General features: G+C 44.6%; 2 protein-coding genes and 1 long non-coding RNA gene across 5 annotated transcripts; 2 read left to right on the forward strand and 1 right to left on the reverse strand.

The window, feature by feature from the left end:
• Positions 1-4,970: 4,970 nt before the first annotated feature.
• LOC140460169 (uncharacterized) lies at positions 4,971-96,858 on the reverse strand. The gene is made up of 6 exons (XR_011953893.1): positions 96,673-96,858; positions 74,152-74,393; positions 49,264-49,379; positions 45,487-45,554; positions 20,386-20,531; positions 4,971-6,199 (listed from the first exon to the last, which is right to left on the reverse strand). It is a non-coding gene; the product is annotated as an uncharacterized lncRNA (long non-coding RNA).
• Positions 37,564-78,778, forward strand: LOC140460166 (uncharacterized). Of its 3 annotated transcripts, none has more exons than XM_072554557.1 (11): positions 37,564-38,808; positions 46,963-47,277; positions 49,067-49,369; positions 54,108-54,410; positions 54,502-54,819; positions 58,728-59,030; positions 59,122-59,439; positions 63,950-64,252; positions 64,338-64,655; positions 76,152-76,294; positions 78,317-78,778. In XM_072554557.1, exons 2-11 carry the CDS (start codon positions 47,010-47,012, stop codon positions 78,326-78,328), a joined length of 2,589 nt encoding a protein of 862 aa, XP_072410658.1. In that variant the 5' UTR covers positions 37,564-38,808; positions 46,963-47,009; the 3' UTR covers positions 78,329-78,778. The 3 variants fall into 3 exon arrangements, with proteins under 3 accessions (XP_072410658.1, XP_072410659.1, XP_072410656.1); XM_072554558.1 differs by having other exon boundaries at positions 76,155-76,294; XM_072554555.1 differs by lacking the exons at positions 76,152-76,294; positions 78,317-78,778 and adding an exon at positions 72,761-73,592.
• Positions 96,859-120,850: 23,992 nt separating the features above from the next.
• Positions 120,851-126,619, forward strand: LOC140460165 (uncharacterized). The gene is made up of 2 exons (XM_072554554.1): positions 120,851-120,939; positions 123,147-126,619. Exon 2 carries the CDS (start codon positions 123,231-123,233, stop codon positions 124,509-124,511), a length of 1,281 nt encoding a protein of 426 aa, XP_072410655.1. The 5' UTR covers positions 120,851-120,939; positions 123,147-123,230; the 3' UTR covers positions 124,512-126,619.
• Positions 126,620-130,098: the final 3,479 nt, after the last annotated feature.

Consider the following 130,098-nt stretch of genomic DNA (forward strand, 5'->3'; position numbering starts at 1 on the left):
TTACAAAATCCAAGTTCTTGTATGAACTTTAGAGTGAGTCTGGCTGACAGTCACACTGCAGCTAGCTGAATGTAGTCAGTCATGCTGATCAAACTGCTGCCTTTTTCTGCCATTTGGTCCTTTTATGTCCACCTGAAAGACTTTGCACTTGGTGTTCTTCTTTCCAGTTTAAACCCTTCAGTGAGCCTCAGTGAGAATAGTGCGAGTAAGTCTGTCTGGTTGTAGCTCCAGCTAGTTGCTGTCTGATTTCAAGTCCTGCTGAAAGGGTTGCGCTGACTAGTCAACACCACCCCCCCACCCACTGCCCCGACCAACACCCCACCCCTGTCACAATTTTCAATCCTGTCATATATTGTCTTATGAGAATAGGGGACCACAACTGCTTTCAATATAAGTGCTGTAACATGTTTGATTGGCACCACATCAACAAACATCCACTCCCTCCACCAATGACACTCAGAAGTAGCATTGTTCACCATCTACAAGATCACTTCAGAAATTCACCGAAGATTCTCTGACAGCACCTTCCAAACCCACAACAACTTCCATCCAGAAGGACAAGAGGCAGCAGATACATGGGAGCACCAGCCCCTGCAAGTTCCCCTCCAAGCCAATCACCATCCTGACTTGGACATATATCACCGTTCCTTCAGTGTAGCTGGGTCAGAATCCAGGAATTCCCTCCCGAAGGAACATTGTCGGTCAACCAACATCACGTGGACTGCAGCAGTTCAAGAAGACAGCTCACCACCATCTTCTCAAGGGGACAACTAGGGATGGGTAATAAATGGTGTCCATGCTACATGAGTGAGTAAGAAAGGTCTCAATCCCAGATTACAAGTCAGACAAATCAGTTTTGCTATCAGTTGTTTAATGTGACTCACTGTCTCATAACCAGGTTGAATGCCTTCTGGTCTCCATGGAGTGTCCATACCACTACAGCAGGCTTCCTTGCAAGGTCTGATGGATCTTTTAGTATCAGGTTTTGATCGATCGGCCAGTCACAGGCCCTAGTCTACCAAATCTGATTATCGCTGCATTGTTAGAAATGTCTTTATCAAGCTGGATTTTGGATCAATGCCCAGACTTTGACTCAGGACATTATAACTTTACAGCTGGGGCCAGGAGCTCAGAAAGTTGTAGCCTGCCCAGTGCCAGGGTGAAGGGCATTTCCTGGTTAGCAGAGACAAACCTGAACAAAGTGAGATGGATGTTTCTCTACATGGACTGATGTTATCAAGGGAGAGGAAATGGAACCAAGCAGTGGGAATCAGAATGCAAATCAGCCAGGATCTAATTGGGGAACGATAGACTAGTGAGCCTGATGTCGATGGTGGGCAAGTTGTTGGAGGGAATCCTGAGGGACAGGGTGTACATGTATTTGGAAAGACAAGGACTGTTTAGGGATAGTCAACATGGCTTTGTGCATGGGAAATCATGTCTCACAAACTTGATTGAGGTTTTTGAAGAAGTAACAAAGAGGTTTGATGAGGGCAGAGCGGTAGATGTGATCTATATGGACTTCAGGAAGGCATTCGACAAGGTTCCCCAATGGAGATTAGTTAGCAAGGTTAGATCTCCTGGAACACAGGGAGAACTAGCCATTTGGATACAAAACTGGCTCAAATATAGAAGACAGAGGGTGGTGGTGGAGGATTGCTTTTCAGACTGGAGGCCTGTGACCAGTGGAGTGTCACAGAGTGGGTGCTGGGTCCACTACTTTTCATCATTTATATAAATGATGTGGATGTGAGCATAAGGGGTATAGTTAGTAAGTTTGCAGATGACACCAAAATTGGAGGTGTACTGGACAGCGAAGAGGGTTACCTCAGATTACAACAGGATCTTGATCAGATGGGCCAATGGGCTGAGAAGTGGCAGATGGAGTTTAATTTAGATAAGTGTGAGGTGCTGCATTTTGAGAAAACAAATATTAACAGGACTTTTTCATTGAATGGTAAGGTCCGAGGGAGTGTTGCTGAACAAAGAGACCTGGGAGTGCAGGTTCATAGCTCCTTGAAAGTGGAGTCGCAGGTAGACAGGATAGTGAAGAAGGCGTTTGGTATGCTTTCCTTTATTGATCAGAGCACTGAGTACAGGAGTTGGAAGGTCGTGTTGTGGCTGTACAGGGCATTGGTAAGGCCACTGTTGTATTATTACGTGCAATTCTGGTCTCCTTCGTATTGGAAAGATGTTGTGAAACTTGAAATGGTTCAGAAAAGATTTACAAGGATGTTACAAGGAGGATTTGAGCTCCAGGCAGAGGTTGAATACGTTAGAGCTGTTTTCCTGGAAGTATTGGAGGCTGAGAGGTGACCTTATAGAGGTTTATAAAATCATGAGGGGCCTGGATAAGATACATAGACAAAGTCTATTTTCTGGCTCTAGAGGGGCATAGGTTTAGGGTGAGAGGGGAAAGATATAAAAGAGACCTAAGGGGCAACTTTTTCACACAGAAAGTGGTACATGTATGGAATGAGATGCCAGATGAAGTGGTGGAGGCTGGTACAATTGCTACATTTAAAAGACATCTGGATGGGTATATGAATAGGAAGAGTTTGGAGGGATATGGGCCGGATGCTGGCAGGTGGGACTAGATTGGGTTAGGATATCTGTTCGGCATGGACAGGTTGGACTGAAGGGTCTGTTTCTGTGCTGTACATCTCCGTGATTCTATGACGATGTGCAGTCTCGGTGGATTGAACATGCTGAATTGTCCATAGTATCCAGGGATGTGCAGGTTAGGTGGGTTAGCCATAGGAAATGTGGGTTATGGAATGAAGCGGACCTGTGTAGGATGCCCTTTGGAGGGTCGGTGCAGAATTGATGGGCCAAATAGCTTGTACTTGAACATTAGGGATTCTGTGACCCATGTTCTGGATAGCAGATCATCAAATTCACAAGAACACAATATGTCTCTTTGGGACTTCGCAAGAGTGCTGGAGAGGACAGATGGTATAATTGTTCTCTCCCACTCAGGAAGAGGTTTTTCAGGCAGTCTCCCAGAGTCTGTTCCAACAGATAAGGGTATAAATGGTCTGTTTCTTCCCCAAAGGTGTGGGCAGCATTCAGGAGACAGGGCTACGGTCCACTTCCCAAATTCCCACAATGACCGCAAATTTCCCATCCATCTGTGGCCAGGTGGTAACCCCAGCCCGATCTGAGAGGATATTATCTGATTTTCACAAAGACAATGTGTCTTGGACTGAAAACAAAAAAAATGCTGGATATCACAGTGGGTCAGACATGCATCCATGGAGAGAGAGAGAGAGAGGAAGCTAACGTTTCGAGTTGAGTTGAATCTTCATCATGGAATCATAGAATCCCTACAGTGTGGAACCAGGCCATTCGGCCCAACGGTTCCATACTGACCCTTCGAAGAGCATCCCACACAGACCTCCATTTCCCCTCCCCTATCCCTGTAACACTACATTTCCCATGACCAACCCACCTTGAGGCGAATGGTCCAGGGTAAGTAAGGAAATGAAGGGATAGGGCAGTGGCAGAAACCATGCAGATCTGTCTCCCCATGGAACAGATCGAGTCCTTTCCTCCATGTGGGGCCTTGTGGGATGTCCCAGCCTCCCTTGTGTGGCCCCCTCTCCTGCTAGTGGCTGACCAACCACCCAACCTGTGGGGGGAAAGCTTCTCAGGTGGGCTCCCTGGGATGCTGCAGACCAGCCAGCACCAAGAACAGCTTCCTTGAGCCTGCCCTACCTTTGATGGTCATGGGTCATCTTATTCAAGGAAGGATGTAAATGCCATTGGAAGCTTACTGGAGACAGTTTACACCTGGAATTGGCAGGTGTTTTCATGATTGAACAGATCGGGGCTGTCGTTTAGATGGGTAAGAGTCAACTTCACTGAGGAGTCTTGTCAGGGTTAAACATCACACAACACCATGGTATAGTCCAACAGGTTTATTTTGAGGTGCTAGCTTTTGAAGCGCTGCTTCTTCATCAGGTGGTTGTGAAGCAGGATCATAAGGCACAGAATTTATAGCAAAAGATTATAGTGTCATCTAGCTGAAATGATATATTGAATAAACCTAGATTAAGTCTTTCATTTTTTAGAATGGGTTTGCTAGTTTCGGTTCTTTAATATGTAAATCCCAGAACTTCCTTTAAGTGTTATGACATGGGATAAACACCTCTGTTAATTCAAACCGGAAAAGATTCACCCCCATGCTGTAATCTTAAAATTCGAGAGACAAAGAGTTATCCCAGAGGTCACTATTTAAAGTAAAAATTAACAACTTTAATCTTGAAGTCCAACAGAGAATATTGAAAATAACAACTACTTCCAACTCCTTTCTCTTCAACCTATCTTTTACCTCCCACTCTACAATGCTGGTCTGATAAAGATTCACAAAAACAATCATGTTTCAAAACCATTCAGCTTTGCTGAGTTTCCTCCATAGATTTTGCTCTGTAGATTCTCTCCAGGTCGGTTTTGATGTTCTGCTGTGCAAACTCCTACCCCAGACAGGTATCTCTCAGAGACCACTTAAACTAGCAGCCTACTTCTGTTGGTCTTTTGGCAGTTCTCTCACAACTGTTCAAAATGTCTGGTTTCATACCCGAAAACATTGGATCATTTCATTGGTTTTAATATTATCAAAATACAAAATTCAAACTTGATTGGATTTTGGTATCTTGGAGCATTATTTAAACCGATTGGCCGAATTTGAATTTATTTTTGTCTCATGGCAACCCAGCTACTCTATTTGTGTCAACTGTGTGTTACATTGTTACCTTGTTCAGAACACTTTGTGCTGTGTCAGACAGTTTTGCTAGCCTTTCAACTCTAAAATGTACAGTACCTCTACACCTTCATAACACCTCCCTCCTTCAGAAAATAATGAACCATCACAATGAAAGAATGGTTTAATTTTTTTCTCTAATGCTTCACTACAATATCATGACATACATATGACTTTAATTAAAGTTCAGATTAATCTATTCCCACATAAATATAACATTGAATAAATATCAATCTCATCTATACTTTATCAGTTCAATCAGCGATAACACATCTGCGATTACATTCTTCTCACCCGCAACATGTACGATATGTAAATTAAAAGTCTGTAACATAAGACCCCAATGAAATAGTTGCATATTCTTGTTTTTAAAGTGCTCCAAGAACATAAGAAGATTGTGATCCGTGTACACAACTGTATCCAACACATTGTTTGTCACATACACATTAAAATGTTGGAAGGCCAGTACCAAACGTAATCGTTCTTTTTCGATCATGGAGCATTTCCTGTGGTGGATGTTGAGTTTCTTTGAAAAATAACCAAGTGCCAGTTCAATCCCATCATCATCTTCCTGTAGCAGTACAGTTCCAACACCTATGTCACTAGCATCGATGGCAACTTTAAAAGGTTTTGAAAAGTTTGGTGTAGCTAAAACTGGTGTGGTGGTTAATATTGCTTCCAAATGATTGAATGCCTCCTGGCATTGTTCTCTCCACTGAAACTTTGTGTTCTTCTTCATCAACACAATTAACGGTGCCACTACAGTGCTGAAGTTAGGAAAAAACTTCCAATAGAATCTGCTGAGTACCAAAAATCGAAGCACCTCTTTCTTAGAGGTTGGTCATGGAAATTCCTCGATAGCCTTTGTCTTTGTGTTCTGTGACCAATGTTATCTCCCAAGAATGTCACCTTTACTTTTGTGAATTCAGCTTTGTTCAAGTTTATTATCAGTTTTGCTTCTCTTGTCATTTAAAGAGCTTTGCCAACTGTACCATGTGCACTTTCCAGGATTTACTAAAGACCACTACATCGTCCAAACAGACGACACAGTTTGTTAACCCAGCCACAACTCTGTTCATGAGTCTTTGGAATGTGGCGGGTGTGTTTGTCATTCCAATGAGCATCATGTTAAATTGATACAGCCCATCTGGGGTTACAAACACAGACATTTCTTTTGCTGACTCTGGTAAAGACCGCGCAGTAAGTCCAACTTGGTGATGTAGCTGGCTTGTCCAATGTTCCCGATACAGTCCTTCAATCTTGGAATTGGATCGGAGTCCAATTTTGTAACGGCGTTGACCTTCCGATAATCCACATAAAATTGTCGAGTCCCATCCGGTTTGGGAACTAAGACGATTGGTGAACTCCACTCGCTCTGGCTCAGTTCAATGATATCATTATCGAGCATGGCCTCCACCTCCTTCTGGACCTGTCTGGCTTTGAAAGGATTAAGTCAATAGGGGTGTTGTTTTATCAGAGCAGTATTCCCCATGTCTATTTCATGTACAAAGCATGAGTCCTCCCCATCTGATTCTTACATATGTCCTTGGACTGCAGTAACAAACCTTTTAACTGCGTTCTGTGCTCCTGAGACAGATAGTTTACTAACTTATCCCACTCCTCAAGGACTTCTTCATTTTCATCTATTTTGAGGCACACCCCAATCCACCCCATCTGGATTTGATTCTTTACTCTGCAGTGCAGCTACTAACACATGTTTCTCCAGTTCTTTCTCTCGAGTACAATATGGTTTCAGCATGTTCACATGACATACCTGATACTGTTTTTTCCTATCTGACATCTTTAGTAGATAGTCCACCTGACTCAACTTTTTCTCAATTTGATAGGGACTACGAAACCTGGCTTTGAAGGGACCTCCTATCACTGGTAACAGTCCAACACATTTATCATCCCCTCAGGAAAACATCCGAGTCTCGGAGCTTGTATCTACCACCTGTTTCATTCTATGCTGAGCCCTCTTTAGGTGCTGTTTAGCTAACTCACCTCCTCGATTTAATCTCTCCCTCACCTCCAATACATAATCTAAGGATGAGATCTCTGACTTTGGTCCTGTCAATTTTTCTTTAATTAATTTCAAAGGGCCTCTCACTCCATGCCTGACTATTAACTTGATGGGACTGAACTGAGTAGATTAATTTGGGGCATCTCTAATGGCAAACAATACGAGTGGGATAAAGGTATCCCAATCATTCGGGTAATCCTGACAGTATGCTCTCAACATGGTCTTCAAGGTCTGATGCTCCCTTGGATTCAGGATTTAAAGTGCTGTAAATCTAATCTACCCATAACCTCCTTAAACAGCCGAGCAGTAAAATTTGTCCCTTAGTCCGACTGAATCTCTCTGGGCAGCCCATACTGTGTGAAGAAAGCTACTAACTCCTCTACCACCCTTTTTGCCTCGATATTCCATATTCGAATTGCCCCCAGATATCTGGTAGACACATCCGTTACGGGTAACAAGTACTGGTTCCCACTTTTAGTTCTTGGGAGGGGAACCTGCACAATCAATTATAACCCGTGTAAAATGTTCTTCAAATGTGGGAATTTGCATCAAAGGTGCTGTATTATTACCGCATGTGGCTTACCCCCACATTTGGCATGTATGACAATTACAGCTAAAGATAACCACCTCCTTATGCATTCGAGGCCACGAAAAATATGTTAGTACCTCAGCCTGAGTCTCTCGTACCCCTCGGTGACCTCCGACAGGTAGTTTAAGTATTACCCATAACACCACATCTCTGTATGGTAACGGCATCACAATTGGGTGCACTTCAGCCCATGTCTCCTCTGCACTAACCTGCTGTGGTCTCCATTTCCATCTCAGGATTCTATCTTTCGGATAATAACCCTCAGGAACGTTCTCTGCATCTTTTTCGGAGTACGCATCCACATACAGGGGAACCTCGACTATTCGAATACCAATTGTCCGAAAATCGGATTTCCCGAAGGAGATCTCGAGGTCCCAATGGCAATATTACATGAAAGACATGTTTCCAGCAGTGATTGTGTCTTTTGTTTACAGTGAGTAAACAGGCACCGTCTCTGAATGACTGACCTCCTGCCCTCTCTCTCTCTCCTCACACTTTCCCTGGAGTTCTGCAGAGGGGTGTACCCTAACTATCCCCCCGCTTCCCAGGAATAATCTCTCCGACATTGTCCTGTGCTGGGCAAACGTGGAACTGGTCCACAATTCGCAGTCAAATGTTGTCTGTGTCTGTGTGTGTGTGTGCGTGTGTGTGTGTGTCTGTGTGTGTGTGTCTGTGTCTGTGTGTATGTGTGTGTGTGTGTGTGTGTCGGTGTTCTGTCCGGAGACTTACCCCACAAAGGCAACTGCAGCAGCAACAGTCTTGTTGTTACTGTGCACTCCAGATGCCCTGGAGAGGGGCTGGGTGTAGACGGGGGAGGGGAGCGGTGGCAGGGGGCTGCGATGGGGGCGGGGACTCACGCACTTTGTGCTGGGGGGCAGGGTTGGACCGGGTTGCAGGGTTGGACGTGGTCTGCGGGGCAGGGGTTGGATGGGTTGCAGGGACGGGGTTGGACAGGGCTCTGGGGGTAGGCGGGGTTGGGGGGCAGGAAGTGGGGTTAGACTGGGTTGGGGGCATTGCAGGATGGGAGGGCAGGTGGGGGAGTGTTAGACGGGGGAGCAGCCAGGGAGCGGTGTTGGGGACGGGTGGGGGCTGCGTTGTCTGCTGCTACTAGTCTCTTGAACGTGGGAACAGACTTTTAAAACTCCAAGCTCCTGAGGAAAGGCATTTAATGGATTTTCCGAATATTCGATTATCCAAACGAAATAGTGCCCGCCCATCTCGTTCGGATAATCGAGTTTCCCACTGTATATCTCCTTTATCGTCTTGTCTTTCCATTGCACGTCCCTCAGCCTTTCAGGAGTAAACACTTCTGTCTGACCCTCTCCCTGTTCAGGTCTTTCCTGCACCATTCCCTCAAACAGGCTGTCCACGAACTGAACCTCAACTCCTTCATCTTTCTCTTTAGTTTTTGCTTCATGCTGTGATTTATGATCGTGGGATCTGGTTACTACACAGACTGGGAAAATACCAGGATAGTTCTGTTTCAACTCCTCAGTTTCTTGGTCTTCCTTGGGCTTCTCTATAACAAGGGATGTCACTCCCACCTTGGATCCTGCTAAACCATTCCCAAGAACAAACTGAATTCCTGGAACTTATATTTGTCAATGACTCCCACTGTTACTTGCCCAGTCTGGAGTTGGAACTCCAACCTGATCTTACATTGGGGAGCGCTAAATTTCTGTCCATCTGTCCCACAAATTACCACATTCTCGGGTGAACAGATGAGCAGAGTGTGAATTAGCTTATCTCTTACTATCAGCGACTGGTTAGATCCTGTATCTCTCAAAATTATAACTTCTTGCCCTTCTCGCCCTGTTCTTTGAGTAAATTTTACCCACAGAAGCAAATTCTTTGTAGAGATCAGGTACTAACCCCATCCCCAGCCCCTGCCTAGGCTGTACACTCTCCTGCAGCTCCTCAGGTCCAAGTGTTGCTGCTGACCCTTAAAGGTGAGAACAAACACATGTTGAGACTCAGCCGCCGGGGGAGAGCAAAGAAAGTATGCTGCAGGTCAGTGATGGTGAAACGCAGGCACTGACAGGGATATTGCTGAGAATGGTCACAGGGTACAACACGGCCGGGTGTAGTGGCTGCACTATTCTGTCGATCTGTCAGAGATCCTGCACTAACCTCCACTCTGGGTGTCCTAGCTTTGAGACCGGTGGAATGGGGGTATTTCAGGGCGATTGGCAGGGGACTAGATCACCCTGTTGGAGGAACGAGTCTATCAAAGCTAATGTCCCCTCTCTGGCTTCTGGTCCGGGGGGTATTGAGGTATCGAAGGCAATTCTGCTCCTGGTGTAATTTGGATCTTGATAGGATCCACAGAGGTGCACCCCACTTCATGCTTAGAGGCCAACCAGAGGTCGGGAAAGGGTCCTTCTGAGGGGTCATGTCGGGGTTGGTAGTGGTGAAGTAAACCCACCACAGTGTAAGGGTTAGAGAAACAAGTTAACTTCCTGTTGGTCAGCATTTGGGTCTGGTCAGTGATCCCGGGATCTGACTGTTGCCGTGTGCTAAAAATCCCAGGGCCTTTACTTTGTTGCCCTCGTTTACAGATAAGGTAATGTGGGGAGAAACCAGCCCTGGTTGGTACAAGAGGTGGACAGGAACGTCTACTAAGAAGGCGGTTCCCTGTTTACCTTCAATGTGTCTTGTTACAGTAACAGTGACAGTAGACTCGAGGAAGGGGACAAAGGTGTCTGCTCAGTGGAGGCTCCAGTGGAATCATAACAAAGGGTTACGTGGGGATCAGGGACTTGGAGAGGAGGTGGAAAATCCTTTGGGTGTAATGTGACAGCCCACCATTGGGGGGTGCAATAGACCCAGAACTGTCTGTAGGTAGAATTCTGTCTAATTGTAACGCCCTCATTAAGGCAGAGAATCTTAACCTGAAGGGCACACAACAAATCCCTCCCTGCTTGGTTCATGCCTAAATTAGGGGTTTGAGTGAATTGGACAGCACAGGTACGGGGGGCCCCAAACTGAATCATGAGTGGTGCTGTTCGGGGACACTGCCTTTCCTGTCCAGTAAGACCACTCAGGTGTACAGAGCTGTATGTGAGCCCACACAGGAAGTCTCAAATCTTGAGGCAGTGGTACCGGTATCAATCAGGAAGGGGATTTCTTTATCCTCAACAGTCAAGCAGACGACCGGTTCATCCTTGGGGTCTTTAGACAGGACAGGGTAGAGCTGAAACTAGGATAATCAGGGGCTGGGAAGGGGGCAGCAAAGCAAACTCATCCCCTGTCTGGGGTTCTGTATCGCAGGTGTAACAGTGGGCAGACTCACCACCAATGACCATCCACACCACAGTGAAAACAGGTCTGCATTGGCCGTGTCATTGTCCGTGAAGTGGTGGAGGGGGGTAGCCACCACAGGGTCAAGGGGTAGTTTGGAAAGTGGGTGGAGGGGTGTCAGGGGAATGATGAAACATTGCACTGAGGCCATTCGGGTGAGCAGCATGTGCATGGTCATATCCATCAACCCACTCCTGGGACAAGGGTGGGGGTCCATTGGGTGGTTGCTGAGGGAGTCAGGGCCTGTAACAGGGACATTAGAATCTTTGTGAGGGGGTGGGCGGGGGGGAGGGTGCTGTATAATTTCATGCTTGTCTGTTGTCTGTTTAGGGCCTTTCAGACTATGTCAGTAATAAGTGAGCGCTCTTCTCATTTGTTGGCGGGTGTTATCCGGCCAATCCATATTTTTGGTTTGAACAGCAGTAGCTACCCACTCTGGGATACATTGTAATAGTAGTGCATTAAAGCTGGGGCGAGGGATTTCCAACATGACAAGTGGTGTCCCCTACATGGGTGGAGTATGTGGAGCAAAGCCGATCTGAACTGGCCTCCTCCTGCTTTGGGCTGCACTCCAATACCCTAATTATATATACCTGGTGTTGTTGCAGACTTCTCTGGAGAGCCCCCCCCCAATCACCAGGATCTGGTCCCCGAGCTGGGGAACGCCTCTGGAAAAGGCCTCCCAATCATTGTAACCCCCAACTGGGGTTTCCATCTCGAACCCTCGCTTGGGGCCAGAGCCAAGCAGCACAGACTGAAGAGGTCCTGAGGTGTGGCTAGATACATTTGAATTGTCCCTGTAATATAATCAATGAAATCCTCTGGACTCGTCTTTCGGTTTTTGGGGGGGGGCGCAGGGGGGGAGATGTGTGGGACATAATCAAGCACATCTCTTTGGCTTTCCAAATTAACCCTGGGGGACTCTAACCCCGATTTAACCCTGGGGACTCTAACCCCGATTTAACACTGGGGAATTCTAACCCCGATTTAACCCTGGGGGACTCTCACCCCGATTTAACCCAGGTGACTCTCACCCTGATATAACCCTGGGGACTCTAACCCCGATTTAACCCTGGGGGACTCTCACCCCGATTTAACCCTGGGGGACTCTCACCCCGATTTACCCCTGGGGACTCTAACCCCGATTTAACCCTGGGGGATTCTCACCCCGATTTAACCCTGGGGACTCTAACCCCGATTTAACCCTGGGGACTTTCACCCCGATTTAACCCTGGGGACTCTCACCCCGATTTAACCCTGGGGGACTCTAACCCCGATTTAACCCCGGGGTCTCTCACCCCGATTTAACCCTGGGGGCCACTCACCCCGATTTAACCCTGGGGACTCTAACCCCGATTTAACCCTGGGGACTCTAACCCCAATTTAACCCTGGGGACTCTAACCCCGATTTAACCCTGGGGAACTCTCACCCCGATTTAACCCTGGGGACTCTCACCCCGATTTAACCCTGGGGACTCTCACCGTGATTCAACCTTGGGAACACTGACCATGATTTAACCCTGGGGACTCTAATCCCTTTAAAACCCCAGCTTTGTGCAAAGTGACTTGTTGGTGTCCAAGTGCAGGAGTAGCTCAAAGATTCCATCACCATTGAGTCCCAGGAGACAAGGGGTCAACTGGGTGTGAAGTTTAGAGAGAGAGAGATCAATGTGAAGTTTACCTTGTGGACCCATCCATCTCACGCCACCAACATTCAGGCACTTGCTTATTCAGTCCACCTGGAAGCTCCGTGTATGTTGGAATCCCACCGCTACCACCATATGTTCGGTTCTTTTCCAGAGGTTTCACACACATGATGCAATTTACTCACACCAACTTCTGAAAACAGTTAAACTTTAATAAAGCCTGTACAAGCGAGGTAACCCCTCTGATACTCTTCCCAGGCGTGTGCAGTCAAGTCAGAAGAGAGACCCTAAACAAAGAAACTACATCCCCTTTATCCAGGTCAGTTGGCAATGCTTACAGATGCTCTGGCCACTCCCCCACAGTCACATGCCACTCAAGACAACCCCCAGTCACTCACAGTCACATGTTCCCCCAGCTCCAATGGTAGGACGAGATCATCCTTGGAGATAATGCAAATGCTATTGTTCCCATCCTGGGGAATCATTATGCAGATGATTTCCTGACTCAGTCATTCCCCAAGACAATGTCGGTGTGATGTGTCCTAGCTTCAGGGTGGCCCTGCAAATGGGTTCTGGCTTTGCTTCTTCCTTAGACAGTGGAGGTGTGCTGGCCTCAGTGTTGGGGATAATCATGCAAGCAAACCTGGCTATGAAAGGACTGAAGAGATTAAATGAGAGTTTAATTTGATAATAGGAGGGGGAGGAGGAGTAAATGACTAAATGAAGCATGAATTACACTGGACAGTTATCCACATTCCTGCATGCTATCTGGGAGACAGAATGTCACCCCAACCCACTTCCAGAATGTTCAGCATTGCAGTCTAACTCTTTAATATTACATGAATGTGCACAGAGATATTCCCATTTAATCTTTTAACATTACATTGGGCTTCTCTTTTAACCTGTGTTAAATTCGGACCAGTGTTCTCTACTCATTCTTTCATAGTGTAGGATCTCCCCTTCTCCCAACTTCTATCCCTCACAGGGTGAAATTCTGGCCTGAAGTTTGTCTTCTGCACCAAGATGTTTTCATCTGCTCATCCTGCTGCTCTTCTCACTTTGTGAACTGTCTGTTCATCCACGTGAATTCATACCATCTCTAGAAGTGAGTTTTTAAACTTCTCCAGCACAATTAGCTCTCTTAGCCCCTCATAGGTCTTCTCTATTTTTAAAGTCAGCACCCATCTATCAAAATGACTATGTTTAATGTTTTACGAACTGAACATAAGCCTGACCTGGTTCCTTCTTTATGTTTCTGAACGACTGTCCATACACTTTTGGTACCAATCCATAAGAACTTAAAATAGGTTGTTTGACCTCTTCATCATCTGTTGACCCCTCATCTGACAGTGAGACAAATATCTCACTAGCTCTGCCTACCAGTTTGGTCTGAACTGGCATTACCCATAAATTCTCAGACCACTTCATCTGTCTTGCTACTTTTTCAAATGAAATAAAGAAGGCTTCAGCATCTTTCTCAACAAAACGTGGCAGAGTTTTGACATATTTGTATATATCACTATCTTCTCTTTTAATCTCCATCCTGTTAACTTGACTTTGCTGACTCAGTCACAACTTCTCTCTCTTTTTGCTCAGCTAAGAACCTTCTCTCTCTTTCTTTTTCCTCTGTCTCTCTTCTCTCTCTCTTTCTGTCTCCCTTTCTTCTCTCTCGCTTTGCTCAGCTAAAAACCTTCTCTCTCTTTCTTTATCTTTTATCTCCATTTTCCTCAATTGTAATTCATGTTTTTTCTCTACCTCTAATGCACTTGTCTGTTTCTCTGACACACAAATGTTTGAGTAATTCCTTTACAATTTCAGCTTTACTTTTGTCCTTGGTTAAACCCAAATCCAACTTCTTTGCTAATTCTAAAAGTATGGCCTTTTTCTTTCCTTCTAAATTTTCTTGCAAAGTTGAGAATCATTTTCAAACCCCAGAACCTCTTTCGCAATTTTAAGAGCCATTTCTCTCACTTTTAATTTCACCAACAACAAGTCACCGAAATTAAACAAGTTGTCTCACCGATGTTTTATTTCAAGAAATGGGACAGTAATCTACAAATGTTTAAATCGACTGGGTTTTTCTCGTATTCCAAATCTCAGACTGAATCTGTCTAAACCTGTTCAAATCCTGGACGAAAGTCCCCAAAATGTTACAACACGGGGTAAACCCCTCCTGCTAATTTAAACCTGACAAACAGAGAAGCTCATCTTGTGCCATAATCTGTTAAATTTCGAGAGGCAAAGATCACTATTTGAAGGAAAAATTAACAATTTACTTTTTAAGTCCAGTGGAAAATATTAAAACCAACAACTATTTACAACTCCTTTTTCTTAAATGTTTCCTTTACCTCCCCACTCTACAATACTGAGCGATTAAAAACTCGATTAAGATTTAGAAAAAAAAAATTCAAATTTCAAAACCAGCCAGCTGTCCAATCTTCTCTTTATATCTTCCTCTGTTATGCAGCTAGCAATCTGCAGTTGTTGGTTTTTTTGGTCGTTCTCCCCTTAACTGTTCGACATATCTGGTTTTATACCTCAAACCATCGGATCATTTCATTGGTTTGTTGTCATGAAAGCACTAAATTCAAATTTGATTGAATTTTGGTATCTGGCTATAATTTAAACTGATTGGCCGAATCGAATTTGTTTTTGTATCATGGCAACTCCTCTGCACAATAGGTTTCATAGTCAAATGTTACATTTTAGATTCTTTCCGCACACTTTGTGCCTTTCTAAGCCCATGCCAGCTTCCAGTCCCTCTTAAAGGGACAGTACATACCTAAACCTTCATAGCAGTATGATCATTAAGTACATGTGAGAGAGACCATTAGCTTGGAGGAGTTCAAATATTCACTTCCTGAATTTGAGAACTGGTGGAAGGGCAGAGTGTTAAAGCAGCCAGATTAGCAGATGAAATGGCTGTTGATTATGGGTTGTTGATAAAATCAAAGTTTCACTTTGAGCATCAATTCCAATCTGTGAGGGATAGAAACTGGGGAAAAGAGAAATGCTCAGGTCGTAAAGGAGGATGAGATGTCTTTGAAGATAATGCAGATCGTTTATAACAGGGTGAAAAGAAACCCATGTTGGTGGAAGGAGAGTTAAAAATCCTCAGGTGCTTCATCTGCATTAAGTAGGACACATTAAATCACAGTGGCAGGTTTAAGCCAAGCAATGGGATGTGGTAAAGCAGGATCAGCCAGTGGTGTTTATTAAAGTGGTAAAGGAGATCCCAGTGGAAGCTACAGAGCTGCAAGAGAATGTACAACCTGGTCAGGGGTTGGTGAATAAGGGAGTATCACACCTCTTTAAGGAATTGACCTGTGTGGGTACCAGGAGGAGTCAGTGAAGACATTAAAATGTTAAGAGATACAGGAGCAAGTCAATCTTTGATGGTGAGAGATGAGGAGGTATGTCCTTTGAAGGAGTATTCCCAGAATATATGGGATTTGTGGTGAGAAGAGCAGTGCTCTATTCTATAAGATGAGGTTGGAGAGTCTGCTGAAAAGTGGTGAAGTGGTGGGAGCAGTAATCGAGAGATTCTCTAATCCAGTTTATCCTCAGGTATGATACAGCTGGATCACAGGTGGGAGTGATACCTATTGTGGTTGAAAGGCCAGTGGAAAATCAGGCAGTAAGATGTTACAGGCAGTATATCCTGGGAATTCTCCTGACTCTGTGGTAAAAAGGTCACAAAGCCACAGGTTAAAATAGGAGGGAAATCAAAGAATAAAGAAAAGGAAATTCAAGTTCAATTATCAGAAATGTTATTTGATTGAATGGCTGAGAAAAAAAAACAGAAACAGGTGGAGGACAAAGTGGATATTTTTAGTTCAGAGAGGTTAGTCAAATTACAACAAAGCAGTTGTATCAAAAAGCGTACACAGAAGCAGAATCTGAGTGTGTCCCAGAATGTTAGGATCTTAAAATGGAAGTTTTAATGACGAAATGGAGACCATCACGTGTTCAGGTCGATATGTGGGAACACCACCAACTTCAAGTTCCCCTCTAAGCCACTGACCATCCTGACTTGGAAATATATCACAGTTTCTTCAGTGTCGCTGGGTCAAGATCCGGGAATTCACTCCCAAATGGCATTGTGGGTCAACCACAGCAGGTGGACTGCAGCGGTTCAAGAAGACAGCTCACCACCACCTTCTCAAGGGGGCAACTAGGGACAGGCAAGAAATGCAGGCCAGCCTGGCAATGTCCACATTCCACAGAAAGTATATGAGGGAGGATGGGGATGTGGGAGGATGGGGATGAGGGAGGAAGGGGGATGTAGGAGGATGGGGATGAGGGAGGATGGGGATGTGGGAGGATGGGGATGTGGGAGGATGGGGATGAGGGAGGATGGGGATGAGGGAGGAAGGGGATGTGGGAGGATGAGTCTGAGGGAGGATGGGGATGAGGGAGGATGGGGATGTAGGAGGATGGGGATGTGGGAGGATGGGGATGTAGGAGGATGGGGATGAGGGAGGATGGGGATGGAGGAGGATGGGGATGAGGGAGGATGGGGATGTCGGAGGATGGGGATGAGGGAGGATGGGGATGTGGGAGGATGGGGATGTTGGAGGATGGGGATGAGGGAGGATGGGGATGTGGGAGGATGGGGATGAGGGAGGATGGGGATGTGGGAGGATGGGGATGAGGGAGGATGGGGATGAGGGAGGATGGGGATGTGGGAGGATGGGGATGTGGGAGGATGGGGATGTTGGAGGATGGGGATGAGGGAGGATGGGGATGTAGGAGGATGGGGATAGGGAGGATGGGGATGTAGGAGGATGGGAATGTCGGAGGATGGGGATGAGGGAGGAAGGGGATGTGGGAGGATGGGGATGTGGGAGGATGGGGATGTGGGAGGATGGGGATGAGGGAGGATGGGAATGAGGGAGGAAGGGGATGTGGGAGGATGGGAATGTGGGAGGATGGGGATGTAGGAGGATGGGGATGAGGGAGGATGGGGATGAGGGAGGATGGGGATGTAGGAGGATGGGGATGAGAGAGGATGGGGATATTGGAGGATGGAATGAGGTAGGATGGGGATACAGGAGAAATGGGATGACAGATGATGGGGATCTCGGAGGAGAAGAATGAGGGAGGATGGTGAGGGAGGATGGTGAGGGAGGATGGTGATGAGGGAGGATGGGGATGAGGGAGGATGGGGGTGAGGGAGGATGTGTATCGCGGTTTGTGTAACAATATGGCTCCAGTTTTATCCTCCACTACCTGGCTTTCTCAAATATAGCATTTAGTCGCAAACTCAAACATTCTTTTAAACATGTTTTGTTATTTTCTGGAACTGATGATGATATTTTAATTATCTATGTGTATGAATCCCTATGAGTCTTTGCACCATCAGTGTTCCTAGCTTGTCACTGTTTTGAAAGTATTCAGATCTACCCGTTCTGGTTCTGAAGTGGATGACCACACAATTGCCAACATTGGAGTTTATTTGCCACAGTTTGGTCTATTATTTCTTGCTAATTTGATGCTTCCTGATGTTTTATTTACAGTGCTGCTTATCTTTCTGTGCAAAGAATATTTGGATCTGGTGTTTTTGATCCCATTATTAAAATCGCTGATCACCATAGTGGGGTCACATATACTGGGAGGAGGTGTGGGTGATCACACCGGACTTGTATTTTTATATTTGTATTGGTTTGTGGGATGTGGTCATCATTTGCTAGGCTGGCATTTACTGCTCATTCCTAATTGCCCTGGGGTCAAGGATGGCAGATTTCCATCACTAAAGGCCATTAGTGAACCACATTGATTTTTACAAAGGACAGAGGTTCCATGATCGCCATTGGTATATTATTATGATAGATTTTTAATCATTTCAAATTTCACCATGTCCCATGGTGGGATTGGACCCCATGTCCTGAGAACATTAATAATGGATTTCTGGATTACTGGCCCAGTGACATTACCAATATACCTCCCCTGATACAATGCAGAAACCCAGTGGAATGTTTTCGGGTCATATAATCCCAGATACCATGGCAGACAACCCCAAGAAATATCTGGAATCAAAATCTGACCTAATGATGACCATGTAACCACTGTCGATCCTCAGAAGAAAATCCATCTGGTTTACTGATGACCATAGGGGAAAGAAATTTGCTATTTTCCATGACAGCTCCTCGTGAGGGAATTCCCATCATCTGATCTTGTCTTGGAGACACAGTATTGAGATGGATGGTCCAGTCGGTTTTGGTCAGTGGTAACTCCAAGACATTAATAGTGGGGGATTCAATGATGAAAATGAGATTGGATGTGAGGGGGAGATAGCTCTGGTCTCCTTTGTTGGAAATGGTCATTGCCTGGCACTCATGTGAAAGTTCCTTCCTACTTCACGACCCAAGAGAGAATGTGGTTCAGATCTTGCTCTGTAAGGATATGGACTGCTGCAATGTATGAGTAGTTATGAATGGTTGTTATACATTGTGCAATCAACTGAAAACATTACCACTTCTTTCCTAACGATGGAGCAAAGGCCATTCTTAAAGATGGTTGGGCTTGGGACACTATTATGAGGAACTGCAGCTGTGAGGTCCTGGAACCAAAGTCATTCACATCACACAGCAATAGACAACTTCTTTTGTGCTAGTCATGACCTAAAATGTATTTCTGTATCATCCCCTCAATCTGTGGAAAGCACCACACTGGTTTCTGTTATGCTTGTATACAGTTTCCTGGATATCTGTATAATCCCACAATACAACTATGGTTCTGTGGAACCTCCTTACTCTGTGTATAGTTCCACACATATCTGTGTTTCTATGTATTGGTCTATGGACTAGTGACCAGTTATTGATGGCAAAAGCCTTTTGCCTACCAACAATTGTGTCATTAGTTTTCTGGGAACTGAACCTTTTGGGGTGGAAACACGTCACAGAGAGAAGTCGTTTGATCTCTGTAAGAGTTGATTCTCTGGTCTCTTCAGTTCCAACCCATTTTAAACATGAAAATCTGTTCCTCTTTCGTTCAGCGGTTGTTGTAAGCTGTGACTTTTAACTGAAACGTCACAGCCCTTTTATCAGTGAACCATGCACTTTGTGTCTCTTGCAAAACAGTGGAAACTTTTGCAGAAATATGATTGAAAAGCAACATTCTAACTGGTATAATAATCATAAGGATCACCTCAACAATCTGTTAATAGGAACCACTGAAATGTTTACAGGTATTCCTATGTCTGAAACCTATTTTTCCCTGTCTGTTTTTCTGACTGTGAGTTTAAGGAGGAGTTTATAAGGGGATTGGAGTTTTAGTTTGTTGTGTTATACACAGCTACAATCTTTCTGACTTCTTGCTCAGGACAAAAACTTGGTCCATGCTTTCTATCTACTTGGATCTGTTAATCAGATGAAATAGGAAATTCTGTGTAGTTATTTTAACATTTGGAACTTTGTACTTACTCCAGTAGAGGGCTTGATATCCACTACACACTCGAGTGAATCCTGAAAGTATAGTCCCATCTTCTAACTGTGTTTCTGTCGACTTCTCGCATTCCGATTGGGGTCTGACACTGTAACTGTGTTTTTGTAGAGCCCCTCACTTTGTGTACAATTATGCTGTCACTGATATGCTAAAGTATCCCTCACTGTGTGTGCAGTCCCACATTGTAAATGTTTCTCCATAGTTCATTTACTCCGTGCACAGTCAACACTGGAACCATGTATTTGTACTTCGCTCTCACTGTACAATCTTGCAACTGTGTTTCTGTTCAGCTTTCTCACTCGGCATACAATCCCATACTAAGTATTTCTGGAGCATTCTTTCAACCTGTATAAAGTCCCACTGTGTAACTGTGCTCCTGCATAGTGTCCTCAATTAGTGCACAGTTCCCATACTGTCACCGTGGTTCCCTAACATTCCCTCAATCTGTGGATTGTCTCCCACGATAAATGTGTGTTTGTGTTGTTCCCTCAGTCCGTGTACAGTCAGACACTAATTGTGCTGACACATTTTTCTGAGAGCCTTCTTTACATAAACTAAAAATCTTGAACTTAACAGACGATAAAATTCTCTGTGCAATAGTCCAATTTCCTATTCATACCTTCCTCGTGGACATGTTTCACAAAAGAATCTGAATGTTCATTGCAGGCTCTAACCATTCTGATGTGAGGCTAAAGCCATGATGTTGGAGGTCTTTTGCAATTAGTTTCAGTTCTGCCGGTCTGTCACCTTTCAGTAAATATATACCTGTTTGTTGGAGCAAAGAATAAAATCAGAATTTGATTTTCATATCAGTATCAATGTACTTATTCCTTTTAGTAACCAAGTCCCTCTGGGAGATCCCCCTGCTCAGATTAAACCTGACTGTGATCTCTGAGAGGAAGTGGAAGGAGAAGGAACTAATCTTGATGTTATCACTGAGTTTCGGACATCTGTCACATATTAATCATAAACAATCATTGTGCTGCTAGAAAGCGGGAGCAGTTCCTTGAGATCTTTACGAAGCTTTCAATCTATCTCCAGTCTTAAAAATACTAATCACATCAGCTTTTTGCTCGTTGTCTGAGCCTGTTCCCTTTGCTTGAATTTATAAACCTATATTTGTTGTCGTGTATTCTTATCATTTCAGTAACTCCTTCAGAAATCTAACAGAAACATGTCAACTAAAAATATCACAAAGTGCAGTCAGCAAGGAATAAAATAACGAAACTCTTAACCAACCAGATTGCATTCTTTGAAGAAGTCCCAGAAAGTGTCGACAAGATTAATGTACTCAATGTAATACATTTGGAGTTACAAAAGGCCTGCGCGATGATATAAAATCGCAAAGACCAAATGGTGTAAATCAAAGGACAACAACAGAATAGAAAACAAGTTGACTACAAAACCAAACCACGAATAGTGGTTAAAGGATGTTACTCAGATTGACAAATGCTGGGAAGTGATATTCTACAAGGAACGGTGCTAGGAACACTGTTGTTCACCATTTACAGAAACAGCCTGAGCTTGGGATTTGGAGAATATTTTGTCACTTCTTATAGTGTAATATGCTAATCAGACACAGCACACATCATCAAAGGAAGTGATGCTGCATCACATGATCTTGCTGTTGCTTCCACAACTTTGGGTAAAATGTTGATAGCACAGTAAGAGATTGGAAATAATTGTGGGTTTCAGAGTTAACATCGAATCGACAGTTCCCTCGAATAGATTTCTGCCTGTAACTCATCCCTGTAAGTAAACCACCCAGAACCCCTCGATTGTCATTGTATACAGAAACCACCACAAAATAAAAATGTTGAGCTTGTGTAAAACACTGAGAGCACACACAGACATACACACACACTCGCTTTCACCCTTACAGCCAACAATGAGGCTGTTCAATGGTGAGCTTGTCTATATTGTTGGGGAAGGAGGGCACAACATTGAGGGAGTCTTGCTGTGATGATTAAGGCATTTAGTGAGACAACAGCCAACATGCGTGTGAGACTGAGTGTATGTGAGTGTGTGTGTTGAGAGTGTGTGTGGGGTTGTGTTTGAGAGTGTGTGTATGTGAGATATAGAGTCAGTGTGTGAGAGAGAGTGAGTCAGTGCGTGTGAAAAAGACATGGAGTGAGTGTGTGACTGTGCGCGAGAGAGGTTGAGAGTGTGAGTGAGGATATATGTGTTCTGAAGTTGAAAACATATACTGTACCTTTAAGAAAACACTCTATCAAAGGGACCTTTTCATGTGAAAATTTGCCAAGAATGTTTAGAAAGACAAAGGAAGGACATTCTTTTAGAATTCGCAAACAGGTTAGAATTGGGTGTAACCAGGGACAAAAGTAAAGCTGACATTGTAATGGAGTTGGTCAAGCACTGAGGGGTATCAGAGAAACAGACAAGTGCAGTAGAGTTAGAAAAACTTCAATTACAATTGAGGCAAACAGAGTTAGAAGATAAAGAAAAGGAATGAAGAGCCACGTTAGAGGGAAAAGGAAGGGAGAGAAGGGACTTAGCTGAGCAAAGAGAAAAAGAAAGAGCAAAGGAGAGAGAATCTGAACTTCCAAAGTTGTGAATTAGACAGGAAAGTCATGTTAACAGGATGGAGATGAAGAGAGAAGGTAGTGATGTGTACAAATATGTTAAAACATTGCCACATTTTGATGAGAAAGATGATGAAGCCTTCTTCATTTAATTTGAAAAATTGGCGAGGCCGATGGAGTGGTGAGAGAACTTGAGGGTAATGTTCATTCAGACTAAGCTGATAGGCAGAGTTAGTGAGGTGTATGCAGTGCTGTCAGATGAGGGGTCAAGATATGATGCAGATGTCAAAAAGACTAGTTTGAGTGCTTATGAATTGCTTCCAGAAGCATATAGACAGCGGTTCAGAAACATAAAGAATGAACCAGGTCAGACATGTGTTGATTTGAAAGATTTAAACATAGTAATTTTAGATGGGTGTGGACCTTAAAAATAGATAAGATATGGGAGGCACTAAGAGAGGTTATGCTGCCTGAGGAGTTTAAAAACTCACTTCCAGAGATGATAAGAATTCACGAGGATGAACAGAAAGTTGAAGAAGTGAGAAGACTGGCAGAGATGGCAGATGAGTGTACAAGAGTGCACAAGGTGAAATTTAGCTTCCGAAAGGAAGTTCATCCTGTGTGGGATACAAATTGGGAGAAGGGGAGAGCCTTTACTACAAAACAAAGAATAGAGCACAGTGGGAATAGTTTACACAGGTTAAAAAAGAAGACCAAGGGGGTGGAAAGGAGATGAAAGGTGTTTTCACAGGAATGGACTGGGATACATAAAATTACAGTGCCTGGGGTTTAAGAAAGGCACTGGGAAAAGGTGTTTTCACTGCCAGAAGGTGGGACACATAAGATCACAGTGCTGGTTGTTGAAGAAAGGCACTGTGGGAAAAGGTGTGGTGAAAGAGGCTAAGCCAGTGGGATTAATGACAGTCGTAAAGGAAATACCAAGAAAAGTTGAGGAGCTGCAGGAGAGTGCACAGCCCCAAGGCAGGGGCTGGTTATTGAGTTAGTGCCTGATCACTATAAAGACTTCATCTCTGTGGGTAAAGTTTACTCAGGAAAAACAGTTGGGGGGTGGGGAGACGGGAAAGATGTTACAATTTGGAGAGATATGGGAGCTAGTCAGTAGTTATGCCCTCTCGTACAAGCTGACATCATCACCCAAGGAAAAGGTCTTTCACTGTCTACCCTATCTAATCCTCTGATCATCTTGTAAGTCTCTATCAAATCCCCCCTTCACCTCCTTCTTTCCAATGAGAACAGACACAAGTCTCTCAGCCTTTCCTCATAAGACCTTCCCTCCAGACCAGGCAACATCCTGGTAAATCTCCTCTGCACCTTTTCCAATGCTTCCACATCCTTCCTAACCCATGGAGAAGTGGGATCAGAAAGACAGTGCACTTTTCTCATCTCAGTCATAACATAAAACAGGAGGCTCACTGTGGGATACCTGATGCTACAAACATGTCAGTGGAAGTAAGGGAATAAGAACTGGAAAAAGGATAAATGCCTTTGGCAGTTACAGAAACGTTCCTGAAGAGGGGCATTTTATCCCTGAGTGATGGACAAAAAGTAACCAAAGCCAGGCTGTTAGAATTGGTGAGGACGTGGAAGTTAGGATTCAAAGCAGGGACAAGTAAAGTAGACACAATTGGGGTAATAGCAGAGCATTTAAAACAGGAAAAGAAGCAAACTGATACAAGAGGTGAGTCAACTGAATTACCAAGGCTTCAGTTCCTGATGGAGCAGCTTGAACAAGAAAATGAAATGGGGAAACTCGAGCTTCAAGTTTGTGAGATATGATTTCCCACGCACAAAGTCATATTGACTATCCCTAATCAGCCCTAGCCTTTCCAAATACATATACATCCTGTCCCTCAGGATTCCCTCCAACAACTTGCCCACCACCGAGTTCAGACTCACTGGTCTATTGTTCCCTGGCTTGTCCTTACCACCCTTCTTAAACAGTGGCACCACATTAGCCAAGCTCCAGTCTTCTGGCACCTCACCTGTGACTATCGATGATACAAATATCTCAGCAAGAGGCCCAGCAATCACTTCTCCAGTTTCCCACAGAGTTCTAGGGTACACCTGATCAGGTCCTGGGGATTTATCGACTTTCATCTTTTATGCGTTTCAAGACATCCAGCACTTCCTCCTCTGTGTTATGGACATTTTGCAAGATGTCACCATCTATTTCCCTATAGTCTATATCTTCCATATCCTTTTCCACAGTAAATACCGATGCAAAATACTCATTTAGTATCTCCCCCATTTTCTGCGGCTCCACACAAAGGCCCAAGTCTTGCTGGTCTTTGAGGGGGCTCTATTCTCTCCCTAGTTACTGTTTTGTCTTTAATGTATTCGTAAACACTCTTTGGATTCTCCTTAATTCTATTTGCCAAAGCTATCTCATGTTCCCTTTTTGCCCTCCTGATTTCCTTCTTAAATATGCTCCTACTTTCTTTGTACTCTTCTAAGGATTCACTCGATCTATCCTGTCTACACGTGACATAAGCTTCCTTCTTTTTCTTAACCAAACCCTCAATTTCTTTCGTCATCCAGCATTCCCTGTATCTACCAACCTTTCCTTTCACCCTAACAGGAATATACTTTCTCTGGATTCTCGTTATCTCATTTCTGAAGGCTTCCGATTTTCCAACCGTCACTTTACCTGCGAACATCTGCCTCCAATCAGCTTTCGAAAGTCCTTGCCTAATACCGTCAAAATTGGTCTTTCTCCAATTTAGAACTTCAACTTTTAGATCTGGTCTATCCTTTTCCATCATTATTTTAAATCTAATAGAATTATGGTCGCTGGCTCCAAAGTGCTCCCCCACTGACACCTCAGTCACCTGCCCTGCCTTATTTCCCAAGAGTAGGTCATGTTTTGCACCTTCTCTAGTAGGTACATCCACATACTGAATCAGAAAATTGTCTTGTACACACTTAACAAATTCCTCTCCATCTAAACCTTTGACACTATGGCAGTCCCAGGCTATGTTTGGAAAGTTAAAATCCTCTACCATAACCACCCTATTAATCTTACAGATAGCTCAGATCTCCTTACAAGTTTGTTTCTCAATTTCCCTCTGACTATTAGGGGGTCTATAATACAATCCCAATAAGGTTATCATCCATTTCTTATTTCTCAGTTCCACTCAAATAACTTCCCTGGATGTATTTACGGGAATATCCTCCCTCAGCACAGCTGTAATGCCATCCCTCATCAAAAATGTCACCCCCTCTCCTCTCTTGCCTCCCTTTCTATCCTTCCTGTAGCATTTGTATCCTGGAACATTAAGCTGCCAGTCCTGCCCATCCCTGAGCCACGTTTCTGTAATTGCTATGATATCCCAGACCCAAGTTCCTAACCATGCCCTGAGTTCATCTGCCTTCCCTGTTAGGCCTCTTGCATTGAAATAAATGCAGTTTAATTTATTAGTCCTACCTTGTCCCTGCCTCCTCTGACTGGTTGAGTCACTTCTGTTCTCAGCTGTACCAGTCTCAGATTGATCTCTTTCCTCACTACCTCCCTGGGTCCCACCGCCCACACCTTACTAATTTAAATCCTCCCGAGCAGCTCTAGCAAATCTCCCCGCCAGTATATCGGTCCCCTTCCAATTTAGGTGCAAACCGTCCTTCTTCTACAGGTCACTTCTACTCCAAAAGGGATTCCAATGATCCAAAATTGTGAATCCTTCCCCCATACACCAGCTCCTCAGCCATGCATTCATCTACTCTATCCTCCTATTCCTGCCCTCACTAGCTCGTAGCATCGGGAGTAATCCAGATATTCCTACTCCCGAGGGCCTCCTTTTTCAATTTCTGCCTAACTCTCCGTAATCTCCCTTCAGAATCTCAACCTTTTCTCTTCCAATGTCATTGGTTCCAATGTGGACAATGACCTCTTGCTGGTCCATCTCCCCCGCGAGAACATTCTGCACCCTCTCTGAGACATCCTTGATCCTGGCACCAGGGAAGTAACACACCATTCTGCTTTTTTGCTGCTGGCCACAGAAACATCTGTCTGTACCTCGAAGTAGAGAATCCCCGAACATAACTGATCTCTTGGAACCTGACATACCCCTCGTTGCATTCGAGCCAGTCTCAATACCAGCAACTTGGCTGTTCGTGCTATGTTCCCCTGAGAATCCATCACCCCCGACATTTTCCAAAACAGCATACCTGTTTGAAATGGGTTTTTCCCACAAAAGACTCCTGCACTAGCTGCCTACCTCTCTTATCTTTCCTGAAGTTAACCCATCTATGTGACTGTATCTGAGAGTTTCCCCCCATCCTATAACTGTTATCCATCATACACTGTTGCTGTTGCAAATTCCTCATTGCTTCTAACTGTCTTCCCAACCAATCCATTCGATCTGATAAGATTCACAGCCAGTAGCATTAAAAGAACACCGTTAGAAAGGAAAGCTGCTCAAGGAGACATTGAGCAATAGCAGAGGATGGTATTGATCCATCGACCTCTGGATTATGGGCCCAGCGTACTCCCGCTGCACCACTCCACCACCCCTAACAGGGGAAGTGAAATGAATACTCTGCGTCAGTATTCACACGAGAGAAAGACAATGTTGTAGAGGACAATACTGAGATACAGGCTACTAGACTTGATGGGATTGAGGTTCACAAGGAGGAGGTGTTAGCAATTCTGGAAAGTGTAAAAATAGATAAGTCCCCTGTGCTGGGAGGGATTTATCCTCGGATTCTCTAGAAAGCCCGGGAGGAGATTGCCCAGCCTTTGGCTTTGATCTTTATGTCATCATTGTCGACAGGAATAGTGCCAGAAGACTGGAGGATAGCAAATGTTGTCCCCTTGTTCAAGAAGGGGAGTAGAGACAACCCTGGGTAATTATAGACCAGTGAGCCTTACTTGGGTTATGGGTAAAGTGTTGGAAAGGGTTATAAGACACAGAGTTTGTAATCATCTGGAGAGGAATAAGTTGATTAGGGACAGTCAACACAGTTTTGTGAAGGGTAGGCTGTGCCTCACAAACCTTATTGAGTTCTTTGAGAAGGTGACCAAACAGGTAGATAAGGTTAAAGCGGTCGATGTGGTGTATATGGATTTCAGTAAAGCGTTTGACAAGGTTTCCCACGGTAGACTATTGCACAAAATACAGAGGCATGGAATTGAGGGTGATTTAGTGGTTTGGATCAGAAATTGGCGAGCTGAAAGAAGGCAGAAGGTGGTGGTTGATGGGAAATATTCATCCTGGAGTTCAGTTACTAATGGTTTACCACAAGGATCTGTTTTGGGTCCACTGCTGTTTGTCATTTTCATAAATGACCTGCATGAGCCACAGAAGGTTGGGTTAGTAAATTTGTGGGTGACACTAAGGTCAGTAGAGTCGTGGATAGTGATGAAGGATGTTGTAGGTTACAGAGAGACATTGATAAGCTGCAGAGCTGGGCGGAGAGGTCGTAAATGGAGTTTATTGCGGAAAAGTGTAAGGTGATTCACTATGGAAGGAGTAACAGGAATGCAGAGTACAGGGCTCATGATAAGATTCTTGGAAGTGCAGATGAGCAGAGGGATCTCGGTGTCCATGTACATAAATCCTTGAAACTTGCCACCCATGTTGATAGGGTTGTGTAGGAGGCATATGCTGCGTTAGCTTTCATTCATAGAGGTATTGAGTTTTGGAACAATGAGATCATGCTGCAGCTGGACAAAACTCAGGTGCAGCCGCACTTGGAGTATTGTGCACAGTTGTGGTCATCGCATTATAGGAAGGATGTGGAAGGTTTGGAAAGGGTTCAGAGGAGATTTACTAGAATGTTGCCTGGTATGGAGGGAAGGTCTGATGAGGAAAGGCTGAGGGGCTTGAGGCTGTTTTCATCGGAGAGAAGAAGGTTGGGAGGTAACTTAATTGAGACATATCAGATAATCAGAGGGTTAGGTAGGGCGGACGGCAATGGCTAGCACGAGGGGTGATAGATATAGGACAGATATCAGCGATAGTTTCTTTATTCAGAGAGTAATGGGGGCATGGAACACACTGCCTGCAACAGGAGTAGACTCGCCAACTTTAAGGGCATTTAAATGGTCATTGGATATAGATGAGAATGGAATAGTGGAGGTTAAATGGGCTTCAGTTTGGTTTCACAGTTCGGTGCAACATCGAATGCCTGTGATGTACTGCACTGCAATGTTCTCTGTTCCAACCCCATTTTCCATCACTTGGCCCATAGCCTATATATTTTGGCATCACAAGTGTATGAAGGTTTTTGCCTTGTGACTCCAAACCCACAGCAATATAATTGACACACAACTGCCCCCTGAACTGGTCCAGCAAGCCCTCACTTTCGAGGAATTAGGGATGGGCAATAAATGCTGCCCTTGCCTATGACACTCACATCCCTTGAAAGAATATTAAAAATTCACTGGCTATGACTGGACAGATAAGTGTGGAACCAGTGAGGACAGTCCCACCCTGCTGGACACTGGAGAAGGACACTGGACACTGGGTGATCAAGTGTGTGAAAGCCTGCAGGATGGGGATGAGAAGGGAGAGTGCACTGTGGTCATAGACACAGAGTTCATCATTTACATCAATCATACAGATCATTGAAATAAATATCCCACAAGTGGAATGACCAATCCTGCAGGATATGAATGTAAAGGCAGAAGGTTTGCTTCATGTGTGACAGACAACTGCTACGTTTGAGATTGAATTAATCTGTCAAACACATTTTTATAGAATCTCTCAATGTTCAGCAGTTGATGATAAACATTGGAATACAAAGGCAGGGAATTGATGCTGGAATTGAATAGGGTTCTGGTTTCATCATTCGAGGAGAATGTCACTTGATATCAGGAATGAAGCTCAGGAAGGATGGATTGACATTGGAGAGGGAGCTGTGGAGATTTACCAGAATGATACCAGCTAACAGGGTTACAACAAGGTGGCATTTACATTGATTTGACTTATATTCCCTCAAATGTGGAATTTAGGAGATTAAAGAGTGATTGAATTGAGAGGTTCAAGCTGATTAAAGATTCAATAGGATAAATATAGAGAAATGATTTCTCCAGTGGTGGTGGGGGTGCAGATCTTTAAATTCAAACCAGGTCATTCAGGGATGCTATTAAATATTTCTCCACACAAAGGGTGGGGGAAATCTCAAACTCTCTCCCCTGAGAAGCTGATGAAGCCGGAGAATCAAGTGAAAAATTCAACATTGAGACTGACAGCAATTTTCTGAAAGAAGCATTGAAGGATCTAGAACTGAGACAGGTCAGTACATCTCAGTTATGATCTACCTGTGAATAATGGAACAACATCAAGGGGCTGAACGGTCTCCTCCAGGTCTGATTTTCCTCTGTATTTGAACAGAATCTCACAGTGTGCAGCTGTCGTGTTATGAGAAACAGGTTTGATATTTTAATTCAGAGCTGTCAGATGTGTGAAACTTGGCAACAACCTCAGGGCTATTTCCTTCTCTTAACGTTTCCTGTAGGAGTAGGCAGCACCACTGAAACTGAACAGGGGGCCTCCCAGAGGGAATAAAGTTACTAAAAAGAATAAGCACCATGTTTTACATATGGAAATAAGGTTCTGATTTAGTGACTGACACCAATTCTTCATTCTTATATTTACTGAAAAGAGGTCTGAGAATGTGAAGGGTAAAGAGGGTCAAAAATGAATCTCCCTGTATGAGTGGAGAACAATCGATCCCTTGGACAGAAACAGCACAAAGAACAAAGATAATTTACAGCCCAGGAACAGGCCCTTCAGCCCTCCAAGCCTGAGCCGATCCAAATCCATTGTCTAAACCTATCGCCCAATTCCTAAGCAGCTGTATCCCTCTGTTCCCCACATACTCATGTGTCTGTTCAGTTGCATCTTAAATGAATCTACCATGTCTGCCTCTACTAGCTCTGATGGCAACGCGTTCCAGGCTCCTACCACCCTCTGTGGAAAGTACTTTCTGCGTGTATCCCCCTTAAACTTTTCACCTCTCACCTTGAACGCATGACCTCTCGTTATTGAATCCCTCACCCTGGGAAAAAGCTTATCTCTATCTACCCTGTCTATACCCTTCATGATTTTGTAGACCTCAATCAAGTCCCCCCTCAATCTCCACTTTGCTAATGAAAATAATCTTAACCTACTCAACTTCTCTTCATAGCTTGCACCTTCCATATCAGACAAAATTGTCTCTAAAGTAGATAATCTTCACCCTAAACTTGAAGACCTTGATCAAGATTTTAAACAAAGACACCAAATGAGTTTCTTTACTCAGAGAGTGGTAAGGGCATGGAATGCCCTGCCTGCCAATGTCGTGAACTCAGCCACATTAGGGAGATTTAACAATCCTTGGATAAGCACATGGATGATGATGGGATAGTGGAGGGGGATGGACTGAGATTAGTACACAGGTCAGCGCAACGTCAAGGGCTGAAGAGCCTGTTCTGCGCTGTATTGTTCTATATTCTATGTTCCAATAAACCAGAGTTTGTCTCAGATTGGGGATGGTGATTAACTGGTGAACAACAAAGTGAATTAACCTTGTGATGGAGAACAATTGAATCATCAGACAACCAATAACTCTGGGTCATTCACAGCCCATTTATAACCCACACTGTCCTGGGATTACCACCATTTAATCTCCTTCCACATTTTATGGACACACTCCCTTATCCAAAAAGTTTATTAACACCATTTAATCTCCTGAGGAAAATCTATTGGGGAATACTCTCTGGATATGAAAGACAAGTGAAGAAATCTCCTGAATTTTCATCAATGCTCACATCTCCATCAACAAGACTATGCCTGGATCCCCCACCCGACCATTCTATCCCCTGTAGTATTGATTCTCTCAATCAGAACCTGCTCCGAACCAATGTGCAAACCAGGAAAGGACAACTGGATTCCTTCCTGACTCGATTGATTACTTTTCAATGCTGACGTTGTGAAATGGATTTCAAGTTCTCAAACTGGTGGGATTTGTGAATCCAGGATTCTGGATTGTGAGTGCAGTTACTGAACCCCTCCATCACTGTGTCTCACTGTCAGGGACACTGTCCAACAGGGATGAACTCTTGGGAAACATACTTGGGAAAGAGTGGTCACTGAACCACTCCACCACACTCTGTCAAACCCATCAGTGACTGAACAACTCCCCCATACTCCTTCAATTCCATCAGTGACTGAACAACTCCCCCACACTCCTTCAATCCCCTCAGTGACTGAACAACATTCTCACACTCCTTCCATCCCATCAGTGACTGAACAACACCCCCACACTCCTTCAATCCCATCAGTGACTGAACAACTCCCCCACACTCCTTCAATCCCATCAGTGACTGAACAACTCCCCCACACTCATTCAATCCCATCAGTGACTGAACAACTCCCCCACACTCCTTCAATCCCATCAGTGACTGAACAACACCCCCACACTCCTTCAATCCCATCGGTGACTGAACAACTCCCCCACACTCCTTCAATCCCATCAGTGACTGAACAACTCCCCCACACTCCTTCAATCCCATCGGTGACTGAACAACTCCCCCACACTCCTTCAATCCCATCAGTGACTGAACAACTCCCCCACACTCCTTCAATCCCATCAGTGACTGAACAACTCCCCCACACTCCTTCAATCCCATCAGTAACTGAACAACTCCCCCACACTCCTTCAATCCCATCAGTGACTGAACAACTCCCTCACACTCCTTCAATCCCATCAGTGACTGAACAACTCCCCCACACTCCTTCAATCCCATCAGTGACTGAACAACTCCCCCACACTCCTTCAATCCCATCAGTGACTGAACTCCCTCACACTCCTTCAATCCCATCAGTGACTGAACAACTCCCCCACACTCCTTCAATCCCATCAGTGACTGAACAACTCTCTCACACTCCTTCAATCCCATCAGTGACTGAACAACTCCCCCACGCTCCTTCAATCCCATCAGTGACTGAACAACTCCCCCACACTCCTTCAATCCCATCAGTGACTGAACAACTCCCCCACACTCCTTCAATCCCATCAGTGACTGAACAACTCCCTCACACTCCTTCAATCCCATCAGTGACTGAACAACTCCCCCACACTCCTTCAATCCCATCAGTGACTGAACAACTCCCCCACACTCCTTCAATCCCATCAGTGACTGAACAACTCCCTCACACTCCTTCAATCCCATCAGTGACTGAACAACTCCCCCACACTCCTTCAATCCCATCAGTGACTGAACAACTCCCCCACACTCCTTCAATCCCATCAGTGACTGAACTCCCTCACACTCCTTCAATCCCATCAGTGACTGAACAACTCCCCCACACTCCTTCAATCCCATCAGTGACTGAACAACTCTCTCACACTCCTTCAATCCCATCAGTGACTGAACAACTCCCCCACACTCCTTCAATCCCATCAGTGACTGAACAACTCCCCCACGCTCCTTCAATCCCATCAGTGACTGAACAACTCCCCCACACTCCTTCAATCCCATCAGTGACTGAACAACTCCCCCACACTCCTTCAATCCCATCAGTGACTGAACAACTCCCCCACACTCCTTCAATCCCATCAGTGACTGAACAACTCCCTCACACTCCTTCAATCCCATCAGTGACTGAACAACACCCTCACACTCCTTCAATCCCCTCAGTGACTGAACAACTCCCCCACACTCCTTCAATCCCATCAGTGACTGAACAACTCCTTCAATCCCATCAGTGACTGAGTCAGTCAAGGTCAGTGTGGCCTTGGTGAGCCCTGGGTGAGGTTCCACAACAGGGTCTTACTGAGTGAGGTCTGAGGGGTAAACAGTGAAGGAGAAAACAGGAGGGAAAACACAGGAGGGGGACATTCAAGGCTTGACAACGTTCTCAGCTTAGAAACAATTTGCTGCATGTGGATCTGACACAGTCAGTGAAACATTTCGAGTGTGGTTTCCATCAATCATTGCTGATGGGGTGAGGTTACTTTTGGGTGTGTGTAACACTGCTTCTTGTTGATAAGGGCTCAGTCTAAAAAGTCATTTCCGTTGTTTAACTCGAGTGTAGCAGTGGGCCAGTTCTGTGAGCAACCCACTGACCTGTCCTGGATAGGTGTCGGGGTTGGGGATGGGGTTGTGGGGTATGGGGGAGGGGGTGGTCAGTAAAAAGTAGATGATCGCTCTGGCCTCATCCACTGCTCAGCTCTGCAAATCATAAACAAGGATTGGCCATTCAACTGTGAAGCTGAAATTGTGAATGTTCACCATCATGATTAAGCCGAAGTAAAGACACATATATTGTATATATTGATTGAGATAGAAATAAACAAGTTCACATGTTGTGAATTCATTCATGGATGTATATATACATTAGTAAATACATAGAAAGGACAAGACAGAGATATTGACAGACAGAGTGATTCACTCATACAAGGTCAGCCCTAATAGTTCAGACAGTGTTACTGGTGAGGGTGATATACAGACACTCAGTGCTGTTAGTGATATCAGTACAGTGTTATTGGAGAGGGTAACAAGGTGGTGAGGATACAGAGTCAGTCAGTGCTGCCTCTCACAAACTGACAGAAATCAAAAAGGAAGAGCAGAGGGATCTTGGTGTCCATGTACACAGATCTCTGAAAGTTGCCACCCAGGTAAATAGTGCAGTGAAGAAGGCATATGGCGTACTGGCTTTTATTGGTAGAGGAATTGAGTTCCGGAGTCCTGAGGTCATGCTGCAGTTGTATAAGACTCTGGTGCGGCCGCATCTGGAATATTGTGTGCAGTTTTGGTCGCCATACTATAGGAAGGATGTGGAGGCACTGGAACGGGTGCAGAGGAAGTTTACCAGGATGTTGCCTGGTATGGTAGGAAGATCCTATGAGGAAAGGCTGAGGCACTTGGGGTTGTTTTCATTGGAGAAAAGAAGGTTTCGGGGTGATTTGATAGAGGTGTACAAGATGATTAGGAGGTTAGATAGGGTTGACAGTGAGAACCTCTTTCCACGTATGGAGTCAGCTATGACAAGGGGGCATAGCTTTAAATTAAGGGGGGGTAGATATAGGACTGATGTTAGGGGTAGGTTCTTCACTCAGCGAGTTGTAAGTTCATGGAATGCCCTGCCAGTAGCAGTAGTGGACTCTCCCTCTTTATGGGTATTTAAGCGGGCATTGGATAGGTATATGGAGGATAGTGGGTTAGTGTAGGTTAGGTGGGCTTTGATCGGCGCAACATCGAGGGCCGAAGGGCCTGTACTGCGCTGTATTCTTCTATGTTCTATGTTCTATGATTATTTTAATGGCATGGGCTGAGGGGTCTTTCCTATTGCCCAGAAATGTAACACACTATTGTCTCGATCCCAGGAAAGATAATTTGTGATTATTGCTCTATATTTTACTACTTGGTCATAGAATGTGGGCATCATCAGCTGGACTATTGTTCATAAGCAAAAATGCCCTTGAGAAAGTGGGGTGATCTGTCTTTTTGAACTGCTGCAGTCGAAACTATTAGGGAGAGACTTGCAGCATTTTAACTCAGTGATGATGCAGGAACAGTGATGTCATTCCAACTCAGGATGGTGTGTGAGTTACCGGGGGAACTTGTAGGTGATGGTGATCCCATACAGAAGCGGCCCCTGTCCATCCATGTGGTAGGGGTCAAGGGTTGAGAAGGGGCTGTCGAATGAGCCTTGGTGAATTGATACAGTTGATCTTGTGAATGGTACACATTGCTGCCATTGTGGATGTGTTGAATATTAATGGTGGTGGATAGGTGCCGAACAACCCAGCTGCTTTGTCCTGGATGGTGCCAAGCTTCATAAAGGAGTTATCTGAACACGAACTGGCATCTCTCAGTCCTCTCTCTCTCAGGAAGATACCAGGACACTGACTTGTGTCTCTCAGTCCCTTCTCTTTCACGGAGATATTTGTGTACTAACTGGTGTCTCCCACTCCCCCCTCTCTCTCAGGGAGATATCTGTACACTGACTGGTGTCTCTCAGTCCCCCCTCTCTCTCAGGGAGATATCTGTACACTGACTGGTGTCTCTCAGTCCCCTCTCTCTCAGGGAGATATCTGTACACTGACTGGTGCCTCTCAGTCCCCTCTCTCTCTCAGGGAGATACCTGTACACTGACTGGTGTCTCTTAGTCACCCCACCCCCTCCTCTCTCTCTCAGGGAAATATCTGCAGCTGACTATTGTCCCTCAGTTCCCCCTCCCTCTCTCTGAGGGAGATATCTGTACACTGACTGGTGTCTCTCAGTCCCCTCTCTCTCTGAGGGAGATATCTGTACACTGACTGGTGTCTCTCAGTCCCCTCTCTCTCTGAGGGAGATATCTGTACACTGACTGGTGTCTCTCAGTCCCCTCTCTCTCAGGGAGATATCTGTACACTGACTGGTGTCTCTCAGTCCCCTCTCTCTCAGGGAGATATCTGTACACTGACTGGTGTCTCTCAGTCCCCTCTCTCTCTCTCAGGGAGATATCTGTACACTGACTGGTGTCTCTCAGTCCCCCCTCTCTCTCAGGGAGATATCTGTACACTGACTGGTGTCTCTCAGTCCCCTCTCTCTCAGGGAGATATCTGTACACTGACTGGTGTCTCTCAGTCCCCTCTCTCTCAGGGAGATATCTGTACACTGACTGGTGTCTCTCAGTCCCCTCTCTCTCTCTCAAGGAGATATCTGTACACTGACTGGTGTCTCTCAGTCCCCCCTCTTTCTGTCAGGGAGATATCTGTACACTGACTGGTGTCTCTCAGTCCCCCCTCTATCAGGGACATATCTGTACACTGACTGGTGTCTCTCAGTCCCCCCTCTCTCAGGCAGATATCTGTACACTGACTGGTGTCTCTCAGTCCCCTCTCTCTCTCTCAAGGAGATATCTGTACACTGACTGGTGTCTCTCAGTCCCCTCTCTCTCAGGGAGATATCTGTACACTGACTGGTGTCTCTCACTCCCCCCTCTCTCAGGGACATATCTGTACACTGACTGGTGTCTCTCAGTCCCCCCTCTCTCTCAGGGGGATATCTGTACACTGACTGGTGTCTCTCAGTCCCCTCTCAGGGAGATATCTGTCCACTGACTGGTGTCTCTCAGTCCCCTCTCTCTCAGGGAGATATCTGTCCACTGACTGGTGTCTCCCAGTCCCCTCTCTCTCTCAGGGAGATATCTGTACACTGACTGGTGTCTCTCAGTCCCCCCTCTCTCTCAGGGAGATATCTGTCCACTGACTGGTGTCTCTCAGTCCTCTCTTTCTCAGGGAGATATCTGTACACTGACTGGTGTCTCTCAGTCCTCTCTTTCTCAGGGAGATATCTGCACACTGACTGGTGTCTCTCAGTCCTCTCTTTCTCAGGGAGATATCTGTACACTGACTGATGTCCCTCAGTCCCCTCTCTCTCTCAGGGAGATATCTGTACACTGACTAGTTTCCCTCAGTCCCCCCCCCCGCAACTCTCTCTCAGCGGGATATCTGTGCACTGATTAGTGGCTCTCGGTTTGTTTGTTCACAAGCTCTTTAATTTTGAAATAATGAACCAGGACAATGTGTTACAGGATCTTTAACCTGATTATTGCTGTGGATCTGTTGCCTGTTGGAGAGAAGTGAAATCTCTGCTGGAGGCGTGGACAGGAAGCTCTGTTTCTGGTTTCAGTGGGTGGAGCTGCTGGGGAAGTTGGTGAACCTTCACTCACTTCACTCCCCTATTTAAACAGCACTGACTCCAGCTCCAGACAAAGGTGCCCTGAAGCAGCCGGAACTCTGGAGTGTCTGACTCTGTCTCTGCTTCCACACGGCGATGGGGATTACTCCTTATCTCTGTGTCCTCCTGCTCTGTCTGACAGGTGAGAGTTCCCGGGGCTTTCTCCCCACACAGTGAGGCTGCTTCTTCCCAGATTCTGGGAGTCTCTGTTTATGTGACCAGTTTATTAAAGTGAGCTCTCTTCTGTTTCTCTGTTATTCACAGGTGTCCGCTCTCAGATCGTGCTGACACAGCCTGAGTCAATTGTGAAAAAGCCGGGGGAGTCTGTCAGACTGACCTGTACAGTGAGTGGGTTCAGCCTGGATAGCAACTGGATGCACTGGGTGAGACAGGTCCCTGGAAAAGGGCTGGAATGGTTACTTGATTACAAGCAAGGTCAAAATAGTGATTACGCGCCTGGAATTCGAGGCAGATTCGTCCCTTCAAGAGGCTCCACCACAGTTGCCTATCTCGATATCAGCCAGTTGAGAGTGGATGACACCGCCATGTATTACTGTGCCAGACGGTCACAGTGAGACGAAATGGGGCTGGACTGGTACAAAAACTCACTGAGAGAATCGACAGTCAGGGGAATCAGTGAAATGGGAGGAACTATCACACACACACCCCTCAGCTACCAGCACAGCTTCATTCCCATCCTGACTGTGTTGGGATCTGCTGGTCCTGGGAATGGGGAAATGGGATTATTCACTGCTGATTCCTGACACAGGTGATGTGATGAGAAAAGGAGTTCGGGACATGAACAAAGATCTCTCTGGACTGAAACAGGAAAGGGCAGTCTCTGGGCAGGGAGAATCAGAGCAGCAATGCTCACTTGGAGCAGTGTCAGTGTGATCGGGTTAAATGTGAAATCTGACCGGACTCAGTGTCAGGGAAAGGGAGGATGTTCATGTACGGCTCCCTATCACAGTGTATACATACTGGACTGGCACAGTGAGAGAGATGGGGGGTCTCCCCATTCAAAATCCTGCCACTGGAAATCTATTTAAACTGCTCTCTCCGGGTGCTATCACTGGCTTTATTTCCTGAGCTGTGGAAATAAATCAGATCCAATTCAATAATCTGGGTGTCGGAACAACTTTCTGTGAAGATATCATTTGAAAGATGGACAGAACAGTGAGGAACAGAGAGAGGATGATGGAGAATGAAAACTCCTTGTGGATTCCCCCAGCTTCCCAAACAATCCTGAAAACCCCGGCATTGACTCCTGGAGTGTGGGAGACACTCGGACACAGACTGTGGAGTTGTTTGGGACATTTGATTTCGGGCTGGATCCTGTAGCTGTGGTTTCTGAGCCCGGCTGAAACACTGTGATGGATATACTACCACAGCAGCACAAAACCTGACACAAACTGCCCCGCTCCTAATGACAGTGTATATCCATGGATTTCACATTCCTGTTTCCCAGAGTGAAATATCTAAACACTGACTGGGATTGTCAGGGAAAATGTCGATTCCTGGGAGAAAACAAGACAAAGAGGAGGCAATTCTTTTTATGGATAACTTGCAGGAGCTGGTGTACCACAGACAGGAAAACTGTAAAAACACCGCATTTATAGATACATTTGGGACAGGATCAGGATGGAATTTCAGATGAAAATACAGGAAATTGCTGCTCCAGGTTAAAACACAGTTTATGTTTAATTACCTGGGGATTATTATATATTGATCTCAGGGCCAGTTATTGTATTGGGTGAATGAAGAGACAGAGCACAGTGGTATTATCTTGACTACTGGGGGAGCGGAACCTTCCTGGAAGTGACTTCAGGTAAGACAAACTTCTCAATTCTACTATTTTTGACTATTTATTGTATTTAATGCGTGTTTAGTGAATTTGATAATTCAGTAAAATCAGTGAGATATTTTGGACAATTACATGATTCCATCCCAGAGAGGTGAATTTCTGCAGAGTCAAGAATATACCCAGTAACTGGAGCTGAAACCTGAGACTAGATTTATTCTCAATCGTTAATATTAAACCTCAGAAAACCTAATGAAGGTTCTGGGATCTGTTTAACATGCTCAGCTTGATCCAGATTACATTATTTAGGATACTCGCTGGATTGGGGTAGGTTTAATGATTTTCGACTGTTGGATCTTTGGAGGCAGGTTGGGATTTTGTTATAATCTCAGTTAAAAGACAGGATCCAATTCTGTTGTGATGTAAAATTGGTGTTACAGTCTTTTCCATTTTTGTTTTTTTTATAGTTCATACCTTGTTGAACAGTTTTAAAAGTGTTAAGTTCCTGATTTCACTTGATAATTTTGCGAACTGAGAGAAATTATTTGAACAGAGTGAGATACAGGGATGAGTGTTTATTAAAAATCCCTCATCCCAACAAATTTGTAGCATATTCCACTGAGCTGTCCAGACAGACAGCAAACAGGCTGTGGGTGTGGAATGAAGTTGTGTCTGATTGAGACAGGATTTAGGGTGTGCTTTGACATGAATGGTTCCATTAGCTGTGAGATTTTAAACCCTCTCTCACTCTGAAATCTCTAACTAGACCCACGCTGAAAGGTTGAGAACAGAAGAGTTTCTGCTTGGTTGAAATCGTTCTTGGGCAATAATAGCATGGAATTGATTATTTTTAAATTCATGGATATCATATTTTTCTTTTCACTGTTTCAATGTTTACAATCATTGGATTAAAACATTTGACAAGGAAACTTCACCCTAATATATGAGCTGGACAGTGATTAAATCTCACCGTGAGTCTAAGTCCAAAGGGTTTAGTGTCAGTGGAACAAGGTTATTGATATTCAGCCAGTTCTGACCACTGCTCCTTTTAATGGAGATGGTCCCTCAAATGGAAGTAAGGCTTGTGGGAAAGGAAGGGGATGATCCTTTTTCAGGGACAGGTTTATATCCACTCGAGATCAAGGAGCTTGAATTGATATTTCACAACTTTCCTGTGGAACAAGAGTTTTGTGAAGGAAACTGATTCTAACATTATTCCTGAGCACGATGATATTCTCCTGTGTGCTTTTTACAATGAGTTTTCTTCATTCTTTTAAAATGAATTTATTTTAATAACATCGTTAACTAAATTAACAGGAAGGACAATGATGATTTCAACATGTCCCCCTGAGGACATTTACCTAAAAAGATGAATTTTACAAAAAGCACACAGTAAAGTTTCCTCGATCTCCCTGGATTCACTGGGAGAGAAATTCCTCCCGGGGAGTGAGACAGATCAGGCAGTTTCCGACTTGACACTCCTCCTGCCCAGCACCTGATCCTGAATTTCAGGGACTGACCTGGAATTGAATACCAGGCACTGTGTGGAACAGGCAGGCGATCTGAATACCCCAGTTTTCTCTTACCTTCCTGGAAGGAAGTTCTTGGCTGCAGTGTAGATCATATGTGGGAACATCCCTGATCACAAACACTGAGTGAGGGGTCAGTTTAACTGGAGTGAAACACTGCGGTCTGTGTAATTCCCATTCTTCGTCCTCAGGAAAATATAAAACATTGAACAAATATTTCTTGTACTTGGGTAATTTTAGGTGTGTTTCTGCAGTTGTCGTTGTTCAACCTCTTGTCTGAATTTACTCACTGAGTGCGCTCTACCTCCTTTCTCATCTTTCTTTTTGTATTCCACTACCTTTTCTTCCTTTGTTGTCAGTTCCTTTCCATTCTATTGGTCTCTATTTCTCTTCTTTCCTTGTTTTCATTCCATGACCTTTACCTTTCTCCTCCCTCTCTCTCTCTCTCTCTGTGACCTACAATGCCAATAGAACAGTGCCCCCTCCCCCACTCCCCCCATCAATGGGGTTAAAGCTGGAACATTCTGGAAAGATGCTGAAAGGATCAGTTCAGTGTGAGGGGGTGAGGTCTGCAGTAGGATGTTGATACTGGACTGTAATATACTGGATGAGACCCAGTACACTGTATGGTGTGAGATCCTGTCAGCATTGAACAGACATTTCAAATCTCTCAGCATTTATTATTGAGGATCTCGGAGCTTTTAATCTGATTGGCTCAGTGGTGGGAAAAGGTGTTTAAAATTCTCAATGACACTGAGAAAGTGGATGGAGGATATAAGGGAATAAATTAAAAGTAAACCTATCACTGACATAGTCCAGTCAGTCTGATGGTGGAGTTGAGGAAATTTTTACAGTTAGTAATTCAGGATAAAATTTAAGGCAACCTCATTTACTCAGGGAGTTCCTGTGATCTGTTATATTCTGGCTGAAAGGACAGAAGAATCAGATTCCATTGTAAAGATCAACATCAGATTAATATTGAAAGGAAAACATTTGACAGCCCTCTGGGACAGTAACAGGGGGGTGGATTGAGTGGTTTGTTCCACCAAAGAGCCACCATACACTGATACACGCAGCATAGACAGAGGGGTGCCAGTGGATGTGGCATCTGGATTTTCAGAAAACTTTTGAGAGCATTTTGGCAAGGCCAATCAGGGCAGGACTTATCCACTTAATGGTAAGGGCCTGGGGAGAGTTGCTGAACAAAGAGACTTTGGGGTGCACGTTAAGAGCTCCTTTAAAGTGGAGTTGAAAGTAGGTAAGATAGTGAAGAAGGCAATTGGTGAAAGCATCCAGTTTCGGAGTTGAGAGGTCATGCTGCGGCTGTACAGGACATTGGTTCGGCCAGTTGTGGAATACTGTGTGCAATTTTGGTCTCCCTCCGATCAGAAGAATGTTGTGAAATTTGATAAAGTTCAGAAAAAAATTACAAGGATATTTCCAAGGTTGAAGGATTTGATCTACAGGGAGAGGCTGAAGAGACTGGGGCTGTTTTCCCGGAATGTCAGAGATGAGATTAGTTTAGGATATCTGGTTGGCATGAACGAGTTGGACCAAAAGGTACATCTCTGTGACTCTCTGCCTTTAAATTCCCATACTGGGGATAATAAGTTAGACTTGGGGGAATATATAAGTCTGGATGGAGATAGAAGCAGAGAGTTGGAATAAATGGATCATTCTCAGGACAGCAGGCTGTTACTGGTGAGATACTCCAAGGGTCAATGCTAGTTCCACAAATGCTCACAATCCGTATAAATGACAAGGATGTGGGGACCAATGGGGATGTTTATAAATTTGCTGATAACATCAAACTGGCTGGGAACATTATTTGTGAGGAGGGTACAAACAGGCTTCAGGAAGATTTGGACTGGCTTTGTGAATGGGCTAGAATTGGGCTTTTAAAATATATAGAAGTCTGAAGTTATTCACTTTGACAGGAAAAAACAGAAAGTCTGATTTGGAAGTGCGAGTGTCCAAAGGGATCTGGGTGTCCTTGTTCATGAGTCACTCAAACCTAGCAGGTGGGTGCCACAATTACCAAAGAAAGCAAACAGGATGTTGGGATTAATTACAGGGGGATATGAGTCCACAAGGAAAGGTGCCTTACTGCAGTTGTATAGGGCCTTGGTGAGACCACATACAGAATATTGTGTACAGCTTTGGTCTCCTTATCCAAGAACAGATAATACTTGCTGTGCAGGCAGTGCAATGGTTGTTTACCAGACTAATCCCTGGCAGGGTTGTTTAATGAAGAGGGATTGAGGAAACTGTGGAAACTGTGTCTGTATTTTTTTGGAGTTTTGAAGAATGAGAGGTGATCTGACTGAATATACAAAATTCTTACATGGGCTGATGTGAACAGGATGTTTCCCTTGGCTGGCGATTAGAGCCGGGGGAACCAAAACTCTTAGGAAGAGAGGCAGGCCATTTCCAATTGAGATGAGGAGGAACTACCTCTTTCAGAGGATGGTGAATCTTTTGGAACTCTCTACCCAGAGGGCTGTGGAAGTACGATCATTGATCAGGTTCAAGACAGAAATCAGTGTGGATCTGGAGACTGATGACATTATGGGAAATGGAGATAAAGCAGGAGAATGGAATTGAGGGGATGGTCAGCCATGATCTAGAATGGCAGGTCAGGCTTGAGAGACTCAGTAGCCCACTCCTGTTCCTATGTTCCTGTGTGTGACTGACACACACAATGAAAGGATTGACAGGCCACCGGGTGTCTTCTCTCTTGGATAGAGAAGGCTGAGGGGTGACTAAATCAAGATTGTTAAAGTTCTGAAAGGTTTTGATCGAATGGAGTAGAAGGAGAATGTTTCACCTTGTGGGGAAGATCTAAGACAGAGTAGACCATTCAGCCCATTGATTCTGCTCCACCATTCAATGAGATCATGACTGATCTGATCATCCTCCACTCCATTTTCCTACCTTTTTTCCATAATCCTTGATTCCCTTTGTGATTAAAAATCTGTCTATGCCAATATTGAATATACGTAATGACAGACCCTCGACAGTCCTTTGCAGGAAAACATTTCACAGATTCACTACCTTCTTGGCGGCATTGTGGCTCAATGGTTAACACTGCAGCCTCACAGCACCAGGGACCCGGGTTCGATTTCATTCTTGGGCAACTGTCTGTGTGGAGTTTGCACACTCTCCCCATGTCTGCTTGGGTTTCCTCCGGGTGCTCCGGTTTCCTCCCACAATCCATAGATTTGCAGGTCAGGTGGATTGGCAAATTGCCCATAGTCTTAGGTGCATAGTAAGAGGGAAAGGAGTCTGGGTGGGTTCCTCTTCGGACGGTCGGTGTGCACTTGTTGGGTCAAATGGCCTGTTTCTACACTGTAGGGAATCTAATCTATGAGACAAAATTTCTCCTCATCTTTATCTTAAACGGCATATCTTGAGGCCATCAGTATAAGACTGTTCCCAAGGAATCCAATTGGAACCTCTTCAGCCGAAGAGTGGTGAGAATGTGAAATTGTTAAAGGATGGAGTCATTGAAGTGAAGAGTGGAGATGGATTTAAAGGGAAGCTAGACAAGGCTGTGAGGAGAAAGGGAATGGATGGTTATGATGGTTCAGATGAGGAAATATGACAGAACTGATTAGCATCCCATCGAAACCCCTCAACATCTGCTCCCTCCACCATTAATGCTTAGTGACAGCAGTGTGTACTATCTACTGCAACAACTCACTAAGGTTCCTTCAACAGCACCTTCCAAACCCACAACCACCACCATCTAGAAGGACAATGGCAGCAAATACTTTGGAACATCTCCACCTACATGTTCCCTTCCAATCCACACAGCATCTTGACCTGGAGCTATATTATTGGATCTTTACTGTCACTGGCCTCAAATGCTGCAACACCTTTTCGAACATGCATGGGTGTCCATATACTAAATGGTCAGCAGGGGTTCAAGAAACATCTCACCCTCATGTTCTCTGGGGCAATTAGGGAGAGGTAATTAATGCTGCCTCAGACAGTGACCCCCTCACTCCAGGAATGAATACAATAAAAGGAGGCTTGAGTGGACCAGAAATACCAGCATGGACTGGTTGGGCTGAATGGACACATCCTGTGCTGCATATTCTGTCTAGCTATCAAAGCTCCTTTATTATATTAGCCAATACTCATTGTCATGTGCTCAAAGTAGTTGCGAAGGAAATAACTTGTATTTTTATTGCACCTTCCATGAGTTCAGGACATACCTGACCAGTTTATAGCTTTTGAATAGATTTGAAGTGCTGTCAGTTTTTGGAAGCAGTGAATACGTCATTAAACCAGGACCCCATGACCAATAAGATACTGACAGTTTTTAATGATGTTAGAGGGGGGATAAATACTGGACGACACTTTGAGAAGTCAGTTTAATGTCTGATCTAAAAGACCAGCCCCTCCAACAGTGTAGCACTCCCTCAGAAATATCAACCTAGATGTTGTGCTCCAAGAATCAGCTTAAACCCCCAACCTTCAGGTTTAAAGTGACACTGTGACCACTGAGCCACTGCTGAGTGAACAGCTATTGTCTGCATTATACCAGGGCCATAAGGGAACATTACCGTAATCAACTCTTCCAAAGAAAATAACCCCAGGCTGCTTAATTCCCCCCCCCCCCCCCCCCCCCCACCTCACCCCCCCACTTCATTTCCTAAAACTCTGAACCATCCTGGATCTGTTGCACCTTGAGCTCTCATGGACCAGAGAGTCCTTTGCCTCTGGCTGAGTCAGAATTACCCACAGACCTGACATGAGGTATCACCGAGGATACACTGAGGGTGAATTTGGTCTTGGCTGTAGAACACATCAGGTTCCAGTGAATCATCTGTGTGTTTTCCAGCTGCTCAGATTTTCAATCCCATTGAGTACAGTCAGAAAGAGACCAGGGCAGATTGTAACCTGGGCTGAGATTCACTCTCACCAGAATCACTCAAGGCCAGGTTCACCCTGAATTTTATCAATTCCAGCTCTCTGCAGCCGATACAGTTACGCTCATCATTCTCCTCATTACTGCTGTCCTTCAGCACAATGCTGACAGTCTCAGGAATTTATCAATGTTATCCCCAGATCCATCTCCTGACCCCCACTTCCCAACACTGTTTGATCCACTGATCCATCATGAACTAGACTTACTGCCCACTGGTTGCAGGATGTGAAAGACTGTCACCTGGAAACGATGTTGACTGATATGATCCTGTCACCCACACTGGAAAAGTTCAGCAGCTCCATCAGCATCTGTGGAGGGAGAAATAGAATTAATTCTCTATCAAGTGTTTTTACTCTGATTTCTAATGCCTACAGCTGATTGATTTTGTTTCACTATTTTCTGAAAAAAGCGACCTGTTACAACTCGCCAGTGATGCCCTCATCCCGTGAATAAATAAGAAAAACTTCATTCCTTCTATAATTCACAGCTTTCGGGTGTTTCTTTTGGAAAACTGTTTGAGAGAGAACCAATGTGCTATCTGAGATGCAATATATGGTGAGTGTAGTGTGCTTGGGAGGAACATGTCACTTTTGACCTTGATGCTATCTCCCAGGACGGGAGCAGGTCACCTCAATTGTTGTTGGTCTTTTGTTGTGGACTAGGATGTTCAATATTCCAAAGCCTTTCATGTCAATAATAAATAGCAAGATTTTGGAAGATCAGTAACTGAGTATCCCTTTCATCAGCCAAGTTAAACCTGGAAACAGATCAATGGATACCGTGTGTTTCCAGTCTGTCAATCCAGGACCATATTAAATGGTTCTGTCCTGTGAAACTTTCCCCTCAACACGGATTGTTTTGTAGCTGTTTTATAGAATCTGTTTCACCAGTGGTTAGAAGTACTTTTTGAATTTATAGCTTCAGATTTCGCCTCAGTAATTTTGATGCAATATTGAACAGACACAATTTTCCTCCTCTGCCCTCAGTTCTCTCTCTAACTCACATGCACTTTATGACCACTGTAACTTTCTTGGCAAACTGTCTAAATTGTGAAAGGGATATTTAACAATTTAGCTGTAAATGTTAACTGCTTTGTTTAATCATATCTTATACTTGAAAACAAGGTTTCAACAAGTTATTTATAACTTGCAAAGTAAATATATGATTATTCTACTAATCATTTGACAGCAAATATTAGGTTCCCTTTTCTTCACAGTTTTAAGCACCCACCTCCTTTCGCTTTATGCCTGGGTGTCATTGTTGATTGTCTTATTTTCACATATTCGTTCCTCACTTGCTCCAGTTTATCCTGACATTTGCTGTTTTTTCAGTCAGTGTTCCTGCTCTGCAGGACTCTTTTACGTTTTTGACTTTCTGCTGAAACTTTTTGCTTATCCTGCCATTGGGAAACTGACCAAACTTGGTGCAAAGCTGGTTTCACATCCCACTCAATATCAGAGTTGATTGATGCTGATAGTGAATAACTTTTTGATGAGAGTAAAATTTATATTCCACCCAATCCATTGTACTTGCCTCTCTCTGTTGCAGGTTAAAATTACTCACTGCTGTCCTTCAATTTACCCTTCATTTCCTCCATGTTGTTTGTAATTCATTTAGAAATCGGCTGGTTTTATACATCAGAAAATCTCTTGAGCTCTGCCTGACCAAACTGCATTTGTTGTTGCTCTAATCTGTGTGCAAATATTTATATTTCAGTTGCCCAGTCTGCACCATTGGTCTACATCCCCAATCCTTCCTGTGGCATGAACTCAAACCAAGCTGAGATCAGCCTCCTCTGTCTGGTCAAGGACTTTCATCCCAGGAGTATTCGTCAGACATGGTCCAGTGACAGTGGGGTCATTACCACTGGAATCAGCAAGTATCCTGCAGTCCAGGGGAATGATAAGAAGTACACAATGAGCAGTGTGCTCAAAGTCTCTGCAGCAGATTGGAAAACCAATCGATTCTACTACTGCCAGGCAGGCTACAACTCAACCAACATGGAGAAACGTCAGTTTGAAACACCGAAAAGTTAGTAACTGTCATTATTTAACTGTTGATATCACAAGATTAATTTGGAAAAGAAACCTTCATTACCAGATATAGGAGATTATTGCACAACAGAACCCCCGAAATTGTTGTGCCTGTGGATTTTATCCCTGTACACCAGCAGTGCTGGCAGTAATAAGATAAACATGTACAGAGGAATCCTGCAATCCATGGTCATGGCAGGGTGAACTGCTGTTACCTGTGATACCACTCACTCAATATTCAGTTCGAGAGAAGTCAATGAAAGTGAATATTGGGCAAAGTGTATTTGGCACAATTCAGTCCATTTTGTGCCTAATTTTAGAGCACTCCTCTCAATCAGATATTGGTACAGATTCATGTGGGGATGGTCATTGTGCCTGTCTGCTCTTTGAAAGAGGTGCCAAATTAGTCCCAGTTCTACTGTCCTTTCCTCATAGGTTCAAGCAGTTATCCAATTCTGTTTTGAAAAGTAACACTGAATCTGCCTCCATCATTCCCTTTCAAATTGCCCATTATCATGTTTCTATTTTTAAAAATCCTCCTCTTCTACACTCTCGCTTCCATTTTTGTCTTTTTTTTTAGATCTATGTCCTCTATCTGGGCTTGGGAACAATTTCTGCCCATCTACTCCATCAAAACCCACATAAATTTGAACCCATCCACTTAATCTCACCTGAACCTTCTCTGCTTGACTTAAGGAGAACTAGCCTACTATCTCCAATCCACACAGTATAACTGAATTATTCCATCCCTGGAACATTCCACGAAATATCCACTGCACTATTTCCACCCTTTCTGAAGTGTGGTACCTAGAACAGGAGACAAAACCCCGATTTAACGCCTGATCAGTGATTTACAATGGTTTATGACTAAATTCCTTGCTGCTCTGCCCTTTATTAATACAACTCAGAAAGCATTTGGTATTTCCAAAGCCGGAGAAAGTGAGAACAGCAGATGCTGGAGATCAGAGTCAAAGAGTGTGGTGCTGGAAAAACACAGCCGGTCAGGCAGCATCCAAGCAGCAGAAAAATCAACGTTGTGGATATATGTCATTCATCTTGATTCCTGATGAAGGGCTTATGCCCAAAACGTCGATTCTCCTGCTCCTCAGATACTGCCTGACCAGCTGTGTTTTTCCAGCACCACATTCTTTGGTATTTCAGAAGCAGACTTAAGAACTTATCTGGGAACCCTTAAATATTTTTGATTTGCAACTCCAGTTTTGTCAATTCCTGCATCCCATATAGAATTAGCGAATTTAATTTATAACAATGCTTTCATTCCACCATTAAAGTCAATGGGCATTGAAGATGGATGGATGGTAAGTAAGTAAGAGGCTGCTATTTTAGTGATGTCGACTTAGAGTTACACCATGCCCCTCTCAGATTAATTTCTATAGCATTGAATTGAGCTAATGCAGGGGGGAATAACTAATCTTCTCTCAATTGTTATGGAGAATTGATAATTCTACCTGATCCCGAAAGGGTCAACAACAATTTTATAAAGTGCTGCCATAAAGGTATTAATCTCAAACTGTTAATCGGCACTGCAGGATTTTAAAGTACAAACAGGAAATTCTCCAGCAATTGGCTCAAGGTAAAATATTAAAAAGCTTTGGCTCATTGGTCAGCACCTAGCACTATCAGGAACCAAGGATTTCAAGAGAAGTCAAGAGGAATTTGTGAAGGGGGTTGACACTAAAAGCCTTTCTCTAAATATAGAAGGAATAGAGAAAATCTTTCCAGTTGCAAAACCATTGTGTGATCTGCAACATTGCAATGTGTTACAGTTCAAGAGCCAAACATCACCAGCCTTGTCCCACCTGCGGATTTTATCTCCAATCAAAATGCTGTCCTGGGCTGTGTTATATCCGGGTTTGCTCCTGACAATATCCAGGTTTCCTGGAAGAAAGGCCAAGCAGACCAAAGTGGTGTTCTTCTCTCTTCCCAACGGAGAGATGACACTACCTTCGAAACAATCTCTTACCTGACTGTATCCATGGTGAATTGGAAGGAAGGCGATGAATACACTTGTGAAGTCTTGCATCCACCTTCGAATTTCAAGAAGCTGATCAACATGAAATACCAACAGGGTAAGTGGATCTGCGTGGGAGAAAGATATCCTGAGTTAATTTAACATGTTAATGCCTCCCCTCAGTCTATGAGACATGTCTCTAATATTGCAGCTGTTGGGAAAGACGTAATGCTCAGTATTTTGTGTTTTGATAGGGAACCAATATTGAAAAGACAGTCCATTGGACAGGGAAACAGCCAGCAGTGAATTAGCTATTCACCCTTGCTCAGTTTGACTCTGTGTGAATCCAATAAGGAGGATAGTGAGGCTGGGTGTTTGAATGGCTCATCTAATACAGAGGAAACTCGATTATTCGAACGTCAATTATCCAAATTTTGGATTATCCAAACGATATCACAAGGTCCTGATGCTTGGCCAAACTATGTTATCTGACATTTAAATATCTGACATTCGATTATCTGAACAAAATACTCTCTGTCCGTGTTGTTTGGATATTCCAACTGATTCCATTCACAGTTCAACTCGCCTCCTTATCTTCCCTTTACCAAAGTGCTGTCTTGGGGAAGGATCCTTTACAGCTTGGCATTTGAAAGAATTGCCTAGATCTGCTTCACTATCTCTGGGCAGTGGCTGATCCAGAGATTGATCAATTGATAGCCGAACATTTGTTTTGAAATGATACTCCTGCTCTCTTCAAGCTCAAGTCTTTTTCTTTAATCTTACCATCTGGAAAATGTGATCTGGTTCATTTAAGATTTTATATAAATACGATAGAGCAGAGTTTCAAGGCTGTGTGGTTGTGCTCCCAATTTCCCAGCACAGGGAAGGAGAGGTAAAAATGTATAACATATAAATTCGTAACTCTTCTAATTCCAGGTGAAAGTCCATGTCGAAATCCTGCAAGCACTTGTCCTCCTTGTTCATTTACACCAGAACTGCTCTACCATACCACCCTTAATGTGACCCTCAGAAATGGTGAAAAGTACCAATATAAATGTGCCCAACAAAAGTGTCAAATAAAGTTGTGAATTCTTTATGAATGGAGTTGGCTTTCGAATTTCATTACAAGTCACCCGGCAGGTTCAAATCCCCAGCCCATGGTGTCTTGCCAGAATGACAATATAAATACTGTGAGAAGTAATTAGGGATAGTCAACATGGCTTTGTGCGTGGGAAATCATGTCTCACAAACCTGATTGAGGTTTTTGAAGAAGTAACAAAGAGGATTGATGAGAGCAGAGCGGTAGATGTGATCTATATGGACTTCAGTAAGGCGTTCGACAAGGTTCCCCATGGGAGACTGATTAGCAAGGTTAGATCTCATGGAATACAGGGAGAACCAGCCATTTGGATACAGATCTGGCTCAAAGGTAGAAGACAGAGGATGGTGGTGGAGGGTTGTTTTTCAGACTGGAGGCCTGTGACCAGTGGAGTGCCACAAGGATCGATGCTGGGTCCTCTACTTTTTGTCATTTACATAAATGATTAGGGTGCAAGCATAAGAGGTACAGTTAGTAAGTTTGCAGATGACACCAAAATTGGAGGTGTAGTGGACAGCGAAGAGGGTTACCTCAGATTACAACAGGATCTGGACCAGATGGGCCAATGGGCTGAGAAGGAGTTTAATTCAGATAAATGCGAGGTGCTGCATTTTGGGAAAGCAAATCTTAGCAGGACTTATACACTTAATGGTAAGGTCCGAGGGAGTGTTGCTGAACAAAGAGACCTGGGAGTGCAGGTTCATAGCTCCTTGAAAGTAGAGTCGCAGGTCGATAGGATAGTGAAGAAGGCGTTTGATATGCTTTCCTTTATTGGTCAGAGTATTGAGTACAGGAGTCAGGAGGTCATGTTGCGGCTGTACAGGACATTGGTTAGGCCACTGTTGGAATATTGCATGCAATTCTGGTCTCCTTCCTATCGGAAAGATGTTATGAAACTTGAAAGGGTTCAGAAAAGATTTACAAGGATGTTGCCAGGGTTGGAGGATCTGAGCTATAGGGAGAGGTTGAACAGGCTGGGGCTGTTTTCCCTGGTGCATCGGAGACTGAGGGGTGACCCTATAGAGGTTGACAAAATTATGAGGGGCATGGATAGGATAAATAGACAAAGTCTTTTCCCTGGGATCGGGGAGTCCAGAACTAGAGGGCATAGGTTTAGGGTGAGAGGGGAAAGATATAGAAGAGACCTAAGGGGTGACTTTTTCACGCAGAGGGTGGTATGTATATGGAATGTGCTGCTAAAGGATGTGGTGGAGGCTGGTACGATTGCAAAATTTAAGAGGCATTTGAATGGGTATATGAGTAGGAAGAGTTTGGAGGGATATGGGCAGAGTGCTGGCAGGTGGGAAAAGATTGGGTTAGGATATCTGGTCGGCATGGACAGGTTGGACCGAAGGGTCTGTTTCCATGCTGTACATCTCTATGACTCTTATCTATGACTCTAGTCTATGGTTCCCAGCTAAATCTACTCCTTCTTGAAGTGGTCACTTTTTGGTTGCCTGAACCGGGCTGGGTTGCAAGGTCCCAATCTCAATGTTTGACCCTTGCTTCTTGGCTCTGATTGAATTGACAAGAATTTGAAGATTATTTGTCACCCATTGGGGCTATCAACTTGATCTAATAAAGTAGGACTTGGTCTTTATCTTCAATAATGCTGGTTCTGAGACAAGTTGGTAATTCAGGACATAAGGTCTTATCTAGTGCCTTGTACAATCTGTTGGTTTTGGATAGAAACATACGACAGTAAAATTGGAGAAGTTCCCTTCAATCCTGAATACTGACAACAGCCAATGAAAGGTACTTAATGTTCACAAGGAATTCAAATTGACCAAGTTCTTTTTAATGTCTCCATGAGAGGATATGGAGTGAACTGTCCCTAACCCTGTGATTTCACCACTTTACAATGGTATGGGGAGTGCTTCTGACCCTGTGAGGATTGATTGTGGGAGAGCAAAGATTAAGTCTTGGTTACTAATATAATCATTAATGTTAATCCGGAAGGAAATTGCTCATCATCCTGTCTGAATGGCAGGTGATGGAAGCAGAACATCTGAAGCTAATAACAGGCGTGACCCTGTCAGACACTGTCCTGAACATCAGCTCAAACTGCAGCCAGAGGAGTCGGTACACGGTGTTCATGAATGGTTTTGACCAGGACACAGACAGAGTCATCATTCTCTCTGTAAATATTAACTCAATATGATTTGGACAGTAAGCAATCAGTGTGGATCAAAGCAGACACCTTAGTCGTGGTTTGCACAGTGAATGTGTTGGTATGCAAATTGCGTACAGAACACAGGGCACTGCAGGATATCTGAAGTGATGATGATTCTTCAAGAGTCAAGAAAAAAGAAGAGCATATGACAAATTCAATGAATCATTACCCTCCCAGTCTGATGGCTGTGAACGAAGTTGGAGGGGGTGGGGAAATATTCTATACAAATGATCTCCAATCTGCAACAACAGAGGGCTTTCATTACACCTGATGATACATCAGGGTTGCTCTTCCAATGTAAAAATGAATCAACTTCCTCAGCAGGTGGTAACATCAATGACATCTTGCATTTATAGAGTTTCTGAAATGTGATAGAACATCCCAAGATGGTGAAAAATCAGAGAGGAATTGAAACTGAGTCTAAAAATGGTAAGACAAGGATGTGACCAAAAGTTTGGCCAATAAGGTGGTTTTTAACAGTGTCTTGGAGGAGGAGAGAGAAAGAGAGGGAAAACAGGTCACTGAACGGTAGGCAGTGAATTCCATAGATTCAGACCTGGCCACCAATGGATTTGCAAACCAAGATAACGGAGCGAGGGAAGCCCAAGGCAATAAAACATTGGGATAAGAGTCATAAAACAGAGGCTTCCGGTGCTGACTCCAATGAGGTAAAAAGTATCAGACATCCGAAACTGCTTCACTTAATTGGTATTTAAACGTGAAGTGACTCTTGTAGTGTAGGAAGCATTGTAACCAACCTGCACAGACCGAGCTCCCACAAAAGTCAATCCAAGAATGACCTAGTAATCTGCCTTTTGTGATGATAAGTGAGTGATAAAATTGGCCAGGACATTGGTAATAGATCTCCTGCTTTTCTGCAGAATAGTGCTCTGCCATATGTACCTTCCACTTGACACAGCAGTCAGGACCTCATTTTCATTTCTCATCCAAAGACAACACCTCTGACAGTGCAGCACTCCCTCTGGTCTGCCCTGAATTGCCAGCTTTGAGAGTTGTACCCAAGTGGGATATGAGCCAACAATGCCAACACAGAGGTGCCAGCAACAGTGTTTGGTTGAAAGAAATGAGCTTCTTTTTGATTTGGTGTACGCGACATCGGGAATCAATCCACTGTCACACCCAGTGAAAACAAATTTGTTCAGTTGTTCATTTTGCTGAGCAGTTTGTATCTCTATCTCACTCCATTTCACAAATCAGAGATTACATTTATTAATAGTGTTGTCTCTGAAAACTGCTCAGCCCACAACTCAATTATAGTCCTCGCAGTGGATTCTTGATCACAGACTTAGTAAACACATTCAAACTGGATCTGGCTCTTTCTTAATGCACTGATTGTACTTTCTTGGTGAAAACTTGTAAAACATGCTTTAAATAGCCCTTCGATTTTCCAATGGTCAGGTATTTGCTCTAGAAATTCTGGATTAAAAACGATTGCAGTTCCAGGCCACTTCTGTCTCCATGTTTCGTTGATTCTAATGCTAACAAAGCCTTCCATAAACATTTGACACCTGCTGATACCAGAAAGTGCCAATTCTTCTGAAATTTTTCCTTTCCCTTTCCCAGAAGTGTCTCTATTTCTCCAAAATCCTTCCATGCAAGAGGTTTGGATCAACAAGACTGCCACCCTGGTGTGTACAGCAGTCTATTCTGATCCCAGCCAGGTCCGGATCACCTGGAATGTGAATGGGAAGCAGAGAAGTGAAGGGGTTATAGCTCAACCACAGAGAGAGGAAGGTGCCCAATACATGGTCATCAGCCATCTCCAAACAACAGCAGAGGAGTGGGAGAACGGGATGGAGGTTGTGTGCTCTGCTCAAAGTGGTTCCTCCTCTTCTTCCGTGTCAAAACGAACAAGGAGCATAAAAGGTAGGCAAGTGAATGAAAAATTTTATCACTGACATTGCCAACCTCAAAGGAAAATGTTTAACACCATCTTTGTTTTGTTCATTGGTTCCAGTTCAGCCAAAAAGTCCCAAAGTCAGACTGCTGTCTCCTTCAGCCCAAGAGATCAAGAATCACAGCAGAGTTACACTCGAGTGTGTGATCACTGGATTTTACCCAGACAGCATACAGGTCTCCTGGGAGAAGGATGGCAGCCTGATCTCCTCCAACACCCGTGCTGGCCTCACTGCTCTGGAGCAGACAGAGACATTCAGTGTCAGGCACTACCTGAGTGTGAGCACAGAGGAGTGGTGGAAAGGCTCAGTCTTCACCTGTGCAGTGAGTCATCCACCCTCCAACTTTAACAGCAGGAAGGAGGTGAAGAATGTTCAAGGTAAGACCTCAGCCTGATGCCAAGATTGACATAATTCATCCTCATACAAACTCTCCTTCTGCCAGATCAAAAAGACCAAATTCTGTCCCTGGGTGTAGTTCCATATTTCCCATCGCAGGGCAATGACGGTGAAAATGTATGCCACCTAAATCGTTAAGTCTTCCAGTTTGATTTCGGAACAGAACCCTTCCTGCATTTGTTCTCACTACATGGTGAGGTTCCTGTGTGAAGCTAACTTTGACATCATTCTCTCTGAAGGCAATATAAATGTGACCAACAAATGTCTGGAATCCATTGATGGGTTGGTTGTGAATGAATCACATTGATCTGGTAAAAGACGGTTGTTCTATTGTAAAGATGTTGGTTGTCAGTGGAATTGCTGAGAGAGAACACGAGAAATCTACTGGGCCCAATACGGTCAAGTAAACTTTGAGAACAGTTTGACTGTTGAAATGCGATGTATTCTATTCAAATTGGAATTAGAATTCGAGTTGGTTTTATTGACACGTGCACTCGAATGAGTACAGTGAAATATTTGCAATGGAGCTGCTTATGCCGCCATCTTAGATACAGGAGACCTAGGTACAGATACTTAAGTCTTTGTTATAGAATTGAAAGATGAATAAATAAAGTCTACCAGAGGAAGGGAAAGGTTTTGAGAATGGAATAGTGGAGGTTAGACGGGCTTCAGATGGGTCTCACAGACCAGCACAACATTGAGGGCCAAAAGGCCTGTATTGTACTGTAATATTCTGTTCTATGTTCTGAAAAATACTCGCATTACTCAATGTCCAGCATAAGAATAAAATGTTTTTTTAAGTACCCAAGCTACGTTTCTCCAAGTCAGCCTCCAGACCACACTGGGCTTCCAGTCTGCAAGGCCCTCCCCCACCCCGCCCCCACCCCCCCCCACCCCCCCCCACCCCTCCCCACCCCCGGTGGTGACAGTCCAGGACTTGCTCGTGGGACTTGCCTTCTCCCTCTGGTCTCCAATCTAGGGCTTGCCCTTGGGACCTGCGTCCAGTACTCTTGGCCTCCGGTCAGGACTCATCTCCCCATGATGCCCTCCAGTCCAGGACTCATCTCCCCATGATGCCCTCCAGTCCAGGACTCATCTCCCCATGATGCCCTCCAGTCCAGGACTCATCTCCCCATGATGCCCTCCAGTCCAGGACTCATCTCCCCATGATGGCCCCCAGTCCAGGACTCATCTCCCCATGATGCCCTCCAGTCCAGGACTCATCTCCCCATGATGCCCTCCAGTCCAGGACTCATCTCCCCATGATGCCCTCCAGTCCAGGACTCATCTCCCCATGATGGTCTCCAGTCCAGGACTCATCTCCCCATGATGCCCTCCAGTCCAGGACTCATCTCCCCATGATGCCCTCCAGTCCAGGACTCATCTCCCCATGATGCCCTCCAGTCCAGGACTCATCTCCCCATGACAGCCTCCAGTCCAGGACTCATCTCCCCATGATGCCCTCCAGTCCAGGACTCATCTCCCCATGATGGCCCCCAGTCCAGGACTCATCTCCCCATGATGCCCTCCAGTCCAGGACTCATCTCCCCATGATGGCCTCCAGTCAGGACTCATCTCCCCATGAAGCCCTCCTGTCCAGGACTCATCTCCCCATGATGGCCTCCAGTCCAGGAGTCACCTTCGCCTGATGATCTCTGGTCCAGAATTCACAGAAGGACTTGCTTCCCGTGCCGTCCTGGTCTCAGACTCTACCCCTGTGCCGTCCTGGTCTCAAACCCACCTCCAGGTCTCACCAACGACGCCCTCCAGTCTGGGAATCATCTTCTCCATTCGTCTGGGTAAGTTCAGAAGTTAAAAGTTTTGGAAGAAACAAAAACTGCAGCAAAGAGAAGGGAAAGAGAAAAGGAACTGGTGGAGCAGAGGAGCTCCAGCTGGAGTGTCCACTCTGCTGCCATCTTGCCGATGTACCCCATTACCCAGTTATTGACTGCAGTCCATTACACTTCAATCCTCACAAAATAGTCAGCTCAGAAAGTTTATGGGTTTTGAGGAACAAATGAAATTGAACCTCGTTTGCTGAACAGTATCAGGATTTTACAACAATAAGGCGTGTTCTCCACTACTCTGAGAGCTTATATGCTGAGAGATCACTGATCATTAGGGACGGTTAGATGGTGACATTTGGTCATTTATGAAGGCAGGGTTAAGCAATTTACAAATATCAGAATATTTCTCATTACCAATGTGAATATTAAATCCAAGCTGTCAAATTGCTGACAAGACCCAATGTTTATACACACTGCCTATGGATTGTGTACATTAAACCAATGATTACAACTTACTGACAACAGACTGTGATTAACTTCAATGTAATCAATCTCTCAATTTGTCAATATTTTTGACTTGGAACTGTTCAGTATCATACGTAAAAAGTGAGGAGGGGAGAGAAACCAAAGCCATCTCAAGGGAATAAAAATCATGTTCTTGTTGGACACTGTGTGTTTAATGTCATTCGAAAATGCAGCCGGGGAGTTGATTCTCAAAGGTCATTAAGGACTTCATCTTGATGAAATAACAGTTATGTTTTACATTGCATTCAACAGTTAACATCATAATATATAAGGGAGTTGTGATTTTTGGGTGCAATGTGCCTGGAAAGTGTTCAGAACACGTGCTGAGTGTGGGATATCTGAAATGACAACGAGCGTTTGGAAATTTAGTAGCAATGGGGAAAATGTGTGAAGTGTTTGGTAAACCATCCACTTCCTACTCCCACAACTCAGACATGCCAGTGTAGGGCAGGATGTACATGCTTTACCCAAATGACTCCCAAACAGTTGCAAAAGGGGGATCTTTGACACTCCCTCTGAGTTTGTGGGCTGTTCTGTTTGTTCCAAATTAATCATCTTCCTTCACAGAGTGTTACCTACAATAAGCTGCCATTCAGGATAAGATCCTAAGGTATTGCACTGGAGAGTTATCAATCAGAAATTGACACTCAGCCAATGGAGCAGATGTCAGGGAGAAGGAATAGTTTTGAAGGAGCACCTTACAGGACTGAGAGTTGGACATGTACTCATGATTCAGGGATGGATTTCTCGAAGTCAGGGCCTCAGTGCCTGAAGGAACATCTGCCAGTACTGGAGTGAAAGGCGTGGGAGATGTAGAAAGGGTCAGATTTGCAGGAATGGAGAGTTCATTGACACATGTGCAGCTGATAAGTGTGACAGACATAAGGAGATGGGAGACTAAGGAAAGGCATAAACACAAGGACAAGCATTTTAAAATTGAGACATTCCAAGGCTGGTTCGAAAAGAGGTGAGAGGTCCTCATTGCTTCAATCTGCTCAATGTCACAAATCAGGGACTGGGCTGGAGGTGCTTTCAGTGAATAAGCCATTTTTCCGTTGTATCTTTTGCGAAGCATCTGCATTTATCTCACTGCATTTCACAAGAGTTTCCATTTTATTAACATTGTGACAGTTACATGTTGTCCAAACCCACAACTTAATCACAGTCCTCATTGTGAATCTATTGGTCATAGTCACAGCAAATGCATTCAAAGAGGACGGAGCAGGATCTTGATGCTCTGATTATGTTTTCGCAGTCAGAGTGCAAGCCAAGGACTATGTGACAACGTTTAAACAATCTTGAGATTATCTAATGTTCAATTCAATGTGAGATTAACTGGTGTGTGATTTCATCCAGTATCAGCTGATGATTTTGCACATTATAAAGTACTGAAGACAAAATTCTCCTCTGTGCTGATCTGTCACCATTTCTCATCAACAGCAATATCTCTATTAACATTCTGAATCCTCCTGACACCTCCTGTCCTGTCAGTCTCCTACCACATTTGCTGTCCTGGCATGTCACTCCCGACACAAAACAATTTCAATTCTTCTGAACTTTTCCTTTCCCATTCCCAGAAATATCAGTTTTTATTCGCAATCCTTCTAAGGAAGAGGTTTGGATCAACCGGACTGCTACTGTGTTGTGTACAGCAGTCTGTTCTGATCCCAGCCAGGTCCGGATCACCTGGAATGTGAATGGGAAGCAGAGAAGTGAAGGAATTACAACGCAACAGCAGAAAGAGGAAGGCACCCAATACACGGTCATCAGCCATCTCCAAACCACAGCAGAGGAGTGGGAGAGTGGGGTAGAGTTTGTGTGCTCTGCTCAAAGTGGTTCCTCCTCTTCTCCCACGTCAAAACGAACAAGGAGCATAAAAGGTAGGCAAGAGAATGAAAAATTATATCACTGACATTGCCAACCTCAAAGGAAAATGTTTAACACCATCTTTGTTTTGTTCATTGGTTCCAGTTCAGCCAAAAAGTCCCAAAGTCAGACTGCTGCCTCCTTCAGCCCAAGAGATCAAGAATCACAGCAGAGTTACACTCGAGTGTGTGATCACTGGATTTTACCCAGACAGCATACAGGTCTCCTGGGAGAAGGATGGCAGCCTGATCTCCTCCAACACCCGTGCTGGCCTCACTGCTCTGGAGCAGACAGAGACATTCAGTGTCAGGCACTACCTGAGTGTGAGCACAGAGGAGTGGTGGAAAGGCTCAGTCTTCACCTGTGCAGTGAGTCATCCACCCTCCAACTTTAACAGCAGGAAGGAGGTGAAGAATGTTCAAGGTAGGTGCTGGACCTGACTCCAACATTGACACACTTGTCTCTTCATTACTATAACCTGTAATTGGGCCAGTCATGTTTAATGCTAACAGTAATGATGTACATTATTGTAGTTATGTGAATGGGAAACTAATCTTAAGATCAGGCCAACTGAAGAAAGAAAAACACAATTGTTCTTTGTGTAACTCCTTCCACAATTTCCGATTCCAAAGCACTTTACAATGCAGCCAACAAGGAATTTTTTGAAGTTTAATGACTATTGTGGTGCATGATACCTGCCAATTAATTGCACACACAATGTTCAGATGAACAGGAAAGGGAGTTTTACTGCTGCAGTATTATCCAGGGCATAAATGGGATCTCCCAGTTGTCATCTTCAAGTTAGTGGCTGTGGGATCTTCTTGTTTCACTTGACATGACAGACAGGGCATTGCCACATCCAACAGCACTGCCTCAGTGTTGACACTGATGTGTTGCATTGATTATACACTCAATGACACAGAGTGGGCTTTGGACACACACAACTTTCTGATCTAGATGAGAAAGTCCCACCAAGAAGGTAAAGCTGAAATGTTAGCTAATTAGCCACAGAACTGAGATGAACTCCCTCCAAAATACTTTGATAGTCTGGCTTTACATAAAGTCTGGAAATAAAAAGTTAACATCAGTGAAAGGGACTGGGAAGTTTACTTGAACTCTTGCCTACCAAGACCCTTTGTGACTCCAGGAAAGGTAATGGGGCATGGCCTAAAACTGTGGTGCCATATGGGGAGTGTCTAAAGTTTAACTCAGCTCCTACTTGTTCCTTTTCTCATGCCTTCCAAATATTGATTTGAGAATATTGCATTTCATTGAACTGCCCTGATCTGCTTCCACAGCCTCCCGAGAGAACCAGCTCCACAGTTTGATTTCTCAGTGAAATATTGGTTCCCCATTTTAGTTCTGAATTGACCCCTGACCCACGTAAAGTGCAGGGCATCTCCTCTAATCTGACTATTCTGGTCAAGGTCCAAAAGCTTGCCATGGTTTACATGGGGGTGTGCCTTGAATTTCCTAAATAAACAGGGTGTGGCAGAATTCAGGGGCTGGGTGGAGCTCCCACATTCCCAGCACAGGGATTGGGAGGTGAAAATGTACAAATCTTAAATCTGCAACTCTTCCTGTTCCAGGTGGAAATACAAATCTTCCAGTTCCAGGTGGAAATGCTGCTTGCTCTTGCCCTCCTTGCTCTTGTTCTGGGTGTATGCCAAGGTTCCTGTTTCAGACTAATTTTAACCTGACACTCCCTGATGGTGCACAACACCAATATAAATGCCACCAACAAATCTGTGAAATAAAGTGATTGATCATGAATCAAATGGTCCATTGAATTTTATTGCAAATTGTTTGGGTTGCAAATCAGTCTGTGGTGACTGTCTTAATTAAAGTATGCAAACATGGAAGAGATACAGACCTATCTGAAATTCTCCCAACCAATCCAATCCTTATTGATACAGTCATTTTGTTTTGTAACCTTGACCAGGCCAGTTTGGATTGGATTCAGCCTCACAGCTTGACCATTACCTCTCTGGTCTGATTCTAGTAGCCAAGACTTACAATGTATCATCTGACTCAGAAAGACTGCAGAATTGGAAATGGGTGAAAGGGATGGACAGGGATACAGCAGCCAGATATCTTCAATTGAACCAGTAGGTTCAACCCTTTCACTGATGTGGTGCTGAGAAAGGTTAAAGAAGCAGAACACAGAAATGCAAATTCAGCAATTGTAGGGTGAGATTCCTGTGCAGTAGAAATGAAAATAATATCGTTTGTCCGTCTCCTGGAACAATATTAGTCCATGACAGGGCACTCCGTGTCCACAAGAAAGATGCCAGTGGAATCCTTTTTTAAAATAATTTTTAGGAATGATATATTGAATTAGTTACAATCACCCAATAATATCAGCATTTCTCAATTTCACTCATTGAGGCTTTATTATTGGAGGTAACCTGTAATGGGGGGGCTGTGACATGTTCAGACATGGCCATAGTGGAAGGTAGGAATGAGCAACTCAGAAACATGAGAATGTTTGAATTCAACACAGTGCAAAACAAAACTCAGTCTAAAATCATTGACTGCACATCAAAATATGTTTTTAAAACTTTTGACGATATCCTATGACAGGCCTCAACACAATCAATCTCAATCCATCAGGAAGTTGAAAGGAAATTAGTTTTTATTCTCTGACAGGATGTGACCATTGCTTGTTAAAGCCAGCCTTTGTAGCTTAATCCGAATTGTCCTTGGTAATTGTGAGCAGCCTTCTTGCACATATGACCATCCAGTTGCTTTTCAAATGTTGTAATTGTACCAGTCTCCACCAATTCCTCTGGAAGCTCATTCCATACAAGCACCACCCTCTCCGTGAAAAAGTTACCACTCAGATCCCTTTTGAATATTTTCCCTCTAGTTCTGTACTCCCCCACCCCAGGGAAAAGACTTGACTATTGACTCTATCCATGCCCCTCATGATTTTATCAACCTCCATAAGCCTCTGAAGCTCCACTGAAAACAGCCCCAGCCCATTCAGCCGCTCCCTTTAGCTCAAACCCTCCAACCCTGGCAACATCCTTATAAATATCTTCTGAACCAATAAGTGTTCACTGTATGTTTTACTAAAAGGCCAGGGGGAGAAGCAAGAACCTTGTAAACTCAAAACGTACTTATTCCTGTCAGGCTGACATTGTGTGCTGAACATCAACTGAAGAAATCCAGTGGATCCCAGTATTCACTGATGGTTTTGGCCCAGACCCAAGTGTTAATTGTATTTAAATAGTGCCTTGAATACAGTGAAGTGTATCAATCTGCTTCACTTCAAACCTACAGAAGAAAAATGTTAGGTCACGACGCAGTGATAGCAGTGTATTCTGTGTCCAAAGTACACTGCAACATCTCAACAAGCCTCCATCCCAGAAATGTCTACCAGCTGGAAGGTCAAAGAACAGTGCCCCGTCAATTCCCCTCCCAGCCACACACCGTCTGACCTGCAACTACATTGAAACTTCATAAATGTTGCACAGTCACAATTCAGGAACTCATTTCATACCAGCTAGACTGGAGCTCGACCTACCCCAGATGTACTGCAGCTTACCACCACATCTTCCAGGACAGTTAAGGATGGGAAGCAAATGCTGAAAAAGCACTCTCATATACCAGCATGGATGGAGGTGTGGTTAATGGACAGAAAGCAAAGGGATAAGAGAAAAACCAGGTTGCTGCAGCTATTCACGATCTGTATCACTGACATAGATGAAGAGAGAGTTGTAGGCCTGCTAAAGATTACCGAGATAGGAGAATGTGAGACAACAGAGACATTTGAACAAAGCTACACCATATAAAATTGAGGCAATCCTAGCTCAGTGCAACTGGAAAAGAGACATTGATTCAGTATGTTCTACGTCACAACATGATGCACAGAATCACAAGAAGCCTGTGAATAAACAAGGAGAAAGTGAGGACTGCAGATCCTGGAGATCAGAGTCAAGAGTGTGGTGCTAGAAAAGCACAGCAGGTCAGGCACTGTCTGAGGAGCATCGATGTTTTGGGCATAAGCCCTTCAAACAAGTCTTGATTCAATTGTTCCTTTATGTAATGAGTTCATATCTGTCTCTCTTACTGCCCTTCATAAAGCAAAGATGCCTTGTATTAACATCGTCACATCAAAAAGTCACTCACACCCACAGCTCAATTGCAGTCCCCACTGTGAATGCACTGACCGTACTTACAGGGAACAGATTACAATGATTTCTGCCGTGTTCTTTTTGCCTGCACAATGTTTTCTTGATCAAGATGTAAAATCAAAGAAATGCAAGATAATGTTTCAACTGTCCTGGGAATTTTTAATGTTGATTTACTCCCATGAAGAATGATCTCATTGCAAAATGTACAATTCAGACAAGCTGGACAGAGAATTCTGGAGCAACTCTGTAGTTCAGGCAGCAACCGCAGAGAGAGAAACAGAATTAATGTTTCCAGTCTGGGATGAACTGTTCTGAAGGAGACCAAAGGGCCATGGTCTCAGCATACAGGGTCGGCCATTTTGGACTGAGATCAGAAGAACTTTCTTCAGAGGGAGGTAGACCTGTGGAATTCTCTGCCCCAAAGATTCGAGAGGTCATTGTCACTGAATACAGTTAACAAGGAAATAGATAGATTTCTGGGGGCTAAAGGTGTAAATGGGTATTAGAAGAGAAGGGGAATGACATTGAGATAGAGGATCAGCATGATCAGACTGAATGACCAAAATGGCCTGATTCTGCTCCAAGTTTCTATTTCTTATATTTCAGCTTCAGTACAGATTCATTCAATATCAGCGGGAGATTTTACAGGTTAAAAAGGATTCAAAATTAAATTCCGTCTTGTCCTTACTTCATATTGATCATGATCAATGCAAAACTGTCTTAAGTAAAATTGTGAGGGTTACTGAGAACAACCAATAGCCATTCTTCTGAGGTTTTTCCTTTCTTATTCCCAGAAATGTCTATATTTATCCGAAATCCTTCTATTGTGGAGATTTGGATCAATAAGACTGCTACTGTGGAGTGTGCAGTGGTCTGTTCTGATCCAAGCCAGGTTCAGATCTCCTGGGAAGTGAGCGGGAAGAAGAGACATGAAGTGATTAAGACTCAGCGGCTTATACAAGAAGGAAGCTTACCCACGGTCATCAGTCAACTCCAAACCAGTGTTGAGGAGTGGGAGAGTGGGGTCGATTTTGTCTGCTCTGCCCAAAGTGCTCCCTCCTCCTCCACTGTGTCAAAACGAACAAGGAGCTTAAAAGGTCAGTAAGAGACTAAAAAAAATACGATGACCTGGTCAACCTCAAAGGAAAGAGTTTAATACCTTCTTTTGTCTGTTGGTTCCAGCTCCACCAAAAAGTCCCAAAGTCAGACTGCTGCCTCCTTCAGCCCAAGAGATCAAGAATCACAGCAGAGTTACACTCGAGTGTGTGATCACTGGATTTTACCCAGACAGCATACAGGTCTCCTGGGAGAAGGATGGCAGCCTGATCTCCTCCAACACCCGTGCTGGCCTCACTGCTCTGGAGCAGACAGAGACATTCAGTGTCAGGCACTACCTGAGTGTGAGCACAGAGGAGTGGTGGAAAGGCTCAGTCTTCACCTGTGCAGTGAGTCATCCACCCTCCAACTTTAACAGCAGGAAGGAGGTGAAGAATGTTCAAGGTAGGTGCTGGACCTGACTCCAACATTGACACACTTGTCTCTTCATTACTATAACCTGTAATTGGGCCAGTCATGTTTAATGCTAACAGTAATGATGTACATTATTGTAGTTATGTGAATGGGAAACTAATCTTAAGATCAGGCCAACTGAAGAAAGAAAAACACAATTGCTCTTTGTGTAACTCCTTCCACAAGTTCAGAACTCCAAAGCACTTGACAATACAGCCAATCCTGGTACTTTGGAAGTATCATGACTCTTCTCATGCATGGTACAGTCAATTACTTTGCACCCCGCAATGTTCAGACAATCAGGAAATACAGTTTTGTTGCTTTTGTTTGAAGAGTGTTGTATTATCTAAGATATGGATGAGATCTCCCAGTTCTTGTCTTCAAGTTAGTGGTTGTGGGATCTTCTTGTTCCACTTGATTGGGCAGACATAGCATTGCCACATCCAGCAGTGCAGCATTGCCTTAGTATTGATACCGATGTGTTGTACAGATTGAGAGTGGTCTTTGGACACATGTAACCTAGTAATCTGGATGAGAACGTCCGACCAAGGAGTTAAAGCTGAAATGTTCAGCTAATAATCCAGAGAACTGATATGAATGCTCTCCAAGACATTTTGACAATCTGAATTCATATTAAGTTTGGAAATGAAAAAGTTGACATCAGTAAAATAGACTGGGAAGTTTACTTTAACTCTTACGTGACGACTCTCTGTGACTGCAGGAAATGGGTCATGGTATGAAACTGTAGCAGCACATGATAGTGTCCAAAGTTCAAGTCAGCTGCTACTTGTTCCTTTCCTACTGCCTCCAAAATGTTGACTTGCGCAAGAAATCTTTCAGCATCTACTTACATTGTTGCCATGATCTGCTTTTGTAATTTCCCATGAGAACCTGCTCCAGAAGTTGACCACTCATCAAAATATTGGTTCCCCATTTTAGTTCTGAATTGACCCCTGACCCACATCCAGGGCAAGTCCTCTAGTCTGACTATTCTGCTCAAGGCGTGAAAGCTTGAGTTTGCATTTAAATAGTGCCTTGAATAGAATGAAGTTTAGCAAAATGCTTCATTTCAAAAAGAGAGGATAAAAATGTTGGACCAAGACACAGTGTCAGCAGTGTGTTCTGTATACAAAAGGCATTGTTGAATGGACAGGAAGCAAGGTGCAGGGATAAGAGAAATACCAGTTGGCTGCAGCTATTTACAATTTACATCACTGACTAGGAAAAAGAGAGAGTTTTAGGTCTGGCAAAGGTTACAGAGATAGAAGGACGTGAGACTACAGAGACATTTGAACAAGGATACCACATTTAAAATTGAAGTAATCCCAGTACCTGGAAAAGAGACATGCACATTGATTCAGCATCCAAGATGGAGGATGGGAAAAATTTCTGGCTGTAACGGGCTGCTCCTTTTTTGAGGTGTTTCAGGTGTTAGAGGTGATTTCCTCGAATTCCAGTAGCAGCAGTGGCTGTTTGATATGCTGTTGGATTGTTTTGGAACTTTGGAGAGAAGAAAAGTCAAAATAACAGCAGTTTTCAAAGGGGAGGAAAAGACAAAGGCAGCACATGGTAAGGCAGTGCAGGAGAGAGAGAGAGAGAGAGAGAGAGAGAGAGAGAGAGACAGAGAGAGAGAGAGAGAAACCCACACCGCTCCGTGAGACAGCAGTGAAACTGCGCAGTTACTGTCTTTGCTGTTTGAATTAACAAACAGTGAGATGTACAACTGATCTTGGAGGAACCTGTTTGGGAGAGGTGACAGCACAGAAACAGATAAGTAAATAGATTTAAGTGTGGTCTTACAGTAAGTCTGCAGTTGTGAGTAAGAGTGGGTTCTTTCTTGATTATATGTTTTATTGAGATATGTCTCTCGATTAAACTTAAACATAGAAGCCATAAGTATTAAGTTAGCCTGGAGCAGTGTTTTGTAGAGGAATAAGACAAAGTTATTTTCTGGATCTGTAGATAGAAAAAAGCAAAAATGGCCTTTAGTAGAGTGATGTGCTTTTCTTGTCGGATGTGGGAGTTTACGGAGAGTTTACGTGTTACTGAGGATTATATCTGCAATAAATGCTGTTGGTTGCAAATCGTATCAGATCGAATGGATCGGTTGGAGAGACATTTAGAGGCAATGAGGAATTAACAAGAGCAAAAGGGTGTGATGGTTAGCCGTTATAGGAAGGGAGAAAAGTTGCAAATACAGTCACATAGATGGGTTAACTCCAGGAAAGGTAGGCAGGTAATGCATGGGTCTTTTGTGGCTATCCCCATTTCAAATAAGTATGCTGTTTTGGAAAATGTAAGGGGTGATGGATTTTCAGGGGATTGTAGCACAAACAGCACATTTCTGGTATTGAGACTGGCTCTAATGCAATGAGGGGTACGTCGGGTTCCAAGCGATCGATTGTGTTCGGGGATTATCTCGTCTGAGGCTCAGACAGATGTTTCTGTGGCCAGTAGCAAAACATCAGAATGGTGCGTTGCCTCCCTGGTGCCAGGATCAAGGATGTCTCAGGGAGGATGCAGAATGTTCTTAAGGGGGAGAGGGCCCAGTAGGAGATCATTGTACACATTGGAACCAACGACAGAGGAAGGGAAATGGATGAAATTCTGAAGAGAGAATATAGAGAGTTAGGCAGGAATGTAAAAAGGAGGTCCTCAAGAGTAGTAATATCTGGATTACTTCTGTGCTATGAGCTAGTGAGGATAGGAATAGGAGGATAGAGCAGATGAATGCTTGGCTGAAGAGCTGGTGCATGGGAGAAGGAGTCACATTTTTGGGACATTGTAATCTCTTCTGAGGTAGAAGTGACCTGTACAAGAAGGACGGATTAAACCTGAATTGGAAGGGGGATAATATACTGGCAGGGTGATTTGCTCGAGCTTCTTGGGCGGATTTAAACTAGTAAGGTGGGAGTTGGGACCCAGGGAGATAGTGAGAAAACAGATCAATCTGAGATTGGTACAGTTGAGAACAGAAGCGAGTCAAACAGTAAGGGCAGGCAGGGACAAAGCAGAGAACAAGGTAGGACTGATAAATTAAACTGCATTTATTTCAATGGAAGAGGCCGAATAGGGAAGGCAGATGAACTCCGGGCATGGTTAGGAACATGGGACTGGGATATCATAGCAATTACAGAAACATGGCTCAGGGATGGACAGGACTGGCAGCTTCACATTCCAGGATAAAAACATTGTAGGAAGGACCGAAAGGGAGGCAAGAGAGGAGGGGGAGTGGCTTTTTTGATAAGGGATAGCATTACAGCTGTACTGCGGGTGGATATTCCCACAACTACATCTTGGGAAGATAATTGGGTTGAACTGAGAAATAAGAAAGGGATGATCACCATATTGGGATTGTATTATGGAACCCCTCATAGTTAGCGGGAAATTGAGAAACAAATTTGTAAGGAGATCTCAGTTATCTGTAAGAATAATAGGGTGGTTATGGTAGGGGATTTTAACTATCCAAACAAAGACCGGAACTGCCATTGTTTTAAGGGTTGAGATGGAGAAGAATTTATTAAGTGTGTACAAGAAAATCTTCTGATTCAGTATGTAGATGTATCAACGAGAGAAGGTGCAAAACTTGACCTACTCTTAGGAAATAAGGTAGGGCAGGTGACTGAGGTGTCAGTGGGGGAGCACTTTGGGGCCAGCGGCGATAATTCTATTAGTTTTAAAATCGTGATGGAAAAGGGTAAAGAAGTTGAAGTTCTAAAATGGAGGAAAGCTAATTTTGATGGTATTAGGCAAGAACTTTCAAAAGCTGATTGGGGCAGATGTTCGAAGGTAAAGGGATGGCTGGAAAATGGGAAGCCTTCAGAAATGAGATCACAAGAGTCCAGAAACAGTATATTCCTGTTAGGGTAAAAGGCAAGGCTGGTAGATGTAGGGAATGCTGGATTCAGGGTTTGGTTGAGAAAAAGAAGGAAACGTATGTCAGGTATAGACAGGATAGATCGAGTGAATCCTCAGAAGAATAGAAAGGCAGTTGGAGTATACTAAAGAGGGAAATCAGGAGGGCAAAAAGGGGATATGAGATAGCTTTGGCAAAGAGGTTTAAGGAGAATCCAAGGGGTTTTTATGAATACATTAAGGACAAAAGGGTAACGAGGGAGACAATAGGACCTCTCAAAGATCAGCAAGTCAGCCTTTGTGTGGAGTCGCAGGAGATATGGGAGATACTAAACGAGTATTTTGCATCAGTGTTCATTGTAGAAAAGGACACAGAAGACATAGAATGTAGGAAAATAGATGGTGACATATTGAAAAATGTCAATATTACAGAGGAGGAAGTGCTGGATGTCTTGAAATGCATAAAATGGATAAATCCCCAGGACCTGATCAGGTGTTATATGATCGATAGTCACAGGTGAGGTGCTGGAAGATTGGAGGTTGGTTAACGTGGTGCTACTATTTAAGAAAGGTGGTAAGGACAAGCCAGGGAACTATAGACCGGTGAGCATGACTTTGTTGGTGGGCAAGTTGTTGGATGGAATCCTGGGGGACATGATGTACATATTTTTGGATAGGCAAGGACTGATTAGGGATAGTCAACATGATTTTGTGCGTGGGAATTCATGCCTCACAAACTTGATTGAGTTTTTTGAAGATTTAACAAAGAGGATTGATGAGGGCAGAATGGTAGATGTGATCGAGATGGACTTCAGGAAGGCGTCCAACAAGGTTCCTCGTGGGAGACTGGAGAGCAAGGTTAGATCTCATGGAATACAGAAAGAACTAGCCATTTGGATACAGAACTGGCTCAAAGGTAGAAGACAGAGGGAGGTGGTGCAAGGTTGCTTTTCAGACTGGAGGCCTGTGACTAGTGGAGTGCCACAAGGATTGGTGCTGGGTCCACAACCTTTCTTCATTTATATAAGTCATTTGGATGTGAGCATAAGAGGTACGGTTAGTACGTTTACAGAAGACACCAAAATTGGAGGTGTAGTGGACAGCAAAGAAGGTTTCCTCAGAATACAACGTGATCTTGACCAGATGGGCTAATGGACTGAGAAGTGGCAGATGGAATTTAATTTAGATAAATGTGAGGTGCTGCATTTTGGGAAAACAAAACTTAGCAGGACTTATACACTTAATGGTAAGGTCCTAGGGAGTGTTGCTGAACAAAGAGACCTTGGAGTGTAGGTTCGAAAAGTTACTCACACCCACCGCTGAATCGTAGGAGAGCAAGGGGTCATGGTCTCAGCATACAGGGTAGGCCATTTTGGACTGAACTGAGAAGAACTTTCTTCAGAGGCTGGTGAACCTGTGGAGTTCTCAGAATCCTCAGAAAGCTGGGGAGGTCGTGTCACTGAACATAGTTAACCAGAAAATAAAGGTTAAGGGTATAAATGGGAATGGGAAGAGAGAAGGGAAATGGCATTGAGATAGAGGATCAGCATGATCAGACTGAATGAACCAAATGGCATGTTCCTGCTCCAAGTTTCTATTTTTAATGTTCTAGCTGCAGTGTAGCTTCATTCAATATCAGCGGGAGATTTTACAGGTTAAAAAGGATTCAAACTTAAATTCCGTCTTGTCCTTACTTCATCTTGATCATGATCAATGCAAAACTATCTTAAATAAAATTGTGAGGGTTACTGACAACAACCAATAGCCATTCTTCTGAGGTTTTTCCTTTCTTATTCCCAGAAATGTCTATATTTATCCGAAATCCTTCTATTGTGGAGATTTGGATCAATAAGACCGCTACTGTGGAGTGTGCAGTGGTCTGTTCTGATCCAAGCCAGGTTCAGATCTCCTGGGAAGTGAGCGGTAAGAAGAGACATGAAGGGATTAAGACTCAGCGGCTTATACAAGAAGGAAGCTTACCCACGGTCATCAGTCAACTCCAAACCAGTGTTGAGGAGTGGGAGAGTGGGGTCGATTTTGTCTGCTCTGCCCAAAGTGCTCCCTCATCCTCACCGATGTCAAAGCAAATACGTGGAGTAAAAGGTAGGCAATCAGATCAGAACTTAAATACCTGAACTTGTTAATCCCGTGAGAAATGATGAAATAGCTTTCCCGTTTGCCCATCTGTTCCAGTTGAGCCAAAAAGTCCCAAGGTCAGACTGCTGCTTGTACCACCGCAAGAGAGCAAGAATAAAAACACAGTCACATTTGAGTGTGTGATCACTGAGTTCTACCCAGACCTCGTATACGTCTCCTGGGAGAAAGACAGCACTCTGATCTCCTCCAACACCAGCGCTGGACTGACTGCTCTAGAACAGGCACAGACATTTCGTGTCAGGCATTACCTGACTGTGAGTGCAGAGGAGTGGAGGAAAGGCTCAGCTGTCGTCTGTACAGTGTTTCATCCCCCCTCCAACTCCACCATCAGTGCCACACTGAAGAACATCGAAGGTAGGGTGTTGGGCGTAATTCCAACATGGAAATCATTTATCCTCACTGCTGTAAACTCTATTAGGATCATTCAGCTTCAACATGAACACTGTACATGTCATAGTCATACTGGGTTTGTTGTGCCTTTCACAAAGTCAATATGTTCCAAAATACTTCACTGTTGATCAAATGTGTTTTTAGCAGTGCAGTTATTGTTCCAATGTAAGAAATATATGAACTAATTTCTGCACAATAAGGGCCCACAAACAGCAATATAATAATAACCAGAGATGGGGGGGAGAGTGGCCACAGAGGAGATCTCCCTTTCTCTTGTCTGAACTTGCAGCCAGGGGATCTCTTTGGTATGTGTGATGAGGGGCCTTCTGTTTAATGTTTTGTGTAAAAGACGGCATGTCTGGCAGCACAACATTCCCTCAGGACTGGTATTGGGGAGACCTGTCGGGATGATGAGCTCAGGTCTTTTGAGTGGGGTTTGAAAATAAAACCTTTGTTGAGAAAGGAGAAATCCCTGACAATGATCAAAGGTAGACAAGTACAGCCCGAAACGTCGATTTCGCTGCTCATTGGATGCTGCCTGAACTGCTGTGCTTTTCCAGCACCACTAATCCAGTAAGTACAGTTAGTAATCCAGAGAATATGGTTCAAATTTCAGGCAGTTTCAGAATTTGAATTCAACTAAAAATTGGAAATAAAATGTCAGAATTAGAAAAATTAACCGTGAAGCTGTGGGAATTTGAGAAAAACCGAATTGGTTTGTAGTTCTTTCTTTAGAGACAGATATTAGCTGTTCTTACTACTTCAGCCCTGTAGGAGGCCTGTCACCATCGGTGTTCCCAAGGGCACCGGTTCTGAGTCCTCTTCTGTTTGACATTTACATAAAAGATCGAGATGAGAATATGGAAAGCATGGTTAGTAAAATTAGTAGTACATCAGACAGTGAAGAAGGTTTGCTAAGGTTTCAAAGGGATCTTTATCAAATAGGTCAATGGGCTGAAAAAATGGCTGGAGTTCAATGTGGATAAATACGAGCTATTACACTTTGGTACAACAAATAATGGTAGGGCTGATGCAATGAATGGGAGGGCCTTGGGTAATGTTGTAGAAAAGAAGAACTGAAGAGTCCAGGTACATAATTCTTTGATGTTTGCGTCACATGAGACAGGTTGGTTAAAAAGATATTTAGCATACTTGCCTTCATTACTCAGCCCTTTGAGTCTCAGAGTTGGGAAGCCATGTTGAGGTTGTATAGGACATTCATGAGACCACTTCTGAAATCCCTGTCCAGTTCTGGTTGCCCAGTTAGAGGAAGGGTATTATTCAGCTGGAGAGGGTTCAGGAGAGATTTACCAGGATATTGCTGGGTCTGGAAGATTTGAGTTACAAAGAAGACTGGATCAGCAGGAACTTTTTCCACTGTCGGAGGTTGAGAGGCGACCTGATAGAAGTTTATAAAATAATGAGGGGAACAGACAGAGTTAATGATAGTTATCTTTTCCCAATAATGGGGGATTTCAAGAGTGTGGTGTATATTTAAGATGAGAGGAGAGAGATTTTAAAAGGACAAGAAAGGTAAAATGCACACAACAATGTCACTGATTCATAACTGCCCTCTGAAAGAGTTGAGGAAGTTATTAGTTGTATGTCTGGTGGTGAGCATGAATTGTCATCTTTACAAGTGGCACACACATCCCACTGGGGAGTGAGGATAATAATTGTCGTTCTCCTCCCAGATGAATGTTTGGATTCCAGAATCTCGGTCACCATAAGCAAGCCTCCATTTGAAGAGATCTGGAGGAACAGAACAGCAACCATTCTTTGTGAGGTACTTCACACTGATTTAGAGGGAGTCAGGGTAACCTGGAAAGTCGATGGAATCATGAGACAAGATGGAGTGAAGACCCAGAGTCCCAAGAAGAATGGACATAAAGAGACCATCTTCAGTAGACTTACAGTCCCTGCTGCAGAGTGGGAGAGTGGGGTAGAGTGTATGTGTTTGGTGGAGGACAGAAGTTTGCCAACGCCAGAGAAGAGGTCAATCAGGAAAGCCCAAGGTACGTGTACATGGAACTGTGCATCTAATCTTAGCAAATGAAGTGATTTAATTCCAGAATGTTGAGCAGCCTTAGACAGGTTGTCAGACTATGTTACAAGCCCAGCGATGTGTGTGAGCCCCATCAAGAAACTGAACAGATGAAACCTGAAATCACCACAGCAGCCTTGGTGTGAATCACACTAGCTCCTAGGGAATGGATTGATGGCAATAGGATACACAGAGAGGGATAATCAGCATTTTCAACATTAACATCCCATCAATCCAACACTGGACTGTAAGGGAGATTGGTCAGTCTGAGGTGTAGGCTGGATCTGAGCGAATCCACGTTGAGGAAAAGGAGAAAGAGCAGAGAGCACCACATGAGAATAATGCCTGTAACCTCCCTGTTGACCTCAGGAAGTGGTTCTCCATGGTTTATCTCAGAAACAGTACACTTTGAAAAGATGCCATTTGGTCTATCTTGTCACTGCCAGCTCTTTGAAATAGCTCTTCAAATGATCCCATGAATCATCAGCCCCATCTCAGCAACCTTACCATTGTCTACTTTTCAATTTTATGTCCAATTCCCTGGTGAATGTTACTCTTTAATTTGCTTATACGCTCTTTCACATTGTGCATTCCAAGTTATCATAAAGAACAGAACAAATCAAATTCAATTAATACCCCACCAGTTCATTTGCCATTCCTCTGCAATGTCTGTTCTGACTCGCTTGTCACTGGAAACAGTTTCTCCATGTTTAATCCATTTAAATCACTCATGATTTGAAGGAATTTAATTAATTTGAAGAACAGCACAGCTCCATTAATGATTTGGACACTCTTTCTGAAAAGGTGATCCTCACTCATGGTGAGACAATGAACAAGATTGAAGATCCCATCCTTGACAACCTCCCCGAAAAATCAACAGGAAAAGAAATGCTTTTAGTTCCTGATCTCAGAGGAATTCCTGGGGATGCAGAAGTTGCTTAGTTTTGTGTTAATAGACAAACGTGTCAGGTAAATACAGACTGAGTGAAATATGAAGTCTCACCTCCATTTTCTCTGTTTACAGTTGATGTTAAGACTCACCCTCAAGTCTTTCTCCTGCCCCCTTCACTGGATGAGATGGAGACTGCTCACACTGCCACCCTGGTTTGCCTGGTCACTGGATTCTCTCCCGCAGAGATCGACCTGGTTTGGATGGCCAATGATACCCTTCTGAAGACAGGGTTCATGCATCAGCCAGTGACTGAGGACGGCAGAGGTGGCTGGAATTCAGGCAGTCACTTGACGGTCTCTGCAGAGGAGTGGAACAGCGGCACCACGTATTCCTGTGTGGTGGGACACGAGTCAGTTACAGCAAATGTGTTCAGAAGCATTAATAAATCTCACAGTAAACCCAACCTGGTTAATGTCTCACTTGTTCTAACTGATAGCTATAACTCCTGTTCATAACATCTGCTGATTTATACAATCACCCATTTATAGAATCCCTGTAAATGGATGGTTAACACAACCAGAAAACTGTTGTGAGCACTTTGAAACCTCTCTTCTGGTAGCAATGTGCTTCAAACATGAACAAATTCCAACATTGCTCAGAACTTGAGAGTAAAAATAAATCTTTAAATCAGCCAACATTGTTTTCTCCAAATACCTGAGATCCTCAGGTTTTTTTGAAATGTTTTGTGTGCTGCCCCTGATTATGTATGAAATATGTGTGAAACTCTGCAGGATGTTAATTGTATGTCAATGTACTGATCAAATTTCAATAAACCTGACATGAAAAGTTTCAGTGTTAGTTTAGAGTGATCATTGTTGATGGGTTTGGGAGAAAATAAATCAATAACTTGGGACATGAGCTGTGGTGAATGCAGCATGTTCAGAGTGAAAGGTATTTTTGAATCTTTACTTGACAAAGCTCTCCCACTCCACTGTGATTTCCTTGCCTTACATCTTGGTTGATTTTAGACGAATTGATGTGATCAATTGCTGTGATTCGTCCATACTTTGATTATCATCATGTCATAGCAGTACTTGCCTTTGGTCTCTTGATTTCTCCATTTCAAATTGCAGACAGTAAGTTTCTACAATAAAAGCTTGATAATAACCAGATCATCTGCTTTTTGCTGTTGGCTGAGAGATAAATGATGACTGGCTGAGACACTGAAGAGAATCGCCCAACTCTTTTGAAATGGCCATGAGATCATAGACATCAACCTCATCAGGAGGTACCTTCTTCTCCACTCGCAACACTTTCTCAATCTTACATTGGAGTGTCAACTTAGCTGAGGATCACAAGGATCAGTGATGAAACTTGAACCCACGGTCCTGTCACCCACAAGCAAAAGTGCTCACTACCAAACCACATCACGGTGATTCATGAATTGTAGGCTTTCAGACTCATTTCATCCCTCACATCACCACCGACAAGTCTTTGTGTCATTGAGCAGATGTTCTATTCTACAATTGATATTACAAGGTAGTTTTGTGTCTCGTATAATATTAGGTCAAATAAAACATTCTCTCGAATCAAAAAGAAAGACGTATTTGAAGTTATAAAGGATATCATCCTGACTGTGGGGATAATCTCAGAGTGCTGCACAAGAGACTTGTTTGTTTGCTGGTCATTGAGTGTTATTAGTGCCAAGGAGGCAGAAACTTGAGTGTTACAGCCTGTAGATTAGATAATGCACCAGAGAAACCGAGAACTGACAGAGTTGGAAAGATTAAGATTTTGGAAACAATTTAATGTTCATGTTGTTTGTTTCTGCATTCCTTTGGGACAAACAATGAATGTGATGAAGAGAGAGAGAGAGAAACAATGAGAGTGACAATGAAACAAAGAAGGGAGAGAATCAGCGAAGGCCAGTTGGAAGGCAGTGAAAGAGGGAGGAAGATAGGGGCAATGGTCGAGACAAAATCAGACAGATTGAGAATGAGAGAAAGCTTTTCTAAAAGTTTCCTGCTCCCAGTGCAACTCTACCATGGTTTCTTCCTTAATTGTATTATCCTCAGATTATTGAGATGCTGGTGACCTTAATGAAATGTTCACAGTCAACTTTAACAGCCACAATATCTCTCTGTTTTAGCAGTCCCTCCCGATGTGAAAGGAGAAGAAGGGAAGGAAGAAGTGGAAGATATGGAGGGAGATGACAACGCACTAACAGTTGCTGCCTTTGCCATTCTCTTTATTCTAAGTTTTCTCTACAGCACCTTTGTTACTGTTGTTAAGGTAATTGGAACTTTCACTACCAAATGAACAATAACATATCCTGCCTGTATGTGTAAGGTTTATGTTCAGTTTATCACCATAATATCTCACCTGACTCTGAGATTCGAGCTCACACATTAGAAACAAACTCAGAGTTGAATGTTGATCCTTTCATACTTTGAAGTTTTTCTCATCACTGGGTCTGTGGGTCTTCATCCCCCCATAGAAGGGGGTCAGGCCCATAGGTCTTGTGTTCCAGAATAAGCTCAGACATCAAAGCACTTAAGTCTATCTCCCACAATAAGGTCAGATGATCTGACCTAAAGAACCCATCTCTGAGAATAAGGACAGCTTGTTCTGTTGGGTTACACAGCATATTCCATCATCTGAAAGATAAGTCAGCAGTTATGTACCTGAACAACAGAGTCCTGCATAACTATGGCCCTGATCACAACCAAGAACTTAATCTGTAGCCATCATCTCTTCGGATAAGGGCAGATGGCCTCAAATTTATCCATCAAATTCTTGAAATGACAGACATTTTAAAAAAAATTCATGGATCCGATCATCGCTGGCTAAACTATTCCTAAATGCCCAGAGGGCACTTAAATATCAACCACAATGCTGTGGGCCTGTACTCACTTTAATACCAGACCCGGTCAGGATACTAGTTTCTTTTCCTAAAGAGCATTAGTGAACTCGAGAGATTTGGTCCCTCAAACCTGCTCTGCCGTTCAACAGGATCACAGTTGATCCAACACCCCTCACATTGACTTTCCTGCCCTTTCCTCGTAATCCTCAATTCCCCAATTGATCAAGAATCTATCGGTCTCAGCCTTAAGTACATACATGGACTCTGGCCCCATAGCTGTCTGCAGTAAGGAGTTCCAAAGACATACAACCCTCTGACAGAAGAATTTACTCTTCATCTCAGTCTTGAATTGGCATTACTTTAATCTGAGACTGTGTCCACTGCTTCTAGACTGTCCCATAAGGGGAAATATCTTCTTAGTATTTACCCTGTCAAGCCCCGGAAGAATGCGACATGTTTCAATAAGATCACCTCTGAATCTTCTAAACTCCTGCGAGTAGAGTCCCAACTGTTTAAACTTTACTCAGAAGAGAATCATCCAAGTGAACCTTCTCTGAACGGCCTCCAATGAAATAATCTCTTTACTTCAATAAGGAGAGTAAAACCATTCAAACTACTCCCGATGCGACCTCAGCAGCACCATGTACAGTTGCAGTAAGACGCCCCTACCCTTACACTTTAACCCCCCCCCTCCTGAAATAAGGGCCAATATTTCATTTGCCATCCTGATTACCTGCTGAACCCTATGTGGTGGTTTGGAGATAGTAAGGACTGCAGATGCTGGAAGTCAGAGTCAATGAAATTTGGAGTTGGAAAGGCACAGCAGGTCAGGCAGCATTGGAGGAGCAGGGGAGATGATGTTTCGGGTTGGGATCTTTCATCAGGAGTGACTGTGTTAGCTTTCTGTGTTTCATGCATAAATATCCCCAAGTCCCTCACTGTTGCAGCTTTCTGCAGTTTTTCTCCATTTGCTTGATCTTTTGTTGTCCCTTCCAAAACAATAACTTCACATTTTGTCAGATCATACTCTATTTGCCCATTTACCTAACTGATCAATACTTTTCTTTAAACTATTTGTAACCCCCTTGCAACCTGCCTTTCTCCCCATTTTTGTGTCACCTGCAAATTTTGCGACATTACATTTGCTTTCTCCCTCCAAGTCATGAATATATATTGTCAACAGTTGTGGTCCCAGCACAACTATCTCCAACATGATGGGCACTTATTTTATGACCTAACCTTTTGTGGGCTAATTTGTCCATCTCCCAGAATAAGGAAAGACCACCTGTCCCTTTAGGGACAATCTCCCAGAATAAGGAATGACTATCTCACTTTTGGGGTCTGTGTCCCACAGTAAGGAAAGTCCACCTGTGTTTTTGTGTCTATCTGTATTTTTGGCTCAGACTGCCTGTGTCACACAATTGTACCTTACCCTGCTGTCTGTATTACAGGTTCAGCAGTGACCAACAGATGGATAAGACTCACATTCAGACGAATTCAAGATGTGAATAGTCCAGAAATGTCATTGTCATGTCTGAGAATGGTGCTTTCCAACTTTCAATGGAAAATACTCAGCTACTGCACTGCAACAGCTCATTAAGGGAGATAAAACTTCAATGGACTCAGGAGAATTGAAAGGGGAATTGGGAGAAAATAGGAGAGTTGACGATAAGGTGAGGGAATGGGGATTGGGAGCATGGAATGAGGAATGGGGGAAGAGTGGAAGGTGAATCAGGATGGAGTGGAAGAATGGGATGGATGGTGGAGGACTGATCCCTTGGGTCCTGTGAAAAATATTGTCGAAATAAAAGTTATTCAGATTACGGCCTGCAGCTTTTTAAAAAGTCTTTTCATTGATGTAAAAGTTTTGATGTGAAATGAAATCAATAAAAATGAAAGGTGAAATGAAATAAGTACTGGACTGAATGACTACAGTCACTGGGCAAATATATCCAAGGACTTGATGTTGGAGGAGAACTGAAACCCCGTGTATGAGCAAACACCCCAGTTATTGAGGGACACAGTCCCCAGAACCAGATATCGGAGATCCACAAACTGATGAAGGAGTGAATATTCTACAGTGTAGGTGACAGACTGAGGGTTTGTGTCTAATGCAGTAAACAAGCTCACACAACCAGGGCAAGATATTGGCGGGAAACCCCTATTAAGTAAAGCTATGGGAATACCACAGCTTTATAACCACAGGAGTGTTATATCCCAGAAATAGATATTTGGTGAATTCTTCATTCATTTGTTAATGGGGTATGTGTGATGCTGACTCGGTCGGTGTTTTTTGCCGAACTAATTGCTCTGGAGAATTATCGTCTTGAATCACTGCAATTCTTTGAGTATCAGGGCTGTTCGTAAGTCGGTTCCAGGTTTTGGACAAAGTGACGGTAAAGGAAAGGTGCTTTGACTCCAAATCAGGATGGTGTGCACCTTGGTCACTGCATTGCAGGTGATGACGCTGCCAGGCTTCTGCTGCCTTTTTACCTATAGCTGGTAGAGGTTGTGAGTTTACAAGGAACTGTCAAAGGAGCCTTGGTGGGTTGCCACAATGGTTCTTGTAGAAGGGACACACTGCTGCCACTGTGTGTTGGTTCTGAAGGGAGTGAAGGTTGAAGATGGCTGATGAGGAGGGAAGGTATTGTCCCGGTGGTATTATCGTTGGAGTATTAAGCCAGAATCCATATCTGAGGATATGGGTTTGAATCCTATCATGGCAGGCACTAGAATTAAGGGTAGAATGAGAACCAGGAAAGCTATGAATTCGGGGAAAAAGAATCCAGTATCAGGGTGTTATTCACCAACAGGACTCAGGTGTATTGCAAAGCAGTCACCCAGTCTATGCTTTGTTTCCCCAGTGTAGAGTAGACCACATTGTGAGTAGCGAATACAGTCGACTAGATTGTATGGAGTCCTGATAGTTAGTCTGGTCCAGATAGTTAGACTCAAGATCTGGATGTCTGTGGCACCCACTTCAAGGCCAAGTATTGGTAGGCATTATGGAACAGAAGAAAATCTGGGAAAATCTCATCTATGTGTGACAGGAGGAACATAATCAAGAAATAGATATCATGGGCCGTATTATAGCACAAAGAGATCTGGGGTACAGGTTCATAACTCCTTGATGGTGGAGTCACAAGCAGATAGGGTGGTGAAGAAGTCTCTCAGTATGCTTGCTTTCATTGGTCAGAGCACTGAGTGTAGGGGTTGGGACATCTTGTTGCAGCTGTACAAACATTGGTGAGGCCACATTTGGAGTACTGCATGCAGTTCTGGTCACCTTACTATTGAAAGGATATTATTGAACTCGAAAGAGTGAAGATAAGATTTACACAGATGCTACCTGGACTGGAAGGTTTGAGTTAAAAGGACAGGTTGGATAGTCTGGGACACATTTTCCCTGGGGCATAGAAGACTGATGGCTGACCTTGTAGTGGTCGAGAAAATCATGAGATGCACAGATAAGGTAGAGAGCTAGCAGCATTTCCCCAGGTTACATGAGTCTAAAACTAGAGAGCTAAGGTTTAAGCTGAGAGAGGAGGGATACAGATGGATCCAGAGGGACAGTTTTTTCACAGGGAGGGTGGTGAGTGTTTGGAATGGGCTGCCAGAGATAGTGGTGGAAGTGAATACAATTTCATCATTTAAGAAACATTTAGACAAGGACATGGAAGGGATAGGCAATGAGGGATGTGGACCAAAAGCAAGTAAATGGGACTTGTTGAAATGTGAAAACTGGGCAGCATGGACAAGTTGGTTAAATGAAAGAGCTAATTTCTCAAAATAGAGATATTTGGGAAAATGGAATAAACATGGAAAAACATGGGTTGACCAGAACAGTCAACATGGATTCCCATAGGGAAAATCCTGTTTAACTATCTTGCTGAAGCGAAAGGTTTTGGAAAGGGAACAGAAAGATTTGATAAGGGTAATGCTGTTGATGTAACGTTCGTAGACTTTTAGAAGAGAGTTTTAAACACATACACACCTCCCCTCCCTCGTCAGCTTTCTGCAGGGACTGTTCCCTCTGGGATACCCTGGTTTACTCTTCTTAAACTCCCACCACACCTCCACAGCCTCATGGCATCTTCTGCTGCATCCACAGAAGCTGTAATATCTGTCGGTTTACTTCCTCCCTCCTCAGTATCCAAAGGCTCAAACACACCTTCCAGCTGAAGCAGCACTTTACCAGCAGTTCATACAATCTCGTCTACTGCATTCACTGATCACAATGTGGTCTCCTGTGTCTTGGGGGAGTGAAGCATAGACTAGCTGACTGCTTTGAAGAATACTGGCGTTTTGCTTGCAAAAAAGACTCAACCACTTCAACACACCACCCTGTAGCATTGCCAACATTTCTGTCTCAGGCTTGCTGCAGTGCTCCAGCTAAACTCACTGCAAGTTAGAAGAACATGGGGACCCAGCAGCCTTCTGGACTCAATATTGTGTTCAATAAATTTACAGCTTGAACTCTCCCAAGTCCTTATCACACAGCCTGTTATTACACACCACCCATTGTTAACCACTAACAAACCCTCTGAGCCAGATTGTTATCAACTCCTTTGTCTGGCTTACAGTTCTTCTCTCTCTTTGGGCGCTCTACCCACTTATTGCACACTCCTTACCCCCTCCCTCCACTCTATCCTTGCCATATAAACCAACATTTTCCTCGCGACTATCACTTCTGTGGAAGGGACACTCAACCTGAAACATTAGCTCTGATTTCTCTCCACAAATGCTGCCAGACCTTCTGAGCTTTCCCAACAATTTCTATATTTTTCTTTCGGAAGATAGTTCATACAGTGACACACGACAGATCTATCAGTAAAGTTATAGGTCATGCAATAAAATTGTCAGGAACAACACGGAGACAATGTTTGCCTGAGTGACAGGGAACTGAGAGTCATGGTCAATAGATGTGTTTCAGGCTGGAGGATGTTTGTAATAGAATTTTCCAGGGGTCTGATTTTGAACACTTGCTTTCCCTGACATATATTAATGATCTAGATCTTGGTGTGCAGGGGACAATTTCAAAGGTTGTAGAGAACACAAAACCTGAAAGAATTGTAAACTGTGAAGGGGACAGTGTAGAACTTGAAAAGGACGTGGAAAGGTCAGTGGAGTGGGCAGATGGGTGGTGGTGACTTTCAATGCAGAGAAGTGTAAGGTGAAGCAAGAACATTAAAAGACAACACAAAATCGGGGATACAGTTCTGTGGGGGTGCAGAAGCAGGATTACCTCAGCGTATATGTATGCACTGAAGACTGAAAGTGCAGCTCAGGTGGAGAGAGTAGAAAGGAAAGCAGGCATCATCCTTCGCTTTATTAATAGGGATATCGTGTACATGAGGAAGGAGGTGATCTTCAATGTGTATAAGACACTTCTTAAAGCTCAGCTGGAGATCTACATGCAGATCTGTGTGCCACATGTGTGGACAGATGTGAGCACATTGGAGAGAATGCAGCTTTACAAGAATGGTTCCAGGGATGAGGAACTTCAGTTATGGGGATAGATTCAGGAGACTGTTCTCCTTCGAGAGAAGAAAGTTGAGAGGAAATCAGGTCGAGCATTTCAAAATGGTGAATGAGCTAAACAGAGTAGGTAGGGAGAACAAGTTCCAGTTTGCAAAAGGGACAAGAAAAGGGAAAGGGCACAGATTAAAAAGATCTACAAACGAGGCAAAAGTGAAGTGAGGAGAAGTTTCTTTCACTCAGGAAGTAGTTGGGGAATAGAATGAACTTGCTGCATGTGTGGGAAAATTGAGGCATTGAAGGGAGAAATGAGTAACTTATTGGAAAGATATAATGTGGAAGGAATGGGAAAAATAGCAGGAGATTGGCACTTGAGCATGATAATCATTTTGTGAGCTGGTGCAGGCATGAAGGACTGAATGACCTCGTTCTGCACAGTAACATATCTCTGATTCTGTGATTCCTAGTTTTTGGAACAATTCTTGATCATTTCACTCCATGGTTATTAAAGAAACACAAATTAAAATAGACATGGTCTTTACAGGCTTCCAGGTTTCAACCCTGAAGACAATGAAACGCCATTCCATAAAATGAGTTTCCATTGTAAAACATATGGTATATGCTAATATTGTGCTCAAAAATGCACACAATACTTCAGCTGAGATCTAATAAGGGCATCCACGAGGAAGCTGCATGTTTTGAAAGCAAGTAATTTGCTATCAGTTGTGAACCATGTTTGTGCAGCTGTGGGTTACAGCAATGTGTAGATGAACTGGAGCCAGGGACTTGTTCCCAAGTGAAGCTGACTGGATTATGGATGAGTAACAAAGGCCCTCTGCCAGCCAATTTCAGATTCTGGGTAATCCAAGATGGAGGATGGGAAACAAAATTGTGGCTGCAGAAGCTGTTCATTTTTTCAGGTATTTTCAGTGTTGGAGCTGATTTCCTCACATTCCAGGAGCAGTAATTACAGTTCTATAAGCTGTTGTGTTGCTTTGGAACTTTGGGGCAAAAAAGATCAAACAACGGCATTTTAAAAAGGAGAAAGAGAGAGGGAAAGTCAGAAACCACATGGTTAGTGAATCAAATGAGAAAGATGACATTTAAAATGCACCTGAATGGATATATGAATAGGAAGTTTTAGAGGGGTATGGGCCAAGTGTTGGCAAATGAGACAAGATTAATTTAGCATATCTGGTCAGCACAGACATGTTGGACTAAAGTATCTGTTTCTATGATGTACATCTCTATGACTCACTGTGACTCAATGTGATTGGTTGTCCGTTAGCTGAACATACTGGGACTATGAACAAGACAGAGAGAAGTTGGTTCAGATCAGGAGGAAAACTACCAGGTCTGTAGCAATCAGGAGTTCCTTCTCTCATTTCTGTGCAGTAAACCACTTGAAACATCAAGAAACCTAGTTTATCTTCTCTTTAACACCTGTTGCAGCAGCGATTTCTGAAAATGGGGGGGGGGGGGGGGGGGGTTGTCTTCTAGTACATCACTACAGTGAGTTGTGATAAAGTTTGAGGGCTCTTGGCCATGACTGGAATTAAAACTGGGCAATGAGGATTTGGGTGTGATATTGGTAGATAGAAAGATGAAGGAAAACAGCAGTTTCTGTGCCTGTGTTTCAGACAGTGTCTGGGTCCAGCCAACACCTTTGATAGAAAGGCTAACACCTTGATACAGACTCAAGACAAAGTGCTAATAGCCAGGGCTGCAGTAATTGTCCTTCTCAGGAAGAGCAATTAGTGTCAATTACTACAGCAATGGACTTCTGCTCAGACATTGAAACTGACAATGTCTGTACTGAAACTGACAACGATTCTGCCATGTTTACAATAAACAAACTATGTTACAGAGACAAGGACCTCATCACTGACCTATTATATTACAAAATATATAAAAGTATCTTGACATGTGCTCCAGGTTGAGAGAAGACTCACAGCTGACCACTGTGCTGTTGGTGTCTTTCTCTCCCCAGAGCTCCTGTATTTCCTTGTACAATAAACTCTGTCGTTGAACCCTGACTCTGACTCTGAGGCTGGTGATTTTCCCCACAATAATGGGCGCTGCAAGCAGGTGCCTTGGTCAAAGGCCACGATCAGGGAGCCAGGGTAAGAACCAATTTGTACCTGCAAACAGGAAGAGTCTGACCGGGCCAAGGACACAGTTTAAAAGGTATACCAACTGCAATGTCTAACTTGCTACAGTACTGAGTTAAAACAAAATTAAGTGCATGTCTGTGGAGAATATGTGGTAACTGTATTAACTGTTATAAGAACCTGCTGCTTGTGCTGAAACAGCCAGAGGACAAGGTAGTGCCTGTCTCAAAAACCCCACCCTAAACCAGTTGTTACGAGGGCTAGCCTCCCCCACGAAGATTGGGATTTGAAGTAGGAATTGTAGCGTCAAAGGTACTCGGAGTTGTGAAACACAAGTGGCAAATCCAGGTAACATTGGACTCTGTAGGGGCGAGCAACGCAGAGTCCAATTAGAGTTTAAGTTAAAAGTTGGGTGCTGTTTATATTTGCAATTTCCAATGTGGTGAGGAAGAGGAGCTGATCACTCTGACCAAGAGCCAAATCTCAGTGGAGCCCATGTTACCAAGCTGAGGAACATGGACACTCTGAGTAACTATGATACTCTGTCAGTCCATGGTAGAACAACAGAGCTTGAATAGTGACGGTGGCCGGGAGGGTAAAGAGTCCCACCAATAGGGAGCACACCTTGTTAGGAGGCTGTTACAGCCGTACGGACGGCACTGGGACAGTATTATCGGCCAGGGGGTAGAGAAGTCCCCACTGGTTAGGAACACTTCACTGTTGGTGTTATCTGGGCTACACAATCTGCTAAATGGCAGATCAAAGTTTTAAGGGGGATACTGCAGTTTCCCTTCTTGAGAAATACAAGACAGACAGACAAGGGTTTGACAGAGCAAATGAAGAAAAGGGTTTGGGATCCATCCCAAACATTAGGATAACAGTGAGAGTGGATAGATAAACAGAAACGAAATAAAACTAAAAAGATAGGGGTAATGTTAGTGTACCAATTACAGGCCTAATTGAACAAGTAGATGCCTTCACTAGCAGGTGGAGAAAAGGCCAAGAACGAATTGAGGATCTGGAGGACAGGATAAAGGAGCTAGACCAAAGATTAGAAAGAGTACGGGAGGAAAGGGAGATTGACTCTATCCCCTCCTACAAAACCATCCAGCAGGGACCAACTGCTCCCTCTTTTGGATGAACCATGCAACATTATAACTTAGCGCCCGTTACCAGAGGATGAACAGACTCACAGCCCAAAGCGAATTATAAACCCTTCACTTCAGGGGAAAGGCAGCAAATTATGGCCTCCCAAGGCAACTTACAACCCTGGAGCACAAACACCAGGTTCTGAGATGAGCTGGATAGTGTATGGGTAGGGCACCAACTACACCTGAGAGAAATACACCAGCAGGTCTGGACAACTTGCCCAGCAGACAAGTGGAGTCAGGTAACTGTTGGACCTGATGCCACAGCAGCCTGAGACTTTAGGGGAAGATGGTGGGCACATGCCACTTCCCTTACAGCTGATGTAGATGCCCAGCAGGCCTCTTCGCCAATTTTAATAAAGAAATCCAGAGGGTGCGAGGAAATGCTCCCACAAACTGGAGCAAGATCACTAACACTGAGCAATTTAAAGGGGAAGGAGTCTCTGAATATGGGGAACGATTATTTAGGGTCTATCAGGAATGCTCAGGGCAAGCAAACTCAGATTGGGGGGCCCAGGTATTCATCGAAGCTTTGAGAGATAGGGTCTCGACGTCCACCCCACTCCCTGAAAATGGGAGTAATAATGTCCTAGGATTATGATGATCTAGTTGAGTGGGCAAGCAGGGTGCAGGAGGCAGAGGCTCATGATAAAGGCAACACCTGACAAAGCAGCCGACCGGAATGGAGGCAAGAGCAGAATAAAACTATCCTGCCACAACTGTGGTCAACAGGGTCACTTTGCTAGAGAATGTAGGGTCGCATGAGTAGGGAATAGAGCAGGGAATAATGTAAAATACTGCAGCCACTGCAACAGAAAAGGACACATAGCAGCAATGTGCTAGGAAAAGAATGGGACACCCCCAAACACCATCCAAAACACTGCAGAACCATGGGGATTGCGAGGTCAGCAGAGCTGACAAGCAGCTGCCCCTATTTGTGAGGATAAGGGAGAGGGGAGAATTTATGTACCTGCAGTAATAGGAGGGAGGAAATATGAAATACTAGAAGACACAGGAGCGGATGCATCCATCACAAACTTACCCTTACCCCCACACAAATAAAATGGGGTAGGAGGGGATAAAACACCAGCTTCCCTAAGTGACACTACCCTCGTAGAAATAAACAATACATACAACAGGTATTACTCAAATACAGAAGGGCCAGCAGTCACCGAGTTGCCCAGATGCATAGCAGCCTTCGACTGTGCTGCTTGGGCCATTAGGGTTAGTGAGCCCATCGTAATGACAGGGAATGTCATCCTCCACACCAAACACACCTTGGTAGAGATGCTGAACACAGGGAAACTGAGGGCCGTCTCCAATATGGGAGGGGCAAAGTGGGAGGCAGTTCTTTTATCCCCAAGTCAGTCCGTGGTAACACTTAGGGATATGGGAGAAAACCCAGCTGAGGGAATTCTAGACATCGGGGAACTACACAACTGTGGGGATATAGATGGGGATGAAGATAGGGGGAGAATAAAGGATACCCCCCCGAGACAGAGTGGGGAAGACCCTCTTTGTGGACATGTCATGAAAATACGTAGCAGGGTCGACCAAAATAGGATGGGCTGTGGTAAATGGTAAGTTAGAAACAGTTATTTCCAGGAGGATTGATGGAAGTCAGTCAGCGCAGGTAGCAGAACTGATAGCACTCACCAAAGCACTGGAACTAGCAAAAGGAAAAATTGTGAATATACATATGGACAATCAATGTGCCTTCAGTGTAGCCCATGACTACATGGTGGCATGAGGTAGCAGAGGGTTCACCACCGTAGGAGAACCCCTATCAGACACCAGTTAAGAATTCAGGCACTATTACGTGCCAGTCAACAGCCTGAAGAGGCTGCAGTTAAAAAAATAAAAGCCCATCAAAAGGAGACAGCAAAAGCGAGTCCTGGTTGGCTAAAATTCAAAGGAAACCAGGCAGCAGACTGAGCAGCTCAGAAAGCCCTAAAACAAGAAGTCATTGTCAAGGCTGCAATAGCCACTACTGAATTAGCAAAAGACGCTATCCAAATTCAGCAGCTACAGGAGGACACCCCGCAGAAAGAGAGCGAGCAGTGGAAACTCAGGCAGACCCATAAACGTTAAGATGGGATACCAGCCCAGACCTAGGGGACCCTGGGGAGACCTTCAGATAGGGCCACTACCACATGCCCGTGGAAAAACATACTGCCTGGTCATCACAGACCAATTTTCCCAGTGGGTAGAGGTATTCCCGACCAAAAGCTGCACTATGACCACTGTAACCAGAATATTAGCGGAAGAGGTAATCCCGAGGTAGGAGGTAGGAGGTATCCCTCAAGAGCAACTCCAACCAAGGGATGCATTTTACAGGCAAGGTCATGAAGACTGTCTGCAAATTACTTGGCATTAGACAAAAATTTCACATTCCCTGTCACCCCCAGAGCTCAGGGATGGTGGAAAGAATGAATAAAACGCTCAAAAATACTTTAGCTAAGACTATGCAAACCTCAGACAGAACATGGGCTGATGTACTGCCAGCCAGACTAATGAAATTAAGAGCCACCACAAATCAGGCAACCGGGCCAACACCAAATGAATTAATGACTGGGCAAGCAACACAATTCCCAGAGACAATAATAACAGGTGACACTGGTGTGGGTCCACTAAAAGACAAAATTCGGCTGTATGTAATAGAATTAAGTGCTCACTTGAAAGGGATGTGGAAAGCTGAAATTGATAAACAGGATAAAAAGAACAAGGCGGGGGAATTTGAAATCTTCCCTGAGGTCCCAGCAGCAGGAAGCTGTGTCCTGGGTACTGCCCGACAAATCAAGCTTTGCATCAAAACGGAAAGGGCCATACAACGTGGTAATAAGTGGGGACACCTGTATCTGTGTAGGTATTAAAGGAAAAGGCACATGGAAGCACTGGACCCAACTAAAACCATTAAAGATTCCTACGACCAAAGTAATGTCATTGTCCATTCCCCAGGTACAGACAGGAATGGCGGACAAGACGGTCATCCCTGGGGGAATACCGAAAACACAATAGAACAAACCACACAGAAGCACGACTGCACCTCCTGACTAAAACAAAGACTTTGACTGATAATTTTCGTTTTACTGCTAAATGTTAATACCTGTACATATTTTAATGTGTTTAAGTGTCGCGACTGTCAGGATTTGAAGATAATCTCTTGTATAAAACCCACCTAAGTTTACATGGGAACTGAACTGTCTGCTACCCACTGGTGCGATCAGTAGAATCCCTGTTTGTGGCCACCCCGGTGTGGACCCCTTGTGACCTGTATACAGTAGACACATCAGGAGCGCTGTGTAAGGGGCAGTAAGGGGACTCCAGGGTAGATGTGTGCAGCTGGGCAGGACTACCGGCCCATGGGACTGGGTCCCCCAGCCTAGGGAAGGGAAGAGCCAGTTTAAAATCCGGTGATTACCCACTCTGTTTCACAGGGCAGGGATGGGGATGCGTTTATGCCCCGGTTCCCAAAGATAACTCATGCGTCCAGACACAGTGCACTTATCAGCACTGTGCAGTCACCAGGGGACAGTTTGCCTGCACCTGCAGTGAGCAGGCATGCTTGAATGTGACCGTGGTCAGACTATTCATATGTGGTCAGTGCAATGGCACCCATGTCAGCTCTGCCACATGGACATACCCCTTCGACACTCACCAGCTGGGGGGGGCACCCAAGGAACCAGGGGCGACATGTTGGACAGACAGACGGAAAGACAGGACAATGTATGTTACCGAACGGTGAAGGGTTTTGCTTTTCTATTTAAGGGGACTTATGCGACAGACACCCCACACCTCCCAAACCTGTTCACGATGGGGACAATTGCACCCCTTACTGTACCATTCCCCAGAGGGGACATGTTTGGAGAAGGATTTCTGTGCTGACTGGCAGGTCCCCACCACTTTGGGGTCATCATTGGGATATTGATTCTTGGGATCTCTGTCTTTAGGGGCACAGCAGGGGTCGTCAGCGCTAAAAACCGAAATTACCTTGTATGTGGCCTCATTATCTTAGGCAATAATAGCTCAAACATTCTGGTAACAATTAATACAGAGCTGGCTGAACTCAGATCTACACACAGCAGACAAGTCACACGCTGGATTATCAACGAGCACAGCAAGGGAGAGCTTGTACAATTATTGGTGACAATGTATCACCCATGTTATTGATGCCTCTGAGAACATTACAGAAACCATCAAGAATATCCGAGTCCAGCTCGAACATTTTCGACAGGGAGCCACAATTACAGACAGCTGGCTAAATTGGTTGACAGGTAAATCTTGGGTACCCAATTTGGCACACGGGATAGTTCTCCTCATTGTACACTTACTGGTATTCTGTGTGGGCCTCAGGTGTTTAAAGCTCTGCTGTAAGGTGCTACTGACTGTGTCAGCAGCGAGTCTCACCACGGAAGACCCCCAATGAAATTGGTACTCCACGATACCCCTCGGGAGGAGGAGCTCCTAGAGATGACGTACCTGCATATGTAAACAGGAGGAACAAGTGTATCAGATAATAAGGATAGTGGAAGATGATAAAATTAGAAGGAGAAATTTCTCAAATCAAACCTCCTACAAATGAACTAGCTTATTATCACATTTACAGACAAGACAACAGGGAAATCTTTTAAGACTGCTAATGACGTGTGAGGTAATTTGTAGAGATCAACCCAGACGTACCACAATAGCTGGATATGACATGGATGTGCAGGAAATTCAGGGCTGGTGAAATTACATCCTTGAACCAAGAAAAAGAAGCTCACATGGAAACAGAGATTCAGTACATGCTGGAAAACCCATGATTGAACTGAATCAGAGCAAACCAGTAGTGTTCTTTCCTAAACTGGATGGATTAGCTAGACTTTGTGGATGGATTATAGAAATGTGAATGCTGTCACAAGGACAGATTCACACCAAAGTCCATGGTTGGAAGCCTGCATTGATTGGACTGACAGTCCCTCAGTCCTCTTGAAGATTTATCTAATGCCCTGTTTACATTGCTGAGGCACATGAAGCAAATTGGAGCTAAAGTTCATAACTCCAGATTTAGAATTATGGAATCCCTACAATGTGGAAGCAGTCCATTTAGCCCATTGGGTCCACACCAACCCTCCAAGTGCATCTCCCACCCAGACCTAACCACTTCCACTATCCCTGTAACCCAACATTTCCCATAGACAATCCACCCCAAACCTGCTATGGAAGGAAAACACATCCTGTGGAGGAAATCCATGTTGACGCACGGAGAATGTGCAAACTCCACACAGACTGTCACCTGAGGATGGAATCGAATCCGGGGTCCCTAGCACTGTGAGGCAGCTGTGCTCACCACTGAGTCACCGTGCCATCCTTAAATGATATTGTGGTATAAAGTGATACATGTGAGTCGGGTCAAGGACCTGCTTAAGCAAGTACAATTTGCTGCTTTAGTAATATATTTACTGGAAAGTGGATTTCTTCAGATTCTGGGCTAGCAAGCTATTGTACTTGCTGCCAACATACAGATTCAAGACAGCAAAAGAGTCCCACGTGGCCTGAACTGAATAAGAGAAATCATTGTATGATACCTGGGAGAGTGCACACCCTGGAAAGTCCACCTACATCTGGCTTGGAACAGTGAAATTGCTTTGGAACATCCACATCAGGATTCACCAAAATGAACATCTAGTGAAGTGGTCACCCAGTTCTAATGCAGGTTGATACTGGCACAGCCGTGTCAGTGATTGCAGAAGCAGTCTTTAACAAAATTCACTCTCTCCTCCATCCCTTAAGGTTATGTATGACCTCGGTGATACAGAGAACCTGCAGAAGGGAACCGTTATAGATTAAGGGGATACCTTACATGCCGGTGTCTTATGAGAAGCAGCTGCTTCAGTTCCTGATGATTGTAGTAAAAAGCTCAGTCCCCAAGCTTGATGGGGTGAAATTGGTTGAGAAAGATTCACCCAGATTGATTCAATATTTTTTGATTAGAATATGGCTGCCTACGTGAAACCCTACTAATAACCCAGAGGTTTTTCAGGAATGTCTCGGGACTATGAAAGGAGCCAAGGCCACCTTGCATATTGACCAAAAAGCAATCCCATAAACTTGCAAGGCCTAGCCAGTGCCATTTGCCTTACGTGCAACAATCAGGAGGTTGGAAAGTGAAGGAATCATCAAACCAGACCAGTTTGTGGAATGGGCAGCACCGGTCATATCGATTATGAAGCCCAATGGATCGGTTCACATTTGTGGGGACCAGGCTGTGCTCCCCATTGCTTCAGGTTGAATTCAGCACTGAGTTTTCATTCTAAATGCATACAGTTAAAATTTGGAACACCAACTGGGAGGCCAAGTAGCAAATACAGATGCCTTGAGCCCCCGACTTTCTGGATATCAGTCTGGTCAACACTGACAATATTAGACTGTAGGTTCAAACAGATTCATTCCTGGCAAAGCTAAAATTGGTGGGCAGTGCCTTGAATGCCAACAAGGACAAAGTTTACACCCAGAAGCTCCCCGACATTCATGTGAATGGCCGGGTAAACTCTGGATTCAATTACATGTCAACAATGCCTTTCATGGGCTCAACGTTCTTCATCTTTGTGAAAGCCCCAATCAAAGTGATTGGATGTGAACAGAGTTCATTCATCAACCATGGGGAAGATGATTGAAATGTCACAAGCAGCATTTGCAATACACAGGCTCCCCGAAGTATTGGTCACAGACAATGGGCTGTCATTCACCAGCAGGGAATTCAAGTATTTCCTCAAGTTGAAAGGCATTCGACATACAGCTCTATACCATTGATCATCCAATGGTCTGGTGGACAGAGCAGACCAAGCTTTGAATACAGGCTTAAGTAAACAGCCTACAACTTCACTGGATACCAAACTGTCCCCATTCCTATTTGATTGTTGGACCACCCCTCATGCAACTATAGGGATAACACCAGCAAAGTTGCTAATAGGGAGAAGACTCCACAACAGGTTAAATCTGATCTTCCCGGACTAGTAGGGGATGGTGAAGCAGCAGGAGGAATGCCAGTATCCTGGGCCAGACTCCAATAAGTGAGAGAGATAGTTTACCACAGGAGATGAAGTTCAGTGTAGGAACCACAAGGTCAGGACCAATGATGTAGAAAGTTCAGGCAGGAGTTACGGATCTGAGCCACGAACTCCCTCAGAACAGTTAGGAAGACTGTCAGAAACCTTAGATTCTCCCTCTCCATGAGGAGAATGTTGAAGAGACCTCTGAATCTGAGATGGACACGGTGGATCTCACCCCATCAACACTTTTGCTGTCAGAAGAAGAGAGTGAATTGTCTCGAGGTGCTCTGGGCAAAAAGGCGAGTTCCTGAACATTACACACTGCACTCAGATCTGATACAGAGTTGGGAGAACCGAACCCGGTGCTCAAACACCCAAGGAGGCACGATAAAAAAAACGACTGACTTATGTCCTCGCACTCAGAAGGGGAGGGATGTTGTGATTTAAAATGAGGTCAGTCAGCTGGAACTCATAGTATATCAGTTCCCTGTCTGGAGCTGTTAAACAAGAGGGAAGTGAAGACTGCAGATGTTGGAGATCAGAGTCAAGAGTGGAGTACTGGAAAAGCCCAGCAGGTCAGGCAGCATCCGAGGAGCAGGAGAATTGCGTTTTGGTCAGAAGCCCTTCATGAGGAATGAGGATTGTGGGTCAGGGCTAAGAGATAAATGGGAGGGGATGGGGTTTGGGGAAGGTAGCTGAAAAAGTGATAGGTGGATGAAGGTGAGGGAGAAGGTGATAGGTCAGAGGGGGGAGTGATGGACAGGTCTGGAGGGCAGAGCTGAGTTGGAAGCTTAGGATTGGGATAATGTGGGGGGAGGAGAAATGACGAAGGTGATGAAATCCACATTTATCCCTGTGTGGTTGCAGGGTCCCAAGATGGAATATGAGGCGTCGGGTGGTCACGGTTTGGTGGTGGAGCAGACCTAGGACCTGCATGTCCTTGATGGAGTGGGAGAGGGTGTTGAAGTGTTCAACCACAGGGCAGTGGGGTTGGTGGGTGTGGGTATCTGAAACGATCCACAAGAAAGCATCCTGTCTCCCCAATGTAAAGAAGACCACACCGGGTGCAACGGATGCAGTAAATGACATTGTAGAGGTACAGATAAATTACTGATAGATGTGGAAGGATAGCGTGGGGCCTTGGAAGGAGGTGAGACGAGTGGTGTGGGCACAGATTTTGTACTTCCTCCAGTGGTAGGGAAAGGTGCCAGGAGTGGGGTGTGAACTGCTGGGGTGTGCGGGCCTGAGAAGTTATGAGGGGTAATGAACATTGTACAATTATCGGCAAACATCCTCACTTCTGACCTTATGATGGAGGGAAGTCATTGATAAAGCAGTTGAAGATGGTTGGAGTTAGGACACGATCCTGAGGTAGTCCTGCTGACATGTCCTGGAGCTGAGATGATTGATCTCCAACAACCACGACCATCTTCTTACCTGCCAAGTATGACTCCAACCAGTGGAGAATTTAACCCCCTCATTCCCATTAATACCAATTTTGCTCGGGCTCCTAGATGCCACACTCTGTCAAATGCAGCCTTGATGGCAACAGCTGTCACTCTCACCTCACCTCTGGAATTCAGTTCCTTTGTCCATGTTTGAGCCAAGACATGAACGAGGATAGGAGCTGAGTGGCCCTGGCAAAACCCAAACTGGACATCACTGAGCAGGTTATTGCTACAAAGGTACTGTTTGATAGCACTATTGGTGACACTTCCATCATTTTACTGATGATTGGGGAGACTAATGGGGCAGTATTATGCTGGGGCTGGGTTGGCTTTGACCTAGCTTCTTGTGATGTAATTGTACTGGAAGAACCTGGCTAGGGGAGTGGCAAGTTCTGAGGGTGATATTTCTGGGTATACAGCAGCCATAATGGTGTTAATGAGGGAATTCTAGGATTTTGACCCAGCAACACTGAAGGAAAATGGATATAATCCTAAACCAGGATGGTAAATGGAATCTGGAATGTGCTGCGTAGGGAGCATTTGGTGAATTTTTCCAGTGCATCCTGTAAGTAGTAGATGCTGCGATTGTGCATCATAGGCAGAGGGTGCAATGTGGTGTCGGCTAAGTGCTTTACTTTGTCCTGGATATTGTCGATCTTTTTCAGTGCCACTAGAGTTGCACTTATCAGACAATGGGAAGTATCCTATCACATTCTTATATGTCAGAGAATACAGCAGGACACATATCAGTTGGAGGCATGGGCAGAAAATGGCAGGTGGAGTTTAATCCGGACAAATGTGAGGTGATACATTTTGGAAGGTCAAGTACAGGTAGAAATTATACAGTGAATGGCAGAACCCTTCGAAGTATTGATATGCAGAGAGATCTGGGTGTACAGGTCCACAGATGGCAGTGCAGGTAGACAAGGTAGCTAAAAAGACCATTGGCATTCGTGCCTTCATTGGAAGGGGCATCGAGTATCAGGATAGACAAGTCAGGCTGTAGCTTTATCGAACTTTAGTTGGGACACAATTGGAATATTGTGTGCAGTTCTGGTCACCACACTACCAGAAGAATGTGGATGCTTTAGAGAGGGTACAGAAAAGACTTAACAGGATGTCACCTCGTATGGAGGATTTTAGCTATGAAGAAAGGATGACAAGGTTTGTTTTCACTGGAATGCAGGAAGTTCAGAGGCGACCTGAAAGAAGTTTATAAGATTGTGAATGGCACGGATAGAGTGGAAAGCATGAGGAGTTTTCCCAGGTGGAGGGATCAATTACAAGGTTCGAGGTGCTGGGGGCAGTGGGGGGAAAGGTTCAAAGAGATGTGTGAAGCACATTTTTCACACAAAGTGTGGTGAGTGCTTGGCATGCACTGCCAGTGGAGGAGGTGGAAGCAGACACAACAGCAGCGTTCAAGAAATACCTGGACAAATACATGAATAGGAAGGGAGTAGAGCAATATGGATCCTGTAAAGGAAAATAGTTTCAATGCGAAAGGGCAAAGTGTGTCAGAGCAGGCTTAGAGGGCCAAAGGGGCTTTTCCTGTGCTGCACTGTTCTTTGTTCTAATCCTGACTTATGCTATGTCCTGAAGAAGGGTCCTGCTTAAAATGTCGACTCTCTTGCTCCTCGGACGCTGCCTGAGCTGCTGTGCCTTTTCTAGCACCACGCTTTATCAACAATGTCGACTGTGGACAGGCCTTGGGGAGCCAGGAGAGATTCCTAGCACCTGAACTCATCCGGTAGAGTGGCAGAGTGATAATGTCACTTGACTAGTAATCTAGATGTCCAGGCTAATTTGCTGGGTCAGGAAAAGTAAAATAATACAGACGCCAGGAATCTGAAATAAAACAGCAAGTGTTGAAGAAACTCAGTAGGTCTGGCAGCATCTGTGGAAGATGAACAGAGTTTACATCTAAAATCTGAGATACAGAGTCTCTCCAGCATTTTCTGTTTTTAATTCTCTGGGGACATTGACTCCAAATTGCACGGCAGCACCTGATGGAACTCAAATTCAGTGAGTTAAATCTGGAATTAAAAGCTGGTTACGGTATTGTTGTACAGTTGTAAAAACCCATCTTGTTCACAACTTCCCTTCAGGGAAGGGAATCTGCTCTCTTTACCTGCTCTTGCCTACATGTGACTCCACATCCACAGCAATGTGACTGATTCTGATGTGAAATGGATAAACAAGCCACTCAGGTCATGAGCAATGAGGAAGGGGGCAGCAAATGCTGTCCTTGGCAGTGATGCCCACATCCTATGAAATAATAAATCAGATATAATATACTGTGTAAATTCATGGCAGTGCAATCCAGGCACAGATATCTCCCTTCTCTCAATCACCACCTCTTCTACTCTGTAACACCACATTCAATTCACTTCCTCTTGTGATCTCTCCCAATCTATCACATTCCTGCCCTTATTCCTGCTTTATAACATACTATTCTCCTCCACCTCATTGTACTGCGTGCAAACACGCAGCTTCAGCAATGTTCCCAAGCGAGAAACAATACCCCGCCCACTGCTCCCACAATTCGCCCATCGACAAACCCACTCTCCAAGAGGAATAAATGATTCCCTTACTGTGTCACTGCAGTATATTTGAGTCAGCTCCCAGGCATGGACAGTTCTTTTTCTTTAACTCTCCTTCAGTGAGCGAATGCTGAAACCCTCTGTCCTCAGTATAATTTTCACACTCAATGACTGCAAATAACGGCCTGGGCCTCTGTTTCCTGTTTTGAGACTGTTCGCTTCTCTCCCATCAGTCATTGTCCAGGCAGCCTGTTTGCACAAAGTGCAGCCAGTATCTGAGAGACAGCTTCTACCCTGTGCAGGGTCAGCTGGGACAGGAGGGAGAAGGGAGAAAGCGGAATAAGGAAAGGAGAGAGAAAGGGGAACAGGAAGATAGAGTGGGAAAGGGACAGAGTATTGAGGGTCAGATGTGGGAGATGAGACCACTAGGCCATCGACTCCCCTTTTTTAGCCTTTATCCACTGTTTTTCTCTGTCTGCCCTCCCTCTCCACCTATTCATCCCTCCTCCACCTTCCCGCCCCTCCTTAACTCCCCATGATCAGCATAAAAGTCAGTTTTCCCTAGCTATCAGTTCTGAAGGAGGATCAATGGACTTCAAAGATTAACTCTGCTCTTTCTCTATACATGCTGCCAGACCTACCAAGTTTGTCCAGCAATTTCTGTTTCCGAGTGCCTGAGAGCTTCATACTGGAGAGCATACCCAGGGTGTGGGTAAACGGTGTGTTCCCTGGTTACTGACAGCTACAACACCAGTAAATTTTCTGTAAGAATATACACCCCAGGACTAGATGTTGAGGGAATATGAACAGATAATTGAAGAGATTTCTTCTGCCAGGTTATTAGGGAACTGGTTCTACAGTTGGGGCAACATCCTGAATGTAAGTTTTTGGAAATATGTCAGAACCGGACACTGAAGACATGCATCCCAGGACAAGACATTATGTGAGTACATCCCAGGAACACAAGTAGATACCTGGGGGAACACAATTATTAGATCAGTTATTAGGGGATTTTTCCTGTCATTTAAGACTGAAGTATGAATTAAGAAATTGAGGCATAAATCACAGACCAGAGATTCCACATCACATGAGAAAGAACACCCCCAAACCACTCTGGAAAATGCACAACTCAACACTTTCCAACTCCTAATGTCATCACTGAATCTTTCTCTCTCCGACACTTACTCTTTTCCTGTTTAATTCATTTCTCCTTCTATCTCCTTTCCACTTATTACAGAATGTCACGACAATTCCTGTTCTTTCTCTGTCCCATTTCAAAACACACTTTTACCCAATATTTCCTCTCTTGCTCTCCACATGCAGTTCCATTTGATCCCTTTTCCAATTACCCGGTATCTCTCCCACTCCAGAACATAGAACATAGAACATAGAAGAATACAGCGCAGTACAGGCCCTTCGGCCCTCGATGTTTCGCCGATCAAAGCCCACCTAACCTACACTAACCCACTATCCTCCATATACCTATCCAATGCCCGCTTAAATACCCATAAAGAGGGAGAGTCCACTACTGCTACTGGCAGGGCATTCCATGAACTTACGACTCGTTGAGTGAAGAACCTACCCCTAACATCAGTCCTATATCTACCCCCCCTTAATTTAAAGCTATGCCCCCTTGTAATAGCTGACTCCATACGTGGAAAAAGGTTCTCACTGTCAACCCTATCTAACCCCATAATCATCTTGTACACCTCTATCAAATCACCCCTAAACCTTCTTTTCTCCAAAGAAAACAACCCCAAGTGCCTCAGCCTTTCCTCATAGGATCTTCCGACCATACCAGGCAACATCCTGGTAAACTTCCTCTGCACCCGTTCCAGTGCCTCCACATCCTTCCTACAGTATGGCGACCAAAACTGCACACAATATTCCAGATGCGGCCGCACCAGAGTCTTATACAACTGCAGCATGACCTCAGGACTCCGGAACTCAATTCCTCTACCAATAAAAGCCAGTACGCCATATACCTTCTTCACTGCACTATTTACCTGGGTGGCAACTTTCAGAGATCTGTGTACATGGACACCAAGATCCCTCTGCTCTTCCACACTACCAAGTAGTCTACCATTAGCCCAGTAATCCATCTTTTTATTACTCTTACCAAACTCTGCCCCTCTTTCTTTTCTCTCTCTCTCTCTCTCTCTCTCTCTCCCTCCCATATTCTCCTGTTTATCACAGCAGTCTGTGTCCCATGCAGCTGCAGAATTTCTACCAGAAAACAGAATCTGCTACTAACCAACAGAAGCTCCTCCCACCCCTGAGGTCACCCATCTGTAAATTCACTTAATAGAGTTACCTTACACACACAATTGCTCATAAGGAACAGGCTGGTCCTCTGCTTCCTGTTTGAGCTGCTTGTTTCTCTCCTCTCAGTCAATTGTAAAGGCTGTCAGCTTAAACAATGGGCAGACAACCTGGAAGTGCCAGCTTCAGTTTCTGTGCAGCATGGAGAGGGAGGAGGGAGAAAGTGGGAGAAATGGCAGTCTGTTTGTATACAGTGCAGCCAGATTGTGTGTCAGATTAAGTGGCAGACAGACGGAAACAGGGAGAAAAAAAATTCAAACCTAAGAAAGTATGAAATATTGTAAGGAGTCAGCCATTGACTCCTGAGAGCTTGTCTCGTGTTGCAACAAAAACTTGTTTGCTTTCTCCCAAATCTCAGTTTCTCACACTATCATCACATCCCTTCATACCCGTAAACCTATTGAGGCAATCATGAATTTATTCGATAACTCAGAATGCACAGCACTCTCAGGAAGACAACTGAAAAGATCAGAATACTTTAGATGAAGACATTTCACCTCACCTCAGTTGTAAATAAACAGCTCCTGAAGCTTAACCTGTGATTCCTCATTCTAACCTCTTTAATGTCATGTTGAGGTATTGGGGTTGCCACTCAATCATTCAACAACCCAGTTTAATGTTCTACGAGACAAGTTCAAATATCATCATTTTTGTGAAGTGTGTTTAGTATGAGACCCAGGTTCAATTCCCACCTCAGGCGACTGTGTGGAGTTTGCACGTTGTCCCCATGTCTGCGTGGGTTTCCTCCGGGTGCTCCGGTTTCCACCCACAATCCAAAAAATGTGCAGATTAGGTGAATTGGCCATGCTAAATTGCCCGTAGTGTTAGGTGAAGGGGTAAGTGTAGGCGAATGGGTCTGGGTGGGTTGTGCTTCGGCGGGTCGGTGTGGACTTGTTAGGCCGCAGGGCCTGTTTCCACACTGTAAGTAACCTAATCTAATAATGATAAGCTCGGCTAATAGTGACCATAGATTGATAATTATCATACAAATTCATCTGGTTCACAAATGACCATTTGGGAATGAATATCCATGATCCTCTGTAATGACTGGTATGTCATTACAGATTCATAAAATTGTCCTTGAGTTTTCAATGCCCTCTGAAATGACCAAGCAAGACATTCAGTTGTACCTTAAGACCTGTGCTCCAGTACTAATCTACCCCTAACCAAGCTTTTCTAGCACAGTTACAGTACTGCCATCCCCTGACAATGTGGAAAGTTGCATGGGTATAGCCTGATCACAAAAAGCACAACAAATCCAACTCACAAATAAAGCCCTATCAATATACTCTCAATCATCACCAAGGTGATGGAAGGTGTGGTGAACAGTTCTACCAAGTCACACTGACTCAACACTAACAGCCTCACCCCTGCTCAATTTGTCTTGAATTTGGACCTACTCAGCTCCGATCTCATTGCAGCCTTGGCTCAAACATTCACAAAACAGTTGAAAAGAAGAGGGGAAACTGATGGGGTCTGCCCTTGACATCAATCCTGCATTTTACTAAATGTGATATCATGCATTGGTGTCAAGCCTACAGTCAAAGGGATTCAAAGTAAGCAATCTCTTCCACGAGTTGGAGTCATCATTAACACAAAGGAAGATGAATAAATGGTTGTTGGAAGCTAGTCACCACATTCCGAGGACTTAATTATTGAAGTTTCTCAGAGTAGATAATGTATAATAAACCTGTTGGGAGATGTTATTACACATCTCTGAGTAGGTGACACTTGAACTCAGGTGTCTTGCCTTCGAGGTATGGACACTAATCCCCTCGGCCTACAATCTTCAACTGCTTCATTGAAGAACTGTCCTCCATCATAAGGCCAGCGGTAGGAATGTTCTCTAATCATTGCATGATGTTCAGCAGCATTCACAGCATCTCAGATACAGCCTGTGTTCATTTGCAGCAAAACCTGAACAAAAATTCAGTTTTGGGTACACAGTACATAGAACAGTACACCACAGTCTAGGCTCTTTGGACCTCGATCTTGTGCCGATCTTTTAGCCCACTCTGAGATCAAACACACCTACATTTTACGATCATCCATATGCCTATCCAAGAGTCACTTAAGTCTCCATAATGTATCTGACTCTATGAACACTGCTGGCAGTGCATTCCACTTTCTGTGCAATGAACCAACCTCTGACATTGGGCTTTCATTTTGGCAGTGGGGCTGAGTGGGAGTGGTCAAACTGCACTCTGGGAAGGTGAGTGAACTGATATATTTGGGCAGTGGTGAAACCCTGAGACACTACACATGCAGTGTCTCTCACCCACCCTCCTCCTCTAACAGAAAATAAAAGACTCTGGTGTATGGTCAGGGAAGGGTTTTCTTTTTTTCTTTTACCATATGCTGGTAAGTACTGTGATTTATTTATTTTATTTAATTTATCAATTATTTGATATTATAGTTGGGCTAAATTAAGCTCAATCATAAAAATGGCAGGAGATCCCAGACCTGTGTTGTGCTCCTCTTGCTCTGGGACACGGCTGATATCCCTGACTCCTTCACGTACAGCAAGTGTGTCCAGCTGCAGCTCTTGTGAGACCACATTGATGGCTCTGGAGGTGCTAAGGAGGTCATGGATAGCACATTTACTGAATTGGTCACACCACAGATTAGGATTACTGAGGGTGAAAGAGAAAAGGTAGAGGAAGAGCAGGAAGGCAGTGCAGGTATACCCTGCAGTCATCACCCTCCAAAACAGGGATACCATTCTGGATACTGTTGGGGGAGATGGCTCACCAGGGAAAGGCAGCAGTAGCCAGGTTCACGGCACCATAGCTGGCTCTGTTGTACAGAAGGGCAGGAAAATGAGTGGATGAGCTATAGTCAGAGGGGCTTCAATTCTAAAGGGAGCAGCTAGGTGGTTCTGTGGTTGAAAACAAAACTCCTGAATGGTATGTTGCCTACCAAGTCACATGTCAGGGATGTGTCAGATCGGCTGCAGGACATTCTGAAGGGGGAGGGTGAACAGCCAGCTGTCATGTTGCATGTCGGCACGAATGATATCGGTAATAAATGGGATGAGGTCTTCCAAGCAGAAGTTAGGGAATTAGGAGCCAAGTTAAAAAATATGAGCTCAGAGGTAGTAATCTTAGGATTGCTACCAGTATCACATGCTAACCAGTGTCAAAATGGAAGAATGAATGAGTGGCTCGAGAGATGGTGCAGGAGAGAGGGATTCAAATCTTTGGGAGATTGGGACCGGTTCTGGGGGAGGTGGGACTATTACAAATCACAGTCTACACCTGGGCAATGTCCTTGGGGGTGCTTTTGCTAACGCTGTCGGGAAGGGCTTAAACTAATGTGACAGAGGGATGGGAACCAAATGAGGAGGTTAGTGGACAGGAAGGAGGGAGTAACTAAAGCCTGTAAGGAACTAGCTAATGAAGTCAGCAAGACTAAGAGGACGAATAAGCAGGGAGCAGATGATGAACACAAAGTGACAGGTGGTCTGAGGTGCACTTATTTTAATGCGAGCAATGCAGTAGATAAGGCAGATGTACTTGGGCTTGGATTAGTACCTGGGTGTTGGCTCAGATATTCTCAGAGCACATGTAAGTTACAAATTAAACACACTTTTTTGGAACAAAACTGGTGAGAGATCAATAGTCTATAATCCAGAATATCAATCAAGATATCCCTGAATGTATTAATCATGTAATCTCTGATGTTTAATAAAAAGGCAGCATATTTTATAGCCCTTATATGCATAACAATATTTTTTTTCCCAGTTCCACAAGATAACGCTTCTGACTTTAATGAAGTTCCCATAATTTGAATTAGGTGATTAATACATTTGTCAATGTCTCCTTGTAACCTCCAATAGCCCTCCACACTATCTATAACTCCATCAACCTTAGTGTCATCGGCAAACTGACTGAGCCACCCTTCCACTTCCTTATCCTAGTCATTTATAAAAATCATAATGAGAAGAGTTCCCAGAACAGCTCCGTACAGAACATCACAGGTGACATAGCTCCAGGCTGAAAACTTTCCATCTGCTACCACCCTCTGTCTTCTATGGGTCAGACAATTCTGAATCCAGACAAATTTCCCTGTGCCCCATACCTCCTTACTTTCTGAATGAGCCTTTCATGTGGAACCTTATCCAATGCCTTGCAAAAATCTATGTACACTCCTCTACCTCCATGTACACCTCATTCACTGCTCTACCTTCATCTCTGTGTTTTCTCACATCCACAAATAATTCAATAAGACCTGCTCCTCGCAAAGCCATGGTGACTATCTCTAATCAAACTATGGCTTTCCAAGTAATCATAAATCTTGTCTCTCAGAATCCTCACCAATAGTTTGCCCACCACAACACAAGACTGGCTGGTCTGTAATCCCCTGAATTATCCCTATTATGCCTTTCTTGACCAAGGGAAAAATGTTTGCCACCCTCCAATCATTTGACACTACTCCAATAAACAGTGGAGATCATCACCAAAGGCACAGCAATCTCTTCCCTTGCTTCCTGTAGTAACCTTGAGAATATCCTATCTGGCACAGAGGACTTATCTATCGATCCTCTTGTTTTTCAAAATGTTCAGCATCCTCCTTCGGCATACCAGTCTGTTTCATGCTGTCCTCACAAATGTCAGGTCCCACTCAACAGTGAATACTGAAGCAAAATATTAATTAATTACTTCCCCAACCTCCTCGAACTCCAGGCACATGTCCATTCCAATATCCCTGATTGGCCCTACCCTCACTCTGACCATCCCCTTGACCCTCACCGAAATATGTAACGCCTTGGGATTTTCCTTAATCATACTCACTAAAGATTTTTCATGACTCCTTCTAGGTCTCCTAAGTCCATTATTCAGTTCCTTCTTGGCTACCTTGTAACTCTGTCAAACCCTGTCTGATCCTTGCCTCCTCAACTTTAATTAAGCATCCTTCTTCCTCTGATGAGATGACCCACATCCCTTGTTACCCGAGGTTCCTTCACCCTACTATCCCATCCCTGCCTCAGTGGGACAAACCTATCCAGCACTATCAGCAAGTGCTCCATAAACAAGCTCCACATTTCTGTCGTGCATTTTCCTGAGTAAATCTGTTCCCAATTTAGGTGCCCCAATTCCTGCCTAATAGCATTGTAATTCCCCCTCCACCAAGTAAATACTTTCCCATAGCGTCTGCTCCTATTTCTCTCCGTGGCTATAGTAAAGATCAGGGAGTTATGATCCCGATCACCGAAATGCTCTCTCACCCAGAGATCTGACACCCAGAAATCCAATATGGTCTCCCCCCGAGTTGGCCCATCTAAATTTTGAGTTCAGAATCCTTTCTGGACAAACCTGAAAAAAACTGGTCCATCCAGACTATTTGAATTAAGGAAGTTCCAATCAATGTTCGGGAAGTTAATTGGCAGTAACCCTGTTACTTCTGCACCATTCCCATCTGCTCCTCTCTGTCTCTGTTGCTATTGGGGGTCTGTAGAAAACTCCCAATAAAGTGACTGCTCTTTTCCTGTTTCTGACTTCCACCCTTACTGACTCTGTAGACAAACCCTCCACAATGACCTCCCTTTCTGCAGCTGTAATAATATCCCTCATTAGCAATACCACTCCTCCTTCTCTTTTCCCTCCCCCCTATTCCTCTTGAAACATCTGAATCCTGGAATTGCTGTCCCTGTAATATCCAAGTCTCTGTAATGGCCACAACATCATAGTTCCAAGTACTGCTCCATGCTCTAAGTTCATCATCATTATTCCTGATACTTCAAACCATCACACTGACTGCAACTTTGCCCTAACAACTGTCCATCCCTCCTCACAGACTCTCTGCATGCTGTATCTGGCTGTTCACTGACTACCCCATCCTCAGATATGTAGCTCCAGTTCCCACCCCACTGCCAAACCAGATTAAACTCTCCCAAAGAGCTCCAGCAAACCTCCAGCCCTGGATATTGATGCCCCCTCCAGTTCAGGTGCAACCCATCCTTGTTGTACAGATCCCACCTTCCCCAGGAAGTAACCCAATGATCCACATACCTGAAGCCATCCCTCCTACAGCAGCCCTGCAGCCTCGTGTTCATCTGCACTTACTCTCTGTTCCTAGCCTCATTAGCTCGTGACACCGGCAGTAATCCTGAGATTACTACTCTGCTCATAATGCCTTTTAGCTTCCAACCTAACTCACGATCTTCTTTTTTTCAGGTCCCTATCCCCTTTCCTACCTACATCATTGACACCGATTTGTGCCACGACTTCTGGCTATTCACCAGTGCCCTTACAAATCCTGTAGATTCGATCTGCACCAGCCCTGACCCTGGAATCTGGGAGGCAACATACTGTCTGAGAGTCTCGTTCACAACCACAGAAACTCCTGTCTGTTCCTCTCACCATTGAATCTCCTATCACTATCGCTTTCCTCTTCTCTCCCTTCCCTTCTGAGCCACACAGCCAGGCTCAGTGTTAGAGACCTGGCCGCTGAGGTAGTTGCCTGGTAGGTCTCCCCCCCTTAAAAAAAACAGTATGCAAAACAGTAGATAAGTTATAGGTATTGTTCAATCATGTGCCAAGCAATAGCCATCTTTAACAAAAGAGAAACTAAGCTTAAATCCTTGATGTTTAATGACATTACTATCATTGGAATTCTCCACTATGAATATCCTGGGATTAACCCTGATTAGAACGTAGAACAGAGAACAGTACAGCACAGAACAGGCTCTCGGGCTCTCCATCTTCTGCTGACTTTTTATCGTACTCGAAGATCAAACTAAAATACAAACCCTTCATTATACTATCTTCCATGTGCCTATCCAAGAGTCACTTATATGACCCTAATGTGTCTGACTCTCATTCCACGCACCCATCACTCTCTGTGTAAAGAACCTTCCATTGACATCTCTCTTTAATCTTCCTCCAATCACCTTAATATTATGCCCCCTTGTGATCGTCACTTCCATCCTCGGAAAAAGTCTCTGGCTATCCACTCTATCTATTCCTTTCATCATCTTGTATACATCCAAAAAGTCACCTCTCAGCCTTCTTCACTCCATTGAGAAAAACCTGAGCTTTCTCAACTTTACTTGACAAAACAGATCCTCCAGTCCAGGCATCATCCTGGTAAATCTCCTCTATACGTTCAGGATTGGAAAATTGCTAATGTGACACTCATTTTTAAGAAGGTGGGGGGAGGCAGAAGACAAAAACAGTTCAAGTCGGTTAGCCTGACCTCAGTCATTGGGAAGATTTTAGAATCCATTACTAAGAATGAGATTGGGGAGGACTTGGAAGTACAAGGTAAAATAGGGCTGAATCTGCACAGCTTGGTCAAAGGGAGGTCATGTATGACAAGTATGTTACAATTCTTGGAAGAGGCAATAAGCAAGTTCAACAAAGGAGTACAAAAGCAGAATTTGCAGGGAAAACTCAGCAGACCTAGTAGCATGAAAGGAGAGAGAAAGAGTGAACACCTCAAGTCCAGTGAAGAAAGGTCACAACTAGGCCTTCTGTAGTGGTCCAGCAAACTCCCTTTTTTGAGGTGGAGATGTCAGTGTTGGGCTGGAGTAGACAAAGTTAGAAGTCACATGCCATCAGGTTATAGTCCAACGCGTTTATTTAAAATCACAAACTTCCAGAGTGATGCTCCTTTGTCAGGTGAAGTAACTTCTGACTTGGTCTTTTTTTCCTGCAAGCAACTTAGCTCATCCATCTCCCCACAGTGCTGCAAATCTCTTGAAATAATTATCCAATCCCCCACTGAAAGCCACAACTGAATCAATCACCAACACATTCTTAGGCAGTGTAGTCAAGATTGTAACAACACAATTCTTAAAAAAGTATCCCCCAAATTCACCTCTTACCTTCCATCAACCACTGAAAACAGTTGTGTTCTGGCCACTGATCTGAGTTGTGAAGCACTCTGCTCAAACCTGCACTTAACGACTTACTTGTCATTCACTCTCCTTTTCTTGGAGTCAGCATGAATCACCATACTCAAACATTCATCTATCTCCCTCTGTTGGACAATCACTGTATCACTCACACTTGTCTGCCATGCCTTTATTTATTTCCTTTTATTCGGGTCCCAATGAATCACTGAACTCAAACATTCATCTGTCATTCATCTATCTTCCTTTCTTAGACATTTTTTGTATCACTTGGTCTCAGCTACAAGGCAGGTTGAAATAAGACCCTAAGATGTTGAAGTAGGGAGGCCATTCAGCCCCTTGAGTCCAGTTCACCATTCACTGAGATCATGGTTGATCCTATAATCCTCAACTCTACTTTCCTACCTTTTCCTTAAACCCCTTGATTTCTTTACTGATTAAAAATCTGGCCATCTCAGCCTTGGATACACATAGTGACTCAACCCTCTGTGGACAAGAATTTCACAGATTCACCATTCTCCCAGTACATGCTAAACTGCAGCAGAAGTAACCAATGGACATACTGAGCAATTCCATAACAAGTGGATCAGATCAAGTCTGTAATCCTGCCACATCCAGTCCTGAATAATGGTGAACAATTAAGCAACTAAACTGCTCGATATGTTCAGAGGAGAAAGTTCAATGAATCTTCCGACCCTGAATCCTGGAAGTCCAGCATAGCTGGGAAAAGACGTGATTTTTAAATTTTTTTCCCTGGAATATCAGTGTCACTGGCAAGACCAGCATACGTTGCCCCATGTCTACTTTCCTTTTAACTGAGTGACTTACTCAGGTATTTCAGACGTCATTGAACATCAAACGTTTTGCTGTAACAGAAACAGAAATTGTTGGTGAAACTCAACAGGTCTGGCAGCATTTGTCGAAAGAAAGCGGTTAACATTTTGAGTCCAGTGACACTTAATCAGAATGAAAACAAACTGTTTCTGGAGAGATTTCCTTCTCTAAACAAATTCTGTGAACTGGATGGCTTTTCACAAAAATCAACAAACGTTTCACAGTCACAAAGACTGAGACTTGCTTTCGATTCCAGATTTTATCAATTAAATTTACATTTGACCAGCGGCCATAGTGGGACATGAGCCGCTGTCCCCAGGGCATTAAGGTCAGCCAAAAACCTCGCTCTAGTTGAAAGAGCTAACTTTGACCGAGTGTTGCAGACTGGCACATTCCAAGTTCGGGACCACATGCTGAGGGATGCACTAAAGCCAAAGTGAAATGGGTAAAGACCAATTACCTAAGGTATTTCCATCAAAATATAACAAGTGTCTGTTAAAATTCATGATATCATTATAACCGGAGTGGCTTCCATGATTCAGAATTGCATTTTTGTTGCAAAGGGTTTGAAGCTTTAATGAGGAAACTGAAAAATCCCACAAAAATCCGTGTGGACATGTTTGTACTTTTGTATTTTCCAATAATTTATGAATAAAGTATATTCTGAAATTTAAAAATAAGTAAACCTGGGCTGGTGGATTACTCATCAAGTTATTTAACCACCACTCTCCACCATCTTCTCCCTCACATTTTCGAGCCATTATCTTCCACCATTACCAAGCAAATAATCCATCTCAATCTCATCTGATGCTCACAGAATTCCTCTCACCATATTCCAGCCACTTCAAACCATTTCCCAGAGTATGAAGAAATTACTGAATGTACGGGTTACAATGATAATGATGGGGTCTGATAATATTCCACTTGTGATACTGGAGACTCTCATTCTCGTGGTGCCCTGAGCCATGCTGTTCCAGTGCAACCACAAAACAAGCATCTGTCTGACACAGTTTCCTTGAAAGGGTTTTTCTTTCTCTTCCCAAGGAATGCTGACCATTTGAAAGAACAGGACCTGGTGGGGGTGATAGTTTTTTTTTGGACATCCATCCAGAGTGGCCATTCCAATAAAGTTGATTTTAAACAAGTTCTGCCTGAACACCTGTCGATCCATTTTCAAGAAGGCCACATGCATTTTTCCATTGGTTCTCCCACTGAATCCAGAGGATGGAAGCATTGCTGACAGAATTTCTGTTGCATTCTTCTGTATCACTGATACACAGTACAGCACAGTACTGGAACACGTGAGTGTGGTGATGACAACTGCGCAATATGTCATGGTTTTCATTCACTTGTCAAAGTCCTGCTGTGAAACATTTGTTGCCTTACTTGGTGGAAGGCTGAACTGGTCAGATTTGTTCTCCTCATTGATGGCAGCCTTTTTGAGATAGGGAGCTGCCAAGGTATGGGAGTTCAGAGTTCAGTAACATCGTTCAGAGTCTCTCCTTCAACTTATGTCGGGGTGACCAGTTGTAGGTTGATCTCAGTTTTATTTTGACACTATTCAAGAACAGGGTTATTGTTGTAGTTTTCTAAAGAGGAGACTTAGAGAAATCTTTGTTGTAAGTCACTTACCATTGATATTGGATTAGTGGTGCTGGAAATGCACAGCAGTTCAGGCAGCATCCGAGGAGCAGTAAAATTGACGTTTCGGGCAAGAACCCTTCATCAGGAATACAGACAGAGTGTCTGAAGGGTGGAGGATGCTGCCTGAACTGCTGTGCTTTTCCAGCACCACTAATCCAGAATCTGGTTTCCTGCATCTGCATTGTTTTTACTTATCATTGATCCCCAATGGGTGTAGTTTCAAAAAAAAACTACTTATACACAACAGTGGCCAAACCCCATGAAACTATCTTGACAGATGAACAAATCCACATGTCAGTAGCAGCTATGTCTCTCCATTGGTGAATTAGGATTCAACTTAACCCTCCTTTTTAAGTTTAATCACCAAAGTGAGTGGAATAGTTCAACACAAATTCATGGCTATCATGCTACTGTGTAAAGCTGAAGCATGAGGTGTGTGGTCAGGTACACAAGTTCCAAAAATCATCCATTATTTACAGAATGATCTCTAAACATCGCAATTTAATCCAACCACTGAGCTCAGACATACCTGGAAGGGCAAGTCAGGGTGACACTGTGGAATGATTCCTCACCACAAACGAGTCACCACAGTACCAACCAATTAATTCATCATACTCCTTTCATGGGGCAATGAGTGTTCAATGAAAGAACAGACATAATATACTGTAACCACAATCTAGCACATCAACAGCTCAAGCCACAGGACCTTCTTCCATCAGACTGAAGTGATGCTGGACTAAGGTTGCCTCCTGAGTGATGAAGTAACCCTCTTCAGGATCACATGTCTCACCACCATGACTAGATGGGGCTGTTAAAAATGCTCTCCACATTATCTGCTTCAATTGCCCAGGCCAGTTTACCCTGAGTAATTGTAGTGTTCAGCCAATTACTGTAAAGAAGACAAGCTCATCCTTTCGAACATCAACATAGAGAATGTCAAAAATCTCATGACTATTCCAGAGCAGGAAGATCAGAGAAACAAAGAAAACGGAGAGGTGATACATCCAAAAAGCAGTGTTATAGGAAGATAGGAACAGGAGGAGGCCATTCAGCCCCTTGAACATGTTCAGTGTTTCAATAACCTAATCTGTGGCCTAACTCCATTTGACTGTCTTGAGCCTATATCCCTTGTAACTCTTGCTAAATAAAAATTAGTCCACCTCACATTTAAATTTTACAATGTGACTTTGCATTCAACGATGTTTGAGGAAGGACGATCCAAAGCTCCACTACCCTTTGTAAGCAGAAGTACTTTGTAATATCTCTCCTGAATGGCCTGAATTTAATTTTTAGACAATGCCCCCTGCTCTAGAATCTTATCCGGTGGAAATAGATTTTCTTTATCAACCCTGTCTTTCCCTGTTAATATCCTGAAGGCCTTGAATAGTCACCCCTTAACCTTCTAAATTCTGGACTATAAAGAATAATTTGTCTCATCTCTCCTCATAACTTAACCCCTGAGGTCTAGGTATCATCATTGGAAACCGGTGCTGAACTCCCTCCAGGGCTAAACATCTTTCCTTAAATGTGATGCCCAGAACTTGAAGTGGGGTCGAATTAGGGTTTTGTATACCTTTAGCACAGCATGCATCTCTGTACTCCAGCCCTTTAAACATGAAGGCCAACATTCCATTAGCCTTCTTGAATACTTTCTGTACCTGTTCGTGGCATTTCAAAGAGCTATGCACCTGAACCTCAAATCTCTTTAGACCTCCACTGTACGTAACTTGGAACCTTCTAAAAAATACCCTGATGTATCTTCCTTCAGTCCGAAATGGATAATGTCACACTTACTTCAAATCCATCTGCCCCTTCATTAAACCTATCAATAAGCTGTTGCAATTCTACGCTGTCATGAACACCATCTGCAATGCTGCTCAATTTTGTGTCATCAGCAGGTTTGGATAGTTGACATTTTCTGCTATTATTCAAGTTGCTAATGAATATTGTGAATAATTGAGACCCCAACACAGATCACAGTAGGACAACACTCGTCATGTCATACTAATTTGAGTACTTACCCATTACTCTCTGTTTCTTGTCACTCAACCGATTTCCAATGCAAATCATTAATTTGTCCTCGATGCTGTTGGCTTCCAGTAATAGTCTCTTCAGTGGGACTTCTGATAAAGTCTTCTGAAGATCCATCGAAACAGCATGCATTGACTCACCCTTCTCCACCAGCTTTCAAAAACTCTCTGACCAACCTTCATTAGTCCACGCTGACTCTCTCTGATTAACCAAACTTTTTCAAGGTGATCAGTTTCACTATCTTTGACTGTAAACTCCAACAATTTTCGCATCATAGATGTTCGGACAACTGGTCTTAAAACCCTAGTTTCCCTCTGCCACCATTCTGAAACGGCAGGGTGACATGAGCAAATTTCTAATCCAGAGGTCCAACTCCTGAATCTAAGTAACTGTGAGAAAATATGGTTATGGCAATAGCAATGTGTTCTCCTACCTGCTTTAAAACTGTGGAAGAAAGTGGCATAGAGAGTCCATGACACCATGAGTCTGCATGATCCATGCAACTAGGGAATTTTTTTTGCTGAATGAGACATAGGGAGAAGTGCATCCAGAAAAAGAAAGTTGCATGCATTTTGGTTTTGTCTTGTCAATTTGAACACTTTGCATGTTGTACAACATTTGATGTTGATGCCACTTTCACTGGTACAGAATGCTTCAGAAAGCATGGCAGAGAAAATCCTGCTGAATGGAATGACAGCCAACTCACAGCTCTGCTTCATTCGCTTTGTGAATTGGAAGGTGTCAGAGGTTGGTCTACCAATCAGGACATGAGCATATATGGCATCACAGAATTACCTCACCACAATGATGATAGCTTTAATCAGATTAACAATATTAATGACAAGATGCTGTCATGCTTTTACGACCTCTCCAGAAGCTGCTGAGAAGCTAAAGGCCAACTGTACCATGACTTTTTCTGGTATTACATTCACTCGTTGGTAGAAGGTTCTGTTTAAGATGTAGTTCTGGATTAGTGGTGCTAGAAGAGCACAGCAGTCCAGGCAACATCCAAGGAGCAGCAAAATCGATGTTTCGGGCAAAAGCCCTTCCACCCCTCACAATTCCTCATGCATCTTAAGATGTAGTGTCAAATTACTTAGCAGGACACTTGCAAATACTTTCTCAACATTGCACAATCCTGCAATGGTTGCTACTAACTCAACAACTTTGCTTCCTTTTGTAAAAATGAGAAAATGTTGCATCTTCAAATTCAACAGGAATGGTTTCCTGGTTCCACACTATCTGGAACAATTCAGTGGTATTGTTAGTGAGTAGAGAGATTGCTCTCTTCTATATTTTCCCGAGTTTTGATTCTGATAATAATGCTTCACCACTTGACAGGAATATGGCTGCTTTGATGGTCTCAGCTTTCTTGGCCATGGGAATTCTGTGACAAGTAACTCACATCCTGACTCCCTAGATCCTGACCACTATCTTCTAGGCAGAAGTCAGGAATATGATAGAACACTCTTCAATCACATGCTCGATGCAGCTCACCAACACTCAAAATGATTCACACAATCCAAGAGTTTACAATCCATTTGATTGACATCCCCGTCAGTTCCTTAAATAATGATACAAAGCAGCAGCAATGTGTCCTATTTATAAAATTCACTGCAATACCTTGTCAAGGAAGCTTCTGCAGCACTTCCCAAACCTGCAAAAGCTACCACCTAGACAAAGGGCAGCAGGTTCCCAAGTACACTATCACCTGCATATTCCCATCCAAGGAGCACATCACTGACTGAGAACTATATCACCAGTCCCTTCAGTGTCGCTAGGTCGATGACCTGGAACTCCTACCTGATCTATAATGTGAGTGGAGCTTCACTAACTGAACAGCAGCAACTTGATCATTTGACTATGATCAAGTGTGATACCCGTCTGATCTGAGTTGAATCCTCTTTATTTTATTCTGAACACACCCCCACCTCCCTGGGTCTTCAACCTAATGCTTCAAAACCATTTGAGTTCTCCTCTGATTGGTGAATGTTCCCTCTAGTTCACACCTAATGCAAATAAAGAAACGACTTAAAAATCCAGAATGACCAGAAATAACCTAAATCCCAAGCCAAGGGGTTCACATCTCTGTGGTGGTAACTGTGAAGAAGACAGAATTCATGCCACTGAACTGAGGCTTCCTTATTCAAATGCAATCAATTTCAATCTGCAAAAATCTTCTACCTCCAGGGATTTCTCAACACAGAAACTTAAAAACTATGTACAAAAACATCTAAGGATAGCTGGAATGTCTAAAAGCATTCAAGGACAAGGGCAATGGGTCATTACTTTCAATCTTTACTGTGGAACCACTATATTCACTGACATTGCAACAAAACCACATTGTGACCACTCATCTGTCCAACACGATATCCCTCATGTCAATGTCAAAAGACTGCAGGTTGGCAAACATGGTGCCACTATTTAAGAAAGGTGGTAAAGCCAGGGAACTATAGACTGGTGAACTTGACACCAGTGGTGGGAACGTTGGAGGAAATCCTGAGGGACAGAATTTACATGTATTTGGAAAGGCAAGACATGATTCGGGATAGTCAGCAAGGTTTTGTGCATGGGAAATCATGTCTCTCAAACTTGATTGAGTTTTTTGAAGAAGTAGCAAAGAGGATTGATGAGGGCAGAGCGGTAGACGTCATCGATATGGACTTCAGTAAGCCATCCAACAAGGTTCCTCATGGGAGACTGGTTAGCAAGGTTCGATCTCATGGAATACTGAAAGAACTAGCCATTTGGGTACAGAACTGACTCGAAGATAGAAGACAGAGGGTGGTGGTGGAGGATTGCTTTTCAGACGGGAGACCTGTGACCAGTGGTGTGCGCAATGATTAGTACTGGGTCCACTGCTTTTCGTCATTGATGTAAATGATGGGAGTGTGAACACAGGAAGCATAGATACTAAATTTGCAGATGACGCCAAAATTGAAGGTGTAGTGGACAGCGACGAAGGCCACCTCAGAGTACAATGGAATCTTGATCAGATGGGCCAATGGGCTGACGAGTGGCAGATGAAATTTAATTTAGATAAATGTGAGGTGCTGCATTTTGGAAAAGCAAATCAGAACAGGATTTACATCCTTCATGGTAAAGTTCTGGGGAGTGTTGCTGAAAAGGGAGACCTTGGAGTGCAGGTTCATACTTCCTTAAAAGCAGCGCCACAGGTAGATAGGATAGCGAAGAAAGCATGTGGTATGATTTCCTTTATTGGTCAGAGTATTGAGTGTCAGAGCTGGGAGGTCGTGTTGCGGTTGCACGGACAATGGTTAGACTACTTTTGGAATATTGGGTGCAATTCTGGTCTCCTTCCTATCAGAAGCATGTCGTGAAACTTGAAAGGGTTCAGAAAAACTTTACAAGATGTTGCCAGGATTGGACGATTTGAGCTATAGGGAGAGGCTGAATTGGCTGGGTTTGTTTTCCTTGGAGCTTCTGAGGCTGAGGGGTGACCTCATAGAGGTTTATAAAATCATGAGGGGCATGGATAGGAAAAACTGACAGGATCTTTTCCCTGGGGTGAGGGAATCCAGAACTAGAGGGCATAGGTTGAGGATGAGAGGGGAAAGGTATAAAAGGGACCTAACGAGAAAGTTTTTCACACAGAGGGTGGAACATGTATGGAACGAGCTGCAAGAAAAGCAGTGGAGGCTGGGACAATTACAGCATTTAAAAGGCATTCAGATGGGGAAATGAATAGGAAGGGTTTGGAGGGATATGGGCCAAGTGCTGGAAAATGGGATGAGATTAAGTTCGGATATCTGGTCATCATGGACGAGTTGGAACGAAGTGTCTGTCTCCATGCTGTACATCTCTATGACTCTGAGATTTTTTACCAAGTGCATTGAGGTGATTGGAAACAGCACTGAGGTCAATGAACTGTTCAGGATATGGAGCAGCAGGCAACACACCAAATAGACCTTGAGAATGAATGCTGGAGAATCCATACGTCGTACATATATCCCTCCAGCTTTACTACTGCAAGAGGTTAGAGCTTCCAGGTCTAAAATTGTAAACTCAGGCTACTTGTTGCACACATACATTTGGGCACTTGTTGGTAAAGCAAAGGGAGGTTGCGGTGTTATGGTAACACCACTGGATTAGTATTCCAGAATCCTACACTAATGTCTTGGATCAAATGCAGTAAATACTGAAGAAACTCAGCAGGTCTGGCAGCATCTGGGGAGACAGAAACAAAGTTAACATTTCAAGTCCATATGGATCACTTTGTTTCCTAATGTACTGAACTGTTCACCTCAAGGATTAAACAGTCGCATTACACAAACTAGTAAACAACCTCCAGGGAACCACGTAGCGCTCACAGAACAAATGGAAAATGAAACTAAAACTGCATAGACATACAGATCAAATTTAAAATGATTCATCACTCATACACTTTAGAACCTGAGGTCTGAAACAACAATAGATTATAAACTTCATAAGTTATAGATGGTCACAGTAGGCACTAACTTTAACAGCAGTATTTGTGTGCGTGCTGGACGATCTGGTGGGATCGATGGTTACCTGGGCACCACATACACAGTGTTGACAAAAATTGGGAGAAGATGCCAAACGCCACGACGTCGTCAGCCAGAGGTCCTGCAGATAGTGCCCCTAAGGGGTCATTCCCTCCAGCTCTTTGGGGTTTTCCTTTTAGTTTTGACCAGGAATGACGATGTCATGCCCCACCCCACCCCCAAATTCATTCCCCTGTGTTTTTTTTTACCCCCCCTTGTCCCTGTGTGGTATGGGTGAGTGACCTCCCTCTGAGCCCTCCCTCCCTCCCTCCACAGACTGACTGCAGGAGACGGAAAGATCGCGCAACGTCACCCTCAGCCCGCGCGAGCTCGGGCCTTTTCAAACCGCCAACGGCCGGAGCGCGAACAGAAACGCGAGGCTGTGATTGGCGGGGCCGCTCCGCTCTTGGGGGAGGGGCAGCCGCGTGGCGCGGGAGTTTGGGTGTTTAAATCTGAACGGCCAGAGCGCGAGCAGCAAAGCGAGGCTGTGATTGGCGGACCCTCCTCCGCCCTCGCGAGAGGGGCGGCCGCGTGGCGCGGGAGATTGGGGGTTTAAATCCCAACGGCCAGAAAAGCGATTCTGTGATTGGCGGACCATCCTCCGGGGGCGGGGCTGCCGCGTGGCGCGGGAGATCGGGGGTTTAAATCCCAACGGCCAGAGCGCGGGCGGAAAAGCGAGGCTGTGATTGGCGGGTCCCGGAGGAGGATGTGGCGCCGCCTATCCCCCAAGAGGGTATACAGCGTGGAGGACGGAAAGGTTGGAGGACGAAATAGAAGCAGCAGCTGCGAAGAGAAATGATGAAAATGCAGATGAAGAAATGCACAAGTTGCTCTCATCGAGTGAACTCAATAACCCCCTAAGCCATAGATTGTAGTTCAGTCCAGTTTAAAATCCTGGATTCATTTGGGGGGAGAGCAAAGAAGGGAAGTATTTTCTTATTCTTCCAATCAATGATGTCAACGAATTACGATTTTTGAGAGAGACTGGAACTAATCAGTCACCAATGCTGGATGGTGATGATGCAAGTGGATTTCCACAGGAATCAGTGAAAGGAAAATATAAATTGGAGGGATATACTGGTCCCATTATGGAGAGCTGGATTGAAGAATGACTGAGCAAATGTTGAGATGTTGGAATTGGAATAGTGTACCAACAGTGAAGAGGAGGAATTGATTTTATCCTCGTCTACGACCTGTCTGGTTCAAAGATATTGGTCTCATTGAGGATGGTGCAGTAACCAGAAAAAGTAACAGTGACTGAGATGCTGCAGGAGGAACATTCTGTGCTTTCTGACTGTGTTGTGATTAGATCTCAGTCTCTCAGATTGAGAGAGAAAGAGGAGTCAATGAAATGGGAGATGTCATGGAAATGATGTTCCAAGTTGCAATTTTTGAAAACTTATACAATAGGGTCAAAGGTAAAGCTAAAGCGGTATAGTGGTAAACCTCACAGTGCCAGGGATTCGGGTTCAATTGCAGCCTTGGGAGACTCTCTGTCAGGTTTGCACATTCTCCACATGTCTGCCTGCCTGGGTTTCCTCCGAGTGCCCAAGTTTACTCCCACACTCTGAAAATGTGCTCAATGCTAAATTGTACTGTGGTGTAGAGTTTACCTGGATTAGCAATGATAATGGGGATAGAATAACATGCTATTCTGAATGGCCCACTTCTGTACTGTAAGGATTCTATAATTCTATGAGTCCTTTGGTACCACAACTTACACTCAGTAACTACACTCCCCTCTAACTATGGGCAGTGAAATCAATGTACTCACCACGTATCCACTCACCACTTTGCTCACAACCCCAACTGGTAGGAGGTTTTCAGTCCCAAGTTGCTCTTAAGAACCATAATACAATTTTTCATTCATGTGGAAAATAAAGTAGTTGAATCTGAAACTATGGTCCTGATTCTAAATTGAAGGGAAATACAAGGGTATAAATTGCAAACATGCAAGAACAGATTGAAGAACTTTACTGAAAGGTTTGATAGTGGAGAATTAATGATGAATATGTAAACAACTTGTGAATGAATTACAATAATCATTCATTCCTGTCTGGCACAAAAATAATAGAGAAAAGACAACTCAGCCATAGCTTCCACTAGAAATGAGGGTCAGTATAAGATCCAAAGAGGAATCATATAAAATGACCAGAAAAAGCAGCAACCTGAGGACTGGTAGCTTTTAGCAATCAGCAAAAAAGGACAAAAAAGTTGGAGCTCCAGTGACATGCCATGTTCCCACACCAACATTTCTGTCACAAGCCTGCTGCAGTGTTCCAGTGACCCTCAGTGCCAGCTCAACAAACAACAAATCATTTTCTACTAGGGCTCAACACGGAGTTGAATAACTTTAGAGTCTGATTTTGTCCTTCCATGCTTTCTACCCATCTCCACCCTCTGGTCCTGTCATGACACGGGTTGTTTTCAGCACAGCCTACCCATTCTTTCCTGCTCTCAGCTCTCATTATCACTTATTCAGCTCCCTTCTGTCTTGGCCTATTGTCAATAATCCCCTTGTTTGTCTACCCCTTTCATATCTCTCTCTTTCTCTCTCTGGTCTACATGTCCACTGACAGGCTTACCTCTCCCTTCCACTAACCCCATCTCATCTTCAGCATAAATCCCACTTTTTCACAGCATTGTTCTAATGAAGAGCTGCTGATCTGCAAAGGGTAACTGTAAAGGGCAGCTACAGAAAAATTGTGGCTACAACAGAATTCATAGGACAAGAACACTGCAATTGGTGAGTCGTATCTTGACTCTCCATAATTTTCTACAATATATAAGTCCCGAACCTGGACTGTGATGGGGGAATACTCGACACCTGCTTGGATGGATTCAGCTCCAGTAGTACTGGGGAGGGTCAACATCGTCCAGGATGAAGCAGCTGTACTTCATTGATATACAATCCAACACCTGAAACATTGACTTCCTCCGTGACTTCTTCAAGAACGGTTTCCAAACGTTACAAACTCCACCACCCTGAAGAACAGGGAGCAACAGCTACTGAGGAACACCACAACCTGCAAGTCCCACTCTCTGTCACTGACCATGTTTATTTGGAATTATATCACTGTTCCTTCATAGTGATGGGGTTCAAATCCTGAAACTGTAACCCTAATACCTCTGTGGGTTGCTGCATTTGTGACCATTCATAATTTCCCAGGAGAAGGTGATAGTGAGCTGCCTTATTGAAATACTGTCGTCCATTTGGTGTATATTGATAGACAATGGCATTGGGGAGGGGATTTTAAGACTTTGGCCCAGCAACAGTGAAGAAATCTGAGTGAGGATAGTGTGTGGGTTGAATGGGAGCTTGCAGGTGATAGTGTTCCCATGTATCAGCTGGCTATCTCCTTTTCATGGTGGAGGTTATGAATATGGAAGACAAGGACTGATAGGGCCCTAAAGTAGGCTCTACCTATGATAGGGCCATAGGTAGTGATTTAGAACAGACTTCAGGCTTCAGGTACACAAATCTTTGAAGTTTGCATCACAGGTAGACGGGGTGATTAAAGTGTTTAGTCTCTTTGTCCTCATTGCTCAGACTGTTGAGTATAGGTGTTGGGACATTTTGTTGAGCTTGCATAGAACATGGGTGAGGCTTCTTCTGGAGTACTGTATCCAGTTCTGGTTGTTCATTTGTAGGAATGATATCATTAAACTGGGCAGGGGTCAGAAAAGATTTACCAGAATTTTGCCAAGAATGGAGGTTTGAGACTAGAAAGGCTTGGATTTTTTTTCACTGGAGCACAGGAGGTTAAAAAGTGACCTTACTGAGGTTTATAAAATCATAAGGGACATAGATAAGGTGAATGACAAGGGTCTTTTACCCAGGGTCTACCCTTATTCATCGAATTAGTCAAATAGTTACTAAACCATGTCCCAGGCTTTGAACGTACAAACAAAAGCATACCCATCTTCTCTCTGTATTTGCCTGGGTTTCCTCTGGATACTCTGGTTTCCTTCCACAGTCTGAAGATGTGCAGTCTCGGTGGATTGGACATGCTGAATTGTCCATAGTATCCAGGGATGTGCAGGTTAGGTGGGTTAGCCATAGGAAATGCGGGTTATGGAATGAAGTGGACCTGGGTAGGATGCCCTTTGGAGGGTCGGTGCAGAATTGATGGGTCAAATATCTTGTACTTGCACATTACGGATTCTGTGACCCATGTTCTGGATAGCAGATCATCAAATTCACAAGAACACAAAATGTCTCTTTGGGACTTTGCAAGAGTGCTGTAGAGGACAGATGGTATAATTGTTCTCTCCCACTCAGGAAGAGGTTTTGCAGGCAGTCTCCCAGAGGCTGTTCCAACAGATAAGGGTATAAATGGTCTGTTTCTTCCCCAAAGGTCTGGGCAGCATTCAGGAGACAGGGCTACGGTCCACTTCCCAAATTCCCACAATGACCGCAAATTTCTTGTCCATCAGTGGCCGGGTGGTAACCACAGCCCCGATCTGGGAGGTTGTTATCAGATTCTCACACGGACGATCTGTCTTGTGAAAACAATTTTAAAAAGCTGAAGATCACACCGGGTCAGACGTGCATCCATGGAGAGAGAGAGCAAGCTAATGTTTCGAGTCGCGATGACTCTTCATCATAGAATCAGAGGTTCCCTGCACTGTGGAAACAGTTTCATACTTAGTTATCAGTTTCATACTGACCCTGTGAAGAGCATCCCAGACAGACCTCCATTTCCCCTCCCCTATCCCTGTAACCCTGCATTTCCCATGACTAACCCACCTGGAGGCGAATGGTCCAGAGTCAGTAAGGAAATTAAGGGATAGGGCAGTGGCAGAAAAAAAACCATCAAGGGCTACCAGTTCAGTGGTTGCATAGCAGAGGGAAATCGATGGGATGAATGGCCTCAGCTCCACCTCAAGACTCCCAGGACGAGGTGGAGGTGGCCGCATATCGGTGCTCCGATTGGTTGGTCGACCATTGGTCCTCCAAGTGAGATCTGAGCTGCCTATTGGTGTGAACACATGTTGATCAGATGACAGTCCCGCCCCCTTGATGGGAAGGTCACGTGGTTTGGCTCTGTCACCGAGGTGGCTCCGGTTTGGTTCCACCGGGAGGGAAAGCTTCCGGATGATCCGGTTGGTCTTTTCTTTCTTTCATTTTTAATTGTATCACCCGCCCGCTCTATTCTCTCCGATGTTGACACCCCTCCCCCTCGGAAGGGTTATATCAGCTCTTCTGGGCGGGGGGGGGTGACCTGGGGCCATCTTGCGCATGCGCGTCTCTCCCCCCATGGAACAAATAGAGCCCTTTCTGCCGCGCGGGGCTTTGTGGGATGGCCCAGCCGCCCTTGTGGGGGCCCATCTCCCGCCAGTGGCTGACCAACCACCCGACCGGCAAGGGAAGTTTCTCAGCTGAGCTCCCCGGGATGCTGCAGACCAGCCAGCACCAGGAACAGCAGCAAGGCCGTTCAGCTTCCTTGAGCCTGCCCTACTATTGTGGGTCATGGGTCACCTTATTCAAGGGAAGGATGTAAACGCCGTTGGAAGCCGACTCGAGACAGTTTACGCCTGGAATTGGCGGGTGTTTCTGTGATTGAATAGATTAGGGCTGTAGTTGAGATGGGTAAGAGTCAAACTGATTGAGGACTCTTGTTAGGGTTAAACATCACACAACAAGAGGTTTATTTGGAGGCACTAGCTTTTGAAGCGCTGCTTCCTCATCAAGTGGTTGTGAAGCAGGATGATAAGACACAGAATTTATTGCAAAAGATTACAGTGTTATGCAGATGAAATGATAGATTGAACAAACTGAGATTAAGTCTTCCATCTTTTAGAATGGGTTTACTAGTTTCGGTTCTTCAATATGTAAATCCCAGAACTTCTTTTAAGTCAAATTTTCAAGACAGCTTCAGGTTTTATAACAAAAGGTGCCAACACAGCTCAGATAATGCATTAAAGGTGTGGGATTTAAGTCTGTCTGTATCCCAATCTTGAGTCAGACTAGTTCTATTTCTAAAGTGGAATATAGTGGCAATTATTCCGGTATGGTGGCTTAGTGGTCAGCACTGCTGCCTCACAGCACCAGAGTCCCAAGTTCAATTTCAACCTTCGGTGACTGTCTGTGTGGAGTTTGCACATTCTTCCCGTGTCTGTGCGGGTTTCTCCGGGTGCTCCTGTTTCCTCCCACAGTCCAAAGATGTGCAGGTCAGGTGAATTGACCATGCTAAATTGTCCATAGTGTTAGGTGCATCAGTCAGAGGGAAATGTGTATGGGTGGGTTACTCTTCAGAGGGTCGGTGTGGACTTGTTGGGCTGAAGGGCCTGTTTCCACACTGGAGAGAATCTGATCTTAAAAAATACCTGACGGACTATAACCTGGTGTTGTTGATTTTTAACTTTATCCACCCCAGCCCAACATCAGCTGCTCCAAATCTTGTCAGGGTAGATGTGAAAAGAAAAAGAAACCCTGCAGATCCTGTAGGTCAGAAACAAAGACAGAAGTCGCTGGAAAGCTCAGCAGGTCTGGCAGCATCTATGAAGAGAAATCAAAGCTAACATTTCAGGTCCTTTCTGAGGAAGGATCTCTGGATGCAAAACGTCAACTCTGATTTCTCTTCACAGATGCTGTCAGACCTACTGAGCTTTTCCTGCTACTTCTGTAAAGGATGTTCTCCCTTGAAGGACGTTCTAGAACGGGGGACCACTGTTTCAAAATTAAGAGTTGACAATCTAAAACAAATAGGAAGAGGAAATAGTAATGGAAGAAGACTTTGAACCATTGTAAGGCAGAATTACATCGATTCTTGACAAACAAGTCAGTAAGTGGATGGATATTGATTGATGGATGGATGAGATCGTGGATTAATATTATTGAACGGCAGAACAGGCTTGAAGAGTTAAATGTCTGGTCCGAACTCATATGTACTTTTCGATTGCTTTCAAAGCCCTTCTTCTTTGTGTTATCAGTAAATTTGGCTTTCTACTCCACAGTCAGTGATTTGAGTCCATGTCCTCAGAGCATTAGCCTGGGGTTTCAGATGATGTGTCAAGTGCCATTACCAATGCGCCATCCCCTCCCCTTGACCTGGTGCAGCAGTCACATGATCTGCTTCCGAAATCGTGAATGTCTTCATTTACAATCACTGCCAATTTCACAACTGTCTGCTTCCATCTCCACTCCTCTGTCTGTGCCTAACCTTCCCCCTCCCCTCCCCCCCCCCCCACCCCCGACTCTCCGCTTCCTGCCAACGTGCTCAGAGAAAGCCATTTTATTCTTCTTCGGAGAGAAAATTGGCTGCAAAGTAATTGTGCTCCATCTTTCTGTTTCTCCATTCATTTTACAGGGGTTTTACATACGAGGCCTCTCTTTAAGATCTGATCCAGGAGCTAGTTCCATTGGGGGGTCTCAATATTGTCGGTGTTTGCACATGGAAGGAGAAAGCAGCGACCGACTGGTGGACAAACCACACACTTGTACCGGGTGTGGTCTCACCATCATCCTTTCGCCTGACCTGGAGAGACACGTGCACTGTCACAGCGAGGAGGATCCAGGGGAAGGTGGGCACGGCGAGACAGGATTCAGCTCACTCTCCGTGTTGGAAGATGGTCAGCGTCCTGCCACTGAGGAGAGTGGGTTTACCTACTGTGCATGTGGGAAGGGTTTGTCCTATCCCTCCAACCTACAGGCACACAAGTGGGTTCACTGTGACAAGACACCGTGGAGATGTTCTGACCGTGCCAAGGGCACCAAGAGCGCGCAGGAGACAAAGCGAGACCAATGCCGACACACTGGGCAGAGGCCTTTCTCCTGCTCGGTGTGTGGGAAGGGATTCACTCAGCTATCTGACCTGCAGAGGCACTGGAAGAGCCACTCTGTCCAGCCGCTCCTTGAGTGCTCCTCTTGTGGGAAAGAGTTCACTCGATCATCTTCCCTCCTGAGGCACCAGCGGTTTCACATTGATGCACAAGGGTTTCAGAGTTCTGATAAACGCAACCCGAAGCAGAGGAGACATCAGCTGCAGGGAGTTGGCGAGAGGCCATTCGCCTGCCCCGCGTGTGGCAGAAAGTTTGCCTGCACCTCCAACCTGCTGACCCACCAGCGGGTCCACACGGGGGAGAGGCCGTTCCCCTGCCGAGACTGTGGGAAGGAGTTTGCCCAGGCTTCCAACCGGGAAACACACCAGCGGGTCCACACTGGGGAGAAGCCGTTTACCTGCTCAGTGTGCGGGAAAGGATTCGCTTGGTCGTCCGCCCTCCTGACCCACCAGCGGGTCCACACCGGGGAGAGGCCGTTCACTTGCTCAGTGTGTGGGAAAGGGTTCATTCAATCCTCCGCCCTCCTGACCCACCAGCGCATCCACACTGGCGAGAGGCCGTTCACCTGCTCTGTGTGCGGGAAGGGATTCGTTCTGTCCTCCAAACTACTGACCCACCAGCAGGTCCACACCGACGAGAGACCGTTCCCCTGTTCGACCTGCGGGAAGTGTTTTAAAAGCACCAAAAGCCTGGTGATACACCAGCGCTATCACGCTGCAGTGCGACCATTCGCCTGCTCGGAGTGTGGGAAGGGATTTACAGACTCGTCCTACCTCCTGAGGCACCAGCGAGTCCACACAGAGGAGAGGCCGTTCACTTGCTCCGTGTGTGGGAAGGGCTTCATTCGGTCCTCCCACCTCCTGAGGCACCAGCGAGTTCATCCTGCTTCCTAGCATGGTGACCCTGATGGTAGGAGGCCTGAAGTAAAAAGTACTTGGTGAATTCCTGTGTTGGGTTCCTTTGGGTTGCAGCCTGTTCAGTTGATGGTCCCCTTCATTGAATCTCTCATGGTGTCACATGAACGCTACAGCACAGGCCATTTGGCTCAATTGGTCTGAGAACACAGTTCTTCACCACTTGAGCCTCGTTCCATTCTCTCTTCATCAAGCACCCATCACCCTATCCTGCTGTACCTTTCTCCATCTCACTTGTTTTTCCAGCTATTCCCCCTTCAGTTTGTTAACATAGTACAGTACAGACCCTTCTGCCCTCAATGTTGTGCCAGCCTTCTATCCTACTCTAAGATTAGACTGACCTACATACCCTCCTTTGTACTAAGGGATGAAGGGCTCCTGCCTGAAACGTTGATGTTCCTGCTCCTCGGATGCTGCCTGACTTGCTGTGCTTTTCCAGCACCCCTCTAATCTCCAGCATCTGCAGTCCTCACTTTTGCCGAGCCAACAGTCACTTAACTGTCCCTAATGTAATTGACTTGACTACCACTGCTGGCACCCGCCACTCTGAGTAAAGAGCCTACCTCTAACATCTCCCCTAAACCTTCCTCTAATCACCTTCAAATTATGCCCTCTTGTGATAGACATTCCCCTGGGAAAAAGCCTCTGGCTATCCACTTTATCTATGCCTCTAATCGTCTTATACACCTCTATCACATCACCTCTCATCCTTTGCTACAATGAGGAAAATCCCTAGCTCCCTCAACCTTTCATTATAAGACATGCCCTCCAGTCCAGGCCGCATCCTGGTACATCTCCTCCATACCATCTCAAAAGCTTGTGCATCCTTCCTGTAATGAGGGGACCATAACTGAACACAATATACCAAGTGTGCTCTAACCAGGGCTCTATCGAGCTGCAGCATAACCTCACAGCTCTTGAACTCAATTCCCCTGCTAATGAAAGGCAACACACCATACGCCTTCTACACAACCCTACCAACTTGGGTGGCAACATTGAGGGATCTATGGACATGGACCCCAAGATCCCTCTGTTCCTCCACACTGACAAGAATCCTGCTTTTAACCCTGTGTTCTGCATTCAAATTCAACCTTTCAAAGTGAATGACTTCTCTTTTCCAGGTTAAACTCCATCTGCCACACTCAGCCCAGTTCTATATCCTGTCAGTGTCTCATTTCAACCTACAACAGCCCTCCACACTATCAACAACACCACCAAGCTTCATGTCATCGGCAAACCTACTAACCCACCCTTCCACTTCCTTATCCTAGCCCTTTATAAAAATCATAGAGAAGAGGTCCCAGAACAGGTCCCTGCAGAACACCACTGGTCACCGAGCTCCAGGCTGAATACTTTCCATCTGCTACCACCCTCTGTCTTCTAACGGCCAGCCAATTCTGTATCCAGACAGCCAAATTTCCCAGTATCCCACGCTCTTTCCTTTCTGAATGAGCCTATCAAATGTGTTGCTAAGATCCATGTGCATCACATCCACAGCTCTGCCTTCATCAATGTGTTTTGTCACATTCTCAAAAGGATTCAGTCAGGCTTGTGAGGCATGACCTGGGCCCTCACAAAGCGATACTGTCTGTCTCTAATCAAACTGTGGTTTTCCAAGGAATCATAAATCCTGGCCAATCGTTTACCCAGCACTAACAGAAGACTGACTGGTCTGTAATTCCCTGGATTATACTTCACAGTTCACCATCCCACCCAGCTTTATGTTACTCCCCACACTTCTGCCTACACCAGTACGGGGGGCCCCAAACTGAATCATGAGTGGTGCTGTTCGGGGGCACTGCCTTTCCTGTCCAGTTAGACCACTCAGGTGTATAGAGCTGTATGTGAGCCCACACAGGAAGTCTCAAATGTTGAGGCAGTGGTACCGGTATCAATCAGGAAGGGGATTTCCTTATCCTCAACAGTCAAGCAGACGACCGGTTCATCCTTGGGGTCTTTAGACAGGACAGGGTAGAGCTGAAAGGAGGATAATCAGGGGCTGGGAAGGGGGCAGCAGAGCAAACTCATCCCCTGTCTGGGGTTCTGTATCGCAGGTGTAACGGTGGGCAGTCTCACCACCAATGACCATCCACACCACAGTGAAAACAGGTCTGCATTGGCCGTGTCATTGTCCGTGAAGTGGTGGGGGTGGGGGGGGGTAGCCACCACAGGGTCAAGGGCAGCCGTGCTAGTTGTGGAAAGTGGGTGGAGGGGTGTCAGGGGAACGATGAAACATTGCACTGAGGCCATTCAGGTGAGCAGCATGTGTATGGTCATATCCATCGACCCACTCCTGGGACAAGGGTGGGGGTCCATTGGGTGGTTCCTGAGGGAGTCAGGGCCTGTAACAGGGACATTAGAATCTTTGTGAGGGGGTGGGCGGGGGGGGGGGGAGGGTGCTGTATAATTTCATGCTTGTCTGTTGCCTGTTTAGGGCCTTTCAGACTATGTCAGTAATAAGTGAGCGCTCTTCTCATTTGTTGGCGGGTGTTATCCGGCCAATCCATATTATTGGTTTGAACAGCAGTAGCTACCCGCTCTGGGATACATTGTAATAGTAGTGCATTAAAGCTGGGGCGAGGGATTTCCTACATGACAAGTGGTGTCCCCTACATGGGTGGAGTATGTGGAGCAAAGCCGATCTGAACTGGCCTCCTCCTGCTTTGGGCTGCACTCCAATACCCTCATTATATATACCTGGTGTTGTTGCAGACTTCTCTGGAGAGCCCCCGCACCCCCCAATCACCAGGATCTGGTCCCCGAGCTGGGGAACGCCTCTGGAAAAGGCCTCCCAATCATTGTAACCCCCAACTGGGGTTTCCATCTCGAACCCTCGCTTGGGGCCAGAGCCAAGCAGCACAGACTGAAGAGGTCCTGAGGTGTGGCTAGATACATTTGAATTGTCCCTGTAATATAATCAATGAAATCCTCTGGACTCGTCTTTCGGTTTTTGGGGGGGGCGCGCGGCGGGGGGGGAAGTGTGTGGGACATAATCAAGCACATCTCTTGGGCTTTCCAGGCGGTGTAAATGTCTGGTGGTCTGTCCCGCTGAGCCAGGGTTTGGGTTAGGGACTGTCCAGGTCGGGAACTGCCTCTGTTCATGTTTATGGGTGGCGTTGCCTGTTCTGGTTGGGTTAGGCAGGCCAGGGTTAGCCATTTGATTTGTGACCTCTCTGGGCCAGGTGTTGCTGTTGGGGCTGTAATCGTGGGGCCCGTCATGTTCACTACCACTGTCTGTGACAGGGTTATAGGATGGTGTGACCTGTTCTCTGTGCGTCTGAAAAGGACCTGTCTATTTGTCTTTTTTAGTGTTGGATCGCGGCCTGAAAGCAACTGGGTCAGTGAAGCTTTCAGGAGCCTGGTTCTGGTCAGGACCTGGGGGGGATCTGAACTTCCCTGTGACTGAGGGATAGAGTGTGGGGAGACAGGCGGCAGTGAAGGATACAGTGGGGGTGGTGGTCACGGGCCAGTGGATCTTGGTTGGGGTGTCACGGCGCGAGTAGGGGTAGGAGGGGAGAGCGGCCGATATGAGGGGTGGGGTGGGGGTGGGGGGATGCAGGGCACTCCTGCTCATCAGTGTCACCAATTTGGAACAACATCAGCAGACCAGACATGTCTGGAGGTACCTCCGTTTTGCTCTCGTCCAGGAGCTGGGTTTCGCATTTTAACCCTGGTCTGTTAGTCTGTCTAGTGCCTTTTAGCTTTTCTTGGTTTCTCTCATTTCGATCATGATCCTCGCACTGTGTCTTTATCACTGCCCAAGGTTTAGGGTTACCCTCGTTATCACATAATCTAATCCCTGTCTGACGTGTGCTGTTCTCCCACCGACTCTGCTGAGATTTGCCTTTTAATTCCTCAGCTGCTTTTCGCCACACAGTTATTAAAGTTTCCTACCGAGTGCCCACATTGCACTTCCAGATTGCCTCCTCGCCCTTTAAACATTTCTCTCTGTCCCACGTCCCTCCTAGTGGCCAGGTTTCATTGCCCAATTTCTTATTTAAACATCTGAGCCTTTCCTCATTCTGAGGGACACCTCGGGTATAATCCATACAAAGGGGTTCCAACCCCTGACCTATCTAACACTTGCCCCATGTTATTGTGTATATATTTCTTTCTCGAGCTGACCTTTATGGAACTGTCCTGGCAGCCTCTGTACTCACTTCAGGTTCCTGACCTTCGCGTGGGGGATCTCCCCTCTGAACAACCGGTCTAAGGCAGGGTGCTGAGACAGACACAGTGACTCCACTTTACCTGGTGTACTGTATCCCGGGGCTCCGAACTCCCGCTTTCCCTGGGGACTCACCCTGATTTAACCCTGGGGGACTCTCACCCTGATTTAACCCCGGGGACTCTAACCCTGATTTAACCCTGGGGGACTCACCCTGATTTAACCCTGGGGGACTCTCACCCTGATTTAACCCCGGGGGACTCTCGCCCTGATTTAACCCTGGGGGGCCCTCACCCTGATTTAACCCTGGGGACTCTCACCCCGATTTAACCCTGGGGGATTCTCACCCCGATTTAACCCTAGGGGGTCCTCACCCCGATTTAACCCTAGGGGGCCCTCACCCCAATTTAACCCCGGGGACTTGAACCCCGATTTAACCCCGGGGACTTGAACCCCGATTTAACCCCGGGGACTCTCACCCTGATTTAACCCTGGGGACTCGAACCCTGATTTAACCCCGGGGGACTCGAACCCCAATTTAACCATGGGGGACTCTAACCCTGATTTAACCCTGGGGACTCTCACCCCGATTTAACCCTGGGGAACTCTAACCCCAATTTAACCCTGGGGGGGCCCTCACACCGATTTAATCCTGGGGAACTCTAACCCCGATTTAACCCCGGGGTCTCTCACCCCGATTTAACCCTGGGGGACTCTCACCTCAATTTAACCCTGGGGAGCTCTAACCCTGATTTAACCCTGGGGGACTCTAACCCCGATTTAACCCCGGGATCTCTCACCCCGATTTAACCCTGGGGACTCTAACCCTGATTTAACCCTGGGGGACTCTAACCCCGATTTAATCCTGGGGAGCTCTAAGGCTGGTTTAACCCTGGGGACTGTAATCCCGATTTAACCCTGGGGACTCTAACCCCGATTTAACCCTGGGGGCCCTCACCTGGATTTAAGCCCGGGGATTCTAACCCCGATTTAACCCTGGGAACTCTCACCCCGATTTAACCCTGGGGGGCTCTCATCCCGATTTAACCCTGGGGGACTCTAACCCTGATTTAACCCTGGGGGACTCTAACCCCGATTTAACCCCGGGGACTCTCACCCTGATTTAACCCTGGGGACTCTCACCCCGATTTAACCCGAGGGACTCAAACCCTGATTTAACCCCGGGGGACTCGAACCCCGATTTAACCCTGGGGGACTCTAACCCTGATTTAACCCTGGGGACTCTCACCCCGATTTAACCCTTGGGAACTCTAACCCCGATTTAACCCTGGGGGGCTCTCATCCCGATTTAACCTTGGGGGGCTCTAAACCCAACTTAACCCTGGGGACTCTAACCCCGATTTAACCCTGGGGACTCTCACCCTGATTTAACCCCGG

The sequence above is a fragment of the Chiloscyllium punctatum genome, chromosome 36 (assembly GCF_047496795.1).
Source record: "Chiloscyllium punctatum isolate Juve2018m chromosome 36, sChiPun1.3, whole genome shotgun sequence".
Lineage (NCBI taxonomy): Eukaryota > Metazoa > Chordata > Chondrichthyes > Orectolobiformes > Hemiscylliidae > Chiloscyllium > Chiloscyllium punctatum.

What these genes read in the sequence shown, in the direction of transcription:
- LOC140460166 (XM_072554555.1), top strand. Translation starts at nt 47,010, where the DNA reads ATGAACTCAAACCAAGCTGAGATCAGCCTCCTCTGTCTGGTCAAGGAC. An exon ending in ACGAACAAGGAGCATAAAAG is followed by an intron (nt 59,031 to 59,121) that starts GTAGGCAAGAGA and finishes CATTGGTTCCAG; the next exon opens with TTCAGCCAAAAAGTCCCAAA. An exon ending in ACGAACAAGGAGCTTAAAAG is followed by an intron (nt 64,253 to 64,337) that starts GTCAGTAAGAGA and finishes TGTTGGTTCCAG; the next exon opens with CTCCACCAAAAAGTCCCAAA.
- LOC140460165 (XM_072554554.1), top strand. Translation starts at nt 123,231, where the DNA reads ATGGAAGGAGAAAGCAGCGACCGACTGGTGGACAAACCACACACTTGT.